Consider the following 144,179-nt stretch of genomic DNA (forward strand, 5'->3'; position numbering starts at 1 on the left):
GAGTTACTCGTCCATGGTGGAAGACTCAGAAGGAACTTCGCTAATCGAAAAAACAGAACTCTTGCTTATGCACATTGAGAGGACGACAGGTATTCGAAAAAGGTGCTATATGCAGTATATGCGGAAGGGCAATGGCATTATATAGCGACGCAAGATATTTTGTTGAAGCAGAACTTGGGAGGCGGGGTCGAAGGGATGAATATTGATTAGGAAAAAGGAAAGTTGTCCAAGAGCTATGACAGACATTGTTAGCAAAACACAAAGAGATGTTTGCTCTCCTTTCCTTAAAGGTAACTAGATTAGCTCTCTGAACAAGGGAAATGTAAGGCACTCAGTAAAGATGCGGTTAAATTTTTTTTTAAATAGCTTTGGCATCATTACTTCTTAACGTAAAGTTCAGCCAAGACTGTGTGATAAAAGCTAACATTTTACAAGCTAAAAAGGTTCATCCATTTCACTAACTTTATCTATTAAAAATTTGAATAATTTCCTCTTCAACGCCCCGCTCTTTACGCTAAAGTTTGACTCTTTCTCTTAACTCTACCTCTTAAAACAGTAAAAACCCTTAGCGTAAAGAGCGGGGTGTTGAAGAGGAAAAGCCCCTTTCATATACGGAGTAATTTCATATAAGGAATTATGCACATATTGCCTTTTCGTCAGTTGTACATCCCCCTCATCAATAATATTCTTAAGCCATTCATAAAATTAAAAGTCTTTATTTCGATCCGAATGTTTCTATTTCTCATAAAATCAGAAAAAAACACTATAGCCGAGATTACCGAAAAAATGATTTTAATTCAAAGAAGATGCCTGCGGTACACTGATATTCTGCAGTATTGAACTAGCTCTCAAAGGGATTACACCTGTTTGAACTTTTGAATTGTTTGAACTTGATTCCTTAGCCATGAATTACTTCAGTGACTACAGAAATTGTGCAATCTGATACTTGAATTTATCACACAATCAGATTTTTGGCGTTTTGAGTTGAGAAAATTAGATACGATAGCCAAGTGTGGTGTGTAGAGAAAATTGGATATAATTTGCCTGCGCGTTAATTACACTTTTTAGTGTAGAGAAGGATTAGCAGTTGGGCCGACCTCGCACAGTTTGGACTGATTGTTCACTTGGATACATTAGTGAGGCTCGGCCTTCACGGAAAGATAAGTTTCTTTAACTTTATAATCTTTCATTTACTAGGCATGAATCCTGCGAACATTAAAATCGGTGATTCATTCCTAGCCAAATTTGCGGGCTATCCTCTCTGGCCAATTCGAATCCTAGAGGTAATGACGACGAATACCGGAGACTGCAAATTTGCTGTTTTTTGCTAGGGCAAAAAACACGTTTTTTGCTACGGCAAAAAAAGGAGCTGTTCCCTCTTCAACGCCCTGCTCTTTGCGCTAAAGTTTGACTCTTTCTCTCAACTCTAATTTTTAAAACAGTAAAAACTTTAGCGTAAAGAGCAGGGCGTTGAAGAGGGAACAGCCCTCTTCAACGCCCTGCTCTTTATGGGTGTTCTTTATGGGTTCTAATGGGGTAATCTCTGCTCGTTTTAAGTTTTAATGTTGCTCCTTACTTTCAGTTAAAAAAAAAACTTGTTTTTTTTATTTATACAAAATAGAACGGTTAATACTGACACACATTTTAAAGCTTGATTTAATCAAGATGATTCAGATTATTTTTTATAAAACTATGCATAGTCAGGTATAGTTTCTCATGAGCTATCGTGAAGGAGAATCAGTTGACCGTTACATAGGGGGGGGGGGGCTGTCAGATACCTCAAAAGCACATTTTTACACGCAAATTTTCCAACTTTCAGTGAGTATTCAGGTAAATATAGATGATGGTCAGGGAAGGGAAAAAACAACCTCTATAGTTCTTCTATTCAGCCTGAACGTACATGTGCAGGAACATCAACTCTTAAGTATTATTGTCTATTATGGTTAGTCAAAGTTATTGTTCTGAAACCGACAAAAAAATGAAAAAAAAATACAGATCTTTTAACATAAAGTGAGGAGCAAAAAATACTTAAAAAAAGAAATATTCCATGTATGAGGAGGGATGTCCCTTCCTCAGTCCCATGCTCTTCACGCTAGAATTTCACATTTTGTCCAAATTCCTTAATAACGACTGTTCAAAAGGCTGTTAAATTGGAATGAAATCTGTTTGGGAGCACTACCTATCAAATTCCCCCATAATTTAGCATAAAGAGAGGGGGAATTGAAGAGGGGGCAGGCCCCACTATATATGGAATAATATTGGTTTGTTTTATGTTTTAATATTGCTCCTTAATTTCATTTCAAAGCTTATTTTTGCATCTTTTGTTAACATGTTCGTTCAGAAATTAATTGTCTCGAATCCTGTTTCAAAGTTTTACCTGACAGAATCTTTCCCCAGGACTACGAATTCCTTAAAGAAGAGTTTCAACTGTTTAGGGTAAAAAAAAGAAGACATTTGACAGTGATCCCCTTCACTCCTGATGACGCATATCTTTCTAAACAAAAAGCATCAAATAGGTTTCTACAGTTTGAAAAAGTACAAAAAAAAAATCGGCAGAGAGTAATTTTAGCAATCGGCGAACAGCAATCCTTGAGGGAAGATTGGAAAAAAAAATCTCACATAAAAGCAAAGACCGACATTAAAACTTGAAACGGACGCAGACCAGGGCCGTGAATTTGAATGGGACAGGGGGGCAACTGTCCCCTCGAGACCCCAGTTTGCCCTTTCCCATCTGAGATATAGTTTCTTCAAAAATCTTGTCAAAACCAAGATAAGCCTGCATAATTCAAGCATCCAGAGAAACGGGGCAATTTTTTTTTAATATATCTTTGCCTTTATGGTACTATGTGGCTTATTTTTCATTTTTCACTCTCATTTTCACTTGATTTAGAAAAATTGGCTCCAAATCGGTGCCCCTCCCCCAAATTTCGACAAAATTACGCCTCCGACTGAAATGATCATGTTTATGAGGAAGCCTGACACACCCCCCCCTCTTAACTCAACTTTTTCATGCTAAATTTTACTTAGGCTTTACTGAAAACATTTACACTACAATACATTTAGTCAATTTGTACGAATTCCTTAAAGAAGAGTTTCAACTGTTTAGGGTAAAAAAAAGAAGACATTTGACAGTGATCCCCTTCACTCCTGATGACGCATATCTTTCTAAACAAAAAGCATCAAATAGGTTTCTACAGTTTGAAAAAGTACAAAAAAAAAAATCGGCAGAGAGTAATTTTAGCAATCGGGCGAACAGCAATCCTTGAGGGAAGATTGGAAAAAAAAAATCTCACATAAAAGCAAAGACCGACATTAAAACTTGAAACGGACGCAGACCAGGGCCGTGAATTTGAATGGGACAGGGGGGCAACTGTCCCCTCGAGACCCCAGTTTGCCCTTTCCCATCTGAGATATAGTTTCTTCAAAAATCTTGTCAAAACTAAGATAAGCCTGCATAATTCAAGCATCCAGAGAAACGGGGCAATTTTTTTTTAATATATCTTTGCCTTTATGGTACTATGTGGCTTATTTTTCATTTTTCACTCTCATTTTCACTTGATTTAGAAAAATTGGCTCCAAATCGGTGCCCCCCCCCAAATCTCGACAAAATTACGCCTCCGACTGAAATGATCATGTTTATGAGGAAGACTGACACCCCCCCCTCTTAACTCAACTTTTTCATGCTAAATTTTACTTAGGCTTTACTGAAAACATTTACACTACAATACATTTAGTCAATTTCTAATTACAAGTGTTTTATTCGCCGATTGCCATCCAAAACATTTAAACTGAAAATTTTATAGTTGAAAGTAAACGTGTATCAACAATCTCTTCCATTCTTTATGCAATATTGATTTTGAAGGATTTACTTTGGCGAAAGAACTTGAATTCCAGCATAAAAGATGGGTTTAAAGGGATGGTAGCTCCCCCACTCATACATAAAACTATGTCCGATCGTTTTAAGTTTTACCATCGCTCTTCGCTCTATTTAAAAAATTTAGTTCTTTATCTGATTTACGTTCATCTTTAATCCCTTATCGAGGGTTAAGCAACACATAAGGTAAGTTGCCATCTCCCTCAATTCCAACTGTTGAATTAAAGTTTAATGCTGCTATAACGATGTTTTGAAAAAAAATGACTCATTTAGTGTGTTTTATATTATTGTGGGAGGAGAACAAGTCCCCCCAATAAAATTATAATTTCTCTTGAAAAGCTGGGGAATTCTTATTCAAAATATCGAATAAATTTATTTTGTTTCACTATACACCCTCTCCGATCTATTTAATTATTCCTACCCCCAGAGAATTTTTTCGGGTATGACCTGTGTGAAACTTATTATTTACACCCCCCTTTGGATAGGGGGATTAATCCCTTTTTCGAAAATTTTACAAATTTGCATATGCTAATAGCTCATAGCTTTAAATTAAGTAGCATGTTTTGTTTGATGAGCACACTTTTCTCCCTGTAGTATTTTGATACCCTTTTGGCAAAAATTATTTCTTAAGGAACAAAGTGACAGAAGACATCATTTGATGAGGCACAATCCCTTTTCCTGCTAGTATCTTGTCCTTTTGGTGCAATCGCATTTGTGGGCCTGTCGCAAAATCGCACTTCCGAAAGGGAGCTAACAGGCTACCTCAAGTATAAAAATAAATTCATTAAAGAAAATAAAAGGATACCTCATCAACCATCCTATCGGGAGTAATCATGCAACCCAACGGTTGATAAGGCACAATCTCTTTTGCTACTAGAATCTTGTCCTTTTAGTGCAAGCTTCATCTGTGGGCCTCTCGTAAAATCACCTTTTAAAATGGAGCTTACAGGCTATCTCATGTGCAAAAATAAGTTTATAAAATCAAACAGTTCGTGTTAACGAACTGTAGTAAGGAGCGACCCGGCTCAATAGTAAACGAAACTCTAAAAAACGGAATTTTGATGCTAAAATATACATCAAAAGAATCAAATTTTCATGTTGATTTTAAATATATAAGTTTCATCAAATGTAGTCTTTGTCATCAAAAGTTACGAGCCTGAAAAAAATACCTTATTTTAGAAAATAGGGAAAACACCCCCTAAAAGTCACAGAATTTTAACGAAAATCACGCCATCGCATTCGGCGTATCAGAGAACCCTATAGCCAAATTTTCAAGCTCCTATCTACAAAAATGTGGAATTTCGTATTTTTTGCCAGAAGACAAATCACGGGTGTGTGTTTATTTTTATTTTTTTTTCTTTTCTTTCCCCAGGGGTCATCGTATCGACCAAGTGGTCCTAGAATGTCGCAAGAGGGCTTATTCTAACGGAAATGAAAAATTCTAGTGCCCTTTTTAAGTGACCAAAAAAATGGAGGGCACCTAGGCCCCCTCCCACGCTCACTTTTTCTCCAAAGTCAACAGATCAAAATTTGAGATAGCCATTTTGTTCCGCATAGTCAAAAACCATAATAACTATGTCTTTGGGAATGACTTACTCCCCCACAGTCCCTGGGGGAGGGGCTGCAAGTTACAAACTTTGACTAGTGTTTGCATGTAATAATGGTTACTGGGAAGTGTACAGTCGTTTTCAGTGGATTTTTTGTTTGTTTTGGGGGTGGGATTGAGGGAAGGGGGCTATGTGGGAGGATCTTTCCTTGGAGAAATATCTCATGGGCGAACAGAAATTCAATGAAAAGGGCGAAAGATTTTCTAAAATTACTATAAAAAAAACAATGAAAAAATAAACATGGAAAAGTTTTTTCAATTGAAAGTAAAGAGTAGCATTGAAACTTAAAACGAGCATGAAATGGGTTGTTCCCTCCGCAATCTCTCGCTCTTTACGCTAAAGTTTGACTCTTTGCCACAATTCTGCTTTTTAAAACAATTAAAAGCTTTAGCGTAAAGAACGAGGGATTGCTGAGGGGACAACCCATTTCATATACGGAGTAATTTCAGTTAGTTTTAAGTTTTAATGTCGCTCATTACTTTCAGTTAAAAAAACTAGTTTTTTTATGTAATAACAATAAAAGAGGACCTCGTCAGCAATCCAGTTGGGAGTAATCTTAAGTCCTAGCGGAAACATAGCTTTTCAAATATCGTATCAATCGGAAGTTCAAGCGCTAATATTATTCAACAACTTATCAACAGTCTCTGGAAATTTTCCTGTTAGTTGTAGCGCTAGGACACATTTAAGTGTCCCTAGAGTGCGTTAAACATAAGCTAATTTCATTGAAATAACTCCTGAACTATTGCATTGACATATTTTGGGTCATGATTCAATTCTGGTACTCTTAATGCTTTTGGTGAGACTGACTAATGAACTGCCGAAGGAAAGGTTGTTTTGAAGTAAATTCCTCCACTATTTAAATTTATTGCTCTAGAAGACTGTCTCCAACAGAACAAAGAATTACAGTATTTAAATTGCACAGAAAAGTAAAAATGAAATCTGAATATTTACCTTGGTTGAGTGAAAACCTACACAAGAATAGGCAGGAATGGATTTGCCAATAGGCCCGCTAGGCCCAGGCCTAGGGACGCACAAGGCTAGGGGGCGTGACAAATTATTTCTGAGTGATATTTTTTCTTAACAATAACTCGACTGATTATCGTCAAAGTAATGAACTCCGATGTCGCGCTGCTTATTCACAGAAAGGGGATTTTAAAACAACACAGAAACTCTATGACCACTTGTAAACTGCCAGATGTCTCCCAAGAATGGCAGCTGTGACTTCGGTATCACCTCTCTCTTTCACAGCGCTTCCACTATCCCTGAATTTTCCGGGATTTCCCCAAAATCTTTGTGTCTCCCCCCGCCAAAAAAACGCCCCATAAAGGAGCGGCAAAAACTGTGGGCCTAAAAGTATAAAAGCTGTAAATCCGGTCCTGACCATAGGCCTATCCTTTTGAAAGCTAGAAAAAATCCGGAATTTAATTACAGATGCGCTGCGAGACGTGAAACCTTGTAAATAACGAACCATAGCCCGTAGTAACCGAAAATTTAAAAACAAACTAAAAAAACTAGCTAGAGAGAATCTTTTTAATTTTAGGCTGATTATGGAATAGTAACTTCAAATTTTAAGTATTCCTTCTGAATAACTTATTGCTCTTATTGCCTTCTTCAAAATTATGACCTTCTTTCTTTTAGTATGTGGTTGAATACTGAAGACAGGTCCGATAAAGTTGGACCCCCAAATCTAAATGATAAACATATAATTCCTTTTCGAGCGAAAAGATGTTAAACAGTGCTCCAGTGGTAAACCCTTCATAAATCAGCCCATAAAAGCACTGATTAGAAATAAATTCAATCGTTTCAGAAATGGTAAACTGGACGAAGCTAATAAAATAAGAAAAACCCTAAAAATGGAAATTCGTAAATCTGCTCGATCCTGCTACAAAAGTCAGGTTGATGTTACTTTTTCGATGCTAAAAAGTTGTGCGTCGGGAGTCGTGACCAGCCTAACTTCAACATACTTGTGTCCCCTGAAGTTACCACAAATAATTTTAACAGGTTCCTAGCTTCCATTTTTCAAAGCCTTCCGGCATTGTCTTATGATTTTCGAAATACGACTTTTTGACAACCTGGATACAAATATTGTCTTTTGACACCTCAATATTTTCTGAAAATTTCAACTTAATGCCCTTGCCGTTCCTGAGATTTTTACGACATGGATTAACGTGGTGACTTGATTCAGTTCAATTTTCTCTGGAAATTTCAACTTAATATTGGCTTTTGATTTAGTTCTAAATATTTTGACAAGCTGGAAGCAATTTTTGTTTATTTAGTTCAACAGTCCCCCCCCTCAGCATACACTGAAAACTTAAACTTAATACCCTTAGCCGTTCCTGTGATATTACATATGCTCCATTTGTCGACCTCTATGCAAACAGTGCTATTGGGTGTAGTTTAACATCCCGCATTCCCTGAAAGTTTGGAATATTCTTACCTTTCTTGAGACACTACAGATACACCGTTATAATAGAGTTGATGCTCATAGTGTATTTTGATTTAATTCAATATTCTCTCACAGTTCCCTGGAATATTCAACTGAGTAACCTCTACTGTTTCTAAGATTAATCAAAAAATTCCACAAAACAAGTTTTTCAAAGAAAAATAAAGAGCTCTACTAAGGCATAAACGACCAAAAATAAATTCAAATAATTGCTTAAGCGTATAACTTCCATAAATCGCAATAAATAAATAAGTGAAACTCAAAACGAACAGAAATAAGAGGCAACACTATTGCGTTGCCTTTATAATGTAAAGGCCATAAAGCTCCAATGTTGTATTATTATTAAATTAAGGAAAAACTTTGCGAAAAAGGAGTTTTTTAAAGCAAAGTAAAGGCCTTATTAAACTTAAGAACAGACGAAATAGAAACCTACAATAACTCAAACTCAAAATAACCAAAAATTACTATTAAAGAATAAAACTATTCCAAAACGAACGGAAATTATATTAACAATACAACAGGTCCTAATATAAATGGTTAAATAGATCTTAAAACAAGTAAAGCTTAAATTTAACATGCAGATCAAGCTTAAATCGAACCAAAATATTTTGCTATTGAGGCATAAATGAAACCCAAAACGAACAGAAACTAGACCTACGTTGCCCGGGCAACGTGAAGTGTTGCGACAACCTTTGTCCGGCTTCACCGACTAAAGTGTTGCGAGAGCAACACTTTGGTTTTGTTTCTTCACTATCGATCAGTAATCACATTATCAAAGGCTATTCCTCAGCGTTGAAAAAACCACAACAAAATAGTATAGAAAGAAGGGACTAAATTGACTTTGCAGCCAGTTGGACTTTATCCTTTTCAATCGTAGACCTCGTGACGGATGAAAACTCGGAACAATATCTTATATAATCTAGTTGGTATTATAAAGCTATCCCTAGCTTTCCAGGATCAAAATACCATAGGCGACATTCTATTAATTATTACGGAACTATCTCATTGTTTTACATTCTCGTTTGTGCTTGTTTCTTCACTATCCGTTAAATGATGAAGTTGTCAGCCTATCGAAGTTTTTAAAACGGTATGTTCACACAAGAACGCAATCAGTTATCACACGACCAAAGGCTAATCTTCAGCGTTGAAAAAACAATAACTACAAATAATATCGAAAGAAGGGACTAAATTGACTTTGCAGCCAGTTGAACTTTATCCTTTTCCATCGTGGACATTGTGACGGATGAAAACTTGTAACAATATCTTATATAATCTAGTTGGTATTATAAAGCTATCCGTAACTTTTCAGTATTAAAATACCATAGGTGACACTAGTTATTACAAAACTACATCATTGTTTTACGTTATCGTTTGTACTCGTTGCGTAAACACTTAATTCTGTCATATTTAAAGAGATCGAATACAATGCCCACCAATTTGCACAAATTTCTAGCCCAAAGTGAACAGATTCTTACTAACAAGTCCCTCTCCCGTGATAGACATCAAGTCCACCGGAAACAAATAAATGGGTACACCAACTAGCAAAAGTTGCAACCCCCTCATCGCTGAAGATGATTGTAGCCCAACAGCCGATTATTACTTACAAGTCCCCTACATGTCTTACCACTGGAACCAAATTGGTTTAGCCATCAAATACACCGGAAACAAATAATAGATACACCAACTAGCAAAAGTGGCAAACCCCTCATTGCCGAAGATGATTATTACCTAACAGCCGACTGTTGCATACAAGTCCTCTATATGTCTCACAATTTGTATCGGCTTAGATTTCGTTTCAGTGTGTACCTTACTAATGAAGTTGTCAACCCCTTGAAACTTTCAAACTGGTATACCTCATGAAGGAATTTTTGTACCAAAAAATGGATGTCATATTCTTTGATTAGCTCATCAAGAGCTATCGATTGCCGTGGAAAAAAAAATTCTATCTGTCTTAGTTCAAAAGTTGATTTTTTTGCCGTAGGCCAACTTTCTAACGTCACCACTTAGAAAGGAGCAAAGGATAAGCTCCAGTTTCTTTAGCAATGAGAGAACTTTTAAAGTTTATTAGGCACATCTGACACCATTTCTCTACCACAATCTCAAGTCCGAAAAACCGAAAGATAAACTCAGCTTACACCAACTAACAAAAGTTGCTAACCCCTCATTGCCAAAGATGATTATTACCTAACAGCCGACTGTTGCTTACAAGTCCTCTATATGTCTCACAATTTGTATCTGCTTAGATTTCGTTTCAGTTTGAAACTTACTAATGAAGTTGTCAACCCCTTGAAACTTTCAAACTTGTATACCTCATGAAGAAATTTTTTTACCAAAAAATGGATGTCATATACTTTGATCAGATCGTCAAGATGTATCGATTGCCGTCGAAAAAAAATCTATTTCTCTCAGTTCAAAAATATTTTTTTTTTGCCGTAGGCCAACCTTCTAACGTCACCACTTAGAAAGGAGCAAAGGATAAGCTCCAGTTTCTTTAGCAATGAGAGAACTTTTAAAGTTTATTAGGCACATCTGATACCATTTCTCTACCGCAACCCCAAGTCCAAAAAACCGACAGATAAACTCAGCTGAAATTGCGAACAGAAATGGGTAGAAACAATAGATGGCAGCACTTTCAGATCCGTGGGAAAATGCCACATTTTTGCTTCTGTAAATTTTTCTATTTATCACTCAAATATGATATATTGACTTTGGGGCCGGGTAACTGCCGCATATATTTAACACTTATAGATTTTAGTCCATCTTCAATTAGAAAATGGTGCCTGCCTGCTTGCCTGCTAGAACGGAGCTTTCCACTCGAAAGCACAACTTCAGATACTCCTCTCTGACATAGGCTATATAACTCCACATCACTTCGCACACCATAGGCTCTGGCTCGTGGACAAGCAAAAACCATCCTTTTTGGCCCCAGGCAAGAGTTCTGCGGAACTTCCCAAAATGTAATGTTATATTCATCAATCCGGCCTGAGGTCCACACTTTCCGTAAAAACCGCACAGGTTAGACCTTTACCAGTTTCCAGGAATAAGCTGAGATCGGCCGCATAGAAAAAAAAACGGGACAAAACCAAAGTGTTGCTCTCGCAACACAATTAAGTAAGCAATCATAGCAAACATACAATAGGTACTAATGTAAATGAATAAATAAATCTTAAAACAAGTGAAACTTAAACTAAATATGCAAATCAAGCTTGACACGAACAAAATCACTACAAACAAGAGTTTAGGGTTTCCCTCCTTCTCTCAATGTAAAAGTCTAGTTTTTTTTTTAAATTCCCTATTTCAAAAAAAATTTTTTATTCGAACATTAATTAACAGTTTTGGCATGAACTAATAAAATTAAACTGAAAATTTGATTTATAATAATGTTAATTGCTGAGAGATCACCAGCTCAAGATTTTGTTTCAGTCAAGGCCGGATTAAAAGCTTTGACACTTCTAGGCCCAAGCGTTTTTGTCGCTCTGTTTTTGCAAGATTTTCGAGGCAATCCCCAAAAGTTCGGAAATAGTGAAAGCCGCAGGGCCTAGTGGGCCTATTGGTAAATCCTGGTCTGGTTTCAATACAAATTTCATCTTATTTTCAATGTTGTAATAAGTACAAAAGAAAATAATTGTTATATGTTTCGTTTTAGTAAAGTGCCAAACACGCAGTAGGCCTTATGCTTTTACCGTTAGGGAAACGGGCAGTAGCCAAACTCTTGTTTGTAGAAAAGAATGTCGGTGTCTTAAACAATATTGGAGAGAGGTAATAAAATTTAACTGCATTCCCATTATTTTTGGAATAAAACATCCTTAATAATATTTTTTTGGTGGGGGGACTGAGAGGTCAGGCCACGAAGGTAGGACAAGGGGTCATATCCCGTAATTTATCACTCATATTTCTGTTTGGGGGAGGGGTATCGGGAAAAAAATTATAATAAGTTTTATTTGGGGGGGGAGGGGTCGCTTCATGGAGGGCCAGGGAAGAGTTGCCATAAATTTTGGAATAAAATATCGTTAAAAAGTTTTTTTTTTAGGGCGGCATGCAGAGAAGGCCATGGCACAGCTTCCTTAAGTTTGGAATAAAATATAGTTCCGAAGTTTTTTGAGTGTGGGGGTGGGGGGTGGGCTTATCTCATTTTTGAACTATTTTCAAAATCCTCGCATATGAACCTTATATGCCCCCGGTGTAAAACTTATATAACTTCCCCCGGGCTCTGGTAGGTTGTGTCAACCCCGGTGTTTTTGTCATTTTGTCTTTAAACTATTTTGAACAATATGGCTATCTAAAAATTTTGATTGGATACATTTGGGGGAAAAGAGGCATTGGGGGGTCTAGTTGCCTTCTGATCGCTTTTGCCTCTTAAAAAGGGCACCAGAAATTCCAATTTACAATCGAATGAGCCCCCTCCTAAGTTTATACTACTGCCCCTTCCATAAGAACCTTATATGTCACGGGGGTATGATTTACAAAACTTACCCCTGGGTTCTTGGGGGATGTGTTATCCCTGGAGTTTTTGACTTTTGGTCTATTTTCAATAAAATGGCAATATAAAAATTTGATTAGACGCATTTTGGGAAAAGGGGGGGGGGGTGCTAGTTGCAATCAGATCACTCTTTACTCTTGAATTGGGAACTAGAACTTTAAATTTCCAATAATTTGATTCCCCTCAAAGCTTATAAGAGCACCTCTTCCATAAGAACCTTATATGCCCCAGAGCAGAAGTTACAACCCATAATTCCTCCGGGCTTTGGGAGGGGGGGGGGTATGATGATCCTGAAGTTTTGTTATCTGATGGTTTGGCTATTTCAAGGAAAATGTCTATTTCAAATTGATTGGATGTATTTAGGAAAAAGAGATTTGTTGGGGGGATGGGGTTGATGCCCTCTAATTACTTTTGACTCTTAAAAATGTCAATGGAAGTTTCAGTGTCCAATCAAATGGACTACCCCTGAAGTTAATACGACCACCCCTCACATAAAAACCTTATTATGTCCCTTCGGCATAACGTAAAGCACTTACCACAGGGCTCGGGGGGGGGGGCTATGTCAACCCTGGAGTTTTTGTTATCTGATATTTGAACTGCTTTCAATAAAATGGCTATCTCAGAATTTTTATTGGATGGGTTTGGGGAAAAAGGGTGGGGGGGCTAGTTGAATTCCGATCTTATTTTACTTTTAGAAGGTAAACTACAACTTTCAATTTTCAATCAAATGAGCCACCTCTGAAGTTTATATGAGCAACCCTTCCATAAGAAGCATATATGCCCCCTCTGGCAAAACTTGCAACGCCAGCCTCTTGGCCCTGGGGGGCTGTGTTGACCCTGGAGTTTTTGTTATCAGATTTTTGAGCTATTTTAAATTTTTATCCGATAATTTTGGAGGGAAGGGCCTGGGGGCTATTTGCCCTCTGATCCCTTTGAACTCTTAGAAAGGGCACTATAACTTCTGATTTCCAGTCGAATGAACCCCTTCCGAAGTTCATACGATCATCTTTTCCATATAAAGCACCTCTGGGGAAAGAACCTTGGAGCCTTATGGCCTTAGGGTTCTTGAAGGGAGGCTAGTTGCCATCAGATGACTTTTGACACTCGAAACGAGAACTGGAACTTTCAGTTTCCAATCATTTAAGTCACCTCCAAAGCTTGCACGACCATTTCTAACATAAAACCTTACATGCCCCGGGGAATTAGTTACAACCCTTCCCTCGGGTTTCGGGGAGGGGGGGTTTATGTTAATCCCATAGTTTTTGCCATCTGATCGTTGGACTGTTTCATGCAAAATGACTATCTCAGAATTTTGATAGGATACATTTGGGGAAAAGAGGCTGTGAGGGGGGGGGGTATATGTTTGCCGGTCACTTTAAATGACTCTTAAAAATGTAACTCGAACTTTCAATTTCCTATCAAATGAGCCACCTCTTATATTTATACGACCAGCCCTTACATGACACTTTATATAGCCCCCCACCCCGGCTAACACAACACTTCCCCCGGGCTGTGGAGGGTTGTGTCGACACCCCTGAGTTTTTGTCATTTGATCTTTACACTATTTTGAAATAAATTATATCTAAAAAAAAGCTATCTCAAAAGACAGACCGCGCCCTACATTATTATTAGCCCTACATTGTTGCGGTGATTTGTTGATTTCAGTGTGCAGGGTCACCTAACGTGTTAAGTTTCTTTGTAAAAATCTATCGACATAGAGTTCTAACCAGTAAAATTGGAATAAGCCTACTAGGAAATCCCACTGAATTGTAATGGGGTGACCAATATTTTTAGGCTGAGTCATAACGGATAACGTTCACTGGATGTATTTGCAAAACGAGAGACTGAGATGCTTTACTTAGTTGTTTAATTGGGATAACAATTGTTTTTTAAATTACTGAGAAACTTTAGCATGTCGAGCGAGGGATTGAGAAGGGGGCAGTCCTCCTCAAATGTGGAGTAATTTTTATTCGTTTTAAGTTGTAATGCTGCTCCTTACTTTTAGGTTAAAAAATTGTTTTTTTTTGTTTTTTTTTATCTGTTCACTTTCAAGATCTATCTCTCATTATTAGCCATAACTTGCCATTCCCAATGTCATTCCATGCCTGTGTTCTAGTTCCAAGTGTATTTCATTGCAATGTGTCTTTGCTTATTAATCTAGGATTTTAAGATTTTCAACAGTTTCAAGATTTTCAAGATTTTAACAGTTTCCGAATTTCAAGTGACTCAGTATGTCGTCACTGAGCCATGTAACTCAACCATGTAAGGATCCTTGCCTCACAGAGGTCGGATGGACCTCTGGTCAAGGACACAGATGGACACAGATGGACCTCGGTCAAGAGTGTGTACCATGACGTTGCGAAGGCCAACCTTGGCTTCAAGAAAAGAAAGAAAGAAAAATGGATATCGGATGACACCTGGAAATACATCAGTAAACGCAAGGAGACCCGAACGCTTATCCTGAATACGTCGAGCCTAGAGCAAAAAGCCCAATTACAGCTCCGCTACAAAGAAGAGGATAAAGTGGTGAAAAGAAGTGCCAGGAAAGACAAAAGAATTGCCATTGAGAGAAAAGCAGCGCTTGCAGAAGAAGCTGCAAAGAAAGGAGACTCAAAAATGGTTTATCGACTAACAAACGAGATAGTTGGAAAGAAAACAAATCGTACATCCCTTGTAAAAGATGAAAATGGAGATGTTATTTCTGATCCACAGAAAGCGGACGAGAGATAGGCCTCACATTTCGAGAAAGTCTTAAATAGGCCCAGACCTGATGATCCAGAAACAGTACCGAACACGCCATTTTTACAAATTGACGTAAGTGCTGACCAACCCAGCACGGGAGAAGTGACGACAGCTGTAAAAAAGCTGAAAAATGGACGTGCACCTGGAGTCGATGAGATGCTGAAAGCGTCCCTTCGAGCCTGCATATTCGTATGGACTGCTCTTCTAGTGGCCATCTGGAACAACGAAAAAGTCCCAAAAGATTGGACCAGAAGTATACTGGTCAAACTCTTCGAGAAAGGCGATGCAAAAATTTGTGACAATTGGAGGGGCATCAATTTGACGTCTGTGGCTAGTAAAATACTAGCCTCAGTAATACTACAACGCCTAAGAGCAGCCCTAGACTCACATCTCAGGGAAGAGCAACATGGGTTCCGACCTGGTAGGTCTTGCTCTGATCTTATTTTCATTCTTAGACTGATGGTGGAAGAGTCCAGAGAATGGAACAAAAAGCTGTACCTGCTCTTCGTTGATTTTAAAAAGGCGTTCGATTCTGTTGACCGAGACACTTTATGGAAGATTTTGAAATATTACGGAGTACCTGATAAACTAGTCGAAATGAAAATCGCACTATATGAGGATAGTGAATGCTGTGTACGCGCAGAAAATGGGGACACGCGTTTCTTCAAGATAATGTCTGGCGTCAAACAAGGGTGTGTCCTATCCCCGTTTCTGTTTGTCATTGTAATGGACTATATTTTACGGCAGTCTTCAGGCATTGGAGTGAAGATTAGCAGCCGACAGATCTCTGATCTGGACTTCGCAGATGACGTTGTTCTTCTTGAAGAAGCGAAACTGCGACTGCAGCTGCTACTCGACGCCATAGACGAAAAGGCCGAGAAAATGGGACTTGCAGTAAATGTCAGTAAAACAAAAAGTATGGCCACATCTGACTCCCCACTCATATTAAAATGCAAAAATAAAACTATTGAGCAGATCAAGGAATTTAAATATCTCGGGAGTTGGATCAAATACGATGTTGAAATAGCCAACGAAATCAAGAGGAAAATTGGACAAACGACATCGGCTTTTAGCAAGTTGAAACCAGTCTGGCGCAGTAGTAAATACTCTATGCGCTTGAAGCTCCGCCTCCTGAATAGCAATGTGATGTCCATCCTCCTCTATGCCAGTGAATGCTGGAAACTAAACACCCAGCTAGAGAAACGTGTCCTAGCCTTTGAAAACATGTGCCTTAGGAGAATCCTGAACATATCGTGGCAGGAAAAGGTCACCAACATAGAAGTTCGCCGACGAACCGGTCAGCCATTAGTTACTGACCATCTGAAACCTAGGAGATGGACGTACCTTGGCCACGTCCTCCGCATGCCAGAGGATCGACTCCCGAATATAGTATATGATTGGCGTCCCGAGGGGAGGCAAAAAAGGTCGACCAAGACACACCTTACGACGACAGTACGACCGAGACCTGAGAAATGTGGAGTTGTCTCTTCAACCACAGTGGGAGGACGTCACGGCTGCAGCTCAGCTCCGAGATGTCTGGCGAGGTTCCGTAGACGCCCTATGAGCGACCCCTGGCTCTTGAGGATCTAAGGTCTAAGGTAAGGTAAGTATGTCGTGGAGCAGTAAGATATTTGGGATCTAGAGGGTTACAAAGTTTCCTTTTCTGTAAAGTTTCTTTCCTTCATAAAACGACCTCACAGTGTCATAAACTGACAAAAGATTTGATCTGCTTCAATCTACGATAGTACTAAAAGAACAACAACATTTTAATATTTTTTGAATTTTGCATGCTAAGAACTGATGGAAAAATACGTTCAATTTTTTTTCTTATTTAGCACAGGTGGAAACTTTAGTTCAAGTCAAAGATTCTAAGTTAAAATATTTGTAAGAACCCGTGAATTGAGAGTACATTCTTGAACTCTTGCAAATAGGGCCATATTTTGATTATTTTATTTCATTGCTGCCTGTACAACTTCGGTGAAAAAGGATTAAAAATAAAATAGGTTAATACAATGCAAAACCAGTAAATTGGGTTATTAAATAGCTTCAGGTTTTACTTTCTTAGCAGAAAGAGAGGCTAATCAGAAACTTAGCAGGTCATAAGCGGATTTTACTTTCTTAGCTGAAAATGGGTCGATTTGGTGAAACTCCGAAAATGCAAATTTAACGTATTTCGCATTTTTACCATATCCGTTCCATAAAATTCACTTGGATTTTGGGAAGAAAAAAGGAATAAAATTGAAGTTTTGTAGGATTTAAAGCAGATCTTCAACTTTTTTCAAGTTTGTGTTACACTTTTAGTTTTTGATTTGGCTTTAACTTTATTTAATAACTAGACATATTACTACAAAAGTTCCTTCAAAAAAATTTACAGATTTTTCTGTGAAATTCTGGCCCTTTACTACCAAATCCTGGAGTTGGTATTGAAATCGGATCGAATTTTTTTTTAGATTCCGCTGCAGCTACTTTGTTTTCGTCTTAGATTTAGTGTAATTTTAGATTTTTGCTCCAAATTTCACCAAAACCCCAAAAAAATCAGGCACTGATTTACCCCCTGCAATGCCCCTGCCTGTTACAATGGAAATACAAAGCAGAATAAATTTGTATTTACATGCATTGAGGCTTCCATGGTTGAAGTTTTGTCCTAGTTAAGGCTTCCAAACTGGTTCTAATTTAAATGCAATAAGGTATTTGAAAAAGTAGTAATCAGTAGTTTTTCTTTCTCTTCCCCCAAACGAACTGAGTCCAAACTTATTTTTTGTTCTGCTGCATAAAAAAAGCTGCTTCACTATTACGACACACACTGGGCTGAAAATTATGATACTGTGAAAACTGGGTTTTCTTAAGTACAACGACAGGTATAACGAAAATTCAAACACAAAGAAAGTAAACGCTATCGTTTATTGAAAAGTAAAAAATTGTACAGTCTGAAAAAAGACACATCCTCCTACGGATTTCCAAGTGTCGTTGCTTGTGCCGTGTTTTTCTCGAATTTACGTGCAATGTTAGGTAGTGCTTACCCTCGGAGTTCTAAAGATCTGTAACAGATTTATCTGTTTATCTTGATTCAAATGATTTGTTACTTGGGGTGTTTTGAACAGACTTGAATATCCTTCCTAAGTATAAAAAAGGCCTCAGACGGTGGTGAACCGAAAAAGGAAAATCGAAGGCACGCTGAATTTTCCAAAAACTATTCAAAAATATCAAGGTTTCCACAAACTTTCAGGCTTTTAAACATCACCGCAATTTTTTGTCTTACATTAGATGTGATTAGGTTGGAGGCAAAGAGTTTAGAATATTGAGGGACTATAAAGGCTGTAATATTGAGGGACTATTTAAGCATTTGTAGAAACCCTTTAAAATTTGAATTAATTTTTGAGCATAAATACTGAGCATAAATCCTTATTCCATGTCAAGAAAAGCTGTACTTTTCTTGAAACTGTGCAATTTTACTCTGTGATTCAGGGCAAACAAAGCTGAACAGCTTCTCAGACACTAAGAAAGAAATACTAAAAACGCTGTATGTATAAAATTTAAAAATTCAAAATTGTCAGGCGAGGATGGCTGCTAAATTTGTTTCCAGAAAAGTATCAAAAGTCAGATTCCAACCAGGAAGTTTCTTTGATATCGGGACTTTTCTTTCTGGGTCTGCTGACGAAAAGGTTAGTTTATGGCTGCCTATTTCACATTCCAGCATGTATGTTTGGTAATTTTGATAGGCTGGGTTGGCCTACTCATTTAACAGAGAATGCATTAAGTTTATTGGGTAAATGTAGTGTTTGGTATTATTTTATTAGTATTCAGTGTCAATATATACAAGATTCCATAATTTACATAGAGATAACATGAGTGCCAGGTTACTCAATTTCCTTTTGGCATGCTCTTTCTAAACTTAATAGGCTACCCAGTTCACTTGCAAATGCCTTTGGCCCCCAGATATACCACAAGGAACATCTGAAAACTAAAAACAAACAATAAAATTCTGACTATAATATCCAGGATGTTTCTATTAATCAGATAGGTTAATCATGTTTCCTTCCCTATGTATGGTAAAATTCTAGTTTAGTGACTTCTTGCTATCTCAGAAATGAGTTAGGTTAGGAAAATGAAACTTTCAGGGATGGGTCTTCAGAATAAAGTGTGTCCTGGGAAGGTACTTTGAAGTACCTACCTCCACTCCCTCTCCCTCTTGAGGGTCCTAACCTTTGATGACCTTTAAAAATATGTGCGTTATAAAAGTGAAACCTTGCAAAATAGATCTTCTGCTTGAATAAAGTACTAAAAGTTGTTTTCAGCTTCACAACTGTGCTCAATCCCAATTTATAAGGTTTTAAAGATATGCAAATATATTTCCTAAATTTTGAAAAAAAAACCCATTGATATGGCTCAAAATTCTACTCAAATAACAGGAATTGCATTTTCAGAACTAAAGGCAGAGAAAAAGCAATTAGTAACTAAAAATTAAGGTAAAATGTTGTTTTGTCAAAATTTCAATAGGTACAGACCTGTCATGTAGGCAAATTTCAGGGCTCTCTAGAGGAATAAGGAGTTGAGGTGGGTACTTTAAAATACCTTCCTGGGACATACTTTACCCTGTAGACCTGTCCCTGAAAGTTTCATTTTCCTAACCTAAACCCTTTCTGAGATAGCAAGAAGTCAATTAACTAGAATTTTACCAAGGTGGGTACTTTAAAATATCTTCCCAGGATATACTTTAGCATGTGGACCCATCCCCAAAAGTTTCATTTTGCTAACCTAACCCCTTTCTGAGATAGCAAGAAGTCACTAAACTAGGATTTTACTGAAAAAATAAACTTTCAGTAATGAATTCAGGGCCTAAAGCATACTCTGGAAAGGTATTGCCAAGCTACTATGATAACCCTCTTCTGATAATGAAGTCTTAGAAATCTGCCTACTTGACATATCTCTATACCTAGTGGAATTCTGACAAAATAACATTATATCCTAATCTTCAGTTTTCTGTTTTTTCTCTAGTTTTAGTTTTGAAAATGCTATTGCTGTTATTTTGGTAGAATTTTAAGCCATATTAATGTTTTTTTTTCTAAACTTAGGAAATGTATTTGTGGATCTTTGAATCCTCATAAATTCTTTTCATTTATTTGATACTATAAAATTTAACTCTAATACAACAGCATGCAAAAAAGAATAAAATACAAGAGAAAACATACAGCAGATATTACAGCTGCAAAAGCTAAGTTTGTAGGGGGGTTAATCACTACAACAACATTACAAATTCAGGAAGTCTAATATAGAAAATAGATAAATACATAACAGGAAAGGGGTAAAACTTGAAGACAAAATAAAAAAATACAGACATAGATCAAAATATAACAAAAAGAGAAATCACCAATGCAACAGCACAAACACATTAAAAAAAAACATACAATCACGTAGGTCAAACAGCATAGCCATAAAGAATAATCCATGGACAGGCAGTCATGTTGTCAATAAGTATAAGTTGTCATTTACCAAATAATAAAAACATTATAAAAAATAAAAGACAAATAATTCAGAGGCAACAACCCAACACAAGGGCTCATCAGGAGAATACACTTGCCTATAGGGTTTTGGCACTTTAAATTCTCTACCCAGTCAAGTGTTGTACCTACCTCAGAATACCTATGGTATCCCTATGTCAGGTATCATCCCCAAAATACATGCCTATGAAAAAAAAGCAAATGTAGAACTACCAAGTAACACCAAAACAAGCTCATCCTGTTAATATATTCCTCTGTTTAGCATCAATAGGTAAACTAAATGTAATACAATTTACCAAATCACAAATATTAACTCTTTGCAAAAAACCTGAATGAACTAAAACAATTACAGATTTCATCAGTACCATGTGGTTTGGTAGCTAGATAAACTGGTTAACACTAGGAAAAAGCAATTTGAAACAGTGGATATTCAATGGATAGATGGGACTTATAAAGAGAAAGGGAAAGATTTGAAGAAGGAGTTAACAAAAAAAAACTACAAAGGTTTATAGGAAAGGAACAATGCAAAATTTATGAGCTAGGAGGAGACATTTCTTTTTATCAGGGAATCCCATTTTTAATACCAGTATCCTTATTGAAATCAACAGAGGGATACCTTGGGGGAAGGCCAAATAAAGCTTTAGTCTAGAGACATCTTATAGGAGTTAGAAGAGAAGAACATGCCACACCCCCAATAGAACAACAATAAGAAAGTTTTGAGTTGAAAAACACACAATACAGTGAGACCATTACCTCAGTAGGAAGAAAAGATCAAACTCTGTGGAGCTAACCCACCTGGTAAGAAAAAATACCTTGGAGTTAGGAAACATGAGGCATATAAGGATAGTTAGTATCCAAAAGCACACCCAAAATTTTAATTACCTGAGTTTGTGGAATAAGGATACTATCAAAATGCAAATTCAGTATACATGAAGAATCAACCAGGGAGTGATGACCCACTATAAACATTACTCTACCACTTTTTGGTGCAGTAACAATCATTTTGTTTCAAGGCACCATGAGCTATCTTTGTGGCTAATGATCTGTGCTAGTGGTGTTATGCTTACCTCATTTTCAGCACAAACAAACATGTTTGTGTCATTTGCAAAAATCACACATTGCACTCTCTCCAACACACCAGTTTCTTCAAGGTCATTGATGAAGAGAAGAAATAGTAGCAGACCCAGAATCAATTACCTGGGAAATTTCTTTTTACTGGCAGACTGGAATTGGATCTTATCAATTTTTACATACTTATATGTACAGGTATGTAGTACTTATATATCATTAAAGTCGATCTAGCCTTTCACAAGATCACAAACAACTAAACAAAAATAATCTACATTGACTATGCATCAATCAGAGAAAGGCTAAGCAACATGAACTGGGGACCTCTGCAACAGGGAAATGTAGATCAACAATGGGTCAATTTCAAAGAGAAGTTAGCTAAGCTTTATGTACTATACACATCAACAAAAATCATACTAAAGCCCAAGACACTCCCTTAAATGACTCCTCAGATATGCAGAGAACAAAACTGGAAAATTTGATTGTGGAGAAAGTATGCTCACAAGGGAAAAGATGATGATTATAATAGATTTGTAAGGCTTTAAATAAACTTTGCAATTATACTAAGCAACTCTGTTATAAATTCAAGTCCAGGCTTGCAGAAAATAGTAAGACAAATCCAAAGAGTTTCTGAAATGTATCTAGCAAAGACCACAGTAGACATTCAGTGAAGACTCTGAAGACAACTGACAGGATTGAAACTACTGACCTGCAAGAAGTTGCTGAGTTTTTCAATGCGCAACTTGCATCATTTTTCCTAAAGAGTCAGACAGCCATCTACCTCCCACTGAAACTTCTGTTGTACCCAACCCTGTGCAGTTTATTATCATTTCTCCAGAATCTGCCAAAAAAAGACTTGAGGAACTGTATGCTAATGAGTCCACAGGACCAGACAATGTTCACTCAAGGATTCTGAAGGAATTGGTAAATGAAATCTGTACACCACCTTTTCAAATATTTCAGAAGTCACATCTCCTGTCCAATAGCATTCTATCCTGACTAGCATGGCTTCCTCCTGGGTAAGTCAGTTAAGGCTAACTTGATCAAGACATATAATATCATTATTGACCTCCTGGACAAGGGAATACCAGTGGATTTGATACTACTTGATTTTGCCAAAGCATTTGACAAGGTACCACAAAAACATCTTAAAGCAAAGTTATCAACTTGGCATCCATACTGATATGGTAAAATGAATAAAAATTTCTTGACAAGATCAGAAGTAGCAGGTCCAACTTTTTACAAATAATAGTGACAACATTTTTTTGCTACCATGTGAAAGTGTCAATGGATTTCCTCAGGGCATGGTTTTGGGCCCTACCCTCTCTCATGTTCATCAATGATATGACAAAGAAAGTCATCAATAACATCACACTCTGTGCTGATGATTTCAAGCTCTTCTGACCAGCAGACCAACACAGCCTAAAGTCCAATCTGTTAAAAATTCAAACCTGGACAATGGTTGGCTGTTGGAGTTTTACATTGCAAAGTGCAGCATCTTCCACTTCTGTGACAGCAACCTATGCCATAAATACATGATACTTAACAAGGGGTCACAGTCTTACATCCAGCTTTTGACTAAACATGATGAAAAAGATTTTGGTTTTATAGTTGACAACCAACTTAAATTCCATGAACTCTGGCTATTAGTAGTATCAAGAACAAATTTTATTCTTGATTTGCTCAAATGGAGGATCACCAGTTGCTCTTTGTCTATGTTCCTGAGGATTTATAAGGCTGTTGTTGGGTCCAATCTGGATTTTGGAACATGCCTTACCTATCCCTCCTATAAGAATGGTACTAGCCTAGTTGAAGCTGTTCAAAGTTGTGCCCAAAAATGCATCAATGGTCTGTGAAATATCCATACAATGACAGGCTAGAGCACCTACAACTCCCAACACTCATCTTCAGACACCAGCACAGTGACATGATGGTGACCTATAAATAAAATAGCCAATCAAATGATGCTTTCTTCACAAAACATGCAAGTCAGCACCATACAAGAGGCCATTTACAAAAACTTTCTAAACATACTGTGAAGACACAAATATGATAAAACTATTTTGCTGAATGTGTCATTAATGACTAAGACAGTCCTCAAGACAAAATTGTGACTGCATCCACAGCTCCATCCTTCAAGTCCAGAATTGACAAAGAATAGATCAACAAGACTTGGGAATAGGAGTGATATGAAATGTGAGAAATATGAGTTATCAATGCAAGTTTTTTTATGAGAGTTTGTTGCTATGAGGTTGATGCTGCTTGTCATTCTCAACCATCTCACATACTCTATCCAAAGTTGCTGTTGTGTGGTGATGTCAACTCCAAACCACTAGAAAATGGTCTCTATCGATCATACCTACCTTGTGGTCACTGTTACTGAGTAGGCTTAAGTTGTGTATCCTCAGCAAATAGCTCTTACAACATTGTCACTGGGCCTTTAAAACAGTGGCATTACATTACCATCATTGACACAAAGCAAAAGAGATCCAGTATGGACCTTAATATTGCTCCAAAGTGCAAATTAAGGTAATTAGGATAATACTGAAAACAATCTGAAATCATTTTCAGTATGCATGCTGAAAACACTTTAAAGCAGAAGATTTTGTTGCAAGGTTTCACTTTTACAGCATGAAGATTTTTAAAGGTAAGTGCCCTCTACAGGGAGAAGGACTAGATGTTAGTACTTCAAAATACCTTCCTATGACTTACTTTAGTCTCTACATCCATCCCTGAAAGTTTCATTTCCCAATTTAACCCCTTTCCAAGGTAGCAAAAAGTAGCCTGTCTGGGATTTTACCATCATTTCAAGTGGTATTTTGATAAATTATGCACTCAAACATACTGGGACATAAATTGAAAACTGCATTCAATATAAGAGTTAGCATTCAGAGTAAAGCATAGTAAAGTATAAGAGTAAGCATTCAATATAAGAACTGCATTCAGTATAAGAGTTGAAAAATCCTGATGAAAATCACATTATTTTGCACTCAAATATGCACAAAATTATGCACTCAAACATACTGGGACATAAATTGAAAACTGCATTCAATATAAGAGTTAGCATTCAGAGTGAAGCATAGTAAAGTATAAGAGTAAGCATTCAATATAAGAACTGCATTCAGTATAAGTGTTGAAAAATCCTAATGAAAATCACATCTTCAGATTCAGTGTCAGAAAAAACCTCACAGATGCATGCTTATTTGTTGTTTTTTTCCTAGGTGTAATTTTATTGACACATTATTCCTAGAATATCAGGAGAGGGCTGATTTGAACAGAAATTAAAAGTTCTAATGCCCTATTTGAGTGACCAAAAAGATTGAATGGCAACTAGGCCCTCTCCTGCTCCTTTATTTTCCCAAACCATCAAATCAAAACACTGAGATAGCCATTCTGTTTGTCATTATTGAAAGACCCTATAACTATGTCTTTGAATATAACATGCCACCCCACAGCCCAGGGGAAAGGTCTTTATCTTATAAAACTTGTCCATTGTTTACATGTAGTATTTGTTATTGGGAAGCATGCATACATTTTTGGGTGGGGGGACAAGTTTTCTGCTGGTGGTTTTTCCACTGGGAATTTTCACAGGGAGGAAAGTTTCCAGGGGGTGAACTTGTTAGAGGAAATTTGGGGAATTTGCCAAAATTCCTCTACAAAATTATTTTTATATGTCTTGCTTTCTCCTTTCCATCTTAATTTTACGTGTGGAGCTATTACCGCTAGGGGATATTTCCATGGGGAAATGGATTTCTCCATGGAGGTTGAGTCAGATATCTTGGCATTATTTAGAGAAAGATCAGAAATTGAATACAAAAAACAAGTTTTTTTGACTGAAAATAAGGAGCAACATTAAAACTTAAAACAAACAAAAATTATCACATTTACAAAAGGGTTTGCCCCCTTCTCAACACCTCACTCTTTATACTAAAGTTTGAATTTTGTCCCAATTCTGTAAAAACGACTCCTGAAACACAAATGTCGTTTAGTTAGAATAAGACACCTTTTTGATAGTACTAAAAAACTTTAGCATAAAGATGGGGTGCTGAGGAGGGGGCAACCCATTCATATACGTGATAATTTCTGTTCAATGTAATTGTTAATGTTCCTCCTTACTTTCAGCTGAATATTTAATATATACAATGAACTTGCCCTTATTCCGACAAACAGTTAAATCAATTTGAAAAGAAGTGACCTACCAAAAATGTAGTGCATAATTGCACTAGATTATTTGCACATTATATATAGATACATAATGTGCAATCTAATGTGCAAATATATAGATATATTTGCACATTAGAAGGGGGGAGGCAAAGCTCATTTCCAATACGAATGATTATTTTATGTGGATTCAGGATGAATTTGTGATTCTAAAGTTATGTCTCTTTCCTAGCTATCTCATTAGTGAATTAATTGAAAAATTTACCAGTTTAACTAAATTCCCCACCCCCAATTTCTTGATATAAACTTATAGCTGTTTTATAAATTTGGTAGTATCATTAGCTTGGATAATTTTGTCTACGTTTTCCTCATCAAAATGCATGGCAGTTAACAAAAAAAGAAAAACGAATTGTCATCAAATTTTGGATATTGCCTATCAACAGAAAACACAGATCATGGAATTGCTATAGAAAAAATAAGACCTCAGAAAATTATCAAGTCTTCAAACATTTTTGTAATCAAACAACCAACCAAATAAAGGAATTGAAGAGAAGGTTTGAGGAAAAACTGGCTAAGGAAGCTATCCTGCCTCAGTTATGCAGTTGTTTAACACCTTGAAGCAAATAATTTTTTGCATAGTTCACAACATGGCTTTCATTCAGGTAGATCTCTTGACACCAATCTCCTTGAATTGTATGATCACATCACCAAGTTGCTTGATATTGTGGTGCCTGCTGACATGATTGTGCTAGGCTTTTCTAAAGCTTTTGACAGAGTGTCTCATAAGCGACTTGCAATTAACTTACGTTCAGTCAAGCTTGAAGATAAATCCTTGCTCTGGATACTTGAATTTATTTATTTGCGATCTCTTTGTGTTCAGTTATTTGATGACTGGTAATTGTATTCTTTCTTCCTCTACGCATGTTCTGAATGGAGCTCCTAAGGGAAGTGTTTTGGGTCCTACACTAATTAATATATTTATCAATCATGCTCCTGCCATTATCAGTAGTAAATTGACTCTTTATGTAGACGACCTGAAGTCTCTTCGACCAGCTTTTGTCCTGTGAAGATCATGCCCAGCTACAAATTAATCTTCAACTTCTGGGTCAGTGGACTGAGGCCTGGCTTCTTGAATTCAATGTTGCCACATGCCATATCATTCACTATGGCGAACTGAATCCTTGTTGCTTTTATTATTCTTAGGCCACTCACTCTATTCTGTAAATAATGAGCAGAATCTTGGTGGCACTATTGACAGTGAACTAAAATTCAGCACTCATGCTAAGAGGTCTGCTGCTGGGGCTAGTTCAACCGTGGGACTGACTAAGTGTACTATTTCCACTCGTTCCCCTAAGGTCATCAGTCTTCTATTTAAGGGACCTGTGCGTTCTAAGCTTGAAGTTCGCATGCCTCTTTTCTCCCTGTATTTTAAAAAAGACGTAAAGGTTCTTGAAGATGTGCAGAGACGTGCTACTAAAGTGATACCTGGCATGCAGGAGGTTTCTTACCTTGTAAGACTATCAAAGCTGGATCTCCCTACACTTATTTACAGGAGAAATAGAGGGGATGCTATTTTAGCCTACAAGTTATTGAGAGCTAATACTCTCCCAGCATTATTTCCTATTGTTGGTACCAATTCAAGAACTAGAGGTCATCACCTGAAACTTGTCAAGCAGTCTTCAATATCTAGAGTTCGCACTCAGTTCTTTTCAACACGGATTGTCAATAGTTGGAACAAACTAGATAATAAAACATTTACTGCTGATTCCGTTGATATTTTCAAACGAAGGCTAGATACTGAGTGGTCCTCCAGAGAGTGTAAACTCAATTGGGAACATGGAAAAGCACCTGGTCACTAATGAACTTTGTATAAAACTTAAGTCATCATTCTAGAGCTCAACAAGGACGAATCCTTAGATTGTTCCTAGCTGTAATTTAAGGTATTTTAAGATAACTATACCCGTAAGAGAAGGATAAATGATTGATAAGTATGCACAACTGTGTTGGCCTCAAGCAACCTTATGACGCTTTAATCAGAGAATGCATTAACTAAAGGATAAAAAATGCTCTTCAGTGATTTTGCAATGCATTTAAAAGTAGTTGTAGGCCTACATAATATAAGAAAATAGTACCATTACACTTCTTATTTTATGCTCTTTCCAAACCAGTTTTAAAGTAATTTAGCTAGGATGAAAGTGTATAGGGGAGAGTGGTATATTTTGTGACATTTGTTTAAATAGAAAACAAAAATCATATGGCTAACTACAGAACCAGTTTATAGCTCAAATCAAAGACCATTATCAGAGAAATAGGGTGAGCTTTTTTTTCAGATTTTTCACTTTTAACTGAAGAAAAAAATGGGGATACCTACATGTACCAGGAATACCAGGGTTCGTCCCACTAAATACCAGGATGTAGTATATACAGGGACAAGGGATAGTACATAGTGGATTTCGACACAAACTATTCATTCGTTAGCAAAAAATAGGACAGAAATTGCTTATATGATTAAATAATTTACCTGAAATAGCTAAAATCAAGCACAGTTTCACAATAAATTGACTACCAGTTTTTGACCTTGAAATATGAAGATGTCCTGCCCTGGAGGCAGGAACTGGGTGTGATAATTTTTTGAGTATATCTCTTCTGGGGTAAAAGTTGAGTCCTCTTGGTCTGGCCACTTCCATTTTTGAAGTGTAGCCATACACATGACAGTTAATTTGGCACTGTTCTCTCTTTTCAAACAATACAACCAGGGAAAAATTCTCCCTTATATACTACCTTTACCAAGTCACCACCGTTGATGCCTCTAAAGACTCCCTAAGTCACGTCCTCCTCATAAAAAACTAGCTTTTAAAGAACCATTTACTTCATTTATATATCCCCCCTGTGCCCCCCGGCGTCCTCGTTGTTTTTGTGTCCCTGTGTCCCGGTCGTCATTTAAATTCCCTGTGTCCTGGTCGTCATTTGTGTCCCGGTGTCCCAGTCTGTAATTTCTCTTTGAGTGTCCCGGTCGTCATTTATATTCCCTGTGTCCCGGTCGTCATTTGTGGCCCGGTTTCCCGGTCTGTAATTTCTCTTTGAGTGTCCCAGTCGTCATTTATATTCCCTTTGTCCCGGTCCCCCAGTCTGTAATTTATCTTTGAGTGTCCCGGTCGTCATTTATATTCCCTCTGTCCCGGTCGTCATTTGTGTCCCGGTGTCCTAGTCTGTAATTTCGTCAGTCGACAAACATGAAGTGAGTCGACAAACAAGTTCATGACGGCATAATGCTCAATCCTGATAATGACGTCAGTTGACACACAAACATGACATCAGTCAACACACAAACAAGCAACTTGTTTTAAATATATATATATATATATATATATATATATATATATATATATATATATATATATATATATATATATACTAGCTGCTGGGGTGGCGCTTCGCGCAAACACCTAGTTGGTGGGGGCGCTCCGCAACCCCCCCCTCCCCCCAAGCCCCCCCGCGCGCGTAAGTCGTTACGCGCCATATTGGTTACGCGCCATTGTAGTTGTGTCCCTGTGTCCCACCTGTGAATATAGATAGATATAAATATATTTTTAACTACGTAAAACTTGCGAATATACAACATTCTTGGCTGTCCCATTGTCTGTGCATATAAATAGATTGTCAGGTTTACCGACTCTTGAACATGCAACATATAATTGTCCATGGGAAAAACAATCTGTATTCAGATCTATACCTTATTATTCTAATGATTGCCCTTGAGCTTTGTTGATGGTGATTGCTAATCGAACATTCCTGTGTCCCCGTCGTCATTTATATATCCCCCTGTGCCCCCCGGCGTCCCCGTTGTTGTTGTTTCCCTGTGTCCCTGATAGCTAATCGAACATTCCTTGTGTCCCAGTCGCTTTCTCTTTGAGTGTCTCGGTCGTCATTTATATTCCCTATTGTGTCCCTGTGTCCCACCTGTAAATATATATATATATATATATATATATATATATATATATATATATATATATATATATATATATATATATATATATATATATATATATATATATATATATATATATATATATATATATATATATATATATATATATATATATATATATATATATATATATATATATATATATATATATATATTTAACTACGTAAAACTTGCGAATATACAACATTCTTGGCTGTCCCATTGTCTGTGCATATAAATAGATTGTCAGGTTTACCGACTCTTGAACATGCAACAAATAATTTTCCATGGGTAAAACATTCTGTATTCAGATCTATACCTCATTATTCTAATGATTACCCTTGAGCTTTGTTGATGGTGATTGCTAATCGAACATTCCCTGTGTCCCCGTCGTCATTTATATATCCCCCTTTGCCCCCGGCGTCCTCGTTGTTGTTGTTTCCCTGTGTCCCGGTCGTCATTTGTGTCCCGGTGTCCCAGTATGTAATTTCTCTTTGAGTGTCGCGGTCGTCATTTATATTCCCTGTGTCCCGGTCGTCATTTTTGTTATGGTGTCCCGGTCCGTAATTTCTCTTTGAGTGTCCTGGTCGTCATTTATATTCCCTGTGTCCCGGTGCTTTGTTGATGGTGATTGCTAGTCGAACATTCCTTGTGTCCCGGTCGCTTTCTCTTTGAGTGTCCCGGTCGTCATTTATATTCCCTATATCCCGGTGTCCCGGTCGTCATTTCTGTCCCGGTCTTTAATTTCGTCAGTCGACAAACATGACGTCACTTTACACTCACACACACAGACAACTTATTTATATATATATATATATATATATATATATATATATATATATATATATATATATATATATATATATATATATATATATACATATATATATATAAATATATATATATATATATATATATATATATATATATATATATATATATATATATATATATATATATATATATATATATATATATATATATATATATATATATATATATGGTGGGGGCGCTTCGCGCCCCCCCCCCCAAGCCCCCCCGCGCGCGTAAGTCGTTACGCGCCATATTAGTTACGCGCCATTGTAGTTGTGTCCCTATGTCCCACCTATGAATATAGATATATATATATATATATATATATATATATATATATATATATATATATATATATATATATATATATATATGTATATATATATATATATATATATATATATATATATATATATATATATATATATATATATATATATATATATATATATATATATATATATATATATATATATATATATATATATATATATATATATATATATATATATATATATATATATATATATATATATATATGTTTTTAACTACGTAAAACTTGCGAATATACAACATTCTTTGCTGTCCCATTGTCTGTGCATATAAATAGATTGTCAGGTTTACTGACTCTTGAACATGCAACATATAATGGTCCATGGGAAAACAATCCGTATTCAGATCTATACCTCATGATTCTAATGATTGCCCTTGAGCTTTGTTGATGGTGATTGCTAAACGACCATTCCCTGAGTCGCCATCGTCATTTATATATCCCCCTGTGCACCCCGGCGTCCCCTTTGTAGTTATGTCCCTGTGTCCCGGTCGTCATTTATATTCCCTGTGTCCCGGTCGTCATTTGTGTCCCGGTGTCCCAGTCTGTGATTTCTCTTTGAGCGTCCCGGGCGTCATTTATATTCCTTGTGTCCCGGTGTCCCGGTCGTCATTTATATCCCCCTGTGCCCCCGGCGTCCCCGTTGTAGTTGTGTCATTTATATTCCCTGTGTCCCGGTCGTCATCCCGGTATTCATTAATAAATTTTTAATTTTTTCCCTTTTTTTCCTTTTAGTTTTTTTTTATTGGTTTTGATCTTTTTTTAGGTTTTTTCTTTTTTCTTTTTAGTTTTTTTTGCCTTTTTTTTATTTATATTTTTTTAGTTTTCCTTTTCTGCTTTATTTTTCAGTTTTTTTCCTTTTTTTACTTTTTTTTCTTTTTTAGTTCTTTTAGTTTTTATCTTTTTTAGTTTTTTTAGTTTTTTAGATGAAATTTTTTTTTCATTTTTCCTTTTTTTAGTTTTTTTTTAGTTTTTAGTTTTTTAAGTTTTTTCCTTTTTTTAGTTTCTTTAGTTTTTTTAGTTTTTCGGCTTTATTATTTTTTTATTAGTTTTTAGTTTTTTTTGTAGTTTTTGCCTTTTTTTAGTTTTTTCAGTTTTTTTTTTAGTTTTTAGTTTTTTAACTTTTTTAGCCTAACCAGGATTTGAACCTGGGACCTTCATTCTCCGTTCTGACACCCTCTCTCACCGAGTGACTACTCCAGCATGTTCATTTTGGTGTTTTAAATGGTATATTATTAACCAAATTAATGTGTTTTACAATATACTAAGCATCGTCATAACAAAAATGATGGCAACTAATTTCATGACGTCAGCCGAAACATGACGTCATCTGATCCATCCACAGATCCACACACAGACAACTTATTTATATATATATATATATATATATATATATATATATATATATATATATATATATATATATAACTAAAAGAGAAATCATCAATGCAACAGCACAAACACATTAAAAAAAAAAAAAAAAAAAGGAGATAGAAGGAGAAAGGGAAAACTGTTTTCTAAATTAGTGATTAATATAGACCAGCACTTGAATGAGGCCTTATCCCTACTCATCCATACAACCACATGGGTCAAACAGCATAACCATACACAATCAACCATAAAGAATAATCCATGGACAGGCAGTCATGTCGTCAATACAAATAATTCAGAGGCAACAACCCAACACAAGGGCTCATCAGGAGAATACACTTGCCTATAGGGTTTCGGCACTTTAAAGTCTCTACCCAGTCAAGTGTTGTGCCTACCACAGAATATCCATGGCATCCCCGTGTCAGGTATCACCCCCAAAATACATGCCTATGAAAAAAAACAGCAAATGTAGAACAACCAAGTAACACCAAAACAAGCTTATCCTGTTAATATATTCCTCTTTTTAGCAGCAATAGGTAAACTAAATGTGATAAATTTTACCAAATCACAAATATTAACTCTTTGCAAAAAACTATTACCATGTGGCTATTTTTGAAAAATCCGCTCTATTAGAAACACAATTCAAAATAGATGGCGCTGCATCAACTTTTTGCAAACTTCCGAAATTAGCCGAAAATTTCCTTAAGTACTTCCAGATAATTTTTTTGGTATTTATTTAAAAGTTCGTTATAATGAAAACTAAATTTTTTAAATTGCCAAGTTAATTTATTTGCAGAAAAACCTCTTAATATCAATTTTTGGCTTAAGATTTTACATCTATTTTTAAAATCAATATAATTACTACAAATCCTTGCGTAACGAAGTAACTGTGAGAAAAATGCCGAATATGTGATATTTGAGTGTATATTACTTTCAGGGAATGGGAAACTAGTCACTTCAAAATCAAAATCATCCGTTTTATTATACATTTTAAAACTTAATTTATTATTATCAGAAATATTAATATTTAAATCTAAGAAATGATCTTCAAGACCAGCGCCATGACTAGGTTCAAGAGTAAGCTCTGATGGATATATATTTTTAGAAATATCAATGAAATTTTTACAATTTAAGAACAAAATATCATCTAAATATCTTTTATTATTTGACAAAACATGTTTTAAATTACTTGGATTATTCTTATCCATCATATATTTATATTCTAGTTGACTTAAAAACAAGTCAGCTATAAATGGGCTGGCATCCCCCCCCATGGAAATTCCCACGATTTGCTTGTACAGATCACCACCAAATCTTGTATAAGTATTGTATAAAACAAATTCTAATAACTCAAAAATCATATCAAAGCTGTAACATCTCAAGTTAACTGTAGTCTTAAAGCAATTTGTCCATATAGCTTTTTTATTATAAGTGTCTATTTTTAAGAACCTTTTACTAGATAAGAGGAAAGATTTCTTGATAACCGTTTTTAAACTATCTAACACTACATTAAGTGATAAATTAGTATACATTGTCTCAAAATCGAAAGACTCAATTCTTTTAGCTGAGACCATTGTTAAAGAATCTATCACCTGCAGTGAATTATTAACAGTCCAATATGGATTAAAATTCGAAAATTTTTTAATACCAGAACAATAAGTTTTAAGTTTATTTATAATTTCCTTTAAAATTAAAGAGAGGTCAGTAGCAGCAATGCGGGTTGGACATTTAGCTGCTTCAGCAATAAAGCGTGGTTTAGGGGGATTCTTATGAAATTTTACTGTCCAATATAGGAAAGGGAACTTTTTATCATTGTCATTTATTTTAATATTAAAATTTTTAAAAAGTATTTCTTCAGTCTTTTCAATTAAATTCTCATCCTCTAAATTTACCTTTTCGTAAACATTAGTTGCGCATAACTCCCTTTTTAAAATATCACAATACAGCTTCTGACAAATTATGGCAAAATTATTATTAGCTTTATCCACCGGCACAATTACAAATTCATTCTGTAGATTAGCAATTGCTTGTTTAATCATAGCATTATAAAATAATGAATTAGTGTTACTATTTTTTAAGTTAGAATACATTTTATTTCGTATTCTACTAATAATTAAATTCTTCCAACTTTGAAAACTCTCTTTATTTTTATTCTCTTTCTTACACCACCTATCAATAAATAAATCAAAATCATTTTCCAAGCCATCAAGAACACGCAATGGTTTCAGATGATGAGAAAGACGGAAATTAGCCCCTTTATTCATTATAATTTGAAGATCATCTTGCTTTATTATTGACAAGTCCCCTGTTATAACATGTTTGTAAGTGGGATTTACAAATGGGCCAAGTTGCTTACAGTTACACACCGGTTTCCAATTTATATCACCATCTAATCTTTTAAGTATTAAATTATAATTAAAAATAATTTGCCCAATAGTTTTTGAAAATTTATAAGTTAAAACTGGACTATCATTATAATTCAAATTACTAGGAAGGGCCTGTTTCACATCCCGCTGATATACAATTTCCGCTAAATTAATATATTCAATCTGCTTACAAGTAAAATTAATAGGTAAATATAATCTGTTATCCTTATTACCAATCCTATCAAACTTTTTCTTTTTTGAAATAAATTTCGTTTTAGTTAGAATGCAATTTGTATCGCATATTACTTTAAAATTATATTCAAGAGCTGTATTATTCTTAACAATCCAGAAAAGTTTGATTAAATTCCTCTTGGATAAACTATTTAGATATTTTATTACAGAAATCATACCCCTAGATTCAAATAGCTGGCATAGATCTATAGAAAGCATATGTAAATCTAATTCATTTTTTCTGTTATTTTTCCTATGTCCTCTCGATCGTTTTTTACGTTTAGTAGGACAAGTAAAAGAAGGATGGTCCATAAAACCATCAATACATTTAACAACAACCTGAGACATGTCACCATATTTTTCTACACGATCATTTAGCCTAAAAGGATAATCTGTACCAAGAGTATGGATCCAGAAATCCTCCTGTTTACGTAGTCTATTATTCTTCTTTTCTTTCTTTAAATTTTCTAACTCAAAATTTTCTAAAATTGTGACAGTTATATCTGATATGGATATGGATATGGATATATATATATATATATATATATATATATATATATATATATATATATATATATATATATATATATATATATATATATATATATATATATATATATATATATATATATATATATATATATATATATATATATATATATATATATATATATATATATATATATATATATATATATATATATATAAAAAAATCTATGTTGATCCAACCTGATTGCAAGACTCAGCCTTCAGCGTTGGCTGGAGCACCGATTAGCATGTGAGGCTGAAATATTTCTTGGGAATACAAATCAATTTGGTAAATACTGACTGCTTCCCGAAACAATCCCCATTTTAGTCACAAGGACATCTCTCTCTGAGGATGCCATCTTGGCAACTATCTTCTCATCCATCTTCCCAAACACACGTAGGAGGAACATGAACTGTGGTCATAGAAGTTTTCTCACTGTTTTTTATGTCACTTCTGCTCAAAGGAAGCTTTACCAGGGCAAACTTAAAGTTTGAGAAGAACTTCAAGTGCTTTTCCTTGTCAAACCATGACACTTCTTTCTTGCTTCTATGAGGCATTTGTGCAGACGAACTTCTTCACTAGTCTTGAATATAATATTTAATCTAAATATGGAACCTTCCATATTTAGTTGTAATCTGTGCCGTTTTGTGTGCTGTTTGACAGTCTGGATGCACTTTAACTCTTTAGCGGAAAATTACTTCTAAAAAAAAACTCTGGATTTTGTCATCTGGTACATGTCCTGGTGTGTACCATTTTCCCAGTCTCATTGTATGCGAGGTGACACCCATCTACAAAATCAAGAGTAATTTTGTTTTTCCTCAATATTTTTCCACGAAATGGCTACAGAATATAACCAGATGATTTGGCTTTTGTTTAGCATTACAATCACTAAATTCTGCTATACCATTAAAAATAATAAACACAGAAAATCTAACGGCAAAATATTTCTTTTGAAAGGGGGGAGGGGGGCTATTGCTTAAACTTTGATGTAGGTCTACGCAAAACAAAATTGGAACATACCAAAATAAGTGTTCTGGATGGTCAAACATTAAGATAACTATGCTAGATGGCCTCTACAGATTTTTTTTTTTAGAGAATGTTAGATCCCGGAAAGGCAGCTTGACCTGCTATGTACCATGTCCCAGTATATACCATCCTTGATGCGTTTTTTATGCTCTTTCATAGTTCAATTATTGCTTTGGGGAAAATTTATTTCAGGCCCTATGGGGCACCAAAAAGTAAAACAGTCCATAGTAAGCAAAAGTTTAAAAAACATCTTCTTAAAATAACTGACTATAGAGAAAAAATTGCCATTTGTTGCTGATTCAGGAATGGTGATTATTATTTTTCTTAGTCTTAATAGTAATTCCCAGTGGATTATTTTTGAATACCTTAACTGACTGACTGTGTCTCAAACATTAAGTTGTACAAAAAGTTCGGTTAAATCCCACTTTTTAGGGCTGTAACGAGAGAAAGGTCGAGAAGACTAGGACTTGTTCTGCAGATGAAAGATGACATATTACCCAAGAATGTCCTTTTCAGCCAACTGTCTAGGGCTAAACAAAAGCAGGTTGTCCTTGCTTGGGGTGGGAGGATGTCGGAAGGAAAGATATAAGGGATATAGAAGCTTCCTGGAAGGGTGTAAAGAGGGAGGTTTTGAATATATTGAGAGGGAGGAGGAGCATGCATGGCTATGTTGGCCTCAGGCAGCTTGGTTCTCTACGGAGTTATAAGTAGTAGTAGTAATAGTAATCAGGGTATAAGCCTAGGGTTCAGGAAGTACATTAGGAAATATATTAAGAAAAAAAAAAATTTTGCTTCATAATCCTAGTTAACATATTTTGCAGGGGAGAACCTTTATCTTCACTATTTTCCTTGTATTTTCAGTTTTTCTATTACATTTTAAATATTTGTGTCTATTATGTAAGTCTTGATAATCGTGTATAAATAAACGCCCAGTCCCCATCTAACTAATCTAACCTAACTTAATCTAATTTATCAGTATTGGTCTATCAATATTTTCTTGTAAAAAAATAGATGGCACTGATGAGGCTCAATTACATATAGTATAGATTATTTGAAACTGGAAAAATACGGTTGAATTCATGTTTATTTTTCAGAATTTTGTTAAAAAAATTGTACAACAGTGTAAGAAGTGAAGATAAAAGCTCTCCCCCAGCAAAATGTGTTAACTAGGATTATTCTGCATATTTTGAATTGAGAATTGTTTTCTTAACATGTTTCCTTATGTACTCCTTGAACTCTACGCTTATATTGTAATCAGCTACAATTGGTAATTTTTTCTCACTAGCCAGTTTTTTTTAGAAACATGCTCTTAAACTTTTGGTTACAATAAATGGGTGTAATTTTGTCGAAATCTTTGGGGGGGTGTGTCCAAAGTTGGAGCCAATTTTCCAAATCAAGTGAAAATGACAGTAAAAACTAAAAACAATAAGCCATTTGGTACCATAAAGGTATTCTTCAGTACTTGAAAAGTACCATAAAGGTACTTTATAGTACTATATAAAGGTAACTTATAGTACTATAAAGGTAAATGTGTACTAAAAAACTGGTTTGTTTCTGTTGATGATTGAATTATGCATGTTTATCTTAGTTTTCATAAGATTTTGGAAGAAACTAAATTTTTTACCGGGGGGGGGGCAAACTGGAATCAGGCAGGGCAAATTGCCTCCCCCCTGCCCCATAGCAAATTATGCCCCTGTTGCCATGGACTGTTTTGAGCCCCTCAAAGGCTCAAAATGCATTTTTCCCGAGAAGCAGGGGTGCCGTTTGGGGGGGGGGCAAAAATTATGTGTAGAAGAGTTAAACATCCCATGCCCTTGGACCTATCCACCCCCCATAATAATGCTGGAGATTCGCTCCTGCTCAGTAGCGACTGCTGAATTAGGAAAGAGCATAAAAAAGACGTCATATCTAATGATTTATTCACTTTCATCCTAGCTAAATGTAAATTAAGTTTATGTCGTAAACTGTAAATTTACCTCAATCCCTTGATGTTCACAATTCCTAAATTTATTTGAAAAGTGAAGGTTTTACCATTCGATTTTCTTCGTTCTTCTAAAATTTTATTTTCTATATCATAATTAGAATTTAGCAGGCTTTCATTTGAGGGGGTGTAGCTCAGATGGTAGAGCGCTCGCTTAGCATGCGAGAGGTACGGGGATCGATGCCCCGCACCTCCAATTTTGTATTTGTTAATCCAAATGTCAGCGAAAGAAACTTGCATTTTACAATAATATAAAGTTATAGAACCAATACAATATTTAAGTGTCTGAAACATAAGTAGCTCAAAAATGTCTAAAAAGAAGGAGTTTCCCAAAGAAAAGTAAAGGGAAATATTAAAACTCAAGACTAGCAAACATAAATTTACATAATGCTTTCAAACCTGTTCAAATGAAACTTAAAACGAACAGAAACCATACGCAGCGCAATAGCGGTGCCAAGTAAAGAGGGATGTGGACACAATGTATAATTAATTTATTTATTATTTTTGTTTAGACAAGGGCACTTCGTATCGAAGGAGTTGTCGTAGAAACTTCGATAAGTGCTCATTTGACTGGAAATTGAAAGGGCTAGTGCCCTTTTTAATATTTTAAAGTGATTGGAGGGTAACTAACCACCCTCCCACACCCACTATTTATCCAGACACATTCAATCAAAGTTTTGAGATGTCCACGTAGTTGAAAAATCTGGAAATTATATCTTTAAGAATGACCAACCCCCCACAGCTGTCAGGGCAAAGGTTATACGTTATTCCCTGGGGGCATTTAAGGTTTATATAGAAAGGGTGATCGTATAAACTTCGTAGGGGAACTCATTGGATTGCTAATCGGAAGTTTTAGTGTCTTTTTTGAGTTTTAGAGTGATCGGAGGGTGGATAACTCCCCCCCCATACACACACCTCGTATTTTCCCAAAATGCATCTGATCGAAATTTTGAGATGGCTATTTGTTGTCAAAGAAACTCCGAAAACAGCTCATTCGATTGGAAATTAAAAGAACCAGTGCCATTTTTAATTGTCGAAAGTTGTTGGAGGGCAACTAACCTCCCTCCCACCCCCACCATTTCCCCCAACAGATGCAACAAACATTTTGAGATAGTCATTTTATTCAACATAATTGAAAGGTCAGGAAACTATGTCTTTGAGGAAGAACCTCCCCCCCCCTCAAAGCCCTCAGGGCAAGGGTTCTAAGTTACGCCCTTGGGGCATTTAAGATATATAAAGAAAGGGTGACCGTTTAGACTTTGGAGGGGACACATTGGAGTGGTAATCAGAAGTTCTAGTGCCATTTTTAAGATATAGAGTAATCGGAGGGTGGATACCCCTCCCCCAAACAAACCTCGTATTTTCCCGGAATACATCAGATGGAAATTTTGAGATGGCCATTCGTTGTTGTAGAAACTTCGAATAGAGCTCTATCAACGGAAAACTGAAAGAGCTAGTGCCCTTTTTAATAGTCAAAAATGATTGGAGGGCAACTAACGCCTCTCCGACGCCCGCCATTTCCCCAAACATATCCTATAAAAATTTTGAAATAGCCATTTTGTTAAACGTAATTGAAAGATCCGGAAATTATGTCTTTGAGGATGATATCCCCCCAAGCAACCCACAGGGCAGGGGTTATAAGTTATGCCCTGAGGGCATATCAGGTATATATAGAAAGAGTGATCGTAAAAACTCCGGAATGAACTCATTTGACTGGACATCAAATGTTCTAGTGATCTTTTTAAGATTCAGAGTGATCGGAAGGTGGATACTCCGCTGCCCACACCTGGTATTTACCCGAAACGCATCTGATAGAAATTTTGAGATGGCCATTTGTTGTCGTAGAAACCTCGAAAAGAGCTCATTTGATTGGAAATGGAAAGGGATAGTGCTCTTTTTAATAGTCGAAAGTGATCGCAAGGCAACTATTCCTTCCCACGCGTTTCCCCAAACACATCCAATGAAAATTTTGAGATATACATTTTGTTAGACGTAGTTGAAAGGTCCAGAAATTATATGTTTGAGGATGAGAACCTCCCCCTACAGCCCTTAGGGCAAGGGCTGTAAGTTATGCCACGGGGGTATATAAGGTATATATGGAATAGGTGATCGTATAAACTTTGGAGGGGGCTCACTGGATTGGTAATCAGAAGTTCTAGTGCCGGTTTTAAGATTCAGAGAGATTGAAGGGTGAATACCCCCCCCCCACCACACACACCTCATATTTTCCCGTAATGCTTCTGATAAAAATTTTGAGAAGGCCATTTATTGTCTTAGAAACTTCGAAAAGCACTTATTCGATTGGAAATTGAAAGGGCTAGTGTCCTTTTTAATAATCAAAAGTGATTGGAGGACAACTAACTCCCCTCCCACGCCCACCATTTCCCCAAATACATCCAATCAAAATTTTGAGATAATCATTTTGTTCAACGTAGTTGAAAAGTCAGGAAATTATGTCTTTGAGAATGACAACCCTCCCCACAGCTCTTAGGGCCAGGGTTGTAAGTTATGCCCTTGGGGCATATAAGGTATATTTAGAAAGGGTGATCGTATAAACTTCGGAGGGGGCTCATTGGATTGGTAATCAGAAGTTCTAGTGCCCCTTTTTAAGATTCAAATTTATCAGCGGGTAGATGCCCCCCCCACTTCGTATTTTCCCAAAATGCATCTGATCGAAATTTTTAGATGGCCATTTGTTGTCGAAGAAACTTCGAAAACAGCTCATTCGATTGGAAATTAAAATAACCAGTGCCATTTTTAATTGTCGAAAGATGTTGGAGGGCAATAACCCCCTCCCAGCCCCACCATTTCCCCCAACAGATGCAATAAACATTTTGAGATAGCCATATTATTCAACGTAATTGAAAGGTCCAGAAATATGTCTTTGAGGACGAAGCCCCCCCCCCCAAATCCCTCAGGACAAGGGTTGTAAGTTACGCCCTTGGGGCATATAAGATATATAAAGAAGAGTAATATATATATAAGATATATTAATATATAGATATATAATATACAAGATATAGTGTAATAGGAGGGTGGATACCACCCCCTCCCCCAACAAACCTCGTATTTTCCCGGAATACATCTGATGGAAATTTTGAGATGGCCATTTGTTGTCGTTGAAACTTCGAAAATATCTCATTCAATTAGAAATTGAAAGGGTCAGTGTCCCTTTTAATAGTCGAAAGTGATTGGAGGGTTACTAACCCCTCTCCCATTCCCACCATTTCCCCAAAGACATCCAATCAAAATTTTGAGATAACGATTTTCTTCATCGTAATTGAAAGGAGCGTAAATTATGTATTCGATGATGACCCCCCCCACAGTTCTGAGGAAAAGGGTTTTAATTTATGCCCTGGGGGCAAAATAAGGTATATATAGAAAGGGTGGCTGTGTAAACTTCAGAAAAGGCTCGTTGGATTGGTGATCATTAGTTCAAGTGCCCTTTTCAAGATTCAGAGTGATCGAAGGGTAGATAGCTCCTCCCCCAAACCTCTATTTTCTCGAAATGCATCCGATAGAAATTTTGAGAGGACCATTTGTTGTCGTAGAAGCTTCGAAAAAGGCTCATTCGATTGGAAATTGAAAGGGCTAGTGCCCTTTTTATTAGTAAAAATTACTTGGAGGGCAACAAGCCCTTCTCCACGCCCACCAATTCCAAAACACTATTCTAATCAAAAATTTTAGATAGCCATTTTGTTCAGCTTAGTTGAAAGGTCTGGAAATTATGTCTTTGACAACCCCCTTACCATCTCAAAACCATAACAGAATTTGCGCTTTACTGGAAAACATGGCTGTGGATTGTCTGTTTAGTATACATATATTGATATATATTTGTTAAAGTTAAAAAAATTTATAATATTTAAACTTATTTTTTTTATTTAAATCATACGATAAATAACCGAGGAAACTCAAAACGAGTAAAAATTAACATGAATAGGACTTCAACCCCCATGCCTTCTCAAGACCCGACATAATTTGCACTTTACTGAAAACAAAATACATTTAAAATGTTTCCACTTTGTTTTTACTCGTTTAAAATATTTTTACTTGATATATGAAGGGGGAAGTCCTCCCCCTTGCACTCCAATTACAGCATGGGTTTCTGGTACCCTTTTCAAACAAGAGATTGGAGGGCAAGCAGCCCTTTTCACAAGCCCATTCATTTTTCAAACGTATCCAGTCAAAATTTTTAGACAGCCATTTTGTTCAGCATAGTAAAACGGTCCAGCAACTATGTCTTTAGGGATATTAGGCATTTCAACCCCTCATAATTATGCAATTGGTTCATTCTGCTTCAGAACTAAATGTTCCTTTAAAATAAATCAAAAGGCTATGTGTTTATGGTTGCCAATAAGACACCTCAGCAATATATCGAGAACGACTGGGGGTATTATGTTGAAACTTTTGGGGATACTACTATTACTAATTTTGTTCTTACAATTTAAATAAATAAAAAGAGTGTAAGTGTGTCCAGGTTGTCAACGAGCATTGATAGAATCTTTTGGGAATGATATTAAGTTTTATTTTTCAGGTTAACTTCAGAAGCTATAAAATCAAAATACTCTTTGTCTCAGGATTAAAAATTCTTGAAAAGTTTCTCCAACATACAAATAGCAACCCATACTATGGATCCTTATAAAAAAAAAAAAAACAAACTGAAAATATACAATATAATTTTTTCCATTAAAAAGACAATGTCAATAAAAAACGAACAGAAATTAATTTGGAAAAGTTTTTCCAGAAGACAAGTTTTTCAAATAAAAGTAAAGAGCTTCATTAAGCCAAGAGTGAGCAAAAATAAAGTCAAATAATCTTCCAAGCGTAAAACTACCACAAATCACTACCAATAAATAAATGAAACTCGAAACGAACAGAAATTACAATAAATAACCGAGTCAAACTCAAAATGAGCAAAAATTAACGTGAATAGGGTTTATAACCCGTATGCCTTCTCAAGACCAGAACACAATTTGCGCTTTACTGAAAACGAAATACGTTCGAAATGTTTTCACCTTTCTTATTTTCATAACTGAACAATTTTGGAAACCTTAAGGAAGAAATTCAGTATATGTCAATTAAACTGACAATCTACAGTCATTTGTTTGTTTGTTGTTTTTTTTTTTTTCTGTAAAACTCAAATATGATTTTGTAAAAACTTTGTTACTCCCATTATGTATTGGTTCAATTTTAAGGAGAATTGTATATATTGGCTCAATATTTAAATTAATTGCATCTCTATTTATTGAAATGTTAGCAAGAGAATATTATTTTTTTTTCAATTGCCTCCCTAGCCCACTGTGTAAACTCCTTATTGTGAGAAATGGCCGTGGCATCGTCGAATTGTTCGTAATAATGAGGATGATAGAATATGTTCTGCTAGAGCCGAAACCAAAGTTTCAGGAAGCTTGCTAAGTTTTAGAGCTTTATCTATTGAGTTTCGATGCTCAATAAATCGTTCAACAAACTGTTGGTGAGTTCGGTGAATGTAAAACTTTCCACGCAAACAAGTAATACTATCCACACCACTACCCAAATTACCACGAGTCAAATTTATCCCAGAATTGAGAAAATTGCTTAATGATTTAATTGACTGAAAGGATGTATCAATATTATGTTTGAGTAAAATCCGTTTAAGTTTTTCACCTGAAGCAGGTGAAGGTACATACGGTAAAGAAATACAACTTTTTGTCAAATTCAATTCGGAAGACGGTGAAACTGGATTTAATGTATTATGTTTTATGTGTATATTTTCTATTATTTCGTTTACGAATTTAATCGGATAACCATTTCAAAATAAAATTTCTTTTAAGTAGAATAATTCTGAATAACGATATTCCTGGGAACCAATTCTAGAAACCCTGTCAACGAATAAAATCACAACTCCTTTTTTTTACTGAAGTCGGGTGGCAAGAGTGAAAATTTAAAAAGCAAAGCAAATGGTTATCTCTTTTGATTAACAAAATGTCAAGAAATAGTATCTTTTTATTTTCGTGAGATTTCACTCTTTTTATTTGTTGTGACTGGCCAGTTTGGCTTTAGATCTTTTAAAACCTATACCATTCCCCAAAAATTCCATCTATGCTCTTTGACAACCCGGATACAGTTACACTCTTTTGATTAGGTCATATTATAAGAGCAGAAGCAGTAATAGTACTAGCCTTGAAAGTTCCAACCTAATGGCCTCACTCGTTCATAGGATACTGCTGAGATGTTTCATTGGCAACCAGCATACATACAGTGCCTTTTGATTTAGTTTTAAGGCAAGATTTCGTTTTAAAGCATAATAAGGAAATTGCATAAGGGTGTGGGTTGAAAAACCCAATATCCCTAGAGAGGTAGTTACTGGACTGTTCAACTATGCTGATTAAACTGGCTATCTCAAAATTTTGACTGGATGTCTTTGGAAAATTAATGTGTTGAGGAGGGGCTGCTTGCCTTCGAATCACTTTTGACTCTTAAAAAGGGAGCTAGAACTTTTAATTTCTAGTCGAACTAGTTCCTTAAGAGTTTCAGTGATATCGCTGTCTATGATAGGGGAGGCATAGATATATCTATTCCTATAATATTGCTTTTATGCCCTTCTGAAAACCTGCAAAATAGTCTTTTCGTTTAATTGAAAGTTCCCTTAAACGTTCCCTAAAACTTTCACCTTATTAGCCTTAGCGTCTTTAGCAGTAGTAATCATTGTAGTAGAATTAATAGTGTACACATAGTGCCTTCTGGCTAGTTTGAAGTCCGCCACAACTTACCCTGAAAAGTCTAAATTAATAATGTAAGCGGTTCTTCAGGTATTGCTGCATCACCTTTTTGACAATCTTCAAGCTCATAGTTCGTTTTGATTTAGTTCAACATCCGTCTAAATATTCATTGAAAGCTTCACTTTAATACCCTTAGCTTGCGTAGTAGCAATAGTTGTTGTAGCAGCAGCAGTGTAGCAGTCGCAGTACGCATATAGCATCTTCGGTTTTCTTCAACACTCTTCTACACACGCTGAAAGTTTTACCTTAATACCAAAAACCGTTCCCGAAACATTGCTGACACGTCCTATTGACATCATGCATAGGCATATTGTGTTTCGATTTTGATTATTATTATTATTTAAGAATTAACGACGCTTCTTGACTACTAAGGTCCCTGCGTCGGCCCTGCAGTGCATTCTTGCAGTGTGATTAGATCTCTGGGTCCCGTATTACCAAGCTAAGGTCAAATCCACTGCGCCACCACAGGACAAGCGTTGTTCAATTGGCCGAATGTGTGGGATGTGGGGGAGGTAGCTGGGGCTTAGTCTCTTTTGAAACGTGAGGCTACTATAGCTAAGGCCGGAGCATTGCCTCTAGTAGCCTTGCTACTGTTGCAAATAGAACAAGTCAAGTCAAAAAAAAGTCTCAAGCGTTGTTCAATTTTATTTTATTTAAGAATTAACGACGCTTCTTGACTACTAAGGTCCCTGCGTCGGCCCTGCAGTGCATTCCTGCAGCGTGATTCGATCTCTGGGTCCCGTATTACCAAGCTAAGGTCAAATCCACTGCGCCACCACATGACTTTCGATTTTGATCAATACAGTTTCAATATTCCTCAAATTGTTCGCCTTAACACACTTAGCTTTAGTAGCAGTAGTAGTAGTATCAGTAGTAATCGCAGTCGCACTACTAGTGGTAGTAGTAGAAATAATAGTAGCAGTAATAGCAATAATAATTAATAGTAGCAGCAGTAATGGTAATAGTATCAGTAGATGCAGTAGCATTAGGATGCACCTATCTTGGTTCTAACTTCACATGCAAAACTGTTACTAAGATATTGCTGATATGTTCTTTCGACAACCTACATACAGATGGCGTGATGTGATTCAATTTACCTTTCCCTCTCAATGTTTCTTGAAGCTTTGATCTTCAGACCCTTAGGCATACTTGTAATAGTAGTCACAGTTGTAGTATTAGTTGTACTAATCCTAGTGTTAATAGCAGTAATATTAACGTATTGCCTTTTGGTCAGTTGAACATGTCTCTCATCCAGTTATGGAAGTTTCAACTTAATACTGTTAACCGCTGCTATGACATTGCCTTTTGATAACCTTTATATTTATATACTATCTAAAATTTTCTTCTTAACGCTCTTAGCCTTAAAAGCAACAGTAGTAGTTGTAGTATTAGTAGTAGCAAATGTAGCAGTAGTAGTAATAGAAAATGTAGCTGTGGTAATAGTAGTATCATGCACATATTGCCTTTGGTCAATGGATCTTCCCCTTTAAGCATTCTCTGAAAGTTCCAAATTAATACCCAAATCTATTCTTGAAATGCGCCCTTTTGACAATCTGCGTGCACATAGTGTGTTTTGATTTAGTTCAAATTTCTCTCAATATTCTCTTAAATTTTCACTTTCATACACTTAGCCTTAATAGTAATAGTATCAGGGTAGCAGTGGTGTAGTAGGAGGAGTAGTAGCAGTAGTAATGTTGTATTAGTTGTAGTAGCAGCAATAATAACAGCAGTAGCATCTATGTGTTGCCTTTTGGTCAGTTGAATATTCCACTAATGACACCCCAGGAGTTTTGATCCTGATACGGTAAGCCGTTCCAAAAATACTGCTATGCTGATATGTCCTTTTGAAGCCTTTTTATCTTGATATAATTGATACAAGAGCCTTACAAGTAGTTGCAATTGAAGTAGTTTATTGAAGTAATTTAGTAGTAGTAGTAGTAGTAGCAGTGGTAGTAGTCTTGTAATAGTGTTGTAATAAGAGTTGTAGTGGTGGTAGCAGTGTAAAGCGTAAAAAATGTCCACCTTTTTGCAGGAACGGATTGACTAAGTGCGGGGCCCGAATGGAAGTTTGGAAGTTTTCCTACGGAGCCCTGTTTATAAGTTGAATTTTCAGGTGAAATTGAAATTTAGGGTATAGATCAATATATATATATATATATATATATATATATATATATATATATATATATATATATATATATATATATATATATATATATATATATATATATAGTACCGATAGACCAACGGCTACGCGGCAGGCTTTTAAATATCACGGGATCCAGAGAGATCCCGTGATCTAAAGGATGCGCGAGCTCCTTAGCAGCTTCACCGTGATATAAAAAGTGGGGGCCGGCGTTTACCCTCCTTAACGCTGGGCTAAAAGTTCATTTGACTGTATGAATTTTGTTCAAAATCACCTTCAGGGTTCTATGATGGATGAGCCACAACTGATTTTGTGATAAAGTGGTCCAGCTACTTTGAAGTTAGAAACATTATGATTACTGATGGTTTGATCATCGCATACGTTGAACGAAGCCAAAGCAAAACATGAGTTCAAGCTGGTATGGAAAAAGTTCCAAAGCTGCCAGTTGCAGAATTCCAAAAGCTGCAGACATTTTAGCAGCACAACTTGTGTTTTAACAGCTTTTCGTTGAGCAAAAAGTATTTTTAAATGTAAAAATGGTATTTTCAGACAAAATCTGCCAAGAAGTTCGAAAACTGCCAAGTAGCGTCGCTACTTTGCTACCCCACTTTTTGCACGGCAGAGCTCGTATCGTATTTGTTTGTGGAACTCTTCAGAGAGAATTGATGTCTTATAACAGGCCAAATCAATTCATTCGGAAATTGTGGAGGTAGCTACACAACTTGACCAAGCAGGTAGCTATACTCAAATAAATCACCTTTATTGGCTACTTTTCCTGCGGGAAAATGGAGGAGTCTACAGTGAATACATACAACGTTGAAGGGCCCTAATTACTTTTAACTAACACCTGCGTAGTTTACGGAACCTTTGCGTAGTTACGTTTTTTGCCACACGTTGTCGGTGTTCTCCTAACGTAATATTTCTTTCTTCTTCACTTTTATTTTCGACTCATTTTGATTCTAGATGTCGCTTCTCTTCCAGCAGCAGAATTCTTTGTTCTTCACTGTCGTTTTTGACGCGTTTTGACACTCACTTTTGCGTTTCTCCTAACCCTACAATTCTGTGTTCTTCACTTTCATTTTTGAAACGTTCTGATTCCCGCTGCTGTTATATCTTCTGATCACATATTTCTTTCTTCTTCATTTTCATTTTTCTTGAGCTTACGGTTATTCACATTTTTGTCCTCTAGATATTATGAAACTGCTGAAATGCCTTTTGAGATTTACATCACCGAATATGAATAGATAAATCTACGTGCTTCTAACTTTTGTTTTATAATTTCTTCTAAAACTGTTTGAAAACCTAATTTTCTTGCGTCCTCTCTTTCAATCGACATAATTGTTAAACTATTTAATTTTTCCTGATTCATTGTTGATATCAGATATTTTTTTTTTTGTTTTAGACTGGAAAATGATCTCTCTCCAGAAGCAACGCTTACTCGATCGTTCAGAATATTTCGCAATTAAAAAACATATATTTACTTTGATGGCAGCGCGGGACCCTTTCAAACGCGAGGCCCGATTGGGCCAATCGTTCCAATCGCCCTTTATCTGGCCCTGCCTTTCTGAATAACATAAACTCTACGCAAACAATGGACGAATTGCCCAAATTACAGCCATTGCCCTGAGAGCTCTGGGGGGTTGACGTTCCTAAAGACATAATTACTGGTCTTTTCAACTACGCTGAACAAAATGACTATCTCTAGAATTTTGATTGGATGCATTTTGGGATTGATGGGCTTAGGGGGGGGCAGGACTGGCTACCTTCCAATCTGTTTTAACTCTTAAAAAGGGCACTAGAAGTTGCAATTTCCAATCCAATGAGCTCTTGTCGAAGTTTCTATGACAACTCTTTCTGTACGAAGTAGGGCCCGAACCATATATCGGCCGACCGATATTATCAGGCCGATATGAGGGTCGGTGTCATTATCAGATATCGAAAAAGAAATATCGGTTATCAGCCGGTATATAATGTATTTTTATATGCTCAACTTGTCCAGAAGATGGCACCAGATTTCCTCAGTAATTTTGCTTGTTCAATCATTGGTGGTGGAGCCACCAGCTAAGTCTGATAATGGTGGAGAGAGCAGCAGAGATAAGTCAAAGTATATTTGTTGTCAATAGTTCTCAATAGCAATGTTCTAAATGTATGGTGACTTCAAGAACGTACATCTTCTACCAAAACAACTAATAAGAATACAATAAATCATACGGTTTCTATTTAATGAATGTTCACTAGCGTGGGTGAAAGATCCAAGATTCAATCAGTTAAAACAATGATACCCAGTCAGGGGCGCAGCCAAGGATAAGAGAGGGTTTTGTGAGGTGAGGAGGGCGAGGTTCCAAGGTGTCGCCGCCACGCACCAGTACCTTGGAAATTTAGCTTATCTGTCGGCTTACTGGACAATTTTGTCGACACATTTTTTAAATCCGTCCTCCAAACTCAAAACATTATAACTGCACCCCTGTATCTAGTGTGCCTAGCATGCATTTGTTAGTAAGAGACCATGTCGTGTGAATGTAAAGTGTAGTTTCCACATTAATATGTGAATGATTAAATTTGGAAGTCCCGCTATTTAAATTTGAATTTGGATAATCGATTTCAATAAATATCTTACATTTTTGTCAATCAGATTTCACGGATTTGTGTTTATGTAACTGAACCCGCTTCTTTGATTATTTTTTTTTCTTATTTGTCACTTCTATGAATGACCGCCATTTCTTTTTGGTGTTCAGAAGCTGCTGATCAAAAAAAGGGAATGAAAATCAAACAATTCTTTGTAAATGGCATAATTTTTGGAATCCAAAAAGAATTATTAAGGCTGTTTTTTGGTGTGTAATATACCAGGGGCAAACATGTGAGTATGAATATGGGCAGAGAATGGGGGATTTAAACTTTAGATAAGATTTTTTCGGAGGGGATTTTATCGGCAAATTATATCGGTATCGTATCTGTTCGATACCGATATATCGGTATTGGACTCCAAAATTCCATATTCGTCGGATCCTTTTACGAAGTTCCCTGGTCTAAACCCCCCAAAAAGCGGGGTAGGGGATAACTGCCCTCCGATCTCTTAGACTCTTGAAAAAGACACTGGAATTTCTGATTACTAGTCCAATTAGCCTCTTCTGAAATTAATATGACCACCCTTTCTATAAAAAACGTTATATGCCCCAGGGTATAGCTTACAACTTTTGCCCAGAGGGCTTTTGGGAGGGGGTGTCATCCTCAAAGCATAATTTCCGGACCTTTGACTACGCTGAACAAAAGGCCTATCTCAAAATTTGAAATAATGTGTGTGGTAGGGGGGGGGGGGGCTGGTTGCCCTCAGTGATTTTTTACTACTAAAAAGGGCACTAGCCCTTTCAGTAATCAATAGAATGAGTCCCTTTCAAATTTTCTGTGACAACTGCTTCTATACGAAGTGCCCTGGTCTAAAAAAAAACATTGTGCTCACACTGCACTTAACTTTGGCAGCGCTATTGCGCTGCTTATGAATTCTGGTCATTTGGAGTTTTAATTATTATGGGAATTTATTTCCGCTGAATTTCTTTCTGTAATCTTATATGTTCTTTAGACTATTTTGAACAAGATGCGTTTGAGGAAACGAGGGTGTTTGGGGCGACTAGTATCCCTCCTATCACTTTTGACTCTTAAAAGAGAACTAGAACTTTCAATTTCCAATCAAATGAGGCCTCCTCTACAGTTTATACAACCATCTCTGACATAAAAACATTATATGCCCCAGGCCATAACTTACAACCGTTGCCCCCAGGCTCTGGGGGGTTGTGTCAACCCTGAAGGCCTTGTTGTATGATCTTTGGACTATTTTTGAATAGAATGGCTATACCAAAATTTCTATAGGATTCAATTGGGGAAAGAGGGTGTGGAGTGGGGGGGGGGGGGGGGCTAGTTGTCCTCCGATCACTCTTGACTCTTAAAAAGGGCACTAGAACTTTTGATTTTCAATCAAATGAGCGATCTCCGAGGTTTCTGCGACAGTTTCTTCTATAGGAAGTGCCTTGGTCAGCAAAACAATGCAAAATAATGCATTGTGCCCACATCTCTCTTTGCTTAGACAGTGCATTGTTTTGTATGTTATTTATTCTTTAAGAGTAATTTCTGATCGTAGAAGTCTACATTATCTTAGAAAGTTATTTCTGCTGTCTGCTGGTATTAAGTTTAATATGGGTCTTCCCTTTTTTTTTGAAAAACTTCTTTTTGAATTTTCTTATTAATAATAACAAATAATACACAGAGGCTTATGACACTTTATAACAGGCAACGTTAGAGCATCGCTTCTCATAGTAATTTCTTTTTTTTAAGTTTGAACAATTATGCAAATTTATGTTTGCTGGTTATAAATTTTAATATGGAGAATAATTTAATAAATTCAATGGAGAAACTGTTTTTTTTTTGACGCTATGTATGTTTTAAAACTTTGCTCTTATGAAATGCAAGTTTCTGTTACAGATATTTTGGAACAAGAAATATAAAATTAATGGAGGTGCGGGGCATCGATCCCCGTACCTCTCGCATGCTAAGCGAGCGCTCTACCATCTGAGCTACACCCCCTTGATCTGTAGATTGCTATTTTCGATTTATCATATAGAAAATACGATTATTAAAGGAACAAAATCGGACACTAAAATATTCAGTTTTGAAATAAAGTTAAGATTTGCAATTAGTGCTACGTATTTGCCCAGACAGTGATGAATATTTTCAGTTTACAACATAATTTAACTAGGATGAAACTGAATTTATTACTTAATGCCTTTTTGGTACTTGTGTATTATTAAGAACACACTCAATAAGTGAAGTTAGGTTCTTTCGTGAAATAAACTACGATGCAGGTACATTTTAATGAAATATTTGGTACTCGTTCATTATTAAACAAAAAAAAACAAATAATTTTTTTTAAATGAAAGTAAGGAGCGACATTAAAACTTAAAACGAACAGAAATTACTCCGTATATTAAAGGGGCTTCTCCTCCTCAACGCCCCGCTCTTTATGCTAAAGTTTGACTCTTTCTCTTGACTATTTTTAAAACAGTAAAAAACTTTAGCGTAAAGAGCGGGGCGTTGAGGAGGAAAAGCCCCTTTCATATACGGAGTAATTTCTGTTTACTTTAGGCCTAGGCCTAAGTTTTAGTGTCGCTCCATACTTTCATTTAAAAAACTTGTTTTTTTTTTAATTTCTGGACGTTTTTGAATTAATGCATGTTTTGATCTCGGCTCTCCGCACATAAATAATTAAAACGAAATTTGCATATTAATTTGTTTGGGCTAAATGGCTTTTTCATAGTTTTTCGGCTTTTTCGGAAGATTTGAGAAAAAAGGAGCGAGGGAGGAGGCCTAGTTGCCCTCCGGTTTTTTGATTACTTAAAAAGGCAACTATAACTTATAATTTTTTACGAACGTTTTCATAAGTAAAGAATATACGTAACTTACGAATTAAATTACGTAGCGAACTTCTATATTCGTATGTTTTTATTGCGTATATGAGGGGGCTCACCCCTCGTTGATACCTCGCTCTTTACATTAAAGCTAAAATTTTGTCCCAATTCCTTAAGAATGATCCCTGAATCACAAAGGCCGTAGAAAAAATAGTTGAAATTACTAAAAATACTTTAGCGTAAAGAGCGAGGTATTACGAGGAGGTAAACCCATCATATGCGTAATAATTTCTGTTCGTTTTAAGTTTTAATGCTGCTTCTCACTTTCAGTAGAAAAAACTTTTCATATTTATTTCTTCATTGTTTTCTTAAATAATGCTAGAAAATCCTGAGCCCCCTCCATTGAAAGTCTCTTCCCCCATGAGAAGTTCCTCCATGGAAAGATCCTCCCACGTAACCCCCCCTCAACTCTCCCCCCAAAACAAAAAAAATCCCCCTGAAAACGTCAGTACACTTCTCAGTAACCATTACTATATGTAAACACAGGTCAAAGTTTGTAACTTGCAGCCCCTCCCACGGGGACTGCGGGGGAGTAAGTCGTACCCAAAGACATAGTTATTAGGTTTTTCGACTATGGTGAATAAAATGGCTATCTCAGAATTTTGATCCGGTGACTTTGGGGGATAATGAGCGTGGGAGGGGGCCTAGGTGCCCTCCAGTTTTTTTGGTCACTTAAAAAGGGAACTAGAACTTTTAGTTTCCGTTAGAATGAGCCCTTTCGCGACATTCTAGGACCACTGAGTCGATATGATCACCCCTGGGGAAAAAAACAAACAAAAAAACAAATAAACACGCATCCGTGATTTGTCTTCTGGCAAAAAATGCGAAATTCCACATTTTTGTAGATAGGGGCTTGAAACTTCTACAATAAGGTTCTCTGATACGCTGAATCCGATGGTGTGATTTTCGTTAAGATCGTATGACTTTTAGGGGGTGTTTCCCCTATTTTCTGAAATGAGGCAAATTTTCTCAGGCTTGTAACTTTTGATGGGTAAGACTAATCTTGATGAAACTTATATATAAAATCAGCATTAAAATGCGATTCTTTTGATGTAACTATTGGTATCAAAATTCCATTTTTTAGTGTTTCTGTTACTACTGAGCCGGGTCGCTCCTTACTACAGTTCGTTACCACGAACTGTTTGATTCAATTGATTCAGTTCAGAACACGTAGTGATAGAAGATAGTGTCTGAACATGGATTTTGAAATGAAGATCTTTGTCGACCCAGAAACCAGTGCCTTTACGCAAAAAGTAGAGAGAATTTAAGGTTCCATAAAGTAGCTTAATAAACGGCACCGAGGTACATCCCGCCATCATTTACAGTCATACTTAGTAGAGCACATGTGGCGGGCAGCAGTAAAGGCAGAAGTAAGATCCCCTTTTAACGTGACTCTTAACATTTCTGCGTTTTGGGTACATAATTCTAATATGTAATTTTACAATTTTCCTAATTAAGTATTATATTTTCACCATATTTTGTTTTATTTCATTAGCTTTATCAAAAGTTTCGGCTATATATTTGCACACTAGGGGGATGGGGTGTGGTGTATTATATCAAATACCTAACTTAAGCTAACCTTAACCTAACCACCTCTACATATAAAATATTTAATTAAATTGTACCTGTATCGTAGTTTGTTTCTCGAAAGAACCTAAGTTCACTTATTGAGTGTGTTCTGAATAATACATAAGTACCCCTTTTTTCATGCAAATTCAGTTACTAAAAACTAAGCTTACTTAACATTTTTCAAGAATAATTTTGTGTAGTAAAATTTGGAAGGCCCAAGTATGTAATATGGTCTGCAGGTTTTGTAAGAGAACTGTCCATATTTAGGAGAGAGTAGAGGGATTTCATCAATTGAAAAGGACAAGTTCGGTTTTCTCAGAATTAAAAAACAGTCTGATTTTTGGATATTTATCTTTGGGGATTTTGAAATTCTGCTAAATACGCTGGATCGTACGGCTGAGATTCAAGATGTCATCTGTATAACAAATAAGAAACACATCGATTCTCCCAAGAATGCATGAAGGAGGACATTTTGCCTGAGTATCTAGGACACTATTATTGAACAGGGCCGGGGAAGTGATAACTCCCTGTCTAGTCCCTTTCTCAACGGGGATGGGGTACTGAGGAATCACAGTTATGTTCGAGGGGTTAAAAGAGTTTGGCCTTACACGAGAGTTAGTAAAATTGTATTGGGATTGACGGAGAGCCGACTGCAGGGCTAAACGGGAGGGGAGTTTTAAAAGCACTCTAAGATTCCTATATAAATCCCTGAGAACACGGACTACTGATGGGTTGATGCCTCGCTTTGCCATTTGAAGAAGCATGGACGAATGAATCAAAGAATTGAACGCACGTTTAACGTCATGTCCGGCGAGGATAAGACTTTTTCTCGTAGATTCAGCGTCGGCGAGGTCGGTAAAAACTGCCTTAAGAGCATGAGAACAGCCGAGACTAACCTGAAAACTGAACTGGTATGGGGGAACGTAACATTTCAGTCTTAGCTCATCAACAAAAAAGAACTCGAAAAGTTTACAGGGCTTAGTAGAGACAATGATGGGATGGAAGGAGGAACATTGCGACTCAGATTTTCCTTTTTTCGGAATCAGAGTCAAATCACCTTTGCATAACGATGAAGGAACAATCCGTAACAAATATCATGTGCATGAGAAGACTGAGGTGATGCACCAGTACAGAACTTCCGTTAATGACGTGTAGAGTGATCACCTTATCTATCCCACAAGAAGCTTTCTTTTTGAGTTGAGATACGGCTTTTATGACAGCGTCACAAGTAACGACAAAATCAAAGTCAGGAGATTCATCAACGAAGTTGTAAAGCTCGTCACAAAATTGTGACTCTAAAACAGGAAAAGGCTCAGAAAATTTATTAGAAAAATGGGATACCCATTCGGACAAAGGAATGTCATTTGGATCTGGCAAATTGAATGAGATAGTGCGAGGTAAGAGCTTTCATAGTAGATCAGGATAATTCTTGACCTTCTCGGAATAAAGTATCTGCATTTTAGATCAATGAAGGAAAAGTTTATAAGCAAAAAATGTTTTTGATGCTCTTCTCAATTCATTGACTTCCTTGACGGGGACATAGGCAATCTCTCCATAATTTATACCAAAACTTAGCTGATCACAAGCTTCAGACAGCGCTACATTTCCTGACCAGCCAGGAACTTGAGTGCCAATACGGATTATTTAAGAGGAACTGCCCTTTTTTCAGCGCGCAAAAGCGCATGGCAGATTTCTGCAGAATAGATATCAAGAGTTAATCTAACTTCATTGATGTCTTTAATGGAAGAATTTTGCAGAAGATGAAATGGAACCCGGCTCTTGTTAAGGATGCTATCAGAATTTTGAATATTCTGAGATATGTCGATCTTTTTGGTCCAATCGCGACAAGAATACCACTTATGCCGGTGAACAACATGAGCTTATAACACTAGAATCCGAGAAGCTTCTCTTTTAAAACTAGAAGCAATAGGAAGGTGGTCTGAACCGTGAAATGTAGGAAGTACCTCAACACAAAGTATGTCAAGGTTATACGACACAATGTGGTCAAGGTTAGATGTGCAAGAGGAAGAATGAATGTGAGTAAAACTAGCGGATTCTGTTAAACTTTAAAATCATCACCGAAAATTCCATATAGTAAAGAAGCACGGATAGAAGCATAAGACAAACTGCAATTTAAATCACAATTAAAATCACCTACGATCAAACACGGGATTTCCAGTTTAAGGACACCACGTAGGCATGAGCTAAGTTTACTAACAGCTAATGCGAAATCCCAAATTTTCATCTTTGTAATTTGTGATGATTACTCAATATTTTCTGGACGTTTATTCTTATTTGTGTTTATTTTGTACTGATACATTAAGACTTTTCATTATCAATTGCTAAGTTGTTTTTCATAAGCTTTTTTTGTTTCATACCTAATGGACAGTCTTTGTGCCTGATAATAAATAACAAAACATGCATAAAATACCTTCATGTTTGAATGCCTGATGCGTTCGAAGTCTCGCTCCTATATAGTTGTGCCCAAAACAAAACAGTGTATATCTGATACTCCTTTCAGGAATTGGTTAGAAAGTGAAAAAAGGCTATTTTGAATCCTTAATCTATTTAATCCACTCGCTGCATCGTATTGATTTCCTTGACATTAAGGACCGAACATGATTGGGACAAAATATGGCAATGCCATTAGCTCAAAGATTGCAACAGATAATTTTATCTATCTATATAATTGCTAAATATACACAATTCCCAACCAACCACTAATCTTCTATCTTAGAACAACCAAGTGGCGTTATACAACGGGTACATAAAGCCAAGCGAGTATTTTTTACTATATAGATAGTCATAAAGTTTAATTAGAATGAGGACAAATTTTAAACGTAGTTTTGGTAAGTTTGCCCTTTTTTACCCCAAGGCTGGTGGATGGACCAGAAATTTTCCAGGAAACGTTTTTCCTTAGGAGAAGGTTTGGTAAGGGAACATCGGCATTTTGTGTTGGGGGAAAGGGGCAACTTTTTTTTTGGTTTATTTTTTTCTTTTCTTTTATATATGCTCCGGTTTATATTTCCTTTTATGCCTGTCTGCCAACAGACCCTGCTGTGAGTGTACTAAAAACCAAAATGATGCCAAATAGTTCGGTTACATACTATGATCTTTATAGGTTTTTCTACTTTTAATCTTTGATTAGAAAACTATTCCCCAAAAAAAGGTTAATGACTTTATTTTCTGCTGTAAAGCGCATAAAAATTACGGCAAAGTACTGAAAAGGAACGACTAGTTCAAAATTACTTATGATTTGTCCGTTTTATTTGTAGACGAACAGCATTGACCTCTGGAACATTTCCGCAAAGATTGATGAAAGCTTTGACTTCGTTAATAGATCTTCTTTGCCTGTACTGGGGGATGTAACTGAGCTTCAGGTAAGACCCATATTTTAGCCGTTCAGAAGCCAAACCAAAATGATACATTTCTGACTAAAGCCCTTTTGTTTAATCCTTTCCTGTAGGAAAATTTCGTCAAGTTGGAAAACGTTTAGGCTTACTAAGCTAAAAGGAAAGTTTTAGGGGGTGGGTTAATAAGTTACATCATACAGATTTATGGGATAAGATGAGGGGCCAGAGGGGAGACCGATTATTATGAAAAAGTGCCTTCAGAAAGTGAAATGTTCATATTTTCACTAAAGTTAAATGTGTACTTTTTGACTTTTTTTTAAAGGGTTCTCATGATTTATGACAGGCACGGGGAGTCAAAGGAATTATTTTCTAATTTCTGTTATATCTTTCCAGTTGTTCTTACATGGTTTCTTTTGATATGCAGTATGACATCATTTTGGAGCTAATTTCTTTGCTCATATCCATGCAAGTGATAAGACATTTAAAGTCTAGAATATTTATGATGTTACTAGCTGTTGGGGTGGCGCTTCGCGCCACCCCAACCCCTAGTTGGTGGGGGCGCTTCGCGCCCCCCAAGCCCCCCACCCCCGCGCGTAATTCGTTACGCGCCATTGTAGTTGTGTCCCTGTGTCCCACCTGTGAATATATATATATATATATATATATATATATATATATATATATATATATATATATATATGTTTTTAACTACGTAAAACTTGCGAATATACAACATTCTTCGCTGTCCCATTGTCTGTGCATATAAATAGATTGCCAGGTTTACTGACTCTTGAACATGCAACATATAATTGTCCATGGGAAAAACAATCCGTATTCAGATCTATCAGATTTCTCTTTGAGTGTCCCTGTCGTCATTTATATTCCCCGTCTCCCGGTCGTCATTTGTGTCCCGGTCTGTAATTTCTCTTCGAACAATCCCTGTGTCCCGGTCGTCATTTATATATTCCCCCTGTGCCCCCGGCATCCCCGTTGTAGTTGTGTCCCTGTGTCCCGGTCGTCATTTATATTCCCTGTGTCCCGGTCGTGATTTGTGTCCAGGTGTCCCAGTCTGTAATTTCTCTTTGAGTGTCCCGGTCGTCATTTATATTCCCTGTGTCCCGGTCGTCATTTATATTCCCTGTGTCCCGGTGTCCCGGTCGTCATTTGTGTCCCGGTCTGTAATTTCATCAGTTGACAAACATGATGTCAGTCGACAAACAACTTCATGACGACATACAGCTCAATCCTTTTAATGAAGTCAGTCGACAAACATGACGTCAGTGGACATACAAACATGACGTCACTCGACAGACATAACACACATACAACTTATTTTTTTATATCTATTAGCTATTGGGGTGGCGCTTCGCGCCACCCCAACACCTAGTTGGTAGGGGCGCTTCGCGCCCCCCCCACGCGCGTAAGTCGTTACACGCCATATTAGTTACGCGCCATTGTAGTTGTGTCCCTGTGTCCCACCTGTGAATATAGATAGATATATATATATTTTTAACTACGTAAAACTTGCGAATATACAACATTCTTGGCTGTCCCATTGTCTGTGCATATAAATAGATTGTCAGGTTTACCGACTCTTGAACATGCAACATATAATTATCCATGGGAAAAAAAATATGTATTCAGAGCTGTTTTTCCAGATAAGGATTAAAAACCTCTCGTATATCGTTGTAGGCCATGCCAAATTAATTCCCTCTATTAGAATCTATGCTCCCCAGCACTTTGTTGAAAGTTAATGTTTTGTGGCATACATTGGTACAAAACGCCACTTTCCTGTGAAATGATCTCTTTTGTCACTTAATTTAAACGCTAGATATGACGGTATCCTTTCAAATGAGCCCTCTCCCAACATTCTACTATAACTGGTTTCATACTATCACCCATGGGAAAAAAGAAAACACATTAGTGCTTCCCATACAAAAACGTGGTTTTCCTTGTTATACAAGGTTTGGAACTGTAATTCTCCTTTGTCGTAATTTTTACCATACTGATTCGAATGATGCACTTTCCATTTTGATCTGACACCATTTTCAGGGATTTCAGGCTGGCTTAAAGTTTGCATAAATTTATTTTTGGAATAAATGATTACCATTAAGATTAATTAAAATAATAGTTACAATTCCCAAATCAGCTTCCATTGGTATTTTTTCTCATTGAATAGTTATTTTTCAATAGCTCTTTACTAGGTTGAAGCTATCGCTGCAACCATAAAAAATATGCCTTAATGCTCATATATTGCACAATTGGATTTAAAAGAGCATAATTGATATAGTGTATGCTATTCGTCACATTTTCTTTAAAATTGTGCATAAAAAACACCTGATTACTGGTTGACCAAGCCCCGCTGGAAACATTACCCGAAAATCCCGGAATGTAATTTGACATACAGGTGTTTTTTTACAGGATGGAACAGAAAAAAATGTTATTTGAAACCCTTATTATTTATGCTTTTGCATTGCATTTTTTGTATTACCATATATATTTAGAAGAACCATTTTCCCCTGAAGAACAGTAGAGCGTTTTGTTTTTGCCAAATTAAACTACTGTAACTTCATACTTATTTGTTGTTGTAGCTGAATTGTTGGGGGGTACTACCTCGAATTCCTAAACAAACCTAACAAATAGAACCTAAACAAATAGACTACCTAAACTAATAGAAACCTAAAAAAATAGACTATACTTCTGTATTAAAATTATTCTGATAAAATGGCGGTGTCAGCTTCTTACAGCAACAAGTAACACATTTTCAGGTGACACTGAGGGGTCTACATATGTAATTAGTTCTCCTGTAAAACCTAAACTTCTGATAAAAGCAAGTCTTCCTTCATTTATTATGTTTTTACATTGTTTACCAATTCTTTCTTTAGTCTGATGATCAAGTTCCATGTTTCCTAATTGGTTTTGGATTGTAAGCTCATTAATTTTAGCTATTTGATCATGTTCTTGGTTACTTCCATTAGACTTTAGGCCACAAGTATACCAGCTAGAAATTTTTGTGAGGAGAGAAAAATCATTGCAGTTTATGCCCTCCTGAGAGAGGAAATGTTTGCCGCAATAGGCTGACCACGAACATCTATGGTGACAACAAATTGCTAAGATGACTGCCATTACCTTCTCACACTGGCTAATACTCTGGAATGCAATATCAGTTGCTGCACCGCACAAGTGTTTGGCAATCACTATGACGCCTTCACTATTTTCAATGTGTGGCAAATTTGACAAAACTATATCTGATAGGTCTGCTTTAAGTCGCTCAAATATAAATTCGTCCATTGTTTTAATTCTATGATCAAATTTCCGTCTTTGACTAGCTCTATCAACCAATAAGAAAGCTGTTTTGTTTTTATTTACAGTATTCTCTGTTGACAAGACTTGAGCAACTGAATAACTAAGTTGACCTCTACCTGAACCAAGTTCAATGTATGCATGACCCGTATTTAATAGATTATAGTTCTTCATTACTTGAATGATTGATGCATTTTGATATAAATGCTTCCAAGCCTTAGCATTAGGCTGTAGTTCTTCAATTTGTTTCCGAAAATATTCATGGATGCCCTGAAAACTACTAATAGCCCCGCATTTCAGAAGCAAAACTCGCCTGATAAAAGTAGAGAGGTAATCATCACAAAAATCACTAAGATGCTTTGGTGTTTCATTCATTTCATCATTAGTAGAATTTATGTTTTTCACTATGTATGCACATGTCCTAGGTCTCGCATTACACTTTTTCAAGTGTTTCTCTAGTTCTTTTTTATAGCAGTTATGTTTTGGATCCAAAGGGCAGGGAATTCTTTGATCGCCATGATTTTCATCTTGAAGGCAATGTTCTGGGCAGTATAAACCATTTTTCAGTCTTTGCATTTTGCATTGCCTTTTCTTTCTGACTACAACAAATTGACACTGGTTTTCGTTTTCAATGCGATCTGACATTTTCCTGAAAAAAATACTTATAAGTTTTTGTCTCTTTACCAAAAAACGAGTTAGTTTCATTTCTTTCAGACAGTTGTTAAATACGTACTGTTTGTTCTTATATTTCCTTGAAATCTTACAATACCTTTATATTTTTTTTCGTCCAGTTATTCTATACCTATAAGTTTTGTCTCTTTATTGAAAACTGATTCCTTCCATTTCTTTCTAACAGTTGTCAATAATGTACTGTTGGTTCTTATATTTTCTTGAAATCTCAATATACCTTCATATTTTTTCCCTACTGTTGTTCTATACCTATAAATTTTTGTCTCTTTACTGAAAACTGATTATTTTACAGTTCTTTCAGAGTTGTCAGTACTACATGTTCCTTCTTCTATTTGTTAAAAGTTAAAGAAATTAATACATTTCTCGAAGTCCTAAAGCACTTCGAGAAATGCCCTACAAACCTACATTTGTAAAATTGATTTATTGATGCACATTATATTTCTTGTCACAGGAAATATTTTCATTCTAATTTTCTGTGCATTTACTTTAATGCAGTCACATTAAAATACTTCTCAACAAAGAAAATTTCATTTACTACTTCTTCTGAGATGTTTAGATATTGTATGTGCTTACCAAATTTTATTGAGTTTGGGTTCAGACTCACATGTGCATTTGGATTGATATAGAAAAGGAACCCTATTTTGCGAAAAAGGTCGTAAAAATAATAATGTTATGAATAAGTCAAATTATCATAAAAAAGGTGATAAAATTATAGCAGGGTTATAATACAGAATAAGGATCCCTATTGTTGTTCTCATTTGTAAAATTGATTTATTGATGCACATTATATTTCTTGTCACAGGAAATATTTTCATTCTAATATTCTGTTCATTTACTATAATGCAGTCACATTAAAATACCTCTCAACAAAGAAAATTTCATTTACTACTTCTTCTGATATTGTATGTTTTATATCTTCTGATATCGTATGTTTTATATACTACTTCTTCTGATATTGTCTAAATTTTATAGAGTTTGGGTTCAGACTCACATGTGCATTTGGATTGATATAGAAAAGGAACCCTATTTTCAAAAAGGTTGTAAAAATAATAATGTTATGAGTAAAGTCAAATGATCATAAAAAAGTCATAAAATGATAGCAGGGTTAAAACTTAGAATAAGGTCACTATAATAATATTAAAGGTCATAAATGGAAAGGATCATAAATAAGGTCATCAAAACTTAAACATAAACAAATTTTTTTAATGGGATTTACAAGTCAAAAACCCTAAATCAGCAAAATTTTACTGTGCAGTGTGTTTTCTTTCATACAATGCATCAAAACACAATTTCTGAATTCTAATTCATGAAAACTTTGTTTCATTATGAAAAACACAATGAAAAACTAATGACAAACACATTTAAAAACTTGGCTTAAAATTAGTTACCCATTTAAAACTATGGTATCTAACATTTGAATACTTTTTTTTCTAGCAAGTGAAAAGGGTGTCTATCTTGTCACCAGTTCAAAATATACATGTTTAATGAAGTCTGGGCTTACCAGTTAAAATGAAAGCATAAAAGTAACTTCCACTGAGGAAGTCCCCTTTACAGTAATTATCTGATGCAAATCCTTGCAAATCCAAATCTTTTTCCTGGGAAAAATTAAAATAAAAGAATAATTTTTTTTTCTTGAAAACGACTCCATATTTTTATTGAAAATTGGCAAGGAAAATTGGCTTTTCTGACCTGAAAAATGATCTAGATAGGTCATGAGGTTCATAAAATTCATTTAGAGCTCTGTTTAAAAAAAATCATACAAGTGAGGTCACATTTATATACATTTAAAGGGCATGAATTATGTCATTCCCACCCCCCAGCCGTGGTTGTACCATTTTTAGTATCTCTGGCGCAGGCAAAATTACACAAGATGACAAACTGCTCTAAACAGTCACAGAAAAAGTTATGGAAAAAGAAACAGCAAAATCACATTGAATTGCAAACAAAAATATTGCACAACAGAATTTGTAGTTAGAAAAAAAAAGCAAAATTACAATGGAATGAAGGAACGTTTTAGATTAGTGTGTGAGTCTGTAATTGATAAACAGGAAGGAGGAAGTAATATTTAGTATCTGTAACATATGCAAAATTACAGAAGATGACCAATGACTTGAAAAAGGCATGGAACAAGAAACAGCTACAAATTACATAAACAAAAATGTTTCACAATGAAATGGTTACCTTCTTTGCTTTTCCCAGTTTTCTTCTAGTTTGATTGTTTTTTTTTGTCTGATAATTTTTGTTTTATTTGGTGTTGGTTTCCATTTATTTAGATAATAAGGAGACACATCGAGCTCTGCTCTCCATTGGCTCAGGTTGTAATTTTGTTTTATCAATATATCTTTCATGTTCTTCCAAATTTGGTCCTGAGCTTGGGATCTTAAACATTAACCTTAAAAAGTAAACTGAACTTGAGTATTATTATAAGTATCTAGGTTTTTTTTATTTCAAACCTTGCTATTTTTTTCACAAGTGATTCTTGGGATACTGTAAATGATAACCTCAACACCATAGAATGCTTGGATTGAAATGTAGTAAAATATTGATTTTTAGCCGCTTTGGTACCAGGTATTCTTGTGATGCAAGAGGTTATTGTAATTTTTAAAGGGGGAGTCCAGTGTTCCTTAATATTGTCTAGAAGATAATGCATTATTTCGTTGATTAGCCAAGACGCAATGGTACTGTATCCACACAATTTTTATTTTAGTTTTTGCTGGTGTGAAAAAAGTTTGTGAGGGTCTGAGGAGCTGTCTGAAGAGCAATGTACACCTCTAGTTTGTTTAATCTTGAATATGTAAAGCATAAATTGCATTTGTTTTATGTAGTTTTGAGAACTGAAGGTCATATTCTACAGACTGAAGATACAGAATTTTACCAACTTGAAGGAGATATGTTTTTCTCATTGTACTATCAACACATGTTCCCCATCAATCAGGCCCAGGCGCACATATTTAGTCATTTTTCTGAAAATGCTGCAGCATTAAACTAGAGCTACTACATCACTACAACTAATAAACAAGATATGGTTTCCAACAATGAAGGTTTTGGTACAAAAAAATCAGCATTAGTGGAAGTAAAACATGATTGGTAGCAACTAAGCTATGATAGATTATCCTCTTAGATATCCTATTATAGTACATTTCCTTATTCTATGATTGGTAAACTATATTATCATGTAGTTTATTTTTTTTTGCTAAAAAAATGTATTGTTACTATGAGCTGTAAAGTTATATTGTAAAGAGGTTTATTACAAAAAGCCTGTCATTGGAGCTTGAAGCTTGGTTATAATAAACATGATATATTAAAAATTTATTCTGTGCTGAATGTTTCAAGTTTTTTTGAACAGCAAAGGTACATCATGAAGAGAATTGCTATGAACTGTATGTTTGATGGGCATGAATCTTGACTATGATAGATGAGAGGATGTGTCATTGTAACTCACTTGGCATGATATCTGACTAGTGTGCAGTCGCTGTTAGTTTGTGTACTATTGATGGTACTTTTTGTTCATATCAAGAACTCTATTATTGTTGTGAGTCCTCATGTTCTGGACTCAATTCAACTTGTCAGATGTGCATTACTGGGTCTTGATACACTGTACATAATTGCAAGACAACCCTGCATATTAAATTCATATAAAGATATTTTCTCATAGCCTACACACCCAAATTACCTACTTTTAATAAAAAAATAATGAGTAAAAGCGCTGTATGACAGTAATCCTTAATGTCCAGGTTTTTGTCTAATTACTTGCTAAAAACCATCTGTGTGTATCAGACAAATTATGCATATTTTGTGCATCAATAGTTTATGAAGTGTTAATACATAAATTTCAAAAAATCCTATGTATACATGCACTAGGATTTACTTTATTAATTATGAACAGAAAGTGGAAGTAAATTAAACATGAAGAAAATCATTGAAAATTTATATTAATAGTTGATATTGCAATGGTAACTTCACTTTGCTTGGGTAAATAATTGCATTTTGAGTTCTAGTGTCTTTATATGTAACAAAAATCTTACAGTAAGATGATCAAAAGGAATAGTAAAAAGCTTTAGATAGCTTAGTAATATAGTTTCTAACATTTACTGAAGCAGCACTTTCACAAGCTTTAAACAAACTAAATAACTTTTGAATTTAACAATTCTTGACAAATAACAAGCAACTGGTAAATAATAAAGAATAAAACAAATTAGTTACAAATTACACAGTTGCTTTAGGGACAAATTTAACTTTAGAATATGCTAAAATCATGTATTTTTTAATCCTTTTGACTTGTTTCTACTATCAGATGTCACTTTATGCGATTTAAGGGCTTTAAATTGGATTTGCCAGTGAAATAATTATTATATTTTGAAACAGAATAAAAAAAGGCATTAAGTAGTGTGTTCACCTTTCCCTGTGTCAGTAATGGACATCTCAAAATTTACCTGCCTGTTTTTACACTTTCTAAATATGTTAATTGTTTCACTTGCAAGTCTAATTTAAAGCCTATAAATGAATCCTAAAATGACACCTAATTCCTGTCATTACTTGACAAGAGCACTGCCAATAAAAGTAGTAGTCTAATATTAAATTTTATTCTCCTTTTCATTATAATAGTTGTTACCCTATCAATCCACTCCACTTCTGCTGATGATCCTATGATCCTATAAAGACTAGTCCTAAAAAAATGTATATGTTGCTGTCTGTCATTGTCTCAAGGTTAATTATTTGTTCTTTATTAAAATGGGTTTGCTGAATTAATGGTAAACGTTTAGTTTTGTTCCAAGTGCTCTAAAGTGCATATTACTGCATATAGCAAGATTCTGATGATCACATATTGTTTCCTCATCATTATAAGAGAAGCACATCAATTTCTGGTTGACCCTCCTCCTCCTTGGGGCAAACTATAATTGCATAAAGTGGGCTTGCTTACAGGTAACATTACCTATCAAGCAAAGCATATTAGTCCATGAGCCCTGTGGGCAGTGGGGCAAAGTCTGTATTCTATATTTATTCAACAAAGAGGATAAAACTAAAAAAAAACCTGAAACAAGGTTTATTAAGTAAATATAGAATGCAGACCTCACCTCACTGCCCACAGGGCTTATGGACTAATACACTTCACACTATAGGTGATGTTACCTGTAAGCAAGCCCAATTTTTGCCTTTTTAGTTTGCCTCATGGAGGAGGAGGGTCAACCAGAAATGGATGCACTTCTAGAATTAGTATTTCTAAGTACTATAGCATGGAAACTATGCTGCTTTGCAATATAGTCTCTAGTTTAGAGCACTGGGAACAAAACTAAACATTTACCAAATTAATTTCACATAACTTGTGGAAAGCACTGTGTATAAGTAATTTCTATAGAGTTGTTGGAATAAAATGTCACATTAGGCTTCATTTAAGGGCTTTTTAGTGGATTTGCAAGTGAAAATGTTATTATATTTGCAAAGAACATTACCTACACAGAGCCATTGAAAGGGAAGGAGTCCAAGCTGGCTAGCTGCACCAGGGACTACAGCTGAGAGGGATGGCTGAGGCTGTAGGGTTGCCCAATTTAATCAAACTTTTCAATTGATTGGGATTTTATGCTTATATTTGAATCGAAAAGTGGCGCTGTAATCAATTTTTACCCAGGTACCAGCAACCTTAGGAATGGTTCAGAGCCTCCATCAAGTAGCATTGTGTATTCATCCCATTCCTATGTTAGTAATGGAGACATCTCTAAATTTTCTTTAGTTCTTTATAAACAGCAATTATTGAATAGGTTTATCTTACTTGTTTCATGCTTGACCAGCGAAAATAAAGGGATCCGGATTTCTAACTTACTAATTATTTTCATTGGCCATGTTGATGTCAGTTGAAAATATTGGCTTTTCTTACGCCATCTAAAATAAACTTCTAAGATCACTCCTAGGACGATAGCCGAAAATCGTTAAAACATTGCTTTGATATATATATATATATATATATATATATATATATATATATATATATATATATATATATATATATATATATATGTCTGAAATAAGTTATGATAGCCACACTTCTTACATTACTTACCTCCTTATTTTAATCGGTCTACCGTTGCTAAAAGAAAAACCAAATTGAAATGACAAGATGGACATTGTGTTTTTACATCAGCTTTCCGACTAGGGCTTCTCTCTAGATTAATGTTTATTTCACGTTGGCTATGTATGCTTCTTAACGATTCTTAAAACAAGAATGACAATTACACTGAAACAAAGAAGTTTATAAAACTTGATTGGCAAATCGCAACTTGTGAAAGAACAAAGTTTATAAACCTGACTTCCCACTGGACAAAATCAACAATCCAAATCCAGAGTCTTCTTTTCGATTCTGCTTGTCGAATTCACAATCTTGATTATGATGGTACAATCCAGACTATCAGTGGATTTGAACTGAATTTAATAGAATTTGATGACGAGCTGCGGGCTCATCATAAAATTGTTTGTTTCACAGGGAAAGTATTTGTATTTGTCCAACCGACCTGAAAAAAAAAATCACTCGATGAAGTATTGACAGGGATTGTAATACTTCTCTTATCTCTTCCTTGCGTCCTGTTTTTTATTTACTGTGTTTTGAATTTTATTTATAATTTCATACATTTAACACTTTAAGTATGTACTTCTCTTGATCAGAGAAAAAGCTTGAGATGCAATAAAAGTAAATTCAAGTTCATTTATTTTTTCTATCATAAGTACACAACATGCTGACAGACACGTCCAGTGAAAGAATGGTTATATCGCTTACATTTGTAGCTATGGTCAACTTAATTTTCCAGGGCTGTTTATTGCTTATTTGGCTGTTACGGTCTCGCCATTTCTTTTCTTTTACGAAAGCTTTCATAAGAAAAAAGAAATATGATTCAGAAAAGTAATCGTTTTTATTTAGGCGCGTAGAGTTGAAAACAAACTGCATAGTAGCATTTAATGTCTCCTTCATCTTTCCTAAAAGCGGGCAGAGCTAAGATTAGATTAAGGCCTCTCCGCTTATCTGATATGATTTTCAGATAGTAAATGCTTGATCTGATTCCTCTTACATGCATATTTGTAGACTCAAATTAATTCGCAGAAACTTCTATTCGTAGACGCAAGTTAGTGATAGGATTATTAACAATAATTGTAAGAATAAAACTTTAATTGCTTAAAGAATGCTGACATAAGAGTTACCATTGTTTGCAAGTAGTCATGTTCTTGTTCCTACCTCCGGAATCTCATGACTTAGAGATTTGTCATTTTATTCTTTCAACTCTCCTGCCAAGTGTTTTCTCTTACTACTTTAATTAATTTTGGACTTGTTTCTACCAGCTTTTTGTCATAGTTTTCCCAGGTAAAAATATAGTCTAAAACAGCAAAAACATTGCAATTATTTTGCTATGTTTTATTTTTACTTTCTACAGTAATTTTTGCTTCTACTTCAAACATGTTACGATTTTGCTATTTTGAATTGTAAAATTACATGGTAATCATTAGTTGTACCACACTTTGGGTATATACAGATTATTTTAAGCTCTTCATACGCTGGAATTTGTATAGTGTATTTTTTTCTTTTTTGAAGTTGTATCTGTAGATTTAGTTATAATTTTTTAAAAGAGTAATCAATGAATTAGTTACTGTTTTTTTAAAGCTGGATATAATAGTTACCATGGGGAATAATATATCTCCTAAACTTTAATTTTACCAAATTAAGACGAATTTATATACCTAATCGAGAAGAGCTTGTTATAAGAACACTTGGACCAAAGAAAATGAGTTACTTATAAGAGTAGAGACTGGCGTTAGAATATGCAGAAAAAAACCCACCAATGCTTATTCCGACCCTATTTTCTGCCAATTTACAAGTCATTACTACACTATTATTTACGACACTCTTTTTTTTTTTACCAACTACACCAGTTAAATTGTTTTTTTCTTATTATTACACTGGAAAAAATGCCAAGCGCTAGATGACGTCTATGATTTTTTTTCATCAACTCTCGTGTTAGATCACGCTTTTGCAAGTTATGTTACCCATACTCTTTTACTTGGACATAGAAAAGAAACCTAAATGAAAATGTGGGCCTGAAAATTCATTTCTGATTTTGGATCTCTTTGCTGCCATTTGTGCTGCTTGTACATATAATAGTATTTTAGATGTTGTTTGAAAATAAAGTATTTTTAAACAATGCACAGGATAGGATTTGAAACAAGTGTTTACCTAAAGTGTTTTTTTTATTTATATCATTGAATTGCTTATTGTTTTTTTTTTGTTTTTTAGTAATTTCTATGTTCCACTTGATTTTAACTGAACTTATTAAAGTGAAATATTTTTTCAGTGGATCAATAATTCTTTATTCTGCTTTTCAACGTCTTCAGGCAATATTATTCTTGCTTCAGTAGACACAGATAATTCGTCAATAAAAGAGAAAAACAATTGGAAAGGATTACATCGTATAGGGTAATTAGTTTTTCTGTAATCGTGTTTAGTGAATTTTCTATGTTCTATAGGCTAGTGGTTTAAATATATTAGACAGCGTTCTTTCATGAGTAAACTTTTTCTCTTTAGAAGCTAAAAGGAAAAGAGAGACATAAATGCTTTACCACAGAAAGAAGTTTTGAAAAAAGCTTTAAGGAATTCAACTTAGGATCTACAGTAATTTTTCATCAAGTTTCCTCAGTATTTGAAAGTTTTTTCGCTTTAAAAACTTGTCCTTTTTATAACAGAATCAAGTAACCTTTTTATTCGTAAATATCAATTTTTATAGTTGGAAAAATAGCATTCTGCCTTCCTTTTTTCTATAATCGTGTACAGCGACTCAAAGATTCTATGTGCTATATAAGTTTAATATAAGTCTATATAAGTATATAAGTTTGAATATACTAGGCAGTGTTTTTTAGGAGTAGACTTTTACTTTATTGAAGCTAGAAGGAAAAAGGAGAAAGAAAAGCTTGCACCACACGAAGAAAAATTTAATAAACACTTTAAGGAGTTAAACCTGGGACCTACAGTAATTTTTTAAAATCAAGTTTCCTTCATTAAAAACAAAAAGATTCTTTAAAAGCTTGTGCTTTTCATAGTAGAATTGAGTAACCTTTTTATTTGTGAATGTGACACTTTACAGCTGGAAAAATAGCTTGCTGCCTCGTATCCTCTTTCGCTTGCTTTATAAAATGAATGTTAGTGACTAACAAAAAGCAGGGAAGCTGTTGAAACGTTGGAAACGTTTTGAAAATAGTGTATATCATAAGCCTAACGGTTAAAAGCTTTTCAAGGTATTTTCTTGATTTTTTTTAGTGTCGTTTCCCTATTTTGCGATCTTCTTCGAAAAATTGATGAGAGGAGTGTTGTTTTTATGGTAAAATAACACCTCTCCCTCTCTCCTAGAGAAATATACCTAGATAACCATTGCCATTTTTCTTGAAAGTGAAATGAAAATAAGCGGTGTTTGCTTGTAATAGAAGAATTTCTTGTGATTGTGAATTATAAACCATCGAAATATAGTACATGAATTTATTAGTAACTTCTAAGTACTTTTCTGGTATAAACAGAATATTGTGGCTTTTTTCTAACTCATAGAATTGTTGTTTTAGGCAAATTAAACTTTGAGAAATAAAGGTGAAATTTTTAGGATTCTTAGAAAATCGAATTTGGTTTAGAATATGGCTCAAATCTTGGGAATCGCCTTGCCACGACCTACTACTCAATAGGACTATACTATCAAGCATTTGGGAAGGGTTTGATCCAGGACCTTAAAAATATCCCGCTGGACCCCAATTTACTCTGTAGATAGGGTCCTAAATTTTCGTACGCCTAGTACAAAAATTTTCCTAGTTAATAGAAAGCCACCAATCTACTACTTTTTCCTTGTGTTTATGTATGCCCACAATATATAGTTTTGCGCACTCTGGGTTTTTTAACACCATAATTTGCTTATTTGGAGAAGTTTGAGAACATTCCTGAAAATTGATTTACAATGGTAGTCGGAGATTATAGTAGACGGTACGACAATCCTTTGCTCATGCATTGTAGACAAACGATATATAGATGTATGTACTTATCCTATATGGTGCTGGATAGAGCCGTTTCCCGTAGAGATAGATAATCGTCTTACTCTACGTTCACACAAAAATAGCTTGCTGGGATAAACAATATTTCATTGCATCAGTTAGTATTTTAATAACCGTTATGTTCACACATGATTGTTTATTCCTTGGTTGTTGATGTTGTATCGAATGAATTTTGCTACAAATTTACATGGCTGTTGCTACTGTGTAATATAAGCTGACGGAAATATTGCCTAAGTACTTAATAAGAATTGAATTTGTTGAAGTCAAAGCAGCTGAAGGGTAACTAAAACGACGTGACAAGTGAATACTGCTTACGCCTAAAACTGTAGTTACTCCCACAAAAGTTTTCTTGGTTGGCAATAGCCCTTCAGGAAAAGATTGACATAATTTTGAAGTTTGAAAAAACACTTGTATCTAAAGGGCTATATTAAAACTATGCTTAAATAATATCTCATATTACATCTGATTTTCCATTAATATAATACTACCTCTAACAACTCATCACAGGATCAAGCTGCCTGAGGCCAACACAGCTACGCACGCTTCTCCTCCATCTCAATATATTCAAATCTACCTTCTCTAAACCCTCCCAGGAAGCTCCCATTTCTCTTAAATCTTTGCTTACGAATTCCTCCCATCCCAACCGATGACGACCTGCTTTCAGTTTAGCCCTAGACAGCTGGGCGAAAAGAACAATCTTTGGTAATTTTCATCCTTCATTCGTAGAAAGTGGTATTGAAACACACTTTTCGAACAGCCTACTGTTTGAAATACGGTAAGTGTACGGTAACAATCCGTAGGCAATTTCTCTGGAAAACATCTGGCAAATCTTCCTCCTTTTTTTCTGGAGCGCCCATGCGGCAGAATCATAATTATCCACTGTCATCACTGTAGCTTCCAATATTCTAACTTGGTTTGCAGGCTTATCTTCCTATTCTTCTAATTTTTTTTTTCAACTGTGAAAAAACACCCTGAGCTTTGACTATTCTACTTTTGACATCTTCACTGCACCCACCGTCTTTACTTGTAATACTACCAAGGTAAGTGAAGTTGTCCAATTGATTTGATCCTTTCATTACCAAACTTCACGTTTTCATCTTCATTTTTTCCTAGCCTTAGTGACATAGTCTTCTTAGCATTAATTTTCAAACCCATTCTACCACCCTAAACTCGCAAAACTTCCAAAAGTTCATTCATTTTGCTCTCACTTTGCTCTCGATGCTTAAATCATCAGCATAGTCGAAGTCCAGGAAAGCTTTGCTTACCCATTTGATTCCGTGTTCTCCCATTGCCTGTCCTGTACTCCTCTACACAAGGTCCATCAAAAAGATCCATATAAGTGGGGATAGAACACAACCCAGCTTAACTCCTGATTCAATACAAAACCAGCTACTTAACCTCATTTCCTACCTTAACCGCAGCAGCGTTATTCTCGTACATAGCACTAATCACTTTAATGTATTTGTCTGGTATACTATACAAGGATAAGACCTTTGTTAAAGCTCTTCTATCAGCTGAATCAAGTGCTTGCTCATAATCTGTGAAACTGAGGACTAAAGGTGTTTGGTGACTCAGGAACTTCTCAATTACTAACCTAAGAGGGAAAATTTGGTCAACACATCCTCTACCCTTCCTAAAACCGCGCTTTTCTTCTCTTAAAACTTTGTCTACAGCATTTCTAAGTCTAAAAAGTATCATTATGCTAAGTAATTTGCTATCTACAGAAACCAGGCTAATCCCTCTATAATTACCACACTCACTCTTTTCAGCTTTCTTACACAGGGATTCAATTAGGGTTTTCTGAAATCGCTAGGTACTTCCCCTTTTTCAAAAACCATATTCATAATCTTCAGTAATTTATTCCTAACCTCATAGCAACCGTATTCAAGAAACTCATTTACCACACTATCTGCACCTGGGGCATTATTATTTTTTAAACAATTTAGTACTGTCACTAATTCTTTCTCGCAAAATAAATCTTCCTTCACATCCAAGCTGTCACAAACTTTTTCATTTTCATTTATATCTTTTCCTCTAACTCTATCGTGGCTTAGCACATTCTCAGAATATTCTGCCCATCTCTCTTTAACTCTTTCCCTATCAACAATTGTGTCCGCGTCCCTATGTTTAACTGGAACAAGTCCACATTGACTTCTCCTTCTCAATTTATTAATATGTCAGTACAGTATTTTACTATTATGCCTTCTAGGTGCATCTATCAGATCCCGGCAGTTTTATCCATGGCCTCTACTTCACACCTCCTAAGTTCATGTTTTAATGCTTTCCCCCCCATCTTCTGCACTTTCAAATTTTTAACTCTTAAGTTTAGTATTCAACTGTTCCTGGACTCTAAGTTTTCATCCCGAAGTCTACTAATATCATAGCTTCCCGGAAGATAGTTATCCTTCCAAAATTTTCAGCTCTAAATTAACCCTAGACACTGCTAGATGGTGACTTTCACTTTTAACATCAATAATAGCACTTCTATATACCCTAGTATCTTGTATTGATTCTGCCAGTCTCCGGTTTACAATAACATGATCAATAAGGTTTGCTGTCTTACCATCACGTGAATACCATGTTAACTGGAGACCCATTTTATGACCATATTTTCTTGTAACTATATCATATTGTTCTTGTAACTGTAATTAAAATTCATCTGAGTCAATAGTATCTCCGTCCGTCGGCTCTACAGGGGCATATACTACTATAACTGACACCCTGAACTTTTTAATCATAAAATAAGCAATTAGTATTCTATTATTAATATTTTCCCAGCCTAAACAGACCTTAGCAGCTTCTTTATTTATCATGAGCCCTGCTCCTTGTCATGTTTCCTGCCCCTGGGGTGTGAGTTTCTGAAACTCCCAATTAGTCCAGTTCTAATAGTCTGAATCGTCTGTTAAAATACTAGTTATTACTATTGTTGACACAATAGTTATCTTTTACGTCGTAATATTCCAAGATACAATTTCATATTCTTTAAATCATTGAAATTGTGTTGAGCTCAGGAAAGGCTATGGTCCCAGAGCCAGTACAGTACGGGAAACAACACATCTTTTCAAGTCTACATCGTAGTGCTTAAACCAGCTCAAAGCGTACAACAGGAAGTCCCTAGGATCTCCTGTTCAATGGAAGCTTTGTGCAATCCTGGGCCCATCATGGCTCTCAGCACTTGGCGATGCTCTTCTTATAGCAAGAGTTGAAATCCTGCACTGAAAATCTCAAGCCTATTACCTCTGACTCATTATATATTCATGCCTACAAATATTTTGTTACTATGTGGAGATAACCTATAGTTGATAAATTAGCTCGGAAGAGGTTTTTCAGCCCAAAAACACCCACCAAAACAGACAAAGCCCAGAAGAAATATCCATTAATCAGAATCCAGTGCAAATGCTGCGTCGTTTGTTAAACTATAATTTCCTCGAAGGTACCACTCCTCAAGGAAAAACAGAGTTAATCGCGAGGTCACCAGTCTTTTGGGAACCCCAACAGGGTCGAGGCAGCCCTTTGGAGAGGTCGTTGTCCATAGACCTGGATCTTACGCCCTGCCCCCCTTGGTCATGCCTCCTATGGAGTTACCCTACATATCTGTAGGATGTGCTCCCCTATCCTCCACCTGGGGACGCGCTGAGTGGCCTTGGAGAGGCCTCTACTATTTAAATATGATCCATCTTAAATAATAATTACTGCATATTATTATAAATATTTATTATGATGAAAAAAACCCACTGTCTTAAAAAAAATTACCGTTTATAATAGATTTTCGTTTCAATTGACACTATGTTCCGATCAGAATACTTCATAGTTTATTGTTTTGGTCATTAGAAAACTGAAGTGTGTAAAGATTTTCTTATGTATTTTTGTTCATGGAACAAGGTATGCCTTAACTTTCTAAAATTCTTGGAACAAGTTTAGCCTATGTGATGGTAAAAAAAAGAGGAATGTGGGAATATCTCTTGACTGACGTTTAGTTTATCTATCCTTTAGAAGGTCCATGTATGTTACACGTTATATTATTTCATTTATGCCCGAGAAAGAATGCATTCATCAAATTTGACCTGAATCCATTATTTAAGTTGCCAAGCTTAAAATATGTATTTATTCATCACTAAAACTCAGAAACAAGGACGGTTGCTTGAACTTTCTAAATATAATTTTGCCAAATTGCAAAGATATTGAAAATGATTCAGTTATTGTGCTAAACTATAACTGATGTCACCTATAAGAAGATGATTAATGGTATATTTTGCAGAAACATTTCAGGCTTTATCTATTTTTTCTGCTTCCATTTGCTTCCATTTTCTGTTTCCATTTTCCATTTTTATTTTTTCTTGCTTCCATTTCATGTGTTTACTGTGAATATCTGCAGAAATGGAGGTTGCAAAATGTTGAATGTTTATGTTTATTTCGATTTTATTTGAAAAGTGATATTGATTCTGTCCGCAAATGTGCATGATAAGCATTTAAACTGCGGCTCACCAATGACTGCATAAGTTGAAGAGTACTTAAGACGATTAATACTACTTTGTTTTGAATGGTTGCAACTTAATACTGAACACTTCTAAAACACTTTTCCACACAAAATCTAGTGTCATGTCGTATGTTCGATCACAATGTGCACATAACATGTGGCCGTCCGCCTACTGTATTTCTGGAAATGTTCTCAATCCCTTTGAAAAAAGGTTCCTAGGACTCACCAAAATATCTTTTAGTTGTGTTGAATACTTTTCCAGAAATAACTTGCCATTTTATTGTCGTAGCCGTACAATTATCGTACAAATGTACACTGAAAGGCATATTTACAATGCTCATTGAAAATAAGGACTACTAACCTTTGAAAATATAGGGAATACACAATAAAATGTCATAAAACGACTGAATTTCGAGCAAATTAGAACTTATTAGTAGAAAAATTACGATCAAAAGTACATGTTATTAGTGTGTTTGATGTTTGACCATAATATTATGCGCTATGTTCTCAGATAAAAAATCTGAGTAAGCTCAAATTTCTTGTGATTCTGGCAATCAATGTAAATATATTATTAGGGTCAATCTTTCTGTAGTAAAGTTGAACTTATAAGTAGAAGAATGACGTTCAGCAGTAAATCCCTTTAGTATGTTTAATGTTTGACATTATGTTATATGAATCTGGTTGAAATTGTGAATCTATTATCATGATCATTCTTTGTATAGGTCCAAGAGTGTCCCTTGTACCGGATTTGCATCACTTGTTAATCATCTTGTGACAGTTGGTGAGGACTCTAGGATATGCGTAATTCAAGAAGATCGACATCGTCCTATTAGAGAATTTAGTAAGTCTCTTAGTCATATGAAATAACTACTGTCAGCTGCTAATCGGATTGACTTAACAGGATTACATTTGAAACTAAAAACTAATATTTCAACTCAATGTTATCAAGATAAGTCGTGACCAGAGAGCAAAATTGTCCTACTGCTCATCCAAAGTTCATTTCGAGAAAAACTGAAATGAAAAATGAAATCTTAAATTATATAATTACCAAAATATGGTGTCTGCCGTTAAGTGAAATGTTTCTTTTTTTAGATTGGTTTCATTCAGCTATTGACTAAGTCTAGTTTAGAGATTATTTAACTAAAAAAATCGGACAAAACTATTATTTAGCATATTAAAACTATATTTTATAATAACAAAAAGAAAACAGCAAGGGGTTCGACTTCTGCCTTATAACCTGTTTTCTAGTGTCCTTCTTCTCTTGAAAGAATTTGACCTCGAGGGATTTGTTTTAGTATTTTAATGAGAACAGTTAAGGGTATTATAGACTAAAACTCCACTGATTCTGAGAGCTTGCGCGTTCCATTTAACATGTTTGAGAAACACCCCTCATTCTATGCGAGATTCAACCTGTTATTTCTTGGCATCCTACTTGTTCTGTTTCTTCATAATTTTAACCAAACAAAGAGGAATGTTTTTGTTTCTGTTTTTATGTAGAATGTTTGTGTGTGTGTTCCGAAACACACACACAAGTTTGCACAAAAAAATTAAAAAACGAAGTAATGATGACAAATATCACGCTTGCAATTGGTGGTATTATTAATAGCTCCTCCAACCTCTTTATTATTGCCCACCTATTATTAATTGTAGCTCCGTTCCTATCTTTAACTGGGACATTTTACCATGCCGGTACATTCGTTCACTGTTATACCATCTTGCTGCATCTTCCGTATCATCGGTAATTTTACTCACGGCCTCCACTTGACACAATACGTTGGTTCCCAAAGATTACAGCTTCAAAAGGTAGCTACACGTTCCAATCTGTTTTGTGCCACATGATTTTAGCATTTTTTGTGCTTATTTTCCATCCAAGTTCTTTAAATGTAACACCCGCTACAAACAAAAACTGCATATGAAGGTTGTTTTCACTAAACATTGATTCGGTACATGTGGCGAAATTATGTTAAATATATGGCGTATTCGGATTAGTTTTGGATTGACACAATATGTTGATTCCCAAAGATACCTCTTTCTCTAAGCACTAGCTGTTGTAGTGTGACACTGTTTCACGCTTGCAACTCAGATCTGATTTGCTTGTTTAGGTAAACTAGATTCAAATTTGTAAACTTGATATTTCCTTGTGGGACTAGCTGATCTTGAAAGTATTCGCAGTAAGCTGGATTTTAACAGGCTAATTAATTTGACTATAGTTAAGCCATAGTTAATCATAGTAAAAACTCTGTAAAAGATTTCAAGACAGGAGCAAATGAAAGTTCTCCAGCATGTACTCTCAAATATTTATAGTTTATCATAATAACGCTAAAACAGGAAACAAGAAGAAGGGGGGGGGGAGGTCAATAGCCGATTTCTGGCACTCGACTTTTAGACATTTCAAAAAAACAAAAATTTCGAGTAATATGAAAGTGTTAAATTAAACATGGTATGATTATCTTAATATAGTCCTTTACTATTACCTGCTCTTTTGGTTCCAATGTGTGGTCCTTTTCTAACACCTTACATTTTTTACGTTGTTAATGACAAATAAGGAACGCCAGATCTAAAATTTTAAAGGGCATTAAAGCGAATTTTGCAGTTTAAAATCATCATTCAGTATGTATTTCTGTGTTCCTGAAAGTCTCAACTTGATACCCTAAGCTATCTCAAGATATTGCAAATACACCGTTTCGTAACCTAGCAACACATAGGGTCTTGATTTATATCACTAGTTAGTTATGCATAGATTATAAGTCGCATAGGAGTTATGGTGCAGGAACGTTTAAGAGGATCTTAGAAAAAATTGTTTACCCACGTCACCTTCTCTCCTATAGAAAATTTGAGATCTGCCCGGATTTTGTTTGAAATTAATTTACATAGGTAGCATGATTTTTTAGGAAGGTAGTGGGCGGGAAGATATAAAAAGTAGAATAGACAGGGCGCGGTGTGTTTTTTGTTGTTGTTGTTGTTGAAACAAGTTTAGAAAGACTGTAAGATAAGTCTTAGAACAAAGAATTTGATTCTAGCAACCTTCGATGTTTTCAGCTGTAAATTATGGTTATGAATGGCAGAGGCCTTGGAAAGTTATGGCAGACATGGCAGATATTTTTCATAAGGGATTGTCTAGGGATGTTCGCTTGAAATATAAAAAAAAACTAACAAACTAAATAATATAATAATAAGATAATAAAATGTCTGGTTGGCATATGCGAGTACGATCTCGTCATTGATGACATGGTCTCTCCAACTGATCCTTAGAATCCGGTGAAGATTGTTATTTTCAAAGGCGGTAAGACGTTTATCCTGTTCCGCCGTTAGCTCTGTGAATTCTATAGAGTAACTCAGGACAGAAAAAAATTGATCTGGAACCGTCCGAGTTTCAGCCTCTGTGAGCATACTGTGGAATTCCCAAAAAGTAGAAGTCTCTGGAACGCTGTGCTGACTAGTTGTACAATGGTAATACTTGTTTTATGCTCCTTTTCAACATAATAGTCATTCCCCTGACAATACACCCCCCCCCCCTTATGGACACATATATAACCCTAAATAATATATTTGTTTGTTGTTCTTTATTATTTTATCATTCTATTTATTATTTTATTCTTTGTTATGTTTATTGTTTGCTACAAGAAAAACATGTTTCAATCCCACCTTCTTAGTGGATGATGAAAAAAGTTAAGATGGTTAAGTCTGGTTTTATGGATGCTATGTCAAACAAAAATTTAGGAGTCCAGCTGAGACCAAGTTCTTATAATTATAGAAATCAGAAGGAAAACAACTTAATAAGAGATAGTTTCAGTAAAAATAAACCGTCATCTTTTACTTGCATTACATGAGTACCCATGAGCTGATATATGAAACCACTATAATCAAAAGTATTTCTCCTGAACGGAATGCTGGGAATTTTTGTATTTTCCCTCTGAACGGATACTTTTTTTGGTTTTTCATTATAATTTTTTTTAGGAGTGATTGTTTTTATCAAGTTGTCACTTTGAAAAAAATTTAATTTTCTAGAGTTATGAAGATAACTTCGAAGACCACACTGCCTTTCCATGACGAAAGTAAAACAGTTCAAAATAGGGATGATACCTTTTTATTGACAGTGAAATATAAAATTATTTAACTGGATATTTCGAACACATATACAGTGTTCATCATCAGCAGTAAAACTAAAAGACATGAATAAAAATAAACAAAATTTATACCTAATAAACTAATTACATATAGTTTATTGCTCTTATTTTTTTTTAAATTAAAAAGTTTTTTAGAAAATCTTAATTTTTGGGGAGGGGATTTAAAATTTACAATAGAATTAGAAGAGGATAATAAACTTCCTTTTCTGGACGTCCTTCTTTTAAAAAATGAAAATAGTCTGGATTTTAAGATTTACAGAAAACCTACTAACAATAACAGATTTTTGTCGTTTTTCTCCGGTCATGCTCGCCAAGTAAAAATTGGTTTAATCATATCTTTAAATCACCGCATTTTTAGAATTTGTTCTCCAAAATTCATTGAGGAGGAATTATTGTTGTTAAAAGAGATTTTAATAAGTAACCATTATCCGGGTTGGTTAATTGACCAGACTTTTTCGAAAAGAAGGAAAAATTTTTTTGAATGTTCTGACGATATTCTGGAAACAACAGAAAAGAAAGATATTTTTTGTTCTCTACCATATGTTCCAGGTTTGAGTGAAAAACTTAAAAATAATTTTACAAAATAATGGTTTAAAGGTAGCTTTAAGAGGTAGTAATATTTTGGCTAGTTTTTTAAATTCTGGAAAGGATCGGACTTCCGTAGAGCAACAAAGTGGGGTTTATAAAATTCCATGTATTTGTGGAAGCTCTTATGTGGGACGTACTAACCAGAATTTAAAAACGAGATTGCTACAACATCATAATTCCATTTCATCGTCTTTAAAGCAAAATACCAAACCTGAAGATTTCACGTCGGCCCTCTCGGAGCATATCTTTAATTTTCCAAATCATTTTATTTTGTTTGAAAATGTTTCTTTGATTTCTAGGGACCAAGGTTTAAAGCAAACTTTCAGGGAAACAATTGAAATTAAAAAAATTCTATTCAAGAATAATTCCATAAACAGAGATACTGGTGAATTTGGATTGAACTCAATTTATGATAATTTACTGAGGTCAAATAAAGTAAATATCACCTCACCTAAGAGCTATGACCTCTGTCCACGTAATATGTCAGTTAATTCTAATGAACCGGAACCGAAAAGGTCAAAGAGATTTGCCTCGGCTGTTGCATTGAAAAAAATAAGAGCAATAAACTATATGTAATTAGTTTATTAGGTATAAATTTTGTTTATTTTTATTCATGTCTTTTAGTTTTACTGCTGATGATGAACACTGTATATGTGTTCGAAATATCCAGTTAAATAATTTTATATTTCACTGTCAATAAAAAGGTATCATCCCTATTTTGAACTGTTTTACTTTCGTCAGAGTTATGAAGTATAAAGGCGTCGAATATATTGGCATGCGATCTTATTGAAAATTCCTTTATTAGATACATCATATCAGAGAACCCTACCATAGAGGTTTCAAGCCTCAATCTTCAAAATGTGTTATGATGTATCTAATAAAGGATTTTCAATAAGATCGCATGCTTTCTCGGGGGTGTTTCCCCTTTTTTCAAAAATCCGGCAAGCCTTCTCAGATTTTTGGTTTTGGGTGGGTAACAATAAATTGAAAGAATTTCATATATTTAGAATCACCTAAAAAGCTTATACTGCCAGTGTAGCAATTGTCAATATAATTCCATTTTTAGTTTTGGTGAATATTGCTCAAAGTCACTTTTTACTTCTAGTTTTTTTTTATCACAAGCTATTTGATAAGATTCTCTGATGACGAAGTTTTTTTTGAACCTGTTCATTTTATTTAGTTGAATAGGACAATAAAAACAAAGAGGGTCAATTTGATACCTGGGTAGTAAGTTTAAATTTTGTTTTTCTTTCGCTATTCTATTTTTTTTTAATTTCTGAATATATAAGGGATTGAAGTTCGAGGGGGGGGGGCAATTGTTCTGTTTTTAAAGAGGTACATTTTATATGGCCGTTATAAAATTAAAACGTGATATCTATGCAGGCAGGATGATTTTTGAGTATCTCTACTCCTTCTGTAAACTATTCTAAGGCGTAGACAATTGCTTAAAGACAAGTCTACATCTGTTATAACCTACCGAAGTAATAAATCTTTCTGTAATTTTGGTTCGAGTTTGATTTTCTTTTAAGATTAAATGCACAATAATTAAATAGATTATTGATGAAATTAATTGATCCCTCAACCAGGAATTCTTGTGATTTAAAATTTACTGTATTTGTTCATTTTCCATGAAATTTAATTGCTGTTTTTATTTGAAAGTTTTTTTTCTGGAATTATTAAAAAATAAACTTATTCCTACCAAAAAATTTCCTGAAATATATTCACTGTCACCCAAACACCACTGATATTTTGGCATTTGCCCCCCCCCCTGAAAAATTTTCTGCCGGTGCCCTTGACCAGTTTTCTTCTTTTCTAAACAAATGAATAAAATCTCAAACTTTTCTATCTTCACCTCCAATAGTTACGACCCTTCACGACTCTAACACTTACATAGTCTACACTTAAGCGTTTTTATGGCACTTGGTATTAACCGGTTAATTCGGAAAAATAGAAAAATGAAGTATTTTTAACTTACGAACGGTTGATCAGATCTTAATGAAATTTGATGGTTGGAAGGATATCGTGTCTCAGAGCTCTCATTTTAAATCCCGACCGGATCCAGTGACATTGGGAGGTGGGTGGGAGGGGGAAACCTAAAATCTTGGAAAACACTTAGAGTCGAGGGATCGGGATGAAACATGGTGGGAAAAATAATCACAAGTCCTAGATACATGATTGACATAACCGGAACGGATCCGCTCTCTTTGGGGTAGCTGGGGGAGGGGTGTTAATTCTGAAAAAAAAGAGGTATTTTAAACTTATGAACGGGTGATCGGATCTCAATGAAATTTGATATTTAGAAGGATATCGTGTCTCAAAGCTCTTATTTTAAATCCCAACCGGATCTGGTGACATTGGGGGAGTTTGGGGGGACCTAAAATCATGGAAAACGCTTAGAGTGAAGGGATCGGGACGAAACTTGGTGGGAAAAATAAGCAGAAGTCTTAGATATGTGACTGAAATAATGGGAACGGATCCGATCTATTGAGGGGGAAGGGTTGATTCTGAAAAATTAGGAAAAATGACGTATTTTTAACTTACGAAGGAGTGATTGGACCTTCATGAAACTTCATATTTAGAAGGACCTCGTAAGTTAAAAATCTTATTGTAAATCTCAACCGGATCCAGCGTCCACCTCGTAACTCAGATCTCTTATTGTAAATCTCAACCGGATCCAGCGTCATTGGGGGACAGTTGGGGGGGCGGAAGTCTTTGAAAATACTTAAAGCAGAGAGATCACGATGAAACTGGATGGGAAGAATAAAAACAAGTCTAAGATACGTGACTGACATTACCGGACCGGATCCGCTCTCTTTGGTGGAGTTGGGGGGGTGATTCGGAAAAATGAGTATTAAAAAATGAGTAAAAATGTATTTGTAGCTTACGAACGGGTGACCAGATCTTAATGAAATTTGATATTTAGAAGGATCTTGTGCTTTAAAGCTCTTATTTTAAATTCAGACCAGATCCTGTGACATTGGGTGGGAGTTGGAGGGGGAAACCAGAATTCTTAGAAGATGTGAAAATTGGGGTATTTTTATCTTACGAATAGGTGATCGGATCTTAATGAAACTTGATATATAGAAGGATCTTATGTCTCAGATGCTCAATTTTCGACTCGAATTGAATCCGGGGACATAGGGGGTTGGAGGAGGGAAACAGAAATCTTGGAAAACACTTATAGTGCTGAGATCGGGATGAAACTTGATGGGAAGAATCAACACAAATTCTAGTTACGTGATTGACATAATTGGAAAAGATCCGTTCTCTTGGGAGGGGCGGGGAGGGTGTGTGTGTGTGTTAATTGGGAAGAATTAGAAAAATTGAGGTATTTTTGACTTAAGAACGGGTGACCGGATCTTAATGAAATTTGATATTTAGAAGGAATCCATGTCCAGAGCTCTTATTTCAAATCGCGACCAGATCTATTGACATTGGGAGGAGTTGAAGGGGGAAATCGGAAATCTTGGAAAACACTTAGAGTGGAGGAATCGGGATGAAGCTTGGTGGATAGAATAAGCAAATATCCTTGATACGTGATTGACGTAACCGTACTGGATTTGCTCTCTTTGGGGAGTTGGGGGAGGGGTTCAGTGCTTTGGAGAGTTTGGTGCTTCTGGACGTGCTAAGACGATGCAAATTGGTAGGCGTGTCGGGGAGCTGCACAAATTGACTTGATAAAGTCGTCACAAGTGCCATATTAGCTCTTAACTCTTGTTTAATTTTAATTATCTATCGTAATAGCCATGTATACACAGTGATTGGATTCTTAGAATCGGTATCGGAACATTTTTCAGTTAAGAGAGGGAGGGTAACTAAAGCCAGATAAAAATTAGTTTTTAGGTCATTATTGGTAACAGTTAAGGTTTGGGACTATTAAAGCAAGCACTGAAAAATTCTAAACACTAGTTTGAAACCATAATAAATACTTACTTATCTCATTTCTAGTGTTGCATTGCTTCACTTTACCAACCCCCTCCCCCTGATGGATAAATATTTAGCCCACTTTATATATTTCCATATTTTATATATCATGTTTTACAAAAAAAAGTGAATCCAAACTTTTTTCCTAAGGGAACGCTGCTCAAGCAGCGAAAAGGTGCATTTCTATTTTAAAATAGAATGGGAATGCATAAAATGGGTTGTTTCTTTGCTCATTAGAGGGGAGGAGTGGGATAAAGTGAAACAATGTGCCTTTAGAATTTAAATAAGTAAGCATTTATGGTTGTTCTAAAGCAGTTTTTGGTTGTTTTTTTTTCTTCGTAAAGTAATCTCAAGGCCTGAGCCATTACACAATATTTTTCCTGGAGAATATAATTCCAATCCATTGCAAGGGGGTTGAAACGAAATGAAACTGCTGATATTTCAATCAGAGAAACAAAATATTCCCTTCTTAATTGTTCTGCTGATTACGTATTACGCATATATAACGTTTAATCCTTCCAAATTGTCATTTCGCAACGATGTGCATAAGAAATATCTAGGTAAAAAAGGGGATTATGGGAATATTCCTTATGCCAATTTTTTTTGGGCTAAATACATTCTAAGACCGCCCTGTCTATACATGATGTACGGCAAACAGAAAAAAAAGTATAATTACAAAAAAATAATGAGAAAACGAGGGTGATATCAACCAGTGGACAGAAAAGAAGCGAAAAGGACAAAAGTAGAGGACCTCCGCCAAGCTGTCTTCAGTGCTGAAAAAAAACTTGTTTTTTAAAATTATATTCAAGCAGAGCAGAAGAAATAATCTTTTTGGTTCTGGGTTTCAGTTCTGGATTAACTTCTTTTGTGTTACAGACTAGCCTACACTGTGTAGCAGTAACTGAAGGAAACTTCAGTGATGAAAAGGTCAAGGTCCGACCGGTGAGATCCAGGTCAAGTCAGTAAGGAAAAAAGCAATGTTAAGAAATCTATAGAAATTGTATCATCATAAAGCGTTCATATTTTGTTTCGAATTATTGTTAAGGGGAAATCTTTTTCAATATAAAGAAAAACAAAGAAGTTAAAGACACCTAAGGCGCTCAAAAAAAAATTTTCACTTTGGACAATAGCGAATGCGAAAATACATGGTAAGCATTACTATTCAAAAAAATATTTTTTGTTTTCGAAACAGCATGGTCGCTTGGGTGTGTTCACTTGACAAATAGTACCATCCGCAGTCGGAACACAGCTTAAAAACGCTCCATTCATTGTTTCTTCTCTGAATTCTCTCTTCTTTAGACCAAGCGGTTGATTCTATGTTTCTAAATAACAAAGCTTGTGTTTTTTCTCTCTTTCTATTCTTTATTCCAGGTTTTTTTTGATATTGTATCAATAAATAAGTAAATTTGTGTTTTGGATATGTTTGTGTTAATTATTTCAGGTTTTGCTGAACTTGTTGTGGATAAATTAATCCTAATCCTTTACTGACAAGAAACCCTTTTTGTTTAATGTGCCTGTTTTGTATTGCTTATTGCTTTCCTTTTTAGTTTCATCGGATCTATGCTCAATTTCTTGCATCATCGCTGCTGGGGAATCCACAGTACTCACTGGAAACAGTCGAGGATTGATGAATATTTGGGATGTTCGGTCAACTGATGGGAAAGCCGTTGAAACTTTTATGCTTATGGACCAGGAAGAAGTAAGATTATCGTAGGAAATTTACAAAATGATTGCAGGCTTTATACATATTCAAAGATATTATATTTTGTTCTTTTTGTTGTTGTTTTTTAACTTATCATCTGCCTGTTTTTATTGTAAGCAATTTGTGACTCTACTACCAGGAATATTAACAACTTGCTCTCCTATTAACTTCCAATTCCATTTACATCCTTATTTTTTGCCTCTTTCCACGCCAACTGGGGCAACCTCTTTTTCTTTTTTTTTGTCCCAGATGAATGACCACCTGAGACTGGAGCGGTTGCACCCACTCCCCCTTTACTCCATTATATTTAAAACTGTAATCTTAAATTTTTCCCATGGAGCTCTTATCTCCGTTAAATTCCTTCTTTTAAGCCTTTCTCACACCATTTGGGTACGACCTGCTTTTTATTTGGCCCCAGACGGATGGCTAAAAAGCACGATTCTCGGCAGACTATCGTGCTTCAACCGTAAAACGTGACCTAGTCATCTTAAGAAGAAATATTTTATTTTTCCTTCCTTTTCTATCAAAGAAAGCGAAACGGAAAGACAAAGCAGACATTTTGGCAAGGACCTCCTCCATGTCGTCCTCATTGCTCAACCCACAAAAAAAATCTTTGAAGCGAATTCTATCCGGACAGAGGCAACTCTAACAATTTTTGTTAGAGTTTACTTCAAAAGGTTTGGGTTGTATCTTTTTTTGCATTTTTGTGTGTGTGTGTGTGTGTGCTGAGCAATTGAGGACGGCTTGAAGGAGGTACTTGCCCAAATTTGGATCGCTTTTTTCCAACTGGCTGGAAACTATCCTCGTTTCTTACTTCTTTTTTTTTATATGTTCGTCGTTTTTATCAAAGGTCATAAAGCCAGTGTGGTCATAGAACGTATTTTCGTATTTAAACCATAACCGAGGAAAAAATTAAAATAAATTCAACTTTGAGAAATCTAGTCTTGCTGGCAGAAGATTGTGAAGTTTGCTTCGTTTCATCGAGAATTTCAGATCAAATCTAGAAAATTAATGCCGCGAACCCAAATTGTTAATTGATTTTTGAGGAAGGCTATTTTTGTAGGTCAATGCAACATGTATCGGCAGACATCCTACACAAGGTCATGTGATTATTGTTGGTCATAGAGATGGCTCGTTATCTGTGTGGGATTTACGTAAACTTGACACTCCAGAGGCAGTATTAGCTGGTGACGATACTGCAGGTATTTCATGAATTTACTTGCTTTATTTTTCATGTCGAATGTAACTACGGAATTTTTTTCACACGGTTTTTAGGGAGGGGGTGGGATAAGCAAACTGTTGTGGTAGAAATATACAGAGGTGCCCAAAATATGGCTTGCATAGGAGTCAAAAACAGTAACTTATCATTAGGAATGATTTTACTAGTAAATATTTCTAAAAATGCTAACATGAAAATATGAGAAACAGTGTTGAAACACATCCACAAATTTATGTTTTGTAGCTAAGCCTGACTTAACTTTCTTGGCGCTAAATTGTTTTATTATAGGCAGCGCAATGCCGTCGCCTAAGTCAAGAGCGATATGGCTTCAATATATATTTTTTCTTTTCTCTAGATCTTTTCCTATGGAAGGAGCTGTTGTAGTAACTTCGGAGAGGCTCATTCGATTGAAAATTAAAACTTCTAAGCCCCTTTTTAAGAGTCAGATTTGATAGGAGGGAGACAAGCCCCCTTTCGCCATTTTTGCTGCCCTCCCCGCCCAGAAAATCAGATCAAAATTTTGAGATAGCCATTTTGTTCAAAACAATTGAAAGTTCCAAAAACTATGCTTCTGAGGGTGATATACCACCCCTCGCCACAGCCCCTGGCAAGGATCGTAAGTCATGCAAGTTGCCAATTTTTTTTGTATATGTGGTTTGTTATTGGTAAGGGGTGCATGTTTGATCCTGGGTCTTCAAAAGAGCTAAGGGTATGAAGGTGAAGCTTTCAGAGAATGTTTAAGGGGATATTGAGTTAAATAAAAGAAACAGTATGTGCAGGTATGCTGTCAAAAGGTCGGCTCATAGATACTTCAGGGACAGCTGAAGGCATTAAGTTGAAACCTTCACGCCTAGTACTACTACTGCTACCACCTCTACTGCTACTACTACTATTATTATTGAACTAAATCAAGGTAATTAAGTGCATTCAGGTTGTCAATTTGGCATAAATGCAATATCTCAGGAACAGAATAGGGTATTAAGTTGAAAACTGCAGGGAAAATTAATTTGGATGTAAAACTAAATCAAAAGGTGTTGTATTCAACGAGATGGTTTGACTAATTCAGTTTATTTAGAAGCCAACCGATCTGCAATAAAAATGACACACATAAACATCAAGCAAAGCATTACAGGCGGCGCAAGGTAAGCACAAAAGGTAATAACAAAAACAAACGATAAGCATACAACAAAAGGTACTACGTGCATACGGGTTCTCAAAAGAGAGTTTCAGCAATATCTCAGGAACGGCTAAGGCTATTAAATTAAGACTTTTAAATCTACCGCAACAACAACTACTACTACTGCTGCTACTACTACTACAATTGAAATGACTTGAAAGAGTTTAAGTGCATCCAGGTTGTCAAAATGGCATAGATATAATATTTCAGAAACAGAATAGGGCATTAAGTTGAAACTTTCAGGGAAAGTTTAGGGGGATGTAAAACTAAAGCAAAAGGCACTATATATATTCAGATCGTCCAAAGGGCGTCTTTCCAATATCCCAAGGATAGCTAAGGGTATTACGTTGGAACCTTCACGGCGTGTTTTTGGGGATGTTAAACTAAATCTAAAGACACTATGTATATCCCTGGAATGGAAGAGGATATTATTGTTAAAGTTCAGGGAATGTTGAGGTTGATGTTGAACTGAATCAAAACAAACTACATGCACGCAGGCTGCCAAAGAGGCGTACTATCAATATCTCAGGAACGGCTTACGGTACTAATTTGAAACTAACGAGACTAATGCTACGACTACTACGTGACTGCGACTAATTGCGACTGCAGTAGCGACTATTGCGACTAGGAACACATGTGACTGCGACTAATTAAGACTGTCAGAGTGACTATTTGTCTTTGCAACTACAACTACTAGTGTCTGCAACTGCGACTACCTTTAACTTTGACCGTATCTTCTTGCGACTACTACTATTAATATTACTGCTACCTCTACTGCTAATATTGAACTAAATCAAAAGAGTTTAAGCGCTTTAAGACTGTCAAAATGGCATAGATGCAATATCTAGGAATGGAATAGTTTGTTAAATTGAATGTCTCTGGGAAAGTTGAGTGGGGTATAAAACTAAATCCAAAGGCACTTGTGTGTATGTAGATCTTAATAACGGTGTCTATGAAATATCCAAGAGAAATCTAATAGTATTACGTTGGAACTTTCAGAGCATGCTGTTAAGGATTTTAAACTAATCGTAAGAGACTATGGGTGTCCAAGTTTTTCCAACCGGCATATCTGTGATATCTCAGAAACGGCCACGGGTGCTAAGTTGAAACTTTCAGGTCACATTGAAAATTTTTTAATTACATCGAACACACTATATGCATTCAAGGTTGTCAACAGGGTATACCTGCGTCGTCTCAGGACTTGCTAAGGGAATGAAGATGAAACTTTCAGGGCATATTTAGGGGATGGTCGTATCAATCCTTGTCTTTACTACAAGTTGTAACATGATGGGTGTCAGAATTTCTCAAGCCCTATAGAACCCCAAAGATTTTGCAGATTTTCAGCCCAGTTTTTTTTATAATATTCCCCGTCTCCATCCATCCAAAGCACCATAGTACAACTATCATTAAAATTTGTTATAAAATTTGATCCTAAATATAAATACTAAGCCATAATCTTGATTTTAAAGAAGAAAAACCAAAAAAAAAGATTTTAAAACGCTCTTTTATTAACAAATAAAAAGACTATGTCAATTAAAACCGAACGGAGATTATTAAACAAAAAAAAACAGATCTTTCACAAAAAAGTGTTTTAAAGAAAAGTGAAAAGATACACTAAATCAAAGATGAGCAGAAATAAAGTCAAGTAATAATTATTCATTTTTTTCCTATAGAGGGACTTCACATGGAAGGGACGATCGTATAAACTTCGGAGGGGGCTCATTCATTTGGAAACCAGAAGTTCTAGTGCTGTTTTGAAGAATGAAACGTAATCGAAGGGCAACCAGCTACCGCACCCCCCCCCCCCCCATACACACTCTTTTCCCACAAATTTGTGGGATAAAGATTTTTTTATAGCTATTTTGTTCAGAATAGTCCAAAGGTCAAATAACTATAACTCCTGGGACGACAGAACCCCCACAGCCTGCAGGGCAAAAGCTGTAAGTTATGCAAGTTGTCCGTTGTTGACATATAAGGTTTTTGTGGAAGGGTTGGTCTTATAAAGTTAGGAGGACGCTGATTCGATTGGAAATTTGAAAGTTTTAGTTCCCTTGTTTAGAGCCAATAGTGATTGAAGGGCAACCAGTTCCCCTCCCAGGTCTTTGTTTGCCAAAATGCATCCAATCAAAATTTTGAGATAAGGTTTTTATATAAGGAGTGGCCGTATAAACTTTGGAGGGGGCTCATTCGATTAGAAGCCGAAAGTTCTAGTACCATTTTAAAAAGTCAAAAGTGATCGAAGGACAACCTTACATGCTCTTTTTCCCAAAATGTATTAGATCAAAATTTTTAGTTAGGGATTATCTTCAAAAGAGTCCAAAGATCAAATATTTATGTCTCCAGGGTTGACCCCCCTCCCTCCGCATCTGAGGCAAGTTCTATAAGTCATGAAAGTTGCCCATTGTTAATAAGGGTATTTATTGGAAAAGAGGGTATGTGTGATCCTGGGTCTCCATTTTAAAAAGTCAAAAGTGATCGAAGGACAGCCTTACATGCCCCTTTTCCCAAAATGTATTAGATCAAAATTTTTACATAGCAATTATCTTCAAAAGAGTCCAAAGATCAAATATTTATGTCTCCAGGGTTGACCCCCCCCCCTCCGCATCAGAGGCAAGTTCTATAAGTCATGCAAGTTGCCCATTGTTAATAAGGATATTTATTGGAAAAGAGGGTATGTGTGATCCTGGGTCTCCAGAAAGGTTTAGTGTATAAGGATGAAATTGAAGGAAATATGTAGACGGATGTCGAACACAGTAAAAATACACTATGTGCTTGCTGACTGTGAAGGGGGAATATCAGCAATATCTAAAGAACGACTTAGGGTATAACAGTCATAGCAAATATAAAGACAGCAGGTACTATTATAAATGAATAAATGGACGACTAAAATGAAATTGAATATTCAACTTGAACTTAAAACAAACAAAAATCACTACAAAAGGTAGTTTGAGTACTAACCCCATCCCCAAACCGTAAAAGTCTAAAGCCTACTTCGTCATTTGCGCTTAACTAAAAATGAATTATATGAAAAATATTTTCTTTTATATTTACAATATTGAAAAATAAAAACTACAGTGAAATAAAATCTTGAATGTCGGGGCTTTTAAAAATATTTTATGCAAGCAGATTCATATGACATCGGTATAAGTCAGACCTAGACATAGGCATTGGAAACAAATTGACAAAACTTTGTTTCTACAATAGCCCTTTCTAAGATTTGACTATAAATATTACCTTGCTACCTAAAAATATTAAAGAAATGTTGCAGAGTATAGATATGGGTTAACCGAAACCTTATGGGGCTCACCACTGAAGGGTTTTTCGAGGGAAGAGAAGTTTGAGAGAAACACAAAAGTGTATTTTGGTTAAGAGCACCCAAATTTTTTAGGGATGCAATTCGAATCAATTCTAAGGAGAAATCAAACATGTTACTTTTATTTACAGTCAATGAACTTCATTTCAATGAAAATTATCCCAACCATCTTGTAACTTGCACAGAAGGGGGTGACTTGTGGCATTGGGATGTTTCTGCAGCTGGTGGAAGACACACTGGTGTCTCATTTCAAGGTAAGTTGTCAAATTTCATATATTTGTATCTGTTGACCCAATAATGTTGTGTTGGATATTAATAACTCAGGTTATATCTATTAGCAACTTCTTAAAGTTAGACTAAGATTAAGTTCAAGCTATTTTTCCGTTCTGAATGAAACTGAAGAAATAATGAGATAAAACAAATATGGAGGTATAAAAATCGACAATTCTAATTTTTGGCAAATAATTTTATTTTATTTAATTTATTTCACTTAACTTTCTTTTAGGTTGTAAACTATGGTAATCTCCCCCAATGTCAACATTTCATTTTTGATATGAACACTACTAAAATTAGCTTTTGATTTAAACATATTTTTTTTTCTCAGATTTTATTTTTCAGTTTGTATCCGTGTGGAAAGCTTAAACTTTTTCTATTTAAGCTTTGTGATTTCGAAGATTATTCAAATTGTAGCTTATATTTTGGCGCATAAAGGAAAGTAAATGTAGATTACAAACCTGTTGTAAAACACTCGGCACATGGAAGCTATGTGGAATGGAGAAATTTCTGTAGACAGTGATTAAGTAGATACTAAGTGAATATTTTGATTATATGACCGTCTTTAGGGAAATAGAAGGAAAAAAATAATCTAACTTACTCAAAAATCTCTTTGATAATAATAAAGACGAGCTAAAAATCAATATTTTAACCTTAGCTTCCTCACTTCAAAAAAGTTCAGTTATCTAGACAAATTTTATGTACATTAAAAAATGTAGATTGTAGGCTATTTCAAGTTATGCCGATCTCTAACGGCTGAATGGTATAGTGCTCTATATCGCCAATATATTGAATATTGGCCAATTCACCAATCTATTGAAAGCATGTTAATTGAGTCTCGGGTATTGCCTCCTGCTAAGAATCTTTTCATACTGAAGACATATGTATACCGGAAGTGCTAATCCGCAGAAACTAACATGATTGGCTTTTCACAAGAAGCGTGGCTAAAAAGTGTTTTCAGCTGGGGAGCAAGAAAGTTTGAGGATCGTGGGTTTATCTTTCGATGTGTTTTCCGGCATAATTTGGCATCTTTAGAATAGTAGCAGATTTTGCTACCTTACCAAATAGGCAGTCTTGATAGCTGATAGTAATGCTAAGATAGTTTTGTAACAAATAAACTTGAAATCCCTGGCTACGAGAAGAAAAAGTATTTGTACGAAAAAAAAAAAAAAAAAAAAAAAAAAAAAAAAGTGCTTCAGCTCAAATTACTAAAACTCAAATAGACTATTTCTTTTGAGCCTTAATTGATAACGGTTGGCAATTTACTTTTTTATTTTGCTCTATGGTTATAAATAATCATTTATTACGGTTTCGTTTGATATTTATGTATGTTAATTACAACAATAATTACACAAGAAACCCGATACCATTGCTGCTTTAAAATGGAACACCATGGGTGACTATTAATTTGTTTATTATAAGCTTCAATTCACCTATCGATGGCAACATTAGGGTCAATGATGCAGTATCTTTTAGTGCGGGATTTGCTTAGCATGACCTTAATAATTAAAATATTAATTAGTTGAATTTGTGTAACCAAATTAATCCTGAAATATCGTAATATCAACTCCTAAATGCGGTAAGTCACTCCCATTTACTACTCGCTATCTCTTTGATAAGCTTTCTCTTGGCCAGAAAAATCAAGTCAGAATTATAGATACATAAAAACAAGGAATTGGAATAGTTCCCCAAACAAAAGGGGGGATATCCATGAGATAGTATAGATTTATATTTAGTTTAGATGTAAGATATGTGCTATTGGTCAAGTGAGGGGTCACATCTTTTAAAAAATCATATACATTTGGTGGCACATATCACGGTTAATCTGAGGGGATGTGGCGTAGTGGGAAGCATTCCAAGTGTAACCTGTTGTACACCAACAGGGCCATAATGGGCAACTTGTCTGAGTTTAGTTATTCTACCTAAAAAATTCCTGGGTATTTAGCTAAGAATAAAAATTTGCTGTTTCTCGTTATTGTATTTTCTCATTTATTAATTTGAGTACAAATTGTTTAAGTTAAAATTAGAATAATTATAATAAAAAATTGACAATAACGTAATTAAAGCTGCGTTCCTTTCTCAAAGTTGTGCCCTTTCTTTTATTATTCTGAATAAATAATTTCCTTTTGCTAGAATTAGCCTAGTATAAAATGAAAAGAACTTAACAAAAAAAAAAAAAAAAAAAAAAAAAAAAAAAAAAAAAAAAAAAAAAAAAAAAAAAAAAACGACAAGAAAAGTAAATTGTCATCATTCAAAAGAAGCAATGTTGCAATATATACGAAGACTTTTGAGGAGAATTAAAAATAAAAAACGATTTTTGGGTTTTTCGACTGTCGATAATGACGGTTGTTTGAAGAAACGAGTTCTTTCAGGGTTTCAAGACATGACAGGACACTCGGTATACTCCAAACGTTGTACATGGTCACAAAATTGTTGGCAATGACCTAGTGTACAAATTGTCGTGGGACAACATGGACCAAACTTTAATTACTATATTGGTTATTAACAAAAACTGGCATTATGGCTTTCATATATATACATATATATATATATATATATATATATATATATATATATACATATATATATATATATATATATATATATATATATATATATATATATATATATATATATATATATATATATATGGCTTCGCGCCACACCAACACCTAGTTGGTGGGGGCGCTTCGCGCCCCCCAAGCCCCCCCGCGCGCGTAAGTCGTTACGTGCCATATTAGTTACGCGCCATTGTAGTTGTGTCACTGTGTCCCACCTGTGAATATATATATATATATATATATATATATATATATATATATATATATATATATATATATATATATATATATGTTTTTAACTACGTAAAACTTGCGAATATACAACATTCCTCGCTGTCCCATTGTCTGTGCATATAAATAGATTGTCAGGTTTACCGACTCTTGAACATGCAACATATATTTGTCCATGGGAAAACAATCCGTATTCAGATCTATACCGCATGTTTCTAATGATTGCCCTTGAGCTTTGTTGATGGTGATTGCTAATCGAATATTCCCTGTGTCCCCGTCGTCATTTATATATCCCCCCCTGTGCCCTTCCGGCGTCCCCGCTGTAGTTGTGTCCCTGTGTCCCGGTCGTCATTTATATTCCCTGTGTCCCGGTCGTCATTTGTGTTCCGGTGTCTCGGTCTGTAATTTCTCTTTGAGTGTCCCGGTCGTCATTTATATACCCTGTGTCCCGGTCGTCATTTGTGTCCCGGTGTCCCGGTCTGTAATTTCTCTTTGAGTGTCCCGGTCGTCATTTATATTCCTTGTGTCCCGGTGTCCCGGTCGTCATTTGTGTCCCGGTGTCCCAGTCTCTAACGTCATAAAGTCTTCAATGGCTCTGGTGGTGCAGCCAGTTGAGGAAGTTCAACTTTTCCTGAGGCGCAAAATATCCCCATTGTTTCTCCATTAAATTTCAAGGCCTTGCAATAGGGACACATTTTAGACATAGTCCCGATTTGAACACATCTACTCAAGGTATCATCGACTGGGCTGTACCTGAATGCCAGGCGATAATTTTGACGTTGCTCTTGTGACTCCTCGACCCACTTTCTTTTGGAATTATCTCTTTGAGCCGCAAGCCTGTTTTCACGTTGTTTTTGTGATGAGCCGCAAGTCTGTTTTCACGTTGTTCTTGTGATTCCTCGGCATGATTTTTTTCGGTAATTTCTCTTTGAGCCTCAAGCCTGTTTTCACGTTGTTCTTGTGATTCCTCAGCACGCTTTCTTTTGGTATTATCTCTTTGAGCCGCGAGCTTGTGTTCACGTTGTTCTTGTGATTCCTCGGCAAGATTTTTTTGGTAATTTCTCTTTGAGACGCAAGCCTGTTTTCACGTTGTTCTTGTGATTCCTCGGCTGTTTCTTCTGCCATTGTAGGATTTATACATATAACTAGTGGCTAATTTTTATTCCCCTTCACATATCCGAATAAAACCAAAATTGGAACGTGATCAACTAGGAAACGTTGAAAAGTGTCACAAATGGGAAAAAGTTAGAAGCAACCCCCACAAAAAAAACATCGTCTTGTTGTTTATTTCCTATAGACAGCATGCTTTTTTTGTTAGAGAAGGAAATTAATTTTGTTTTGCGAAAAAAAAAATTAAGCCAGTAAAAAGAACCAAACATCATTAGAAATTTGTGCGTCGTTAAACACCGCGAGACGCGCGCACCTGTGAATAATTTTGTTCTATTGTTTATTAAAGGAATTTTAGCCAACTCCTTTGGAATTCCTGGAAAAAGTGTTAAATGATAGAAATTAAACCAACTTAGGTAAATGAGAAAATCATTATCTAAATTGTTTGAGTTCATTTTCTTTTGGTATTTTAAAGTCAAAGCCCTGGAATAGCCCTTGGCTTTGTATGTTCACAAGGATATTTCAAATAATTTTATATTTCTCCTGAAGAAGAAGCAATCCAGAACTAATCAGAGGCAATCCTATAGCATTGCCTATAGTAAAGGCTGTAAGGCTTCAATATTTTATTATTCTTTTTCCATAGGCACTTCATATGGAAGGGGTGGCTGTATAAACTTGGCAGGTGGCTCATCTGATTTGAAATCGTAAGTTCTAGTGACATTTTCAAGAGTGAAAAGTGATCAGAGGACAACTACCCCCCCCCCACACGCTCTGTTTTCTCCAAATGCATCCAATAAAAACTTTGAGATAGCCATTTTCTTCAAAATCGCTTGTTCAAGATCACGTAACAATGCCCCCGGGATTAGCACAACCCCCAGAGCCCGCGGGTAAGCATTGTAAGTAATGTCCCGGGGTTATATAAGGTTTTTACGGTAGGCGTGGTCGTATAAACTTAGGAGTAAACTCATTTAATTGGAAATTGAAAGTTTTCTACCCTTTTTAAGAGTCAACAGTAATGGGAGGGCAACTATCCCCCCCACGCCATCTTTTCCCCGAATGTACCCGATCAAAACCTTGGGATAGCCATTTGGTTCAAAATAGTCTAAAGATCAGATAACAAAACTCAGGGGTCAACACAACCCCCGTAGAGCCCTGGGTCCAGTGGTGTAAGTTATGCCCCGGGGGTATATAAGTTTTTATGGCAATTGGTAATAGTGGCCGCCATTTCTGTCCGTCTGTCGATCTGTCTGTCCCGGTTTTACTAGTTTGGGCTTTTCCAAATAAGCTGGGACGATGAAATTTGGCAGGCGTATCAGGGACCAGACCAGATTAAATTAGAAATAGTCTTTCTCCGATTTGATCATCTGGGGGGGTGGAGGGGCGGTTAATTAGAAAAAATGAGGTATTTCTAACGTGTGAACGGGTGATTGGATCTTAATGAAATTTAATATTTAGAAGGATATTGTGTGTCAGAGCTCTTTTTTAAAATCTCTACCGAACCCGGTAACATTGGGGGGAGTTGGAGGGGGAAACCTGAAACCTTGGAAAACGCTTAGAGTGGAGAAATCGGGATGAAACTTAGCGGGAAAAACATCACAAGTCCTAGATACGTGATTGACATAACTGGAGCAGATCTGCTCTCTTTGGGGGAGTTAGGGAAGGGGGGTTAATTCGGAAAAAATGGAAAAAATTAGGTATTTTTAATTTACGAACGATTGATCAGATCTTAATGAAATTTGATGTTTAGAAGGATCTCCTAACTCAGACCTCTTATTTTAAATCCCAACCGGATCCAGTTTCATTGGGGGGAGTTGGGGAGAAGAGGTGTAAATCTTGGAAAACGCTCAGAGTGGAGAGATCGGGATGAAACTTGGTGGGAAGAATAAGCACAAGTACTAGGTACGTGATTGACATAACTAGACTGAGGTCGTTCTCTTTGGGGGAGTTGGGGGGCCTAATTCGGTAATCCAGAAAAATTAGAAAAATGTGGTATTTTTAACTTACAAACGGGTAATTGGATCTTAATGAAATTTGATATTTAGAAGGACCTCGCGTCTCAGGGCTCTTATTCTAAATCCTGACCGGATCCGGTGACATTGGGGGGATTTGGAGGAAGAAACCGAAAATCTTGGAAAACGCTTAGAGTGGAGAGATCGTGATGATACTTTGTGGGAAGAATAAGCACAAGTCTTAGATACGTGGTTGACATAACCAGACCGGATTGGCTCTCTTTGGGGGAGTCGGGGGGAGGATAATTCTGACAAATTAGAAAAAATGATAAATTTTTAACTTAGGAATGGTTGATCAGATCTTAATGAAGTTTGATATTTAGAAGGACCTCGTGTCTTAGAGCTCTTATTTTAAGTCCCGACCGGATGCGGTGACGTTGGGAGGAGTTGGAGGGGAAAACCGAGAAACGCTTAGAGTGTAGAGATCGGGATGAAATTTGGTGAGAAGAATAAGCACGTTCTAGATACGTTATTGACATGACTTGGTTGGATCTGCTCTCTTTGGGGGAGTTGGGGGGATTTGCTAGTTTGGGCACTTCCAGATAATCTGGGACGATGAAAGTTGGCAGGCGTATTCAGGGACTAGATTAAATTAGAAATAGTATCTTCCCTGATTCGACCGTCTGGGGGGGAGTGAGTGAACAAGATAGTTGATAAGAATTTTATTTGCCAATAAAACAAATGATTGTTCTTCTTAAGTATGGCTTGTGGCATAGGGGTATCATTCTTGCTTAGGGTTAGAGAGGTCTCAAGTTCAAATCCCGGACCACCCTTATTTTTACATGAAGAAAATCTGAAAGTGATAAGTGATCATTATAGCGATCGCTGATAGTTGGCGGGCTTATCAGGGACCCAACCAGATTACATTAGAAATAGTCGCTTTCCCGATTTGGCCATCTGGGGGGGGGGAAGGACGGTTAATTCGAAGATTTTAGAGAAAATGAGGTATTTTTAACTTACGAACGGGTCATCGAATCTTAATGAAATTTGATATTTAGAAGGACCTCATGTCTCAGAGCTCTTATCTTAAATCCCGACCGGATCCGGTGACATTGGGAGGAGTTGGAGGGGAAACCGGAATCTTGAAAAACATGTAGAGTTGAGAGATCGTAATGAAACCTGGTGGGAAGAAGTTCTTGGCTCTTCCGAACTCGTCACAAGTGCCATATGAGTTCTTGGCTCTTGTTTATGTAAGGGGTGGTCGTATAAATTTCTTGAGGAAACTCACTTGACTGGAAATTGAAAGTTCTAGCTCCCCTGTGAAGAGTCAAAAGTGATCGGAGGGCAAATAGCCTCTCCCCCCCCCGCGATTTTTTTTATGCATCTGATTGAAATTTTGAGATAGCCATTTTGTTCAATATAGTCCAAAGATCATATAATAATGCCTACGGAGTTGACACAACCCCAAGAGCGCGGGATAAGAATTGTAAGTTTTGCCCGAGAGTGTATAAGGTTTTTATAAGAGGGGTAGTCGGATAAAATTTGGAGGAAGATAATTTTTGATTGGAAACTGAATGTTCTACCCTCCTTTTTAAGTGTCAACAGTAATATTAGGGCAACTAGCCCCTCCCCACGCCTTCTTTTCCCCAAATGCATCCGATCGAAATTTTAACAGCAATTTTTTCCTCGTCCAAAGATCATATAAAAATGCCTCCAGGGTTGACAGAACCCCCAGAGCCCGGGGGTTAGGATTTACTTATGTCCGAGGGCATATAAGGTTTTTATGGAAGGAGTAGTAGCATAAACTTTGAAGGAGGCTCATTTGATTGTAATTCTAGTTCCCTTTTAAGAGTCAAAAGTGACCAGAGGACAACTATCCCCCCTCCACACCTTTTCCCCCCCAAATTTATCCGATCAAAATTTCTAGATAGCCATTTTGTTCAAAATTGTCCAAAGATCATATAAGAATGCTTACGAGATTGACACGACCCCCCCCCCCCGAGCCAAGGGGCAACGGTTGTAAATTATAGCCCGGGGTATATAAGGTTATAATGCAAGGGGTGTCAGAATAGTTCAAAAATAATATAAAAATGCCTCCGGGGTTGACACGAACCCTAAGAGCCCGGGGCCAAGGGTTGTAAGTTATGCAAGCTTTCGATTGTTAACATATAAGGTTCTTATGGAAGAGTTAGTCGTATAGACTTCGGAAAAGACTCATTCGATTTGAACTCCAAGTAAATATTTACCTTATCAAGAGTTTAGAGTGATAGGATGACAACTATCCCCTCCCACTGCCCTTTTTTTTACAAATGTTTTCGATCAAAATTTTGAGATAGCTATTTTGTTCAAAATAGTCCAAACGTCACTTAACTATGGTCTCAGGTTTAAACCCCTCCCCCATCCCTCTGGGCAAGGGCTGTAAGTTATGCTGATTAACTTATAGCCCTTATATATTAACTAGTTAACATATAAGGTTTTTATGGAAGGAGCTCATTTGATCAGAAATCTAAAGCCTACTGCGTCATTGGCGCTTTACTGAAGACTATATGTGTCATGGAAAGAACTACTAAAATTAAACTGAATATTTGATGTATAAAGATGTTAATTGCTGAAAGCTCATCAATTCAAGATTTTATTTGACTGTAATTTCGTTTGTTGTAATTTGTGTGTTTTAATTTCATTTGTTGTAATAAGTACAAAATGAAATATTTGTAATATAAATCGTTCTCAGTAACGCGCCAATGATGCAGTAGGCTTTGACTTTTACAGTTAGGAGAGGGGGCACAGAAATTCTTGTTTGTGGTTACTTTTGTTCGTTTTAAACTTGATTTGCATATTCAGTTTAAGTTTTATTCGTTTTAAATTTGTTTATTCATTTATGCTAGTACCTTTTGTATATTTGTTTGCTATGATTTTTATTTAGTTTCTGTTTGTTTTTGGTTTCATTTATTCTTTAATGGTCATTTCTGTTCGTTTTAGGCTTGAATTATTATAGGAATTCATTCCTGCTAAACTTCAGTTTAATATGGCCTTGACTTTTCTTTGAAAACTTCTTTTTCGGAAAGATATTTTTTAATTAATTAATAAAAACTAGAAAATTATGGTGTTGAGCAGTTTTTTATTATTATTTTTTTTTTCAGAAGTTAAATTGGAGAAAATCCATTCTGAAATGTAGTTGCACATATACTTTAAGCTCAAAAAGATAAGAAGAACAATTTGCAATAATGTATAACGTTTTCCAGTTGAAATAAAAAAAAATATTCTCCTGGCTGTTCGTAATGAAATTATCGTATCTTTCTGACTGATTCCCTTATTATTGTAGAGCATGAAGTTACACCTTGGCTTCAGGTTTCTACTGAGAATTTTAGCGTACAAGAGCTGCTACCCAATATCATTCTGGGTATTAATTCTCTATCGATAGCTGGCAGTCGAGTCATTTGCGGTACAGATGATGAAGCCATCTACATAGTTGATAATATAAAATTTTGAACTATTTTACATTTTGCTGGTAATTTTTTCTTTAAAATGTTTTCTTCGGCCTTATATATACACAGAATATTTCTAGTTGACTGTGATGGGTTTTGACACAATGCTCCGGTCTCCTGGGGGGGGGTGTCTTCTCTGACTCTGTTAATTGTGTATCCTATGGTAAGGGGTAATAATATTACGTTAGAATATTCATGTGCATAAATGTGATTTTTGAGTGTCTGTAAAAAAAAAAAAAAAATCGACATCGAAAGTCTTTATTTCAGGTATACTTTTCCTTAAGCCCCCCCCCCCCCTCTTAAAGTAAGAACTTTTTATCCTCTGATTTTAGTGTTGCCCTTGCTGGTGGATGAAATCCCCAAGTTTCCAAAAACATAATAAAACAGTCTGAACTTACTTTAAATTGTATGTTATTTTTAGTGGCGAGTGGTGAGGAACAATTTTTTATAGCGATTCCAAAAATGTGGGTTTTTTTTAACTTTACTCTCGCCAATTTATAATAAGCTAATGTGTCAAATGACGAACATTTTGCCATACAAAATTTACCCTCGGTGAGACTAGTTCTTGACCTCCTACAGACTAGGTAAGTAAATGCCACTGAGTTACAGTAAGTATTTGCACACTAGGAGGAAATCTTTTGGACGGCAGGTATAAAGAAAAACCGTCGCTTGCACTCTGTGATTATTAAAATTAAATAAAACAAACAAGTTTTTTTTAACTGCAAGTAAGGAGCGACATTAAAACTAAAAACGAACAGAAATTATTCCGTATAGTAAAGGGGTTGTCCCCTCCTCAACACCTCGCTCTTTACGCTAAAGTTTGACTCTTTGTCACAACTCTACTTTTTAAAATCCCTCGTCAATACCTCGCTCTTTACATTAAAGATTGTCTTCATCCCAATGAATCACATGACCTCTGAATCACAAAGGCCGTAGAATAAATAGTTGAAGTTCCTAAAGACAATTTTGTGTAAAGAGCAAGGTATTGTGGAGGAGACGAACCCCCCCCCCCCTTATATGCATAATATTTCTGTTCGTTTAAGTTTTAATGCTGCTCCTTACTTCCAGTTGAAAAAAAACTTTTTTTTACTTATTTTCTCATTGTTTTTTTTTTATAATGTAAGAAAATCCTGCCCCCTTCATGGAAATTTTCTTCCCTCATGATAAATTCCTCCATGGAAAGAACCTCCTATGTAACCCCCTCCTCCGACCTACCCCCATCCCAACGCTAAAAAGTCCCCCTGAAAACGGCTGCACACTAATCAACAGCCATTACTAGATGTAAACAATGATCAAAGTTTGTAACTTGCAGCCCCTCCCCCGGGGACTGTGGGGGATTAAGTCGTCCCCAAAGACATAGTTATTAGGTTTTTCGACTATGCTGAAGAGAATGGCTATCTCAAAATTTTGATCCGGCGACTTTGGGGAAAAAATGAGCGTGGGAGGGGGCCTAGGTACCCTCCGATTTTTTTGTCACTTAAAAAGGGTGCTAGAACTTTTAATTTCAGTTAGAATGAGCCCTCTTACGAAACTATAGGACCACTGGGTCGATAAGACCACCCCTAGAAAAAAAACAAAAAAACACGCATCCGTGATCGGTCTTCTGGCAAAAAAAAGAAATTCCACATTTTTGTAGATAGGAGCTTGAAACTTCTACAGTAGGGTTATCGGATACGCTGAATCAGATGGTGTGATTTTCGTTAAGATTCTATAACTATTAGGGGGTGTTTCCCCCTATTTTCTAAAATAAGGCAAATTTTCTCAGGCTCTTAACTTTTGATGGTAAGAGTAAACTTGATGAACTTATATATTTCAAATCAGTATTAAAATTCGATTCTTTTAATGTAACTATTGGTATCAAAATTCTGTTTTTTAGAGTTTCGGTCACTATTGAGCCTGGTCGCTCCTTACTACAGTTCGTTACCACGAATTGTTTGAATATCTACTGACTGTGGAGTGAGAAATGCTTGCTTTAGATCGCTGTTGCACAATGTCATAATATTGCTTTTCAAAGCTGAAGATCGGTTGTTGGCTGAGGGTTACCGACGTAGGCAATTATATATGTATATATGTTGCTGTAAGGTGGTAAAGCTAGTCATTTGATAGAATTCAGTTTTTTTTTGAAAGACCTGGGGATGGGAGCGAATTCTTGTAAAGCTACTTAGCTAGGTGATCGGAATTTGAGACTTGGGGCTACGGCAAAAAAATTTCTTACCTTTCATGATTTTCTAGTAGCTAAAATTCATTGATTTTGAATATATCAATCAAAAGCTATGTTTGCATTAGATTTGAAATATTTTTTAATCTTGTTATCGACCGGGTCTTGATCAGAAACTTTAATATTTGATCAAATGGCTGGTTTTGCCATTCCGATGGGATATATAGGTGCCAACTTTCTGCAGAATTCCTGTGTATCAAATTTGATTCTTTTAAAGTTATTAAAATTTTACTTCGGAAAGAACTGTTCGGGACTCTTCTCCTTAAGATATTTTTGAATGTAGGCCTAGTTTTATCTGTTTGGCAACTTTGCAACAGTAGAGTCAACTCACGAAAATTTAGGGGGGTGGGGCAAATGTATTTTTCAAAATAGGGGGGGGGGTTCAACAAAAGTTGTCCAAGAAGGCATTCTTCTATGAAAACACCCCTAAAAACTTTTTAATCCAAAAGGAGGGGGAGGGTGACATCCCTTTCCCAATTTAAGACACTGTCATGGAGTTCAGTTATGTATTCTGAATCTTCATATTGAATCCTATTTTGGTATCAGCACACAAATTAGATCTTTTATCATCCCCTTCTAGAAAAGTTTGCCGAAGTACAATGGTCAAAGGCAAAAGGAAGATTATCTACCATAGAACTGTGAGATTTTCTTTCTCAGGCTTTAAGATTTAAGCCATCAGTTGAAGCAATAAATTTAAGTTTCCCGCCTTTCTGCTCCAGGGGAATCTTTGAATTGCCTGGGTGTGATTACTCATTTTTTTGTACCAATAGAAAAAAAGAAACAGAATAGATGCTTAGAATTCTATGAAACGACATCAAGCGGAAATGATTGTGATTAAACCAGTTTGTTAAAAGTAAGCTATTCGAATCAAATATTTGCCAGTGTTTTTTATCCTGCTTTCTTTTCCTTGTTTTGACAAGGCTTGTGGTCAATTGATTAATGGACTTGTTTTCTTGCTCTGGTAAAAATTAGGAGCTAGGAATGAAATCCCATTGTTTTGGAATAGAACACGAACAATCTTGTTTAAAATCTACTCACCTAGACAACTCTTTTGTTAAAAGCTGGCTAAAACCAGTTTGTTAAAAGGGGATATTCAGTTCTGAAAGAATAAAACACATTCTTCTAACAGTGTTTGTTTAGTTTTGTTTTACAGTTTTCTGTTTCATGATAAGACTAATTGCCAACTGAATAATAGCAGTATTGTGTGGCCGATCAATATTTATTGCTAATAGTTGAATCGTTAATTTTTCAAACAACATTAGCTCTCTTGACACATTTTAGATGAGTATTCATAAGCTCTCATAGAGTATATTTGTTTATTTTCTACTCAGACACTGTTTGCACTGAACAGGTTCTTTTTCCACTCAACTATACATACTCATTAAGATGGACATTTATAAGCTCTCAAAGTACACATTTGTTTGATTTCTACGCCAAACACAGTTTGTACTAACAGGCACGTTTTCCACTTAACTGTAATTATCCATTAAGATGGGCATTCATAAGCTGTCAAAATGCACGTTTGTTTATTTTCTACCTCAGACGCTGTTTGTACTAAACAGGTTCGCTTTCAACCAAACTATACTTAACCACTTTACTTACCCACTAACACCCACATAAGCTCTCAAAGGTCACGTTTGTTTATTTTCTACCCCATACCCTGTTTGTAATGAACAGGTTCATTTTCCACTCAACTATACCTACCCACTGTGCTTCCCCACTAGATGAGCATTCATGAGCTCTCAAAGAACAAATTTGTTTATTTTCTACCCCAAACACTGAACTGAACAGGATCGATTTTCATTGTGTTCAGTAAAAACTCGTTTCAATACTCCATTATATCCATTTAATGTATACATATTATCTTACTCATTATGGATATGCTGTGACTACCACATTTAGGACCCATAAACGTACTAGTTTATACAGACTATATTCAGTGTCTGTGCTGGCAAACTCCTTGTTCTCTTGCCTATATTGTCAGTAAATGTTTCCTAAGGATTGTTTCCTGGTAATATAAGCAACTGGCAAACATTCAGTGTGTTCCCGGGGGAAAATGCAATTTAATTCGTATGCACTTCATGCGTAATGCATATTAATCGTGAGCTTGGACCACTTGTTAACTAATACCTCACTTTCAGCTCATAGTCTTCATCCATCCCTTACATATTCCTCATGCCTATTACATTGGTTATTTGCCTCTATTTTTCTCAATTTGACGATCATTTTGCAGAAGTTAATTCACTAAAAACGCCCGTTAACTATACTTAAATTTAAAAACTAATTTTAAAACAAAACTTAAAACTAATACCAAGTTAATCTTCGATCGTTCCAGTTGTTACTTCGCTCTCACCTGAACGATAATTTTTTTCTAAGTACTTTTCTTGAATCAGCATCAAATGGCCATTTGTCCTCACTTGATAGTTTTATCCCAAAAGACAATTTTAAAACATTGGTTAGTATGGGCTAGAGGTCATTCTTTGCTAGGTTGCAGTAGATGCTGCAGCCATTACATATTTAACTTTTTTTCGCACTGGGAACACGTTTATTGTTTCTAGTCTCATTCTCTATTACCACTGATAACCTCCACTCCTGTAGCTGTTAACTGCTGGTGGTTTACCTGCTCACCTATTTCAATTCTTTTTCCAAATTAAATAAAAAAAACAAGTTTTTTCAACTGAAAGTAAGGAGTGACATCAAAACTTAAAACGCACAGAAATTACTTCGTATATGAAAGAGGCTGCTTCCTCATCAACGCCCCGCTCTTTACGCTAAAGTTTGACTCTTTCTCTCAATTCTTCTTTCTAAAACAGTAAAAAACTTTAGCGTAAAGAGCGGGGCGTTGATGAGGAAGCAGCCTCTTTCATATACGAAGTAATTTCTGTGCGTTTTAAGTTTTGATGTCACTCCTTACTTTCAGTTGAAAAAACTTGTTTTTTTTATTTAATTTCTGAACGTTTTTGAATCAATGCATGTTTTGATTTTGGCTCTCCGCAGAGGAATAATCAAAACGAAATTTGCATATTTTTTTTTTGGCTCAATGGCTTTCTCATAATTTTGATCGAATGATTTTGAGAAAAAAAGAGCGGGGGACGAAGCCTAGTTGCCCCCCGATTTTTTGGTTAATTAAAAAGGCAACTAGAACTTTTAATTTTTTACGAATCTTTTTATTGGTAAAAGATTTACGTAACTTATAAATTAGCTTACGTAAAGAACTTTTGTATTCTCATGTTTTTATTACATATATGAGGGGATTCGCCCCATCGTCAGTACCTCGCTCTTTACACTAAAGCTTAAACTTTATCCCAATTCATTAAAAATGACCCCCTGAATCACAAAAGCCGTAGAATAAGTAGTTGAAATTACCGAAAATACTTTAGCGTAAAGAGCGAGGTATTAGAAGGAGGTGAGCCCCTCATATGGGTAATAATTTCTGTTTGTTTTAAGTTTTATTGCTATTCCTTACTTCCAGCTGAAAAAGCTTTTTCACTTTTATTTTTTAATTGTTTTTTTTTTAAATAATGCTAGTAAATCCTGCTCTCCCTTCATGGAAATTTTCTTCTCCCATTACAAATTCTCGAAGGAAAGTTCCCCCAGCATATCCCCCTCTTCTCAACCCCTCCCCCAAACCAAAAAAAATCCTCCTGAAAACGCCTGTATACTTCCCAATAACCATTACTATATGTAAGCACAGGTCAAAGTTTGTAACTTGTTGCCCCTCCCACGGGGACTGTGGGGGAGTAAGTCGTCCCCAAAGACATAGTTATAAGGTTTTTCGACTACGCTGAATAAAATGGCTATCTCAGAATTTTGATCCGTTGACTTTGGGAAAATAATTAGCGTGGGAGGGGGCCTAGGTGCCCTCCAATTTTTTTGGTCACTTAAAAAGGGCACTAGAACTTTTCATTTCCGTTAGAATGAGCCCTCTTGCAACATTCTAGGACAACTGGGTCGATACGATCACCCCTGGGAAAAAAAAAAAAAAACAACAAAAAAACAAAAAAAACAAATAAACACGCATCCGTGATCTGCCTTCTGGCAAAAAATGCAAAATTCCACATTTTTGTAGATAGGAGCTCGAAACTTCTACAGTAGGGTTCTCTGATACGCTGAATCTGATGGTGTGATTTTCGTTAAGATTCTATGACTTTTAGGGGGCGTTTCCCCCTATTTTCTAAAATAACGCAAATTTTCTCAGGCTCGTAACTTTTGATGGGTAAGACTAAACTTGATGAAACTTATATATTTAAAACCAGCATTAAAATGCGATTCTTTTGATGTAGCTATTGGTATCAAAATTCCATTTTTTAGAGTTTTGGTTACTATTGAGCCGGGTCGCTCCTTACTACAGTTCGTTACCACGAACTGTTTGATTATCTGGTATCTATTCAATTGATCAATTGATAGTAGGACATTAATATGTATCAGTTTTTCTTTCACCTATCCAACTGTTGTGTCAAGCTTAAGAGTTATTAAATAAAAAAAACAAGTTTTTTAACTGAAAGTAAGGAGCAACATTAAAACTTAAACCGAAAAGAAATCACTTCGTATATGAAAGGGGCTGCTTCCTCATCAACGCGCCGCTCTTTACGCTAAAGTTTGATTCTTTCTCTCAACTCTTCTTTCTAAAACAGTAAAAAACTTTAGCGTAAAGAGAAGGGCGTTGATGAGGAAGCAGCCCCTTTCATATACGAAGCAATTTCTGTTCGTTTTAAGTTTTAATGTCGCTCCTTACTTTAAGTTAAAAAACTTGTTTTTTTTTTATTTAATTTCTGAACATTTTTGAATCAATGCATGTTTTGACTTTGGCTCTCAGCAGAGGAATAATTAAAACGAAATTTGTATATTTATTTTTTTTGTATATTGATACAAATTTGTATATTTGTATATTGAATGATTTTAAGAAAAAAAGGAGCGGGGGAGGAAGCCTAGTTGCCCTCCGATTTTTGTGTTACTTAAAAAGGCAACTAGAGCTTTTAATTTTTTACAAATGTTTTTATTAGCAAAAGATACACGTAACTTATAAATTAGCTTACGTAACCAACTTTTGTATTATCATGTTTTTAGTACATATATGAGGAGTTCATCCCCTCGTCAGTACATTGCTCTTTACATTAAAGTATAAATTTTGTCCCAATTCATAAAGAATGACCCCTGAATCATAAAAGCCGTAGAATAAATAGTTGAAATTACTAAAAATACTTTAGCGTAAAGAGCGAGGTATTAGGAGGAGGTGAGCCCGTCATATGCGTAATAATTTCTGTTAGTTTTAAGTTTTAATGCTGCTGCTTACTTCCAGTTGAAAAAACTTTTTCATAATTATTTTTTCATTGTTTTTTTTTTTAAATAATGCTAGAAAATCCTGCGCTCCCTTCATGGAAATTTTCTTCCCCCATGACAAATTCCTCGATGGAAAGTTCCTCAACATATCCCCCTCTTCTCAACCCCTCCCCCAACCAAAAAATCCCCCTGAAAACGTCTGTACACTTCCCAATAACCACTACTATATGTGCGCACTGGTCAACGTTTGTAACTTGTAGCCCCTCCCCCCGGGGACTGTGGGGGAGTAAGTCGTCCCCAAAGACATAGCTATAAGGTTTTTCGACTACGCTGAGTAAAATGGCTATCTCAGAATCTTGATCCGTTGACTTTGGAAAAATAATTAGCGTTGGAGAGGACCTAGGTGCCCTCCAATTTTTTGGTCACTTAAAAAGGGCACTAGAACTTTTCATTTCCGTTAGAATGAGCCCTCTCGCAACATTCTACGACCACTGGGTCGATACGATCACCCCTGGGGAAAAAACTAACAAATAAACACGCATCCGTGATCTGCCTTCTGGCAAAAAAATACAAAATTCTACATTTTTGTAGATAGGAGCTTGAAACTTCTACAATACGGTTCTTTGATACGCTGAATCTGATGGTATGATTTTTGTTAAGATTCTATGACTTTTAGTGGGCATTTCTCCCTATTTTCTAAAATAAGGCAAAATTTCTCAGGCTCGTAACTTTTGATAGGTAAGACTAAACTTATTGAAAATTATGTTTAAAATCAGCATTAAAATGCAATTCTTTTGATGTAGCTATTGGTATCAAAATTCCATTTTTTAGAGTTTTGGTTAGCATTGAGCCGGGCCGCTCCTTACTACAGTTCGTTACCACGAACTGTTTTGATTTAGATGTAAGTGCATTTTTGGCCTTAATTGCATTTTATGCTATGTCCAGGTGAATTCATAATTTTTGTCATTCTAGCTGATTTAGTTAATGTTAGTCTAAAGACGTTTGTGAAGCAGACAATCTTTTAGTCTTTTATTTTGGAGCAGCTGTGTTTTAAACATGCTGCCTGATTAAGTCTTTTCGCTCTGGAGTTAAAAATTCGAAGGATGAAATATATTTTTCTTTCGCAAGAAAACTATGAATGAACTGCATTCACAACTGAAAATGTGGAAGAAGAAAAAAGAAACACAAAGAACAAGATATTGGATAAATATTAAATTGGAAGCACTACGGCGCGCCAAATGTGTTTCATAGATTTTTTTTCTGGCTAGTTTGATCCAAAATATTGATATTATTTCGAGAAGACCAAAATATGAATATATTGATATATACACCTGTGTGGTAGGTATAAATAAATAGAATAAAAAAGAAGAATAAAAATTGTATTTATAATTGGTATTAAGGAATTAAAAAATTATCTTTGTTATTGGAATTTATTAATTTTGAAGGAATGGCCGATCCTATCCGAAGCAGCCAAAAGGCAAGGAACAGGTTCAGTATACTACGTTAGGTTACTTACTAATGCGAGCATCATCAGCGTAGGCTACATAGAAAATATCTGTTGAATTGAAAGTAGGAAGAATGGTGGAAAATATTGATGAAGCATGAATTTTGAAAATAAATGAAAAAAGCACAATACCCTGTTTACAGTTACGAGGTTTGTTTTTACCTTAAAAAAACCTGCCTAATCTTTAAATGATTCCATTGGCGACGAATGGGATACCCCCCCCCCCTTCCCCTAGATTGCCGATCGAAATGGTCCACAAAACGAAATATTACGAACATTCTAGGCAGCTGTAAGAAACGAAAAGAATAGAATGGAAAATTTACGTTGAGTATATGTATGTTAATAGGGGCTAATACGGTGTATAGTTGGCAAAATTTAGCAAAATTCACTATGAGAAAACGCGAAGTTCCGTTTTGGTATCAGAAATAGCTTTTCACTTCCTGCGATTTTAAAATATTAATATCTTGAGAACGAAGAGAAAAATCAAGGGAAGAAAAAAAAACAAAATAAAACTATAAATGTGAATTTAATCCGAAGAATTGAAGGGTAGGTACTCACATTTCTCAATGTCAAGAAAAAATAAATACTATCAAAAGCAGAAAAAAGGTAAGAAACAAATTTTCTAAACCACTAGATGAGAACGTAATCAGTGTAAGCCGCATAAAAAATATCCGCATAATTGCTAATACAAATACACAGAACTGAAGAAAGAATATGGGAAATCCAAAGTCTGAAAATAAATCAAAAGATCCCACGACACTGGTAAAGCATACTCTTTAAAAGAAAATTGAAGGTTGAAATCATTATGTCAGCTTTAAGGTGAATACCAGAATTGGAGTACCAAAACCTAACCTAGCTGCGGCCGTTTCAAATTTACTTGAATCCAGCAAACGATGTTGGACATTTAAGCCCTTTGATTCCGTGTTTTGTGGAAAGGTCTTTGGCAAAAAAAGTCTAAATTCATATCATTTAAATTTGTTAGTTTATTTCATATAACTAGATTCTCTCTATGTATATAATCAGTTCGTCTTACGGGCACGATCTTGAGAATCTAGATACAGCACCAAAATAAGGTCCTTGAACAATTAAAGGGGCAGAATTTGTAACATGGAAGGTAGATGGCGTTCGTCCTGATCTTTAATCATCACTGCCTACAGCTATTATTTGGAATGTCAAGGACGACATGCAACCTGAGTTAACCATTGCAAACGATGGCCTGGCGAATCCTAGGGGCATTAGAATGTAGTCCATAGCCTTCACAAATGGCGAAAGTGCATAAATATATCTCTTCATTTTATTTCTTGTGTCGACTAAAAGTAATACTCTGATTTGTTGTCTCTGAAATTCGGGTTGTTAGTAAATAACGGAAGAACGATATGACCCGGTAATTTGCCAACAAGATGAGTAATTTGATACTGATTTGTCTTTCTTTAAGACCGAAGAAACCATACCACATAAAGAGGCATTAGGATTTAGGAGCCAGAGATGTACCTCAGCAGCTATGGAAAAATAGCCGTAAACACTGCAATTAATCTTAGCACTATCTTTATAAGAATGGATAGGAATGTTGTGCTCTAACAGAATTGGGAAACACATGAATTTAAGCTTAAACTAATGGTAAAGACCCCTATCAAAATCACAAGCTCTGAATTGTTTTAACACGAAACGAACTTAACCAGAGTGGGAAGTTGCTTGTTACCTTTATCGTCGACGAGACAGTATTACTTCATAATATAGAAAATATTAGAATCTCAAGGGGAATCATCTTAGGATCACTCACTTGATTGACAGTCGAAGTTCAGACCCTTTTAAAGACCGAAACTGATGGAAGGAGAATCTATAGATCTTTATACTCCTCACCCCCCGGGGCTTCGGATTCCTATTATTTTCATTTCAAATACCAACTAAAGATTGTTAAATAGTCTTTTGACCGAAAACACGAATATGGGGCTGTTAGTCTGTGTAGTCTCATATCAAGAGCCCCAAACTATGCAATGACTTGTAAAAAAAAGGGCTGCATAGGTACATTTTAGTAAAAGATCTGCATTTACAGTTTGTTGAAATTAGAGTCACGCAATGACTTTCACTCTGCATGACCTGAGAACCTAAAGAGGGTCCCTAAACCCTCTTCCATCTATCGATTTCCATGTGCAGACAGACTGTGCCTCTTTTCAGTCGTGGTAGTCTAAAATCACGGAAGGTATGGCCCTACATGGTCAAATTGTTCATTGAAAATGATTGAGATCGCAATATCGTTTATTCTGAAGCTAAACATATTTCACACGTGAGTTTATCTTTAAGGAATTTTGAAATCGTTAAATTTTAAGACTAATCTTGCAATAGTCCCGAAGCAAAACATGGTGCGTAAATATTCCAAGAATTGCGTTTGACTTTCCAAGTGTAAGTTGTATCCTCTAAAACAAAATGAAGTATGTAGTCGACTTCACAAACGACTTCCAGTTTCCACCCCAGTGTTTTTTGGTTTCATTTTTTTTTTATAAGTCAGAGACTAAAATTGCGAAGTAAAAGTCCAAAATTAAAACGTGGTAATTGCAAATTATCCATAGGGAGTCTGATTTTAACTTCACAAACGACTTCCAGTTTCCTCCCCCGTGTTTTTTTGTTTCAGTTTTTTTTCTATAAGTCAGAGGCTAATATTGCGAAGTAAAAGTCTAAAATCAAAAAATTGGTAAATACATATTATCCATATGGAGTCGGATTTCCACCAGAGTTGATTTCTCAGGAATTTTGAAAGCCTTAAATTACAAATATGAAGCGAAAACTTAAATATATCTGTCTCCAAGCATAAAATAAATGTCAGAAATATTTTTTTGCAATAAGAAGGAAGGTTTCACCTAGCAGCACCCTTATCAAGGCTTAGTCTATATGTATGGAGATAAGAGATACCCCCTCCTATCCCTTTGTATATTTATCTGAAGTCTCATAGAGAGTTAGTCAATTTGGACACTGGAATGCCGTCTTTTAGGCATTTACCTTTTCTTCCCGCCTACAAAATGACTTACTGCTCCTCCTTCATAGTAGATGATGTGCAATTGAACAGCACTTAACATAATTTCATGAAAAAGCAAGTGAACTAACTTGGTTAAATCAAGCATTACGATAAATATTCATGATCTTTCTTCTGAAAAAAAAGTCAAATCCAAAATTTTTGTAGGTAGGAGCTTCAAACATCTACAGTAGGCTATCTGATATGCTTAAATTAATGTTGGGATTTTCTTAAGGCTGCTCAACTTTTGGAAGGTCCCTCCCTATTTCTAAAACCAGGCAAATTTTCTTAGGCTCGTAGCTTTTGATGTATAGCATTAAACTGAATAAATTTCATAGAATTTAAAATATAGTATGAAATTTAAATATTTATATATTTTGAATTTTGTATATTCTTTTGATGTTTTCAATGTTATGGATTTTTTTTTAGAGTTTGGGTTACTATTGGTCCGAATCGCTCCTTACTTACCATCCGTTATAACGAACTGTTTGATTTATGAAACTTTTAATTTTCGTTTATTTGAAATATTTGTCACTAAACTATTGAGGGAGAATTCTTATACCAATTTTAAGGGATAACAAGTTTCCCCAATTTCTACAAGCACGTCCTTCATTACTTATATAAAACACACAAGTTCTATATTTACAAGGATTTGAAAATTATCTCGTTCGCAAACCTTCTATTTATCAAACTTAAGCAACAAAAAACTAAATACATAACTTATATTGAAATTTATACTTTGAAAATTAATTTTGATTTCATGTTCATAATCATTTAAATTGGTTATATTAATAAAACAATTAAATTAAAATTTTCAGTAAGTGATTCCAAATGCGCTATATGTTCCGGACCTCGCACCAGTAGTGTCTTCTTCAAGGACTTTTATAAACCAGTTATTTAAAGGATCGTGGAGCAGGGTTGATAACCCTAGCTATATGTCACTATTTCTAGTGATTTTTTATGTTTTTTACTCAATCAGCAGATAAATCACTAGATTATTGAAGAAAATCACAAAATCAACCAAAAAATGACTAAAATCTAGTAATTTTTTTTCACCAGGTGGCAACCCTCCCGTAGAGCTTGTGTAGGCCGAATAGTGTCCAATTTACAATAAGTGTATCTAAATTAAGCTTAAGCAAAAATCTAAAATGAAGAGAAATTATATGCAGCGCCATAGTCTAATTAAAGAGCGAAGTCGGCACAATGTATTATTCATTTAATCACCAAGGCTCTTTGTCTAGAAGACTTGCCGTAGGAACTTTGGAAGGGGATTATTCAATAAGAAATTGAAAATTATATTGCCTTTTTTAAGAGTCAAACATGCTTGAAGGGCCACTAGCCCTCCTCCCACGCCCTTTTCTAGCCAAAGTTAACCGATTTCTAGCCAAAGTAGGGCTGAAAATATCAGGGCGGTGAAAATACTGGTTAACTGTGAGTATTTTTACCAGTCTCAGCCCTTATTGCCATGCTTTGCACAGTTCTGCCACGCTTGGCAGAGTTCCGCCATACTCGGTAATACTATTAGTACCACCAGCAGTACACTTTGTATGCATTCGGTTTGTCAAAAGGGTATATTTCAGGACTGAATCAGAGTATTAAGTTCGAACTTTCAGCAAACGATGAGGAAGATGATCAATCACCCTAATAGCAATATGTCCGTTTTACCACTACTACTCCTATCACTAATATTATTGCTACTATTACAACTACTCTTTGAATAATGACAACTACTAAGGCTGAAGAATTTAAGGTGAACATTTTAGGAAATGTTGAGGGGGAAGTTGAACTAAGTCAAAAACACACTACGTGAATACAGGTTATCAAAAGGGCACCTCAGTACTGTTTCAGAAACGGTTTAGAGTATTAGGTTGAAAACTACAGAGTATGTTCAACCTATAAGAGGTATGTTCAACTGGTTAATGGGGACTCTGTACATACTATTACTGCTTCTGCTGTTCCTACTAGTACTATTGCAACAAGAAATACTGCTACTACTGTTTCTACTATAATTATTATTACTCTTGCTACTACTAAGGCAAGGTATGAAGCTGAAGATTTAAAGAAATATTGGGAATGTTTAGGAGGAGTTTCGAATAATTTAAAACACACTAAATGCATGCAGGTTGTCAGTAGGACGTATAAGCAATATTTTGTGAAAGGCCTTAGATTATTACTTTGAAACTTAATGAACTAACCAAAAGGCACTACGTGTATGGTACCACTATTACTACTGCTACGTCTACTACTCTACTGAGGTTAAAGGTATTAAGGTGAAACTTTCAGAGACTATTTAGGGGGATGTTGAAACGCACTATGTGCTTGCAGGTTGCAAAAAAAAAATATATGAACAATTTTTTAGGAACGGGTTAGACATTAAAATTGAAACTTTCAAGGCATGCTGAGAGATGTGCTGAACAATCCAAAAGGGCCCTTACAAAGACTTGTCACCACTTTTCGCCAGGCTTAGTTGAGAGCCGACTTCCACATCTGGCATTGTTTAGCTGGTGCTGGATCCTTTTTACTTGAATTTGGGCTATTAAGTAGACTTACTGGTGATCCAGTTTATGAATGGAAGGCTAGAAGAGCTACAAAAGCTCTGTGGAATATGAGATCCACTCACTCAAAATATTTCAAACGGTAAGCTACACTAAAATGCATACAATAATAAAATACTAGAATAGGACAAAGATAGTTAGCCGATAGGAAGATTTCTGAAATGATTTTCAAAAAAGGGAAGAGGTATCAATAAATTGGGGAAAACGAAAACAAGAGGGAGAAAAGTTATTGGTCTTGAAAGACTCATCAAGAAACTGCCTTTGTTGAGAGAGATAGAGGGACATCAAAAGGGTAGAGTTCCATAGTAGAATGGATTGATAAACAGGTAATGCAGCTCCTTCAACTACTTCTACTGCTACAACTATGACTACTTCTACTGAAAATAATTGTGTGAAGATGAAACTTTAAGGGAATATTTAGAAGGATATTGGATTAAACCAAAATACACTCAGTGTATGCAAATTGCCAAAAGGGTTTTTCAGCAATATCTCAGGAATGGTCTAGGGTGTTAAGTTGAAACTTTCAGGCTATGCTAAGGGAGATGTCGAACTAACCAAAAGGTACTATGTGCTTACTAACGTTACTGCTACTATAACTGGTACTACAACTGACGCTACTACTACTACGCCTACTACTACTACTAGGCGTAGTAGTAGTAGCATCAATTGTAGTAATAAGCTAAGGTATATTACGGTAAGCTAAGGGTATTACGGCGAAACTTTCAGAAAATTTTAAGGCGGGTTTTGAACAAAGTCGAAACACAATATTAGATCCAGGTTATTAAAAGGGCGAACAGCTATATCCCAACAACAGCTTGGAGTATTAAATTAAAATTCTCAGTGCTTGTCGGCGGGAAATTTATACAAACCAAAAGGTACTATATGCATACTAATACTGCCAGGGCTGTCACGTATGGGGGGAGAGGTTGGACCCTCCCCCCCCCAACGTCTTTGGTCACTTGGTAAAAATGAAGTCAGTTAAATCGTGGTGATTCCCGCCACAATTTTTCCGATGCTGGTTAAATTTTTTGTTCGGTTCAGTAAAGACCACAACAAAACTGACAGATCTTCTACAGAACTTTCGAACTTGGTCGGTAAACGCAGCAGTTTTACCAACTCCTGTCTTGATTTTACAGATGCGGCCGCAATTTTCCATTTGGTTAAAAAAACAGTATTAAAGCAGTGACATGGTATGTACCGAATTCTGAATCTTGGTTGGTAAATGCAGCGGTTTTACCGACTCGTACAGTGATTTTACGTATTGTATTCGAAACGAAAATTATGCTAATTTTTGGCAAAAACAGTCGGTAAAGATGACCAGCCAGTTGGTAAAATCTCTTGCTTCCCCCAAACATTTTGGCTAGTAACGACCCTGATTGCTGCTACTGTTAATGCTACTACTAAGGGCAATGTTATTAAGAAGAAATTTTCGGGAAATTTTGAAAGTGATGTATCAAATTGAAACAAGTTCAGTGTATGCAGGCTGTCGAAAGAGTGTATCAGCAGCATTTTAATAATGGCGTAGAGGATTAGGTGGAGACTTTAAGGGCATGTTGAAATGATGTAGCTGTACTACTACTGCTATTAGTTCTACTATTATTAAGCCTAATGGCATTAATCGGAAACTTTCAGATAGGGTCGAGGGAGATGTTAGGCTAAACCAAAACACACTACATGCATGCAGGTTATCAAAAGGGCGTATCAGCAATATCTCAGAAGTGTATAAAATTGAAATTGTAAGGCCATGAATAGGAATGTTGACATAGACCAAACAGACACAATAGAAACGAATAAAATTTCTTTTTTTTAATTCTACAAAATATGGTTTGCAAAAAAAGTAAAGAGCTTCATTAAGCCAGAGAAGAGCAGATATGAAGTTAAATAGCGGCACGGTGGGATGTGAGTCCTACTCCTCTTAGTTTCAGCTCGTTTTGAATTTGACTCGCTTATTTATTGTAATTTCGGTTCGTTTTAGGTTTCATTTATCTACTGATATTCGCTTGAAAAACTTTATCTCTATACCTCTGCTCATCTTTGGTCTGATGTTAGCTCTTTTTTTGGTTTGAAAAATTTCTTTTGCGTAATTTCATTTAGATATATTTTCGGTAAATATCTGGAAAAGACCAGTTGAATAGGGATTGAGTTGTATGAACATTGAGCTAGTTGAGATGACGTTGCATGAAGGTGGGACTGGATGGGGCTGAGTTATATGGAATTGAGTTAAATAAGGTTGAGATAAACAAAGTTGAAATGAACTGGGATGGATAACGGTTAAGATAAATACAGTTGAGCCGCATCGGAATTGACTTAAATGAGGATTGGAGCTGTATGGAGGTTTGGTTATAGAGTGGAACACAATGGGGTTGTGTTAAATGGGGTTGAGTTGAGCGGGATGGAATTGCATGAGACTGAGTGAATGGGTTTGGGTTGTATGAGGTTAAATTAAAAGGTGGTTGAGTTGCATTTGGGTTGAGATGAACGAAGATTAAGTTGCACGGGGTGTAGTCTAATGGGAATGGGTTATATCACGAAAGGTTAAGTTGAATGGGTGTTGAGTAAAGTTAAAATTGAGTTAACTGTCTTGAGTGGAATGAAGGTTGAGTTGTATAGGCATTGAACAGAACAGGATTGAGTTAAATGAAGATGGGTCAAACAGGGTGAAACTAAATGGGGTCGAGTTAACGGAATAAAATTTCAATGAGGTTTGAAGCAGACCCGGCTTGAGTTGGATGTACATTCACTTACATAAGATTGAGCTGTATGAGCATGAACAGAAGTTGTTGTTTTGTTTTCGTGTTTTTTTTCGGGGGGGGGGCCATTAATTTGAAAAGAAATCTTATATGATAATTTGAATAATATGAACCGGAAAGTTGAAAAACAGTAGGATTTTGGGGCTCCGGGTCTCAAGCTCCTGCCATGCACATGTCACCATTGACCTGCTTAGAGGTTGAACTAAAGAAAAAGCGATGTATAGAGGTTGAATTGAATGGGGAATGAAATAAATAAAGCTTGAGTTGGATGGTGTTGAGCTACTTTGCCCTACTATATGTGCCGTCCTGTGCGATTCAGTTACCAATACAGTCTTTTAATTCTCCCAATTGACAGTAATTGAGTTAAATGAGTACAGAGCTGCATAGATGTTGGGTTATTGGGTTGATTTGCATGCAGATTGAGGTGAATAGGTTTTAATTAAGCGGATAGAGTTAAAAGGTGATGAATCGAGTGTGGTTGAATTGCGTGATTTTATATGAATGTCGTTAAATTATATTGGATTGAATTAAAAGGTGGTTGCAAGGGGAATGAGATGCACGAGGGTTGGGTGGTATGGGTTTTAGTATAATAGGGTTGAGTTTGTATCAAGAAGGGTTAGGGTGAATTGGTGTTGAGTTGAAAAAAATTAAATTAATTTTTTTTTTTATTTGTTAACAAATGGGTCCCTCAAAACACGGAAGTCAAATACCAACATAATACTAACAAAAAGAATTATCACATTATATTCACAATAAGTCCAAACGTAAGCTAGCATCTTTGGGAAGACCCAAAAAACACCTACCACCTTCTATTACACTTTCTCTGAAAAAATCTCTTACTTCTCAAATTAATATGTTTACAGGAAACTCCAATGAATCCCATGCTCATAATCTACACCCTATCAGAACTCCTGACACATACCGACACTTACCCAATCACAAAACAAATGAATCCAAATCTACTGGGTCAAATTAAATGATAGCCGAGTCACCTAGTGGTTGAACTGGACGGGGTTGAGTTGAATGGGGTTGGATTAAATAGGGTTACACTAAACGTGGTTGAGCTGGACGAAATTGAGTTTTAGTGAGGTTTAAGGTTGATTGTCTTGGATGGGTCATAAGATGGAACTGCAAGAACGTACGTATGAGTTTTTTCTGGAGTGATCCAATAACAATAATATAAATATCCTATTTGAATAATAAATGCCTAGAAAAAAAAACCAGAATTTGGGGTTCTGGGCCTCTGTCATGCTCTTGGCACTATTGCGCTTCTTGAGAGCAGAGTTAAAGGTTGAGCTGAATGGGAATGAAATGAATGAAACTTATGTTGAATGCTCCTGAATTCACATAGAGTTTTGTGAAAAGGGGGTTGAAATGCACAAGGGCTGTGTTGACGGGGGTCGAATTACTTCTGGAAGCACCTGTAGGTATAAAAGCAACGTTTTGTTTATTTCATCATTCTTTCCGTTATAAAAATGCCTTATAGTTAGAAGAAATTCATAAAGTTTAGACTTTCAAGTCGATTATTTTGCATTTTATAGCGGTCATAACCGTCTTAAAGTGATGTCTCTGGGTGTAATTAATGCACAGGCCAAAATACTTTAAAGGATTGACTTTGGCGGTGGCTAACTATGAATAATAGATAAACCGATACGTGTATCCTATTTTTAACCTTTTAAAGAATGTTTTGGCATCATAATAAATGTTAATTTGTGACTAAAATAAATATTTCTAATAATATTAGTGTAATTTAATATAATATAATAAATATAATTTAGCATAATATTTAATATATAATAATTATAAAATATCTATAACATTATTATATATTAATATAAATATATTATAATATTAAAAATAAATATTTATTTAAAATAGTCAGCATACTTAATATCTTTCTTTCATGTAGAAGTTTTAGTTTTTAAGCTTTATGGGGTGAAGGGACGAGGGATCGGGATATCATTTGAATAATCGACTTTGCCAAAAGAAGGTTAAGCGAACCTATTCTTTGTCTAAGATATCACGGTTTTTTCTAGAACATTGAGGGAAATTGTCGCAAGACAATTTTTAGTTAAAAGTGTTCCTTACCGAAAGCAGTCAAGTATAATATACACCCCATTAACCTATATAATACGTCAGGAAAAAACCATTGGGTGGTTTTTGGTGCCCGTGCCCAACCTCAGAAGGTCGAAACTTTTGTTAATTAAGGGGAAGAGGGGTGAAAAAGTGAATGCAGGAGCCCTACTTTTACTTGTGCCCCTCTCCCTCTTTCTCTCCCTAATCCTGTATCCACCCTTGATATTACACCTTGTGATTGACTTAAAAATTCAAACATATATTGGAGACAGAATACATAAGATATCATTGGTAATTTTCTTAAGAAAATTTGACCTGCTACGCGTTATAGCAATCTCAACTATTGAATTTTCCTTGTAGGAAAATTCAAGGAAAATCTCTCCCGCTGGAAAAGTTCCCTCCAGAAAATTCTACCGTGGAGTATCAACCTTGCGGAAAACTTCCCTGGACAGAAATACCCAGTCGGAAAATTCTCCCCCGCGGAAGATTTGCCCAGTGGACGACTCCTTCTTCGTGGAAAATTTGCAGCCCTCCAAGAAAAATTTCTCTGCAAAAAGTTACCACCGGAAAATACTGCCCTGGAAATTTTTCAGCACATGCAAAATAACGATCGGATTTTAAATTTAAGAGTATGTGAAAAATAAGGTTAGGGTTATTAACTTGCCCCTTGGATGTTGTTTAATAAGTAATATCTATAAAAGGGAAACAATTTGAAGTATAAGTCTCTAATCTCAATCACGCCAAAAAATATTCTGAAGGCCTGAGGGGAACAGGAGATGAAAAAAGTTATACCTAAAATCTTTGCAAGAGTGTACTCACGTTTCTTGGCGGGTGAATAAAGAAGGGACTAATGCATACAGGACAGACATTGAGACAAATAGATATTTGGCTTTATCAAACAGTTCGTGGTAACGAACTGTAGTAAGGAGCGACCCGGCTCAATAGTAACCAAAACTCTAAAAAATTGAATTTTGATATCAATAGCTACATCAAAAGAATCGCATTTTAATGCTGATTTCAAATATATAAGTTTTAACAAGTTTAGTGTTACCCATCAAAAGTTACGAGCCTGAGAAAATTTGCCTTATTTAGGAAAATAGGGGGAAACACCCCCTAAAAGTCGTAGGATCTTAACGAAAATGACACCATCAGATTCAGCGTATCAGAGAACCCTACTGTAGAAGTTTCAAGCTCTTATCTACAAAAATGTGGAATTTTCTATTTTTTGCCAAAAGACAAATCACGGGTGCGTGTTTATTTGTTTGTTTGTTTTTTTTTTTTTTTTTTTTTTCTTTTCCCCAGGGGTCATCGTATCGACCAAGTGGTCCTAGAATGTTGCAAGAGGGCTCATTCTAACGGAAATGAAAAGTTCTAGTGCCCTTTTTAAGTGACCAAAAAAATTGGAGGGCATCTAGGCCCCCTCCCACGCTCATTTTTTTCCCAAAGTCAACGGATCAAAATTTTGAGATAGCCATTTTGTTCAACATAGTCGAAAACCATAAAAACTATGTCTTTGGGGATGACTTACTCCCCCACAATCCCTGGGGGAGGGGCTGCAAGTTACAAACTTTGACCAGTGTTTACATATAGTAATCGTTATTGGGAAGTGTACAGACGTTTTCAGGGGGATTTTATTTTGCTTGGGGGTGGGGCTGAGGAGAGGGGGCTATGTTGGAGGATCTTTCCTTGGAGGAATCTGTCATGGGGAAAGAAAAATTCAATGAAAAGGGCGCAGGATTCTCAAGCATTACTATAAGAAAACAATGAAAAATAAACATGAAAACGTTTTTTCAAATGAAAGGAAGAAGTAGCATTGAAACTTAAAACGAACAGAGATTATTCCGCATATGAGGGGTTCTAAAAATACTTTTGCATAAAGAGTGAGGTATTTAGGAGGAGATAAATACCTTGCTCTTTATGCTAAAGTATTTTTAGTAATTTAAACTATTTATTCTACGGCCTTTCTGATTCAGGGGTCATTCTTAAAGAATTGGGACAAAACTTACGATTTAGTGTAAAGAGCGAGGTATTAACGAGGGTACAAACCCCCTCGTATACATATTAAAAATATAAGTTTATGAAAGTTTGTTACGTAAGTTAATTGTTAAGTTACGTATATTTTTTACTAATAAAAACGTTCGTTAAATATTAAAAGTTCTAGTTGCCTTTTTAAGTAACCGAAAAATTGGAGGGCAACTAGGCCTCCTTCTCCACCCCTTATTTCTCAAAATCGTCTGATCAAAACTAAGAGAAAGCCATTTAGCAAAGAAAAAAGAATTATTATACAAATTTCATTTTAATAATTTATGTGCGGAGAGCCAAAACCAAACATGCATTAATTCAAAAACGTTCAGAAATTAAATAAAAAAAAAATAATTTTTTTAGCTGAAAGTAAGGAGCGATATTAAAACTTAAAACGAACAGAAATTACTCCGTATATGAAATGAGTTGTCCCCTCCGCAATCCCTCGCTCTTTACGCTAAAGTTTGACTCTTTGCCACAATTCTACTTTTTAAAAAAAATTAAAAGCTTTAGCGTAAAGAGCGAGGGATTGCGGAGGGGACAACTCATTTCATATACGGAGTAATTTCTGTTCGTTTTAAGTTTTAATATCGCTCCTTACTTTCAGCTAAAAAAATTATTTTTTTTTTATTTAATATTATATAGAATCCAAATGTTGATGGGTAAAGATAGAGAATCCGTCAAGATAGGAACCAAATTTGGTTTTGTCACAAGACGGTAAACCCATTATATATCGGTATAAAAAGAACACAATACTATTTTTCTTAATATTAATCTAAAAAACTGTTTCCGCAAAATAAGTTTTTTTTAAGAAAAGTAAAGAGCTCCATTAAACCGAAAATGACCTGAAACAAAGTCAAATAGTCCTCGAAGCGTAAAACTACAGTCTCTATAATTTCTTATTTATTAAAGTTAAAAAGTAAAAAATTTGACAATGTTTGACAAATAAAAGTTTGACTTTTTGTCCCAATTCTTTGAGAACTAATCCTGAAACACAAGTATTTTTTTTTCAAATACCTAGGTATTTCTGTTCGTTTTAAGTTTTGATGCTGCTCCTTGCTTTCATTTGAATAAACTTGTTTTTTTTTACTTAATTTCTTCTTAGATTGGCTTTCTTGGGCATTAAGAATCGATTTGAAACACGTTGGGGCGCTGGAAAAATTTGGACCAGAAAATTATTTGGATTTTTTTTCTTGGAAGAAACCCTAGCTACTCCTCTGACCGCAGTGGCGGATCCAAGTGGGGGCGTTGGGGCACGCGTCTCCCTAACGTAGTGGCTGATTTCGGGCCGGGTTTCGCTTGGATTGTGACAAAACTAATTTTTCAAAATTTATGTTTAATAGTTGAGTTATTGATAAGTTTTTGATTGTTAAGACATTTCTTTTGCTAACAAGTTTAAACTAAGTATCAGTTAGTTAGTGTGGTCTCTGTTAGGTTTTACTGATGACGCATACTGCCTAAAAGCATCTAATTAAATTTAAATTTATCAAGAGAATCTGTCTGTATTACCACTAAAGCCAACTCGGAGGCAAAAATCTTCATTTTATAATAACAAGGTGGGGAAATTCAAAGTCCTAACTTCTATCCAATTGATATTTCATGAGTGTTCTGTCACAACGAGGCTGACTTTTTTTTACTGTCAAAAATTTATTTTCAAGTCTTTCTATGACATAGAGACGAAAATATTAATATTATTACTTTTTTTGGCTCTCATAAAATTTGGATTGGCTTTTTTTTGCAAAGGTGGGTGGTTTTTACAACATAAGGTTGGGTGGCCTTTTTACTGCCTATTTTCTTCTAATTAAATCTTTGTGTAATATGGCATATCACCTCCTCTGTTCATTCTAAAACATTAAAATAAAAGCCAAACTCTATAGATATATATGACTTTAATAAAAGCTTGTATAAGTATGAGCTGAAAACTTATTATATGAGTTAAAATACTCTTTCAAAGGTTGGAGTAATCATTTAAGATAAATATATTTTTGAAAAATTGCTTATAAAAGACGGCATATAATTATGTGGTTATTTTCTTTTTTATCTAGCCGGTATAGATGGGTCTCTGAATCCTTAGTTTGAATCAGTGGAATGGTATCGTTTTTTTTTAGATATTTAACAACGAAATGTTGAAAATAAAATTGAAATTCACACTACTATAGTTAACTACGGAAACGGAACGCATATGCAACTAGAATATTATTTCAGAATTTCTCACCTTCTCAATACCAACCAGTCTCAAAATATAGTTATGTTTTTGTATAGGGGTTGCGTATATTTATCCATAAAATTGTATGAACTGTTATATATACCGCTCAGAATTTTTATACTTATTTTGGTACATGCCTTTCAATCGTGTTTCCACAATTAGTTGTTTATCAAATCATAATTTTTACAGCAAAATTCGTTTACTTAATGCTAAATGCTAAAAGAATTTCTATTGAAATAATTTCTTTCTAAAAGAATTTCTTATTGGTTATGCTAAAAGAATTTCAAATTTTATTTTTATGCTTAGCAAATATATTAAGATTTAAATGTTTGAATTGAATATCGTAAAGCCTTAAGATTAAAAAAAGAAATTAGAAATCTACCACCGCTTGAAACCCTGAGAATTTATATCACCATTCTATACCAACCCAATCGAAAAATAACAAACACATATTTTTGCGTTTCTGTAAGGAATATTTTGACTTATATACTTTGGTTGAAGTACATACCTACATGTATCTTTTGAAGTTCATATTTATCTGACGATTTTAGTTTTTATTCAAATTTTTTAAGATGATTAGAAGAGAAAATACTAATAAAGAGCTCTAAAATGACAGAACTCTAGACTGAGAGGACTAGCCATTATAAACGTTCGCCAAAATAATCAGGTAGACATCGATCGTGTAATAAATAGACATTGCAGGAAAAATTCTGCAATATGAGCAAAATATATCAAACCTTAAAAAGTGGAAAGGTACGCTAGGTCATTACGAAAATTGATATTTCGATTAGTAGATTTCTTGGATTTTGTTAAATTTGACACTGTTTATTATAACTCTATTTTTAAAAAATAATACTTTATTACCTATACTTATAAACCTCGTTGTAGGTGTATTCTATGTATTTCTATCTCTTTGTTCTATTTTTCTTGTTAGACCCCTAAAAAATTACTATTCAAAGTTTAATACATATTTTACGATTATATAAGTTTTATCTTAATCCTCATTTCCCACTCTTCATTACTATCATAATTACCTAAGCGACGCCGTAGAGTTAGGCGACATGCTAAACGCTTTGACCTATAGAAATTGTCACATAACACCAAAGTTGGTTCATAATACCATAACACCAAAGATGGTTCAAGACCATCTTGGTGTTATGAGTGTTATCTATGGTGTTATGGTAAGACATCTATGGTGTTATGACCATATAAGATGGTCAAAGATGGTTCAACACCAAAGATGGGACGCATAACACCAAAGATGGTTCAAGAAAAAAAATTGACAATAAAAAGCTTAACTCACTCGTTATGGCGATCAGACGTGCAAATGCAAGAAATTATGCAGAAAATATTAAATATCATATTTTTTGCATAGATGGTGAACAACTTTTTATTTTTTTGTGGCGGGTGGTTTTTATAACTTACTATTTTTTGTATCGATATTATTACATTCTTTTAATTTCAGCAGATTGATTAACACTTCTACCCTCACCGGATTTTAGATTAAATTTACGACCATTTCAATTACCTACCTACGACGTATAATTGTCGAGATTCCATTTAAATTGCTGGTATTGCTATGTTCGCTAGTTGGTTCAAGCAACTGATTATGCGCCCCCGCTAAGAAAAATCCTGGATCCGCCCCTGTCTGAACGCAGGGACACCGATTGGAGAGCAGGAAGCAATCAACTCTCATCCTTAAATTTTATTACTCCGGTATATTTAAAAAAAAAAAAACGGTTTTTTTGTTTTTCCATTGGATAAAAGATATAATAAACAAACAATAATGCCACCCTATACTTTGAAAAATACTTTGGTACTTGCGTGTTATTCCCACCTCACTCAAGAAGTGAAGTTAAGTTGATCATAATTAAATAACCAAAATCTGATGAAAATATTACTTTAGTAGCAAAATTATGGAAACTACAAGAGAGAATTACGGAATGCAGGCCGCCCAGAATGCATTATATTAAATATCTAACGTAACCAACTCTATATATTAAATTTGTAATTTAAATATACCTGCATAGTAGTTCATCTCACTAAGACTAAGTTAATTATCTACGAATGCAGACAGAGAAACCGGTTTTACTCAGATCAAGAACTTGAGTTTGGTCAGGATAACATGTAAGTATCAATTTTTTTTGGCATCTTCATTTCAAGAAATGTAAAAGCAAATCCTTGCCCTCCCATAATTATTCAATTTTTTGTGAATCAGCGCGCTCTTCGACGAGAATTGGTTGCATCAAAATTTTTCTTAGTTGACTAGAAATCCTTAATTTTCCATATAAAACTACGTTTCTATGAAAGTCAAACATTTATTCACATAAATGTTTTAAAGGCAGGGCTTTTTTTAATAGCTGAAAATGATTGAAATGCGACTAGCCCCCCACCATGCCTACAATTTCCTCAAAGACATCCAATTAAAATTTGAGATTGCCATTTTGTACAATGTAATTGAAAGATTCGGAAATTATGCCTTTGAGGATGAACCCCCCCCCCCCCCAGCCCTCAGGCCAAGAGTTGTAAATTTTGCCCTGGGGGCATATAAGTTATATAGAGAAAGGGTGAACGTATAAACTTCGGAGGGGACTCGTTGGCTTCGTAATCAGAAGTTCCAGTGCCGTTTTTAAGACTTAGAGTGGTTGGAGGGTGGATACTTCTTCCCACACCTCGTATTTTCCCGAAATGCATCTGATAAATATTTGAGACGGACATTTGTTGTCATAGAAACTTTCAAAACAGCTCATTCGATTGGAAATTTGAAAGTTCTAGTGCTCTTTTTAATAGTCGAAAGATATTGGAGGGCAACTAACCTCCCTCCCACGCCCACCGTTTCCCCATACATATCCAATAAAAATTTTGAGATAGTCATTTTGTTCAACGTAATTTAAAGGACCAGAAATTATGTTTTTGAGGATGACGACCCTTCCCACCCCACAGCCCTCAATGTAAGGTAAGCTATGCCCTCAGGCTTATAAGGTATGTATAGAAAGGGTGATCGTGTAAACTTCGGAGAGGGCTTGTTGTATTGGTAATCAGAAGTTCTAGTGCCCTTTTTAAGATTCGGAGTAATCGGGGTGAGTAACCTCGTATTTTACCGTAATATATCTGATAGAAATTCTGAGATGGCCATTTGTTGTCGTAGAAATTTCGAAAAAGGCTCATCGATTGGAAATTGAAAGGGCTAGCACTCTTGTTATTAGCCAAAAGCTATTGGGGGCAATAATCCCCCCTCCCTACGCCCATCAATTCCCAACACACATCTAATCAAAATTTTGAGATATCCATTTTGATCAGCGTAGTTGAAAGGTCTCGAAATTATGTATTTTACAAACCCCATACCTTCTCAAGACTAGAATATAATTTGCGCTTCACTAAAAAAAAAAAAAAAAAAAAAAAAAAAAAAAAAAAAAAAAAAAAAAAAAAAAAAAAAAAAAAAAAAAAAAAAAAAAAAAAAAGGCTGGGGATGAACTGACAATTTTTCAGCCTTTTTTTTTCTTTTTGTTCAGTGTACATATAATGATATATATTTCTTAAAGTTATAATCTTACTTAATTTATTAAGGTTGAAAAAGTTAAAACATTTTAAATTCATTTTTTTATTTATTTCAATCATACGATAAATAACCGACTCAAACTCAAAACGAGTAAAAATTAACATAAGTAGGGTTGACAACCCCCATGCCTTCTCAAGAACAGAACACAATTTGCACTTTACTGAAAACGAAATACATCTAAAATGTTTTCACTTTGTTTTTAGTTGTTTAAATTGTTTTTGCTAGATACATAAAGCGAAAAAACTCCCCCTTGCACTCCAATTACAGCGCGAGTATCCGGTTCCCTTTTTAAGAATAACAAGATATTGGAGGGCAAGCAGCCCTTCTCTCAAGCCCATTAATTTTCCGATCACATCCAGTCAAAATTTTGATACAACCATTTTGTTCAGCATAGTAGAAATGTCCAGCAACTATGTCTTTAGGGATATTAGGTGTGTCAACCCCCAAAATTATGCATCAGGCCTATTATGCTTTAAAACTAAATGTTTGCTTTAAAATAAATCATAAGGTATTGTGTTAAATAGTTGCCAATAAGACACTCCAGCGGTATATTGAGATTGACTTGAGTATTAAGTTACTATTTCTGCTCTTACAATTTAAATAAATAAAAGCATAGACATAATATTTTGGGAATGATATTAACTCTTATTTTTGAGGCCAACTTCAGACGCTGTAAAATTAAATTAAAAAATGCTGTTTTTGTCAGGTTAAAAATTGTTGAAAAAGTTTCTCGGACATACAAATAGCAGCCCATACTGTGGATTCTTATAGAAGAAAACTGAAAAGATATATAATAGTTTTTTCCATGAAAAAGACTTTCAATAAAAAACGAACAGAAATTAAATTTAAAAAATTTTTCAACAGGACAAGTTTTTCAAAGAAAAGTAAAGAGCTCCATTACGCCAAGAATGAGCAAAAATAAAGTCAAATAATCTTCCAAGCGCAAAGAATACATAAAGAATATATTTGTAACTGCTCACTAACCACATTTGATGAGCTAAAATGCTTTCTGTGAAGTGCTACGCAGCTTCAGTATAAGAAGTTGGGTGGCGGGGGGGGGGGGTCATCATAGATAGGAAAAGTTTTGTTTTTGTTAATCTTTCATATTGCTATTTTTTTTATTTTAAAAACAACTTGGGCTTCTTCGTATAAGAAAATTCAAATTCGGCCAGTTTCTCGTCTAATATAGAAGTGTTTCCCCTTTAGAATATTTAACTAATCTTAAGATAAATCACTTATGTTAAAAATGCAGTGGTGGTGGTCCACAACTTTAATATGACAGGAGAATGTACAAACACTGGGAAAATGTAAACGAGGTGTTGAAATCCCGGGAATCTCTGCTTTAGATGTATGATCAAAAACGAAAGATAAAGATTTCATTAGGATAAATAGAAATATATTAGCTACAGACAGAGATATTAAAAGGCTATTAAAATATTTACTGTTGAGCTGATAAGAGAAGATAACTTGTAAAATTAACCCGATCATGTTTATAGACGTTGTGAACGATTGGCCTTTTTGAAAAGTAACCATAACTATTAAAAAGTAAGTTTTCACGACTTTTAATTAATTTATTAAAATTGCTTAACAACAAGATGAAAAAAGTGGGACACCGGAAGATAAACTAAATGTAAAGGAAATTCTTAGGATTCAACAAAATAACGAAATCACAAGAATAAAACAATTTCATGTAAGTGTCAAGGAGCTTCCCTATTGACCGCTTCCCTAAATCAGAGATAGATAAATCTGGTCGGCCATATGATATTTCTCCAAAAGAAATGTAATACGTAGATAAAATGCAAGAAGGCCCATAAAAAGCTTTAGGTGTTTAAAGGCTTTAGATATCGTCCTAAATGAATTGGGAAATTGCTTGTGTTTATAAGCCTATACGACACGAGGAACAAAGTAGACGCGGAGGAGTGCAACTAAAGAGAACAGTCGAGTCAAAACATGTCTACTAAATTCAAACTTGAAAGCTAATAATTTCCTATTAATAAGACATGGGTTGAAAATAAAGAGCTCAATCTCAATTAGTCTTGAGCTTTGCAAAATCACCGAACTAGATGATACCCGAGATACTTATCCTCAATCCAGGAAAAACCTTTTCATCCTCAAATTTAACGAATAAAGACTTTGAATAGGTTGAAATTTTAAATGACAAAAGTAGGTAAGAACAAGAAACCTAATTTTGCCTGGATCAGCACTCATAATGATATTTGTTTAATCATTTATTTGGACGGTAATATTTGCCTTTACATTAGTGAGTAAGGTCATATATGTATTTAAAAATTTTGTATATGTATTCAACTTCCCCTCAAAATTCCTTGAAAAGTTCACCTACATATCCTTAGGCATTTTTATAATAGTAGTCACAGTAGTAGTATTGATATTACTTGTAATAGAGGTAATAGTAACAGCGGTAGCACTAGTTAATAGCATATTAACATATTGCCTTTTGGTCAGTAGAACATCCCTCTCATCGAGTCCTGGAAGTTTCAGCTTAATACAATTAGCAATTGCTATGACATTGCTGATATGTTCTTTTGATAACATGTATTTCCATATACTTGTTGAAGTTTTCATCTCAATACTCTTAGTCTAACAAGTAGTTGCAATAGAAGTAGTAGTAGTAGTAGTAGTAAATGTAGCAGTAAAAGCAGTATAAGCAGTGCTGTGCAGACATTGCCTTTTGTCAAATTAAATAAAAAAAACAAGTTTTTTCAACTGAAAGTAAGGAGTGACATCAAAACTTAAAACGCACAGAAATTACTTCGTATATGAAAGAGGCTGCTTCCTCATCAACGCCCCGCTCTTTACGCTAAAGTTTGACTCTTTCTCTCAATTCTTCTTTCTAAAACAGTAAAAAACTTTAGCGTAAAGAGCGGGGCGTTGATGAGGAAGCAGCCTCTTTCATATACGAAGTAATTTCTGTGCGTTTTAAGTTTTGATGTCACTCCTTACTTTCAGTTGAAAAAACTTGTTTTTTTTATTTAATTTCTGAACGTTTTTGAATCAATGCATGTTTTGATTTTGGCTCTCCGCAGAGGAATAATCAAAACGAAATTTGCATATTTTTTTTTTGGCTCAATGGCTTTCTCATAATTTTGATCGAATGATTTTGAGAAAAAAAGAGCGGGGGACGAAGCCTAGTTGCCCCCCGATTTTTTGGTTAATTAAAAAGGCAAGTAGAACTTTTAATTTTTTACGAATCTTTTTATTGGTAAAAGATTTACGTAACTTATAAATTAGCTTACGTAAAGAACTTTTGTATTCTCATGTTTTTATTACATATATGAGGGGATTCGCCCCATCGTCAGTACCTTGCTCTTTACACTAAAGCTTAAATTTTATCCCAATTCATTAAGAATGACCCCCTGAATCACAAAAGCCGTAGAATAAGTAGTTGAAATTACCGAAAATACTTTAGCGCAAAGAGTGAGGTATTAGAAGGAGGTGAGCCCCTCATATGGGTAATAATTTCTGTTTGTCTTAAGTTTTATTGCTGTTCCTTACCTCCAGCTGAAAAAGCTTTTTCACTTTTATTTTTTAATTGTTTTTTTTTTAAATAATGCTAGTAAATCCTGCTCTCCCTTCATGGAAATTTTCTTCTCCCATTACAAATTCTCGAAGGAAAGTTCCCCCAGCATATCCCCCTCTTCTCAACCCCTCCCCCAAACCAAAAAAATCCTCCTGAAAACGCCTGTATACTTCCCAATAACCATTACTATATGTAAGCACAGGTCAAAGTTTGTAACTTGTTGCCCCTCCCACGGGGACTGTGGGGGAGTAAGTCGTCCCCAAAGACATAGTTATAAGGTTTTTCAACTACGCTGAATAAAATGGCTATCTCAGAATTTTGATCCGTTGACTTTGGGAAAATAATTAGCGTGGGAGGGGGCCTAGGTGCCCTCCAATTTTTTTGGTCACTTAAAAAGGGCACTAGAACTTTTCATTTCCGTTAGAATGAGCCCTCTTGCAACATTCTAGGACAACTGGGTCGATACGATCACCCCTGGGAAAAAAAAAAACAAAAAACAAAAAAACAAAAAAACAAATAAACACGCATCCGTGATCTGCCTTCTGGCAAAAAATGCAAAATTCCACATTTTTGTAGATAGGAGCTCGAAACTTCTACAGTAGGGTTCTCTGATACGCTGAATCTGATGGTGTGATTTTCGTTAAGATTCTATGACTTTTAGGGGGCGTTTCCCCCTATTTTCTAAAATAACGCAAATTTTCTCAGGCTCGTAACTTTTGATGGATAAGACTAAACTTGATGAAACTTATATATTTAAAACCAGCATTAAAATGCGATTCTTTTGATGTAGCTATTGGTATCAAAATTCCATTTTTTAGAGTTTTGGTTACTATTGAGCCGGGTCGCTCCTTACTACAGTTCGTTACCACGAACTGTTTGATGATCTTCCTCTTTAGGCATTCTCTGAAATTTCCAACCTGATACCGAAATGAATTCTTGAGACACATTTTTTTTTACAATGTGCATCTAGATAGTGTCGTTTGATTTAGTTTAAATTTCCCCACAATATTGTAAATAGGGTTATGTGGTAGTAGTAGTGGTGGTAGTTGTAGTAGCATTGGTAGCATGCTAATTTTGCCTTTTTGGTCATCTCCCTTATGATTTCCTGAATTTCCAAACTTATATACTCAGTTATTCCTGATTTACACGCTTTTGACAATCCGCATAGGCTTAACGTGGTTTGATTTAGTATAATATTCCGTTCAACATTCTCTGAAAGGCTCACCTGAATGCCCTTCGTCTTCTTCGAAAGTAAGTTGAAACATGCATACCTTTCTCAATAATATATACTAAATGTTAACAGTGAACCAATTGTATAACTTACAACCCTTTCCCTGAGGACTGTGGGGAGGTTGACATCCCCAAAGACATAATTATTGGACCTTTCAACAATGCTGAACAAAACAACTCTCTTAAACTTTATATCAGATGTATTTTGGGGAATGCCAGGCTTGGAGGGGGGGGGGGGCTGAATGCCCTCTATTTACTTTTGACTCTTGAAAAAGGTACTAAAACTTCTGACTTCCAATCAACCATCCAATCCAGAATTTATGCGACAACCCGTTCCATAAGAACCTCTTATTCCCTGGGGCATAACTTACCACCCTTGTCCATGGGCTCTAAAGACATTCTCATGTGGTTTTTGAAATATTAGTATCAAAATAGCTATCTCAAAATTTCGATTGAATGTGTTTCGGGAAAAACGAATGTCAAGGAGGGAGGCTAGTTACTCTCCATTAGGTTTCACTCTTAAAAGGGAACTAGAACTAAACATTTCAATAAATGAGCCTCTTCTAAAATTCACACGACCATCCTTCCATAAAACCCTCATATGCCCCAGGGGCATAACTAACAACCCTTACCTCCAGACTCTGGAGGATTGTGTCAACCCTAAAGGCCTTGTTATATATCCTTTGGACTTTTTTGAACAAATGGCTATCTCCAAATTTCTATCGGATGCATTTATGGAAAATATGACATGGGGGATTGCTGCCCTTCGATCACTTTGAAACTTAAAAAGACACTAGAATTTCTGATTTCCAATCCATTTGGCCTCCTCCAAATGTTTATACGACCACCCTTTGCATAAGAACCATATATGCCCTCAGGAAATAACATACAACCTTTGCACTGGGGGATGTAGATGGTTATCATCTTCAAAGACATAGTTTCCAGACCTTTCAACTACTTTGAACAAAATGGCTATTTCAAAATGTTTGTTCAGTGTGTTTGGAAAAATGATGGGGGTGGGGAGGGCTTCATTCACTTGTTTCACTCTTGACTATTAAAAAGGGCGCTAGCCCTTTCAATTTCCAATCGAATGAGCCCCCTTCGAAGTTCCTACGACAGCTAATGGCCATCTCAAAATTTCTATCTGATGGTTTTTGGGAAAATTTGGTGCGTGGAGGGGGAGGTATCTGCCCTCCGATCACTTTGACTCTTATAAAGGGCATTAGAACTTATGATTACCAATCCAATGAGCCACTTCGAAGTTTTTAGGAACCCTTTTTCTATAGAAACCTTACATGCCCCCAGGGCATAACTTAAAACCCTTGCCCTTAGGGCTACAGGAGTGTTATCCCTGAATACATAATTTTTGGACCTTTTAACTATCTTGAACAAAATAGATATCTCAAAACTTCAATTAGATATGTTTGGGGAAATGATGGGTGTGGGTGGGGGGGGCTGGTTGCCCTCCAATTACTTTCGACTATCGCAAAGGGCACTAGTTCTTTTAATTTCCAATCGGTTGGTTCCTTTTCGAAATTTTTACGACTACTCTTTCTATGCGAACTGTCCTGGTCTAAACTCCCCCTACCCCAAAAAAGGAAAAAAACCCAATAAATCATGCATTGTATCCTCATCGCTCTTTACTTAGGCTGTGCAATAGAGTTTTCCAGTATCACTTTTTCACCTTCATTTAATACTAGTCATACAGGTTTTGTCTTCTTAATATTAATTTTTAAATCTACCTTACACCCTGAAATCTCAAAACCTCCTAAAATTCATTCATTTTGTTGGTATTTTATCTAAGAGAGTCAAATCATCTAGCCTACATAATCTAAGTCTAAGAGATTTTTTCCCTTCCTTTACGGTTCCATGTTCTTCCATAACCTTTGCCATGTTCCTTCGGACTAGGTCCATTTAGACAACCCATATTTACAGGGATATTACGCAATCCTGCTTATCTCCTGGTCAGACACCATACCATTTACTAACTTTCCTTCCTACTACCACAGAAATGTGGTTCTTGTACATAGCTCTCACCCCATTATTGTGCTCATCTGGTATAATACAAGAATACAATCTTCATTAAAGCTCTTTTGCAGGCTGAATGAAATGCCTATTTATAATCCATGAAACTGAGGACTAAGGGCGTCTGAAAATTCAAACACTTCTTAGTATAAATCTAAGAGTGTCTTGGTCGACATTCTCTTTCTGAAGCCACAATATCCTACTCTTAATAATTCATATGAAGTATCTCTTAGTTTTGTAAGTATTATCATACCAAGTGATTTGCTCTCTGCAGAAGCCAAGCTAATACCTCTATAATTACCTCACTAACTCTTTTCACTTTTCTTTTAAAAGGGGACAAAAAGGGAATTATTTTTATTGATTTTTGGAAAATCTTAATTCTGAAAAATTAGAAAAAAATGAGGTATTTTTAACTTAAGAACGGGTGATTGGATCTCAATGAAATTCGATATTTAGAAGGATATCGTGTCTCAGAGCTCTTATTTTAAATCTCGACCGGATCTGGTGACATTGGGGGGGGGGAGTTGGGAGGGGGAAACCTAAAATATTGGAAAACACTTTGAGTGGAGGGATTGGGATGAGACTTGGTGGGAAAACTAAGCACAAGTCCTAGATACATGATTGACATAACCGGAACGGATCTGCTCTCTTTGGGGTAGTTGGGGGTGGGGTTAATTCTGAAAATTAGAAAAAATGAGGTATTTTTAACTTACGAACGAGTGATCGTATCTCAATGAAATTTGATATTTAGAAGAATATCGTGTCTCAAAGCTCTTACTTTAAATTGCGACCGGATCTGGTGATATTGGGGGGAGTTTGGAGTGGGGGAACCTAAAATCATGGAAAACACTTAGATTGGAGGGATTGGGATGAAACTTGGTGGGAAAAATAAGCAGAAGTTTTAGATACGTCATTTACATAATTGGAACGGATTCGCTCTATTGGCGGGGGGGGGGGGGGTTGTTCTGAAAAATTAGAAAAAATGACGTATTTTTAACTTACGAAGGAGTGATCAGATCTTCATAATAAATCATATTTAGAAGGATCTCGTGACCCAGATCTCATATTTTAAATCTCAAATGGACCCAGCGTCATTGGGGGGAGCAGTTGGGGGGGACCAGAAATTTTAGAAAATACTTAAAGCGGAGAGATCAGGATGAAACCGGATGGGAAGAATAAAAACCTGTCTAAGATACGTGTCTGACATAACCGGACCGGATCTGCTCTCTTTGGTGGAGTTGGGGGGGGGGGGGTAATTAGAGGTTTAAAGCTCTAATTTTAAATTCCGACCAGATCCTGTGACATTGGGGGGAGTTGGAGGGGGAAACCGGAATTCTTGGAAAACGTAAAAATTGGGATATTTTTATCTTACGAATAGGCGATCGGATCTTAATGAAATTTGATCAAACAGTTCGTGGTAACGAACTGTAGTAAGGAGCGACCCGGCTCAATAGTAACCAAAACTCTAAAAAATTGAATTTTGATATCAATAGCTACATCAAAAAAATCGCATTTTAATGCTGATTTTAAATATATAAGTTTCATCAAGTTTAGTCTTACCCATCAAAAGTTACGAGCCTGAGAAAATTTGCCTTATTTAAGAAAATAGGGAGAAACACCCCCTAAAAGTCGTAGGATCTTAACGAAAATGACACCATCAGATTCAGCGTATCAGAGAACCCTACTATAGAAGTTTCAAGTTCCTATCTACAAAAATGTGGAATTTTGTATTTTTTGCCAGAAGACAAATCACGGGTGCGTGTTTATTTGTTTGTTTTTTTTCCCCAGAGGTCATCGTATCGACTAAGTGGTCCTAGAATGTTGCAAGAGGGCTCATTCTAACGGAAATGAAAAGTTCTAGTGCCCTTTTTAAGTGACCAAAAAATTGGAGGGCATCTAGGCCCCCTCCCACGCTCATTTTTTTCCCAAAGTCAACGGATCAAAATTTTGAGATAGCCATTTTGTTCAGCGTAGTCGAAAACCATAATAACTATGTCTTTGGGGATGACTTACTCCCCCACAATCCCTGGGGGAGGGGCTGCAAGTTACAAACTTTGACCAGTGTTTACATATAGTAATGGTTATTGGGAAGTGTACAGACGTTTTCAGGGGGATTTTATTTTGTTTGGGGGTGGGGCTGAGAAGAGGGGGCTATGTTGGAGGATCTTTCCTTGGAGGAATCTGTCATGGGGGAAGAAAAATTCAATGAAAAGGGGGCAGGATTCTCTAGCATTACTATAAGAAAACAATGAAAAATAAACATGAAAACGTTTTTTCAAATGAAAGGAAGAAGTAGCATTGAAACTTAAAACGAACAGAGATAATTACGCATATGAGGGATTCTAAAAATACTTTAGCATAAAGAGCGAGGTATTTCGGAGGAGATAAATACCTTGCTCTTTATGCTAAAGTATTTTTAGTAATTTCAACTATTTATTCTACGGCCTTTCTGATTCAGGGTTCTTTCTTAAAGAATTGGGACAAAACTTACGATTTAGTGTAAAGAGCGAGGTATTAACGAGGGTACAAACCCCCTCGTATACATAATAAAAATATAAGGTTATGAAAGTTTGTTACGTAAGTTAATTCTTAAGTTACGTGTATTTTTTACTAATAAAAACGTTCATTAAAAATTAAAAGTTCTAGTTGCCTTTTTAAGTAACCGAAAAATTGGAGGGCAACTAGGCCTCCTTCTCCACCCCTTATTTCTCAAAATCGTCTGATCAAAACTAAGAGAAAGCCATTTAGCCAAAATAAGAATTAATATACAAATTTCATTTTAATAATTTAAGTGCGGAGAGCCAAAACCAAACATGCATTAATTCAAAAACGTTCAGAAATTAAATAAAAAAACTAATTTTTTTAGCTGAAAGTAAGGAGCGACATTAAAACTTAAAACGAACAGAAATTACTCCGTATATGAAATGGGTTGTCCCCTCCGCAATCCCTCGCTCTTTACGCTGAAGTTTGACTCTTTGCCACAATTCTACTTTTTAAAACAATTAAAAGCTTTAGCGTAAAGAGCGAGGGATTGCGGAGGGGACAACCCATTTCATATACGGAGTAATTTCTGTTCGTTTTAAGTTTTAATGTCGCTCCTTACTTTCAGCTAAAAAAATTAGTTTTTTTTTATTTAATATTTAGAAGGAATTCATGTCTCGGAGCTCTTATTTCAAATTCTGACCAGATCTTTTGACATTGGGTGGAGTTGGAGGGGGAAATCTTGGAAAACACTTGGAGTGGAGGAATCGGGATGAAGCTTGGTGGATAGAATAAACAAATGTCCTTGATACGTGATTGACGTAACCGTACTGGATTCGCTCTCTTTGGGGGTGTTGGGGGAGGGTTCAGTGATTTGGCGATTTTGGTGCTTCTGGACGTGCTAGGACCATGAAAATTGGTAGGCGTGTCAGGGAGCTGCACAAATTGACTTGATAAAGTCGTTTTCCCAGATTTGACCATCTGGGGGGCTAAAGGGGGAAAAAACTAGAGAAAATTAGGTATTTATAACTTACGAGTGGGTGATCGGATGTTGATGAATATTAGTCTTTAGAAGGACATCGTGACTCAGAGCTCCTATTTTAAATCCTGACCGGCATTAAGCCTCTGCTTTTCCTTTTAAATCAATCTATTGATTCTTAAAATTCTGTTAGAGATCATACCATATGAGCTCTTGGCTCTTCTTGCCTCGTCACAAGTAACATATGACCTCTTAGCTCTTGTTTAAGTATTAAAAGAAATAGTGTCAAAACAAAGTTAAATTTAAAATCATTTTGTTTCAAAAATAAAATTTTTGGTATGAATAGTGCTATCGACAGAAAATTGTGAGTTAGCCAATCGGTTAAAACTACCAAATATATGAGAACAAAGCCTCCCAGCGTCAGACGACATACTACCGCACTTTGACTTATTCATATAAAATGATCGAATGCATGCATAATTAATGTTTGCATTGATGATTAGAAAGTTTTATATTACAAGATTTTCTGAAAATCTTAGCTGTATTTTTTACTTCACACCCCTCATTAAGGTAGAATTTATCTTTTTTATTTCTTATCATAAATCCAAGTTAATTCTTATTTAATTCATATTTTGTAAAAAAAGAAAAAGTATAATTAGATTACAAACCTTGACAATGGCTACGTTTGTTCTTCTAACTCATTTTCCTATTTATCAGGGTAAGTGAAATGCACTTCAATGAATTAGATACCTTTCGGAATGATTTTAAAAATCTTCATAGCTAGAACAATGATGATAGGTGTCCAGGCATTTTTTTTTTTTTTTTTTTTTTTTTTTTTTTTTTTTTTTTTTTTTTTTTTTTTTTTTTTTTGTGGTGGGAGCACATATAAAAATTCCAACCCTCTTTCATCCGCGGGAGACTTTGATGTTTTGAAACATGAGATATTGCCTTGGGACAGTAGTGGGAATGATGGTTGAAATCTTTTTCTTATGTATTGAAAAACTACAATTGGGGAATCCCCCTGGATAAACACCTTTCTCCAATTTTATCATCTATATCAACAGAAAAGCTCGCTATTGAAAATGAACCCCCTTCTAAATCTGAAGCTTCACGGAGACAAATTTTTGGACAAGGCTTTAACCTCTTTCTAATCCTGGATTATTTCAATTAGTTGCAACGGCACGGACATGGCAACGACAATAATTTCAAAAGAGAAAATTGAATCGCTTAAACTTCTTAACATATGCATTGTTCTGTGAATACCTTCTGGGTAAAAATCACTTTCATAATCAAACTATCCATATTATGACTGGTAATTATGTTGAAGCTGTGGATAAAAGTGCGCTTACTCCTGCTTAAAGGCGGCTCATTTAAAACGATCACAATTTCTGAATGATTCCAGTTGCTCTCTGGAACTTGTGGCAACACTTTCCAGTTCACAATTATAAGGATTATGGAAATATTTCAATGTGCCAGCTCTATGGCTGTTGAGTGTAGGTAGCTTTGTATTTCGTACCAAAAAACAAAGAAGACAACGAGCATAGTTTTTAGCCAGATATTTATATATATATATATATATGTATATATATATATATATATATATATATATATATATATATACATATATATATATATATATATATATATATATATATATATATATATATATATATATATATATATATATATATATATATATATATATATACTATAAAAAGGCCGTGTAGAAATAAACATTGAGTTCGTATTATCTTCATTCGTTTTTTTTGTATGTTGTGTATAAGCAGTGTGTTGTCAGAACATCTTTTTTGTATATATCTTAGTTGATATTCTGAGTTAAAACTGCTGCATTCCACTTATGTTCCAAAAGCTTCTTTGCTATAGCAGAAATCCACAGAAATTGCAATCTTTAATAGGAAACTTTTAGTTTTCAACATAGAACTAGAAAAAATTAAAATTTTTACTGAAAAGGGTGAAAAATTGAAAATGACCATAGCATAATTTGACTGAGCCAAAACCGTTGTTTTTAAGCGTAGGTTACTTCTTGTATCGTTCTAGATATTTTGTGTTAGAGTTTTTCTTTCGGTCTGTAAAACTCTAACAACTAGCACTTCACTGAAAACTGAGCTTACTAAAGTTTCTTAAGAGAATTATAATTATATACTAAAAGTTGACAAATCATGGTCGATGAAAATATATTAAGAGGTTTATAAACTAGGCTTTGTTTTGTGTAGGCTAATCATCGAATTTACTGTTCCTAAGAAGTTTTTTTTTAAGTTAGTTTTGTATTTTCAATGAAGCGCTAGTGTGATGGTGTGATTTTCATCAAGACCGTATGCCTTTTTAGGGTTGTTTACCCCTAATCTTTAAAACCAAGAAAATTTTCTTGTAACTTTTGGCAAGCAGCTTTAAACTTAAATTTGCTATATTTCGAATCATCAAAAACGTCCATTCTTTTGATTTATTAATTGTTATCAAAATTCCTTTTTTAGAGTTTTGATTACTCTTAGCCCCGCTCCCTCATTAATTACAGTTCATTAACACGAACTATTAGAATTCTTAAAAACATACCAAGGTATACTAAAGCTTTGGATCCGTGATCCCGACGTGGGGCGCAGGCCCCACCAGTGTGGCATTGTAATTTTTTGGTGGGTCATGGGCAGGACGCGCACCCTTCGGCTAAACAGACTTTAGAGCCTTAATTTAAAAAAAAAACATTTGATGTGAGTGGAGCAACGTTCACATGCATTTAAAAAGCAAAAAATACATGATAGTGTTGCAATGACGATGTACATTGTAGAAAAGGTGTTTTATAGAGACAATATTTTTCAGTGACGTAAAGTATGCCTGGAGGATTACCAAAAATTACCAATCTCATGGGCTTTTAAGCATCCTCATCCTTCAGATGAATGTACAAACATTTTGAATATCAAAATTTAAATATAACAAGGGAGGCAATAGGATTTTAGAAATGCCTAGGTGGGGCATGGCCCAAAATTGGTTATTCTTGTGATATTAAGTTTTTATTTTCTAAAAAATAACACAAAATATTTAGGCTTATACCCTTAGCTTAACCTATAACCTCATAAGATAAAGAACAAAGAAAGATGACTGTCTTATTCTTCCATATGAGAGTGTGCTTTAATGCCATTGGTAAATTTTTATGGCATTCTTTCTTAAGCCGATCAGAGTGTTTCTTAAGCGTATAAATAATTGCACCTTTTTCTGCCCTTTGTTGTTTTTACCTGTTACGATGTCTCAAATTCTGAGCCATTACACAAAGGGGTTTTCTGATTGGTTCTGTGCGAAGTTTTAAAGTATTAGAAAGAACGAAATGCTCTTTAGTTTCAAAATACGAACAAACTTTCTGTTTCTCTCTGGTTTAAGTCAGATAGCAATAGATCCGGAACATTTCTATTGGCCAGTTTCTCTTCCTGTTTACTTCCTGTTCCTCCTTCCTGTTGCTGTTTCTCTGGGGTTTAAGTCAGATGGCAATAGATCTGGAACATTTCTATTGGCCTAACTTTGCGTTTGTAATCTTGTAATAACCCAATGTTAATAACCCTATAGTCTAAGGAGGACCTATCCTTAGATTCTGACAGGAGTATGAGTTATATTCTTTTGTGCAAATAACCATCATAATCTAATTTTAATGTTAGCAATTTTAGCAACTCGCATCGAGCTAATCCTAGGAACTCATTCTGAACACCATTCCAAATATTTTTTGTAACTTCTTATTTTTTGTTTATTTTTATTATATATATATTTTTAGTTTGTTTACATTGGTTTATATTCTTGTATTGATTTATATTTAGTCTTTACATTAATTTGTATCGCAATTTTACTTTTTCTGGACGCAATTAAAGAGCAGTGTCATTTCCGTCCGTGTCTAACCGATACTAACGAAAAGGGTGCACATTGCGTTTTGATTTGAGACTTCAATTTATAATAACCATTGATATCAGGTGTAATAATGAGTCAATTCTTGAGACATTTTAGATAGAAAAACTAGATAAGTAAAATGTGGTCAAATTTTAGTCTCAAGGGTTCTGGCTGATCAAAACCTAAGAGGCTGCCCCTTCTTTGCCACCTGACGTAACTTTTGGAGCATCACTTTTTCTGCTGCGTGTAGGCACACTGTCACCTGGATGTACCTCCCCGTGCCACGCTTGGCACGCTTTCACTACGCATGGCACTCGCTATATGGTGTGTACGATCTTGGAAGTGGACGACCGCTCATCACAACCTTCAGCCATATCGCAGCAACGTACTTGCCCCTATTATGATGAATTGCTGATATAGGCTGCCAATGAACTATTTTTCAATTTCTTGTAAGGTAGTATCAGACCTTAAAAGCAAATCATATTTAAGAAGTGAGTTTTTTAATGAGTTGAGAAAAAACGCACTTAAGTTTTACTAACGCTAATCCAGTGTGTTGAACAGAAGTCACGAAGGATTTTCATTTTTGGCAGTAAAAGAGCAATAAAATCAAAAGAAGAATTACCTATTCACGAAAAACAACTCCTTTGTTACCAACAAATCCAAAACTGTTTTTTTTTTTCAATTCAAACTTTTGACAAATTAACTTTGTGTATGGCATAACTACATAGCTTAAAGAAGACCTGAATAAGACTAGAAGAAGAAACAGCTGAAATTAGCTATAATGAGACAGTTGACGGAAAACCAACAAGAAGAAGACTTTCGACCCTGCCCTAGTCCATAGCCCAGAGCTGTTACTTCCAAAATGAAAGAGCCAGACCCCTTCCAAAATGAAAAAAAATGTGA

The 144,179-nt window shown here is 35.5% G+C and overlaps 3 protein-coding genes and 2 non-coding genes across 8 annotated transcripts in view; 3 read left to right on the forward strand and 2 right to left on the reverse strand.

Moving 5' to 3' along the window:
• The first annotated feature begins 18,655 nt into the window (after window positions 1-18,655).
• On the forward strand, window positions 18,656-102,022 carry LOC136043178 (nucleoporin Nup43-like). The gene is made up of 8 exons (XM_065728110.1): window positions 18,656-18,808; window positions 57,699-57,803; window positions 70,100-70,221; window positions 77,031-77,149; window positions 86,495-86,646; window positions 87,713-87,851; window positions 92,490-92,612; window positions 101,802-102,022. The coding sequence occupies exons 1-8, from the start codon at window positions 18,707-18,709 to the stop codon at window positions 101,966-101,968; spliced, it is 1,029 nt and encodes a 342-aa protein (XP_065584182.1). The 5' UTR covers window positions 18,656-18,706; the 3' UTR covers window positions 101,969-102,022.
• Window positions 38,615-38,687, forward strand: Trnaa-agc (transfer RNA alanine (anticodon AGC)). Its single transcript has one exon. It is a non-coding gene; the product is annotated as a tRNA-Ala (tRNA).
• Trnaa-agc (transfer RNA alanine (anticodon AGC)) lies at window positions 51,901-51,973 on the reverse strand. The gene has a single exon. It is a non-coding gene; the product is annotated as a tRNA-Ala (tRNA).
• LOC136043153 (tRNA:m(4)X modification enzyme TRM13 homolog) lies at window positions 60,465-67,637 on the reverse strand. Of its 4 annotated transcripts, none has more exons than XM_065728103.1 (2): window positions 67,588-67,637; window positions 60,465-61,728 (listed from the first exon to the last, which is right to left on the reverse strand). In XM_065728103.1, the coding sequence occupies exon 2, from the start codon at window positions 61,722-61,724 to the stop codon at window positions 60,510-60,512; it is 1,215 nt and encodes a 404-aa protein (XP_065584175.1). In that variant the 5' UTR covers window positions 61,725-61,728; window positions 67,588-67,637; the 3' UTR covers window positions 60,465-60,509. The 4 variants fall into 4 exon arrangements, with proteins under 4 accessions (XP_065584175.1, XP_065584170.1, XP_065584164.1 ...); XM_065728098.1 differs by having other exon boundaries at window positions 67,537-67,632; XM_065728092.1 differs by lacking the exon at window positions 67,588-67,637 and adding an exon at window positions 67,392-67,525.
• Window positions 102,023-126,643: 24,621 nt separating the features above from the next.
• The window catches only part of LOC136035152 (nucleoporin Nup43-like), a 43,769-nt gene continuing 26,233 nt past the window's right edge, over window positions 126,644-144,179 (forward strand). The window contains exons 1-2 of the mRNA XM_065716708.1: window positions 126,644-126,763; window positions 127,630-127,709. Coding sequence (XP_065572780.1) covers window positions 126,644-126,763; window positions 127,630-127,709 — 200 coding nt within the window. The remainder of the gene's footprint in view (window positions 126,764-127,629; window positions 127,710-144,179) is intronic.

Source organism: Artemia franciscana, chromosome 2 (assembly GCF_032884065.1).
Source record: "Artemia franciscana chromosome 2, ASM3288406v1, whole genome shotgun sequence".
Lineage (NCBI taxonomy): Eukaryota > Metazoa > Arthropoda > Branchiopoda > Anostraca > Artemiidae > Artemia > Artemia franciscana.

Excerpts from the sequence above, each read along its gene's own strand:
- LOC136043178 (XM_065728110.1), top strand. The coding sequence starts at position 18,707 with ATGGCTGCTAAATTTGTTTCCAGAAAAGTATCAAAAGTCAGATTCCAA. Across the intron at positions 18,809-57,698 it reads CTGGGTCTGCTGACGAAAAG|ACGAACAGCATTGACCTCTG; the intron begins GTTAGTTTATGG and ends TTTTATTTGTAG. Across the intron at positions 57,804-70,099 it reads GGGATGTAACTGAGCTTCAG|TGGATCAATAATTCTTTATT; the intron begins GTAAGACCCATA and ends ATATTTTTTCAG.
- LOC136043153 (XM_065728088.1), bottom strand. The coding sequence starts at position 64,117 with ATGAAAGATATATTGATAAAACAAAATTACAACCTGAGCCAATGGAGA. Across the intron at positions 61,729-63,950 it reads AACTGGGAAAAGCAAAGAAG|GAAAATGTCAGATCGCATTG; the intron begins GTAACCATTTCA and ends TATTTTTTTCAG.